The sequence below is a fragment of the Camellia sinensis genome, chromosome 2, assembly GCF_055761805.1.
Source record: "Camellia sinensis isolate YWXY chromosome 2, ASM5576180v1, whole genome shotgun sequence".
NCBI classification, from domain to species: domain Eukaryota; kingdom Viridiplantae; phylum Streptophyta; class Magnoliopsida; order Ericales; family Theaceae; genus Camellia; species Camellia sinensis.
This window is the reverse complement of record NC_138962.1, coordinates 104256215-104400393: the sequence shown is the minus strand read 5'-3', so window position 1 is coordinate 104400393 and position 144179 is coordinate 104256215. Positions and strand designations below refer to the sequence as shown.

At 38.8% G+C, this 144179-nt stretch overlaps 3 protein-coding genes and 2 pseudogenes across 5 annotated transcripts; 2 read left to right on the top strand and 3 right to left on the bottom strand.

Moving 5' to 3' along the window:
- Positions 1-19176: 19176 nt before the first annotated feature.
- LOC145816895 (uncharacterized) lies at positions 19177-20873 on the bottom strand. The gene is made up of 2 exons (XM_082912721.1): positions 19898-20873; positions 19177-19806 (listed from the first exon to the last, which is right to left on the bottom strand). Exons 1-2 carry the CDS (start codon positions 20333-20335, stop codon positions 19177-19179), a joined length of 1068 nt encoding a protein of 355 aa, XP_082768847.1. The 5' UTR covers positions 20336-20873.
- Positions 20874-70362: 49489 nt separating this feature from the next.
- On the top strand, positions 70363-78244 carry LOC145820251 (putative disease resistance RPP13-like protein 1). 2 transcript variants are annotated; one of them, XM_082915352.1, is made up of 3 exons: positions 70363-72629; positions 76188-76267; positions 78108-78244. In XM_082915352.1, exons 1-2 carry the CDS (start codon positions 70936-70938, stop codon positions 76210-76212), a joined length of 1719 nt encoding a protein of 572 aa, XP_082771478.1. In that variant the 5' UTR covers positions 70363-70935; the 3' UTR covers positions 76213-76267; positions 78108-78244. The 2 variants fall into 2 exon arrangements, with proteins under 2 accessions (XP_082771478.1, XP_082771477.1); XM_082915351.1 differs by having other exon boundaries at positions 70790-75271; positions 78108-78179.
- Positions 78245-79245: 1001 nt separating this feature from the next.
- LOC145816848 (cation/calcium exchanger 4 pseudogene) lies at positions 79246-81605 on the top strand (annotated as a pseudogene).
- Positions 81606-83325: 1720 nt separating this feature from the next.
- Positions 83326-137050, bottom strand: LOC145789048 (nuclear pore complex protein NUP107-like; annotated as a pseudogene). The gene is made up of 23 exons (XR_014361466.1): positions 136717-137050; positions 135270-135637; positions 134185-134254; positions 133223-133360; positions 128028-128163; positions 125165-125331; positions 124805-124898; positions 124574-124738; positions 124130-124228; positions 112319-112598; positions 112233-112277; positions 109877-109966; positions 109233-109368; positions 108216-108338; positions 106781-106879; positions 106490-106676; positions 91249-91387; positions 90958-91148; positions 90584-90786; positions 87452-87593; positions 86572-86732; positions 86249-86365; positions 83326-84247 (listed from the first exon to the last, which is right to left on the bottom strand). The product of XR_014361466.1 is annotated as a nuclear pore complex protein NUP107-like (transcript).
- A 5929-nt stretch (positions 137051-142979) lies between these two features.
- LOC114301438 (uncharacterized) lies at positions 142980-143816 on the bottom strand. Its single transcript, XM_028246396.2, has 3 exons — positions 143729-143816; positions 143111-143646; positions 142980-143030 (listed from the first exon to the last, which is right to left on the bottom strand). Exons 1-3 carry the CDS (start codon positions 143814-143816, stop codon positions 142980-142982), a joined length of 675 nt encoding a protein of 224 aa, XP_028102197.2.
- Positions 143817-144179: the final 363 nt, after the last annotated feature.

The window sequence follows — 144179 nt, the reverse complement described above, 5'->3', positions numbered from 1 at the left end:
GCTCTTTTCCTCCATCCCCAATGTGTTTGTTTACTACCAAATCGTTACCATGATGAAGCAAAAATACAAATTGAACGTCTTAATAGCAAAGACTCAGATGAGATTTCATTCAACTAATCAACATGCAAATAAAAATACTAGGGCTTGTTTGGAAAACGGAAAGATGGGTTTGATGATAGAGGTTAATGAAGATAATGGAGATGGAATTCTTTTGAGTTCAAAGTTGCTCTTTGTTAGAGCTTCAATTTCCTCTTGATCAAAATTTACTCTCGACCATAGATTGACCCCATCGATTTGGCCTTGGATGAATTGCTCATTGACTCCATGAGAGGGTCTAGATTGATGTGAGAGTGTGTGGAAAGAGGGTTGAGGCGGTGTGTGTATAAGATATGAGTTAAGGATATGATTGGAATATTTAGTGTGTGAAATGAGAATAATAATTAATAATCAAATTACCGAGTGTGTGCACTGAGAAATGATGTGCACTAAGGCAAGTAGGTATGTGAAAATAGAATTTTCCCCATTCTACATGTAATAACCCTCACGCTATCCTAACCATACTCATATGCATTCATGTGATTCTGTCTTGTAAACTTGCATTTTGAGTCTTGTCCTTGTTTGTTTAAGTGTTACAGCATGTTTTGTACCCTTCTTGGTGTGAGTTTAGCCGAGGGCGTCTTTAGTCTAGAACTTCCTTGGAACCACTTTGTTTGACCTCTACCTTCGCCTTGACATACTGGCCGAGATGTCATTATCTAGGCTGAGGTGTTCATCACCAAGGCCGAGGTGTGAATTATCTAGGCCGAGATGTTACCTTTGCACCTAAGTGATCTTGTCTCGGAGAGGTATGACCTAGACCGAGGTGTGGCACATCTAGGCCAAGGTGTGGCACAGCTTAGTCAAGCGTTGTCCTTCCTAGCCGAGGTCATTATTCCCTACTTGCCGATGTCTTGTTCTTAGCCGAGATCATTACTCGCCAGAGTGCCCATGCCGCCTTGCTTGTTGAACACACTTTGTCATAGTTTTGTCTTGTCACTCAGCCACCTTTCTGTGTAGCACCAACCAGTCGCTGCCACGTGCCTCTGTAGAGGGTTAAGTCAACCAGCAGACTTAGAAATGTATCATTTTGCTATATGTCTTTGTTGTGTGGAGAGAGAAGCTCTAGAAGAAGAAGAAGAAGTTTAGAGTGAGAGAGTGGGTTTTCGAGCTTGATTCCTAGAGATCAAACCATTAGATTCGCGTATTGAGGTTAGATTCTTGATTTACTCTTGTCATTCTTATTGATCATCTAGCTGCATTGCATGATCGAACCCGTTTTGCATGTCATGCATCGATTTAAAGTTGGTTTTAGAAAGAGAAAATGGTGTTCATGTGTTCTTGAAAGAAAGGTCTTGTTTGATCTGAAAGTTGCATTAAGTTTCATGTTTTTGTGTTTGTTCTCACTAGATCCTTGAATATGGGTACCCAGGTCCATGTTTTTGAACTCATAGCATGAAATCTCAGATTTTGTAATAGCAAATCACGATCTTTGCATTCATCTCCCTCATGTTCATGTTCTTCATGTTCATCATGTTCTTCAAGAAAGGGAAACCCAGATTTTTCCCGACATCATTCCGTTGAATGTGGCCATCGAGGCAACACCTCGGCAAGGAGGTGTGGGACCTCGGCCTAGACCTGGCAGTTGCCCAGCATGACTTCCCCGAGATGAAGAACTGTGTTTGTTTTGATTTGACTTAGTCTTGAGGAATGCCGAGATCATTTGCATGCATATGAAACTTGTTTGAAAGTGCATTCAACAGACTTTGCCATGTGTTTGTAGGGTTTGGACTTGCCTTGACCCCGACGTTTGAAGAGCTAAGTGAGTGGTATTTTTAATAAAGCTATGTTATAATGCTTTGATAAAGTCTTGTTTTGCTTCGTTTTGGAAAGTATTTGTAAGCATGAATGGTTATTCCTAATTGGAAAATATATATATATATATCTTGTTTTGATGACATTCTTGGAAAGTCCGTACGTGCTAAGGGACTATAAGCATTTGTAGCACAAAGTTTGAAAGTCCGTACATGCTAAGGGACTATAAGCATTTGTAGCACAAAGTTTGGAAGTCCGTACGTGCTAAGGGACTATAAGCATTGGTAGCACAAAGTTTGGAAGTCCGTACGTGCTAGGGGACTCTAAGCATTAGTAGCACAAGTCCTTAGTGTCCGGGGACTATAATGCAACGACACCATTGAATTAAGATATCTCCTTTGTCTTGCCTTGTCTTGTCTTGTTTGCCACTAACGGTTTACCGAGTGGGTTTTGTTTGCCGAGATGTCATCACTTGTATTATAATGATGCTAGTTAGCCTCCTTTGAAACTTGACAGATTTGGAAGATGGACTTGATTCATCCCTTGACTTGTACCAACTATGTTATGTATTGTTTGATAAAGATCTTGAATACCAGTCATGCAAACCCCTTTATTTCTTATACCATTCACTGAGTATCCAAGCTCACCCTATCTATATATATATGTAGGTGATGAGCAGGAAGGCGGTGACGCCTAGGTGTGACTTGCAAGCTTATTTTGGATTTTTGGTTATGTCGACCTAACTTGTATTCATGTCGGCAGTCTTGAAAATTATGCTTCTCAGCTTATAATGCTTGTAATTTACACATGTCGGCTGGAGAAGCCTTTTGATCAAGTTGTAAAATGTATTTTTGTACTTTATTGTATTTATATCCAAGTTGTAATATTATGTAAAGTTGTATGCCATTCCATGTAACTTACGCACTGCTCTTATGGACCACTTGTATTTTAAGATTATTGCTTCCGCACTTGTGAGCCCCATATATAATTATACTTTGTTTGTGTGTGAATTTTGAAAGTTGGCCTTCGGTAATCTCGGATTACTGGCCATCACGGCACTAAACTACTAGGGGCGGTTTGGGGTCGTGACAGATTGGTATCAGAGCACGCATTCCTTATAGTACGTTATTCACACACGTTGAGTCCTAAAGAGCATAGGATGTCCCTTAGAATAATTTTAGGATTGCATCATATTGCTTGTTACTTGACAAGGTGTGCATTATCTTGACATAACCATTTGTTATTTGCATACCTGGTTCTTGGTTCAGTTTGTTTTAAGGTTGCATTTTGCCTACTCATAGCATCATGAGGAGAGGTAGACCAATAGTTGGCCGAGATCAATCCGTGGATAGATTGGATAGACTAGAAAGACTAGTTGAAGGGTTAACTCGTGAGTTGAGGCAGATGAGGCAATAGAATGCAAGTGCTACATCTACCCCAGTCGAACAGACGGATGGCCGACATGCAGCTCCACCTCTCCCAGTGCCCCAAGTGCCTCCACAGCCAGCCTTGTATGGGGAAGGGACGATGGCTTTGATTAAAGAGTTCAAGAAGATGAACCCACCAAGATTCGCAGGGGGCATAGAGCCGATGAAGGCCGAAGCGTGGGTTTTGGAAATGGAAAAGCTGTTCGAAATCTTTCCAAGCACCGACACCCAGAAGGTGACATTAGCAGCATTCACATTAGACGACGACGCTCGAAGGTGGTGGATGATGATTCGGGAGGCTAATCCTGGTTTAACTTGGGCCAAATTTTTAGAATTGTTTTACAACAAGCATTTTCCGCTTATCGTTCGAGATCGCAACACCACAAAGTTCCAGACTCTGACATAAGGCAGCAGAACAATGGCAGAGTACGACCGTGCCTTCACCGAATTGGTGAGATACGCGCCTCATATGGTCAGTGATGAGTATAGGAAAGCCAGGAAGTTTGAAAGTGGACTACGTGGACCAATCCAGGATCGGGTCAACATGCTCAATATGCCGACTTACGCCGAGGTGTTAGACAAGGCCATCTTGGCGGAAGCTAATTTAAACCGATATCAAAGTTTAGGAGAGAGTCAGAGGAAGAGACAGAACTATGAAGGTCGTCGGATGCCATTTAATGCCAAGAAGAAGGCGAATGGGGGCAGTTCCAGCAACTCAGATCGGGATGGTAATGCTAAGCCGACGTGTGCGAGTTGTGGGAAGCCGTATATCGGGTTTTGTCGCTGGGCGACAGGAGCCTGCTTTGAATGTGGCGAGATAGGCCACCGCGTGAAAGACTGTCCAAAGGCAAGAGCCGATGATGGTAAGAAAAATGGGAGCACCTCGGGTTCTGCACAAGGAAGCAACGTCGGAAGGACACAGATAAGACAGGGCAGAGTTTTTGCTCTAGTGCCAGGAGACACCCAGAATGCTGAAACGGTAGTATCAGGTACACTCTCAATTTGCTCTCAAGTTGCATACGTCTTGATTGATTCGAGCTCTACACATTCATTTGTATCTGTTAAATTTGCCGAGAAGTTGAACAGACCGTTAGAACCCCTTGATTATATGCTATCTGCATCTACTCCATCTGGGGGAACTATAATTATTGCATCCATATATAGGGCGTGTGTTGTGGTGATTGAGGATGTAGAATTATTAGCTGATTTGATGCCATTAAGCATGACTCACTTCGATGTCATATTGGGAATGGATTGGTTAGTAGCGCATCATGCATCCATTAATTGTGTTACTAAGAGCGTTACATTGAAGACCCCGAACAAAGCCGAGGTCTTTTTCCAGGGTAAGGGAGTAGTACCCCCACCCTACTTAATCTCATCCATGAAAGCATATAAGTTAATCCAAAAGGGGTGTCAAGGTTATTTATGCAGTATACTAAGTGATTTGAATGGAAGTGTTGAGTTAGCCAGCATACCAGTTGTTAAGGAATTTCCCGACGTCTTTCCAAATGAGCTGCCTGGCCACCTGGTCGATAGAGAAATAGAGTTTACTGTGGACCTCGTGTCGAGAACGCAACCTATCTCCAAAACACCCTATAGGATGGCCCCTGCTGAACTTAGAGAACTGAAACTACAGTTACAAGAATTGTTGGATAAGGGATTCATTAGGCCGAGCACTTCACCATGGGGAGCACCTGTTTTATTTGTTAAGAAAAAGGATGGTACACTTCGCCTCTGCATTGATTACAGAGAACTTAATAAGGTAACCATCAAGAACAAGTACCCATTGCCTAGGATTGACGATTTGCTTGATCAGTTACAAGGGGCACGAGTCTTTTCCAAGATTGACCTTAGGTCGGGCTACCACCAGCTGAAGGTTAAAGCCGAGGACATTGAGAAGACAGCTTTTCGAACAAGGTATGGCCACTACGAATTTTTGGTAATGCCTTTCGGAGTAACCAATGCTCCTGCAGCGTTCATGGACTTGATGAACAAAGTCTTTAAGCCGTATCTAGATGAGTTCGTAGTCGTTTTTATTGACGACATATTAATCTATTCCAAGAGTACAATTGAGCACGAGAACCATCTGAGGCTTGCCCTGCAAATTTTGAGAGACAAGAAGTTGTACGCCAAGTTGAGTAAGTTCGAGTTTTGGCTTTCCAGCATCTCATTTTTAGGGCATGTGATTAATGAAGAGGGTGTATCAGTTGATCCGAGCAAGATTGAGGCCATTGTGAATTGGCCGACGCCGACCAACGTGTCCGAGGTTCGTAGTTTTCTGGGCTTGGCAGGTTATTACAGAAAGTTTGTGAAGGACTTCTCAAGGATAGCAGTACCATTGACACAACTAACTAAGAAGGGAACAGCATATGAATGGACCGATGATAGAGAATCGGCTTTCCAAGAGTTGAAGACGAGGTTAGTTACGGCACCAGTTCTTGTACTTCTGTCAGGTAACGAGGAATTTCAGATTTTCAGTGATGCTTCACATAAGGGTTTGGGTTGTGTATTGATGCAAGGGGGCAGAGTCATAGCATATGCATCTCGTCAGTTGAAACTTCATGAAAAGAACTATCCAACCCATGATCTTGAGCTAGCAGCCGCGTTGTTTGCTTTGAAGATTTGGCGCCACTACTTGCATGGAGCCTCTTGCCAAGTTTTTACGAATCACAAGAGTTTGAAGTACTTATTCACCCAAAAGGAACTGAATTTGAGGCAAAGGAGATGGCTTGAATTATTGAAAGATTACGGCATGCAGATTCAGTATCACCCAGGTAAAGCAAACTCGGTAGCCGACGCGTTGAGTAGAAAGTCAGTGGGAAGTTTGGCATGTCTAGCAATGATTTCAATGGAGCCGACTACTATTGGGGAAGTCAAGATAAGGCAAATGGAGGATGGATTCCTAAAGAAAGTAGCCGATGAGATTACCACCAAGCCGAAGTCGAGTTACACCCTTGAGAATGGAGTGCTTAAGTTTGAAGGAAGATTGTGCGTGGCCGACGTCCCAGAATTGAAAAGAAGGATTTTGCAAGACTCTCATGGATCCAGATTTGTAGTTCACCTAGGGAACACCAAGATGTATCAAGATGTAAAACAGACCTTTTGGTGGCCAAATATGAAAAGAGAGATAGCCGAATTCGTGTCTCAGTGTTTGTATTGTCAACAAGTGAAAGCGGAACATCAGAGGCCGGCAGGACTTCTCCAACCTTTGCCGATTCCTGAGTGGAAATGGGAAGACATCTCCATGGACTTTGTGATTGGTTTGCCAAAGACACAGAAAGGAATGGATTCGATTTGGGTTATAATCGACAAGTTAACTAAGTCAGCACATTTCTTGCCAGTTAGGACCTTGTTCAGTGCTGATCGACTTGCCGTGTTGTATATGAATGAGATCGTTAGACTTCATGGTGTGCCGATGTCCATCGTGTCAGACCGAGATCCAAAATTTGCTTCTAGATTTTGGCAGAGTTTACAAAGGGCTTTGGGAACCAAATTGAGGTTTAGTACATCTTTTCATCTGCAGACCGATGGCCAAACAGAGAGAACAATTCAAACACTTGAAGATATGCTTAGACTGTGTGTATTGGACTTCAAGGGAAGCTGGGAAGTGCATTTGCCATTAGTAGAGTTCGCTTACAACAACAGCTACCAAGCTAGCATTGGCATGGCGCCGTATGAAGCCTTGTATGGGAGAAAGTGCAGATCGCCTATATGTTGGACCGAAGTAGGAGATAAAGCTTTGATCGGCCCGAATTTAGTTCAAAGGACAACCGAAAAGATTAAGCTTATCCAACAGAGAATCAGAACCGCTCAGAGCCGACAAAGGAGTTACGCCGACCAGAGAAGAAAGGAGTTAGAATTCGAAGTAGGGGATCATGTGTTCCTAAAAACCTCGCCGATGAAAGGAGTTTCAAGATTTGGGAAGACGGGTAAATTGGCACCCCGTTACATTGGACCGTTTGAAATCCTTGAGAAAGTTAGCCCGGTTGCCTACAGACTTGTTTTACCACCGAGATTAAGTCAAGTTCATAATGTGTTTCATATCTCGATGTTGAGAAAGTATATACGGGATCCACTACACGAGATCGATCATTTTGGGATTGTGGTTGATGAAGGCATAAGCTATGAAGAAGAGCCGATACGCATCATCGATAGACAAGTGAGACGATTAAGAAATAAGGCAATACCGATGGTGAAGATTGAGTGGAAAGAGCATTACGGCAAGGATGCTACGTGGGAAATGGAAGAGGAAATGAAAGTCCGATACCCGGAGTTATTCTCGAACCAAGGTAACTCAAGTTTGGGGACCAAACTTCTTTAGGGGGGGTAGGATGTAATAACCCTCACGCTATCCTAACCATACTCATATGCATTCATGTGATTCTATCTTGTAAACTTGCATTTCGAGTCTTGTCCTTGTTTGTTTAAGTGTTACAGCATGTTTTGTACCCTGCTTGGTGTGAGTTTAGCCGAGGGCGTCTTTAGTCTAGAACTTCCTTGGAACCACTTTGTTTGACCTCTACCTTCGCCTTGACATACTGGCCGAGATGTCATTATCTAGGCCGAGGTGTTCATCACCAAGGCCGAGGTGTGAATTATCTAGGCCGAGATGTTACCTTTGCACCTAAGTGATCTTGTCTCGGAGAGGTATGACCTAGACCGAGGTCTGGCCCATCTAGGCCAAGGTGTGGCACAGCTTAGTCAAACGTTGTCCTTCCTAGCCGAGGTCATTATTCCCTACTTGCCGATGTCTTGTTCTTAGCCGAGATCATTACTCGCCAGAGTGCCCATGCCGTCTTGCTTGTTGAACACACTTTGTCATAGTTTTGTCTTGTCACTCAGCCACCTTTCTATGTAGCACCAACCAGCCGCTGCCACGTGCCTCTGTAGAGGGTTAAGTCAGCCAGCAGACTTAGAAATGTATCATTTTGCTATATGTCTTTGTTGTGTGGAGAGAGAAGCTCTAGAAGAAGAAGAAGAAGTTTAGAGTGAGAGAGTGGGTTTTCGAGCTTGATTCCTAGAGATCAAACCATTAGATTCGCGTATTGAGGTTAGATTCTTGATTTACTCTTGTCATTCTTATTGATCATCTAGCTGCATTGCATGATCGAACCCGTTTTGCATGTCATGCATCGATTTAAAGTTGGTTTTAGAAAGAGAAAATGGTGTTCATGTGTTCTTGAAAGAAAGGTCTTGTTTGATCTGAAAGTTGCATTAAGTTTCATGTTTTTGTGTTTGTTCTCACTAGATCCTTGAATATGGGTACCCAGGTCCATGTTTTTGAACTCATAGCATGAAATCTCAGATTTTGTAATAGCAAATCACGATCTTTGCATTCATCCCCCTCATGTTCATGTTCTTCATGTTCATCATGTTCTTCAAGAAAGGGAAACCCAGATTTTTCCCGACATCATTTCGTTGAATGTGGCCATCGAGGCAACACCTCGGCAAGGAGGTGTGGGACCTCGGCCTAGACCTGGCAGTTGCCCAGCATGATTTCCCCGAGATGAAGAACTGTGTTTGTTTTGATTTGACTTAGTCTTGAGGAATGCCGAGATCATTTGCATGCATATGAAACTTGTTTGAAAGTGCATTCAACAGACTTTGCCATGTGTTTGTAGGGTTTGGACTTGCCTTGACCCCGACGTTTGAAGAGCTAAGTGAGTGGTATTTTTAATAAAGCTATGTTATAATGCTTTGATAAAGTCTTGTTTTGCTTCGTTTTGGAAAGTATTTGTAAGCATGAATGGTTATTCCTAATTGGAAAATATATATATATATCTTGTTTTGATGACATTCTTGGAAAGTCCGTATGTGCTAAGGGACTATAAGCATTTGTAGCACAAAGTTTGGAAGTCCGTACGTGCTAAGGGACTATAAGCATTGGTAGCACAAAGTTTGGAAGTCCGTACGTGCTAAGGGACTATAAGTATTGGTAGCACAAAGTTTGGAAGTCCGTACGTGCTAGGGGACTCTAAGCATTAGTAGCACAAGTCCTTAGTGTCCGGGGACTATAATGCAACGACACCATTGAATTGAGATATCTCCCTTGTCTTGCCTTGTCTTGTCTTGTTTGCCACTGACGGTTTACCGAGTGGGTTTTGTTTGCCGAGATGTCATCACTTGTATTATAATGATGCTAGTAAGCATCCTTTGAAACTTGACAGATTTGGAAGATGGACTTGATTCATCCCTTGACTTGTACCAACTATGTTATGTATTGTTTGATAAAGATCTTGAATACCAGTCATGCAAACCCCTTTATTTCTTATACCATTCACTGAGTATCCAAGCTCACCCTCTCTATATATATATATATGTAGGTGATGAGCAGGAAGGCGGTGACGCCTAGGTGTGACTCGCAAGCTTGTTTTGGGTTTTTGGTTATGTCGGCCTAACTTGTATTCATGTCGGCAGTCTTGAAAATTATGCTTCTCGACTTATAATGCTTGTAATTTACACATGTCGGCTGGAGAAGCCTTTTGATCAAGATGTAAAATGTATTTTTGTACTTTATTGTATTTGTATCCAAGTTGTAATATTATGTAAAGTTGTATGCCATTCCATGTAACTTACGCACTGCTCTTATGGACCACTTATATTTTAAGATTATTGCTTCCGCACTTGTGAGCCCCATATATAATTATACTTTGTTTGTATGTAAATTTTGAAAGTTGGCCTTCGGCAATCTCGGATTACTGGCCATCACGGCACTAAACTACTAGGGGGCGGTTTGGGGTCGTGACACTACACGTGTAGTGTGAGATTTTTTTCCTTTTTTGCCCTTTCAAGTAATGAAAGTTAAAATTATTGTACTTGTTAAAATGTGTTTTTTTTTCTTTTACAATTCTGGTTGTTAAAATTGTGTTACATATAGCTTCCTTTTGTGTTCACAGAAAAATAAGATGTTAGCTTAATATAATAATAATATAAAAATATAAGTTGGTTTAAACTTTTTTTTTCTCACAAAACAGTTTGGTTATGGTTGACTTCCCATTTTCCCCAATTTTAATAAGGGTGGTAAGGATTTTATTTTAATATCAATATTATTTATTTTATTCTATTTATTTTAATTCTCACAAAAATATTCAGAATTTGTAGAAATGGAGCTCATCATTGAATCCGGGACCGCCAAAGACGTTGAGAAACATGTTTCTATCGAATTTAATCACTCACAGAATGAGATTTTAGCTATGAAACATTTCAACTAATCAAAAAGTGCCACATGACCAAAGTATATGGAACATCTAACCAAAAGACGCCACACAACAGGTGTACCTTGGTGCAGGTGCACATGATTGGAACACCTATTAGCATATGCAATGGACAGGAGGTGGTCATGGTGGCTGATTGGGGAAGGGAAAGAAGGAGCTCTCGTTGGTTTTTTATTTTTTATTTTTTCCACCAAAACAACGTGGTTGTGGTACACTACACCAGCACTACAGACATAAATACTACACAGGATCTGAACTCCTCAAAGATTCTCTAACAGCTCTTTTTATTTTTAATCAATTTTCTGTAGTCCTGCAAGTTGTCATTGAAGTACACATGAGTAAAAAAAGAGTAGCAAACCTGATTGGAAAATGAGCCACTGAAGATGAGATGAGATGTCAATATTGACTTTTCTAACAGCTCTTTTGGAAAATTCTACCAAAAGTTGTTTTTATGTATGATACATAAAAAAAAAAATATAAATCTTTAGATTTAAATAAGATAAATGCTAGTCATTGGATGAATCAAAAGTAGAACTAGATAGAAAAAATAAGGTGATTTTTTAAAAAGTAAAGTAGTTTTGGTTAATTTAAAACATAGTAATAATAATAATAATAATAATGTTAACTTTCCATTTGCTACAAAAAATATTTACTATTTAGTATTCACTCACTTACTGAGAGGGTGATTTATGCTCCGGCGTTGGGCCGAGGTATAAACCGAACAGGTTGGGGGCCCAGCAGAGCAGTGGGCCGAGATGATCGACTGTTCACCCGGAGATGGGCTACCAGAACTTGGGCCGGGCAGAGTTTGGACTATGTGCTGCCCCGAACCGTGCAGAAGGTGCTCGGCCAGGAAGTGACCGGTCAGACCAGGATGCTCGGTCCGAGGATTGTCGAGATCAGACAGACCGAGAGGCCGGCGCTCGGAAAGGCGCGGTCAGCCGAGGTAGTTGACTGACCGGCGAGAAGACCGACCAAAGGAGGATCCCGGGCTAAGCTTTGCCGAGATGCCGCCTAGCCCGGTCCTTCATTCGGTTATCCGGTCGGGCGCATAAGGTATGAAGCATGGTATGACCGAGGTAGGGCAGCTCGGCTGCCGAGCTCCAGCTATGCTGGCAGGCAGTTGAGAGCAGGTGATGAACGGCATGGTTTAAGCTGACAGATGGGATAGCAGAGCCACGTGTCAGGAGATGACAGGGAGTGGATATGGGGCACAGAAGGTATATAAGCCTGTCTGCGCCCCCCATACGCGACAGACGAACACTCTGTAAGAAAATCCTTACACTCAAACACTCTCTCCCTTCTCTCTATTCCCTCTAAGGTGTGTGCTAACTTGACCGTCGGAGGGTTTGTCCGGCCACACACCGCCGGGTAGCTCATCCTTATTGACTCGCAGGTGATCGGACATCGACGGAGCTCGGAAGAAAGGAATACGGGCACGCCGGAATATTTGCTCCCCGTACAATTGGCGCCGTCTGTGGGAAATCTTGACAGACAAAACCTTGTCTTCCAGGTTCATCTGATCGCCGTCCATGGCGAACAACGACGAGTTCCCGTTGTCCGCCATCGATGGAGCCACCCCGGAGTATACCCGAAGGAGAGAGGGACCACCTGCCGTCCATCCAATGGCTGAGTTGGGGACGCCCACTGGAGGATAGTCAGGAGACGCGCGGGATAAGCGCGGAAGGAGTCATGGGCATTCACGGAGTCCAGACGGTCACCGGCGGAGAGACTCACACGCCAGGCGACTGGAAAGCAAGTTAAGGGACCAAGACGCTGTCATCAGGCGGATGGCGGCGGAGATGGAGGATCTTAAACGGCATGTCAAAGGGAAAGGTGTAGCTGGAGTGGGAGACCACAGTTAGCGCACCCTATCCCGCCGTTCAGGCGGACAGAGCCAACGACATACTCAGTCCATATCTATCACCAGAAGTTACCAGGTTGGTGATTCCGACGTGCGTGCAGAAAAGTCCAGCGCGCAAGACAGCACCTACAAACCCTCACGTCCGGCGACGACGTCGAGGTATTCTTATTCAGCTCAGTCAGAGGACTTACGGGCAGTATTAAGGGAGCGGGCTCGCCGGCGCGAAGCTCAGAGAATACCTGCTTTCCAGCGGCTCTCCTACGGGGTTCATGCCAGCGAGGAGGTCGGAATGCCTCCACCCCGCCAGGCAGTGCCGATATTCGAAGATACAGACTTGGCAAGGTTGAATGCCACTCCTTTCTCCCTGGAAATAGAAACAACGCCGCTTCCAGCGGGCTTCCATCAGCCTAAGTTCACACTTTACGACGGGAAGACCGATCCGTACATGCATGTGAGCCACTTCCGACAGGTTATGGCCGGACATCGGCGCAATGACGGACTTATGTGCCTAATCTTCCCGTCAAGTTTAGGCGAGCTGGGCTTAAAGTGGTTCGAGAGGTTGCCGGAAGGGAGTATACAAAGGTGGCATCAGTTGGCCGAGGCGTTTGTCACGCGCTTCAAAACCAACACAAAAACACCAAAGGAAGTTGATCACTTGCTGAGTGTCAAGATGGAACCGTGCGACACACTGAAGGCGTACAATTCAAGGTATTGGGAAACCTTCAACGAGATCTTAGACTGCCCGGTCAACCTTGCTATCACGCAGTACAAGCGCGGTCTCCCGGTCGGACATAGACTGCGGGACTCGCTTACCATGCACCAACCGACTTCCATGGGCCAGCTCATGCAGCGCATCAACGAGCACATCCGAGTAGAGGATGATGCGTCGGCTTCCACCGTGAAGGCCACTCCGGTCGGAACAGACAAGAAGACAGCAGGCAAGGTGCACGCAGTTGGGCAAGAGTCCAGCCGCTCAAATGACCGGGCAGAGGAATCAGACCGAGGTTCAAATCGAAAAAACCGGGGTAGAGGACGTCGGAATGACCGGGATGACTACCCCCGTGATGACGTTGAGGACGCAAACAGGAGAATGAAGGCAAGGACTGGCATAACCACGGTCTTTAAGATTCCAATCTATCGCATACTTAGCGAAATCCGAGACGAGGAGTATGTCCGGTTTCCTGCTAAGTTGGGCGATGGACAAAAGGGGTACAACCCGCGGTATCGTTGTACGTTTCACCGGGAGAGGGGCCACCGGACTGAGGATTGTTTGCCTTTGCGACAACATTTGGAAGAATTGGTTGCGGCCGGGCATCTGGACCTTTACATTGATGGCGGAGTGAAACCAAATCAGGCTCCGGTTGATCCCAGGGGACAGGACGACCGAGATGCACCACCACAAGGAGTCATTAATGTCATCCACGGCATCGTGGAACCGGAGCGTGTCTGCGAACTCCGGGGCATGATCAAGAAGGCAGAGCACATGAGGGAAGTTTTGTCAGTACAGCCTGCCATCAAAAGGGGGAAGACAGAGGAGAAAGACGTGATCAGTTTCACCTCAAGGGATTTAGAGCGTATCCAGACGCCGCACAACGATGCTCTTGTCGTAACACTACGCGTCAAAGAATTTGATGTTAGACGGATCTTGATCGATCAGGGAAGCTCGGTCGAGATCATGTATTATGATGCGTTCAAACAGCTCAAACTTCGTGAGACAGACTTGGCACCGGCCACTTCGCCACTGGTTGGATTTAACTCGCAGCCGGAGTGGCCATTGGGAAAGATTATCCTGCCGGTCAAAGCGGGATCCGTGGTCCAGCAAGTGGAGTTTTGGGTGCTACAAGTGCCTTCAACATACAACCTTATCCTTGGAAGAGGATGGCTTCACGCCATGCAAGCCGTAGCATCGACCTACCACCAGGCGATGAGATTCCCCTCGGCTATGGGGGCAATCGAGGAGATTTGGGGTGATCAGGTCATGTCCCAGCAGTGCTTCGTGGCAGTCAACGGGAGCCGGGCTGCCAAAGGATTCGTTCAAATGATCGAGGGACCGGAGGACCAGAGTGTCTTGGATGATGTTGGCACCAAAGTAGAAGACAAGGCAGTTGAAGAATTAGTTGAGGTGCGGATTGATGCCGAGCAGCCGGACAGGTTCTTCTTGCTCGGTTCAAGTCTCTCGGCCATGGAGAGAACCGAGATGATCGAATTTTTAATGGCGAACATCGAAGTCTTTGCATGGTCGCCCTATGACATGCCTGGTCTTGACCCAAGCTTTATCTGCCATCACCTCAATGTCTTCCCTGGAGCAAAGCCAGTCATCCAGCGAACAAGGCGATCGGCGCTGCATCACGCCGAGGTAGTAGCAGAGGAGGTAAAGAACTTGCTTGAGGCACGAGCAATACAGGAAGTGCACTACCCTCGGTGGATTTCCAACACGGTAGTGGTGCCCAAGAAAAATGGAAAGTGGCGAGTTTGTGTCGACTATAAGACAGTCAACCGAGCTTGTCCAAAAGACAGCTTCCCTTTGCCGCGCATTGACCAGCTAGTGGATTTGACGGCTGGACACGGTCGGCTCAGTTTCTTGGATGCATACCGCGGCTATCACCAGATTGCCATGCATGGGCCTGACCAAGAAATCACCTCTTTTACGACTCCAAGGGGACTCTTCTGCTATCGAGTTATGCCCTTTGGTTTGAAAAACGCCGGGGCAACCTTTCAGAGGATGGTGACCAAAATGTTCGCTCCTTTGCTCGGCCTGACAATGGAGGCTTACATCGATGATATGGTGGTAAAGAGCCGACATGAGGCACACCATCTGTCCGACTTAGCCGAGATGTTCGCCATTCTTAAGAAGCACAAGCTGCGCTTGAACGCCTCGAAGTGTACCTTTGGCGTGGGATCCGGGAAATTTTTGGGATTCTTAGTCACGAACCGAGGCATCGAAGCAGACCCTACTCAGATCAAAGCCGTGCAAGAATTGAAACAACCTAGCTCGGCTAAGGACGTACAGCATCTGGCCGGTATGGCCGCCGCGCTTAATCGATTTATAAGCCGGTCATCAGATCGCTGCCGCCCTTTCTTTCAAGCATTGAAGTCAAAATTCTCATGGGATGACGAGTGTCACCGAGCTTTGGCTGAGCTCAAGGATTATTTGTCTTCCCCGCCGCTGTTGGTTACACCAGAGCCCGGTGAGGAACTCTACCTTTACCTTGCCGTCTCCCAGCACGCAGTAAGTGCGGTGTTAGTCCGGGCTGAAGGAATTAAGCACCTCCCAATTTTTTACGTAAGTAAGACCCTTCTGCCGGCTGAGACGCGGTACTTGCCGCTGGAAAAACTAGCGTTGGCACTGATGATGGCTTCGAGGAAATTGGCACATTATTTTCACGCCCATACCATCGTCGTACTGACCGAGTTCCCTCTCAAGGCCTTGTTTGAGCGCGCAGACTTTTCCAGCCCAATATTAAAATGGGCGGTCGAGTTGGGACAGTTTGATGTGAAGTTCCAGCCGCGCACCGCAATCAAAGCCCAAACCTTGGCCGATTTTGTTGCCGAGTTCTCACCTGGCACTCATCCGGTATGCCCGGTCGTCATTGCCGGGGCAGATGATGAGATGCCCACAATGCCAACCGAGGAACTACTATCTGCAGAAGGTCGCGCCGCGGAGTTAGCGCGCACCATCGAACTTCCCTCAGTTTGCACGGTAATATCTCCCGGTGTCGCGATGACGGAGTTGTGTATCACCAACCCATCCACTCTGTCCGGTACCGCATCACCAAGGGGGGAAGGAATGGTTCCACACAGCTTAGAACTTGATGATACGCCTACGGACTTGGGCATTCTGAACCAACTTGCTGAGTCCGGTGCCGAATCCTCAAGGGGGGAAGGAATGGTTCCAGGCAGCTCAGAACCTGCGGCCGGCTTCACACCGCAACCTGGTGTTTCGCCTACGGACTTGGGCATTACGGACCAACTTGCTGAGTCCGGTGTCGAATCACCAAGGGGCACTGACTTTGAACCGGTCAACACCAAACTTGACACCGCACAGCCGAGCAGTTGTGATCCCATTGCCCTTCGCAACTCTCAGGACCCATCTGACTGCTGGAAGCTTTTCGTGGGGGACATGTGGAAGCTTTTTGTTGATGGAGCGTCCAACCGCCATGGTGCCGGCCTAGGTATTGTTCTTATATCCCCGGACGGCCTAACCATAGAGCATTCTATCACACTCGGCTTCCCGGCATCTAACAACGAGGCTGAGTACGAGGCGCTTCTTGCTGGGCTCAAGAGCGCAATCCAAATGAAGGCTGCCGAGCTTCTGGTATATAGTGATTCCCAGCTTGTGGTTAATCAAGTTTCCGGGATTTATGAAGCGAAGGACGACAGGATGGCGAAGTACCAAGCTCTGGTCAGGGACCATATCAAGCAGTTTGAGGCAATCAGAGTCCAGCAGATTGGCCGGGAAGAAAACAGCCGGGCTGATGAACTCGCCGGCCTCGCTTCCATGGTAGATAGCACATCTCCAAACCCCCTGTTGATTGACTTTCTTCCGCGGCCAAGCATTGAAAACGCCGGGCAGACGGATGTACTCTGCGCCGAGCTAGGTCCTTCATGGATGGACCCATTGATCTCGTTCCTCAGAGACTGGACTCTTCCAGCGGACAAGAAAGAAGCACACAAAATCCGGGTGAAGTCCGAGCGGTTTTGGCTCTCTCCATCAGGCGCGTTGTATAAGAAGTCCTTCACCGGTCCTTATCTCAAGTGCGTGCACCCGAACAGTGTGGAGGCCTTCTTGTTTGAAATTCATGAAGGCAGTTGTGGCAGCCACGTCGGGGGACGGTCCTTGGCTTACCGAGCTATTTCGCAGGGATACTGGTGGCCGTGCATGCAGGCCGACGCCCAAAAATATGTCCGCAAGTGCGAGAAATGCCAAAAATTCGCTCATCAGATCCACCAGCCTGCCAGGGAACTTCTTCCCCTCACCAGTCCTTGGCCTTTCGCCATGTGGGGGCTAGATATAGTGGGACCGTTGCCAACAGCACCGGGCAACCGGAAATTCTTCATCGCGGCCACAGATTACTTCACAAAGTGGGTTGAAGCTGAGCCCTTGGCAACCATCAAAGAAAAAGACGTGAAGCGATTTGTCTGGCAGAACATTGTCACGCGGTTTGGCGTCCCCAAGATTTTGATCTCTGACAACGGTACCCAGTTTGACGGTCGCCTATTCAGAGGATTCTGTGAAGATCTAAAGATAGAATTCTACAACTCCACCCCGGCCTACCCGCAGTCCAATGGTCAAGCCGCAGCATCAAACAAGACTATACTGGATGGGTTGAAGAAACGGTTGGAAAAGGCTAAGGGCAAGTGGGCTGAAGAATTACCGAGCGTCCTTTGGGCATATCGAACAACCCCGCGACGTTCGACCGGGGAAACTCCATTTGCTTTGGCTTATGGCATGGAGGCGGTCATACCCTTGGAAGTTGAAATGCCCACCCTCAGAACTGAGAGTTTTGAGCCCGAGCTAAATGCCGAGGCTATTGCCTTGGAGTTGGACTTAGCGGAAGAGCGCCGGGAGAAAGCCCTCATCCATGTTGCCGCTTACCAACAAGAGCTCTCCAAGAAGTATAACAAGACAGTGCACCCCAGACTGTTCAAAGTTGGGGATTGGGTTTTGAGGAAAATTATGGGCAACACCCTGGTGCCAGGAGAAGGCAAACTAGGGGCAAATTGGGAAGGACCTTACAAGATCACTGGTCTGGCGGGCAAGGGGGCTTACCACTTGGAGGATCTAGAGGGAAGAGCCATACCCCGGCCATGGAATGCGGCCAACTTGAAATTGTATTATTTTTAAGCTTTTTACTTTCCTCTTTTTTGTAAAGCAATTTTTTGGCTTGCAAAGCAGAATGTAATTCTTTTTGTCAAATTATAGAAGTCATTTTGCATTAGCACTCGGATTGTTCTTTTAATGTTTAAAACCGAGATGATTTGCTCCGGTTGGAAGAGTTGGTGTTTTGTCCAACTTAGTATTCCCAACCGAGATGATTTGCTCCGGTTGGAAGAGTTGGTGTTTTGTCCAACTTAGGATCCCCAACCGAGATGATTTGCTCCGGTTGGAAGAGTTGGTGTTTTGTCCAACTTAGGATCCCCAACCGAGATGATTTGCTCCGGTTGGAAGAGTTGGTGTTTTGTCCAACTTAGGATTCCCAACCGAGATGATTTGTTCCGGTTGGAAGAGTTGGTGTTTTGTCCAACTTAGGATCCCCAACCGAGATGATTTGCTCCGGTTGGAAGAGTTGGTGTTTTGTCCAACTTAGGATCCCCAACCGAGATGATTTGCTCCGGTTGGAAGAGTTGGTGTTTTGTCCAACTTAGAATCCCAACCGAGATGATGTATTCCGGTTGGAAGAGTTAGTGTTTTATCCAACTTTGGATTCCCAACCGAGATGAAGTACTCCGGTTGGAAGAGTTGGTGTTCTGTCCAACTTGGGATTCCCAACCGTGATGAAGTACTCCGGTTGGAAGAGTTGGCGTCTTGTCCAACATGGTATCTTGTCCAAACTTAGCAACAACCGAGATGGATATTTCGGTGCGTGAATTTGTTTTGTTATGCTCAAGTGCGTCGACCATGTTATGGACTCCGGTCGACCAAGTGTTCAAATGATAAGTCATACCGAGATAGTTTGCTGAAGACGGAATTAATTACTACCGGGCAAACACTTAGCGAAAATTCAAAATTTTTCATTGATAAAGAAATTCATTACAAAAGGTGGGGACAAAGCCCGGTTACATCAAGTGTATTGAAAGCAAAAATACAAAGAAAAGAAACCTAAACTAAGGGGGAAAGATTGGTGAACTCATCCTCGGCAGCATCAGCATCAAGGTCAACAGCTTGGCTTGCTTCTTGGGCGCCGGGCTCATCGTTGCCGGGCTGTTCAGGCACCTCGGCCTCTTCTTCCTCAGAATCTGTGTCATCCTCTCCATCTTCAAGTCCTTCCTCGGCCTCCGCTTGAAGCGCAGTAAATACATCATTTGCATATGGCACGAGGTAGACCGGTAGTGAAGCTTTGGGAGGATTGGCAAAAACGTCGGTGTCAGAGCCCTGGCCGAGGTGTTCACAGGCAGACTTCCAACCGGCCTTGAAGTAGATGTCTTGTGTTGCAAACACCTGCTTCTTATAGCTCTCCTCGGCCTCGTTGAACCCGGCCTTGTTGGCAGCCCGGCAAGCCTTCTTCTTCGCCTTCTTCAAAGCGTCAACCTCGGCCTGAAGCTCACTTTGTTTTTTCTCGGCTGCACCCAGCTGACCGAGCAGTCTATTATTGTCATGGTTGGCCATTTCGAGAGAAGCTTTAGCCCGGCCGAGCTCGGCTTGGAGGCTTTCAACATGGCTCGCAGTGTCGTTGGCTTTCTGCCTAAGCCGGTGGATGCGCTCTAGGACCAAATGTTGTTTTTGAATGGCCTGCACAAAGAAGCATAATACATCAGAAAGGGGACCGAGCAAGAAGAACCGAGCAAACACTTGTGAAATGTTAAAAAGAACGCCGACTTACCCTGGCCATCGACTTCACAGAAGATTTTACCAGCCGGGTGTCAGGGACGTGGTCACTGCCTACCACGTCGCCCGGTAGGAGAAATGCTTTGGAGAGATCGAAGGCAAGCAAATGTTCTTTGTCTGCCTTGACCGATGCAGTCGCCGGGATGTCCTGTCCCCGGTGCTTCAGCTGAGGACGCCAAGCGGGCACGGGAGCAGGAGTTTCAGCAGGATGCTCGGTTGTCAGCTCGGTGACGAGCTCGGCGGAGGGATCTGTCCTTGGTCTTTTTCCAGCCCGGCGCGCTTCTCTGGCAGATTGCACGGCAGCTGGAGCTGGAGAAGCAAGGGCTACAACGGCAGCACTCGATTGACCGGCAGCCGGGGAACGGGTGGTGACGCTCGGAATCTCGGCTGAGGTCGCGGTTAGGAGGTTTTTGATCCGAGATCTTTTGGCCATTTCTTGCTCGTCGGTTAACCGGATTAATGGGACGTCTGGTAGGGTTGGATCTGGAGGTGGCGAAGGAGCTCTGAGGAAGTCAGTTACTCTACTCCGACGCGGTGCAGAATATCTGTAGGTGGGTGTGTAGCCGAGCAATTCGTTGCAGTCTCGGTGACGGTACCTAAGCACGGCCCGAATTGCCTCGACGTTGGGGAATTGGTAGTTGGCTTGCAAGGCTTGGATAGCTGCAAAAGAAACAGGGAAACCGGTTAATAAAACTAAAAGAATAAAGTTAACCGTGCAAATTTGAGTGGCTTACATGAAGAACCGAAGTCCTTGCTTATGAACCAGCCCGGCACCTCGGCTGTTTCGTAGGTGCCGGACACCCAGAAGAAATCATCATCGTGCATATCTTTGTCCGGGGTGCCGGTTACGATTTTTTCCTTGCCCGGTCTTATTTTTAAATAGTAAGCTAGGCCGTCACCGGTGTGGCCCATTGTGTATTGCCTCAATATCTCGGCTAGGCCTAAGTTGGTGCCTAGCCGTTGGTTCAATTCATGTACGCCGTTGATTATTCTATAAGTGTTGGTGGACACTTGGGTTGGCGCTAGCCCGGTACGGCGTAAGAACTCGGTAATCAGTGGGTTGAGAGGGAAACGAAGGCCCCCTTCGACAATGGACAGCACGGTGAAGGGGCATTCCTCCCTACCCCAAGGCGTGGTCTCTTCTTCGGCCAGCTCGAGATGGACATCGGCCGGGACGCCGTAGTCCTCTCTGAAAGCGGCTAGCGCGGCCGGAGTATCCACAAGGAAGCGGAACTTCCCCATTTGTGGCCGACTTACTATAGCCCGGTTGATGGGTTGGGCATGGTGATAAATTGCTGCAGCTCGGTCCTGAGAGGTTCAGGAATGACAGGGGTCCCCTTGGACTCTGCAGGAAAAGGATGGCAAGTGTAAGTGTGTGGTTTCGTAAAGGGAGCTAGACTTCAGCTCGGTCGGTAAGGGGGCCAAACTACCTCGGTTGTTTGATTAAGGAGCTCGGTCGCCCAAGCAGACCTGATGTTAGCCCGGTTGAGCGACCAAGTCCTTTGATTATCTCGGTTTTTGCCCCGGTTAGAACAAACACGTTGTTTGCCCGGTTTGGCTGGCTTCTTGGATCAAAAAAAAGGTCCAGAGCCCGGTTCACCCCAGTTCTTCGACGTTCTTCAGGAAGACGAAGAACACCAAGAACATTGGGAGGTTTAGAATGTTTTCTATTGTCTAAGCCCTAAAAGCTATGTTTTCGGGTCCTAATGTGTGCAAAATAAGAGTAAATAGCAACATAAGAGAGATTGGACATCTTACCTGTGAAGGGCCGAAGGTGTTCTTCCCAAACACGAAGAATGGCAGGATGGCAGTCGAGCTTGGGTCTGAGAATCGACAGAGATGGATGCAGCAGTAGAGGAAAAATGGAACTGGGGGGGGCAAGTTTGTATAGGCGTTAGAGACCGCCCAAATTCAAATTCTGGCAAAAACGGCGGGTTGGCTGCCCGATGACCAATGGCAGACCGCCACGTGTCACCATTTATGGCTTTGGCAGGACTGAAGCGACGGGTTGAAAAGACGAAGAGCCAACCGAGCTACTTTCAACGAGAAAAGGTCAGCCGAGGAATATAACCGGTCAAATCTGCGGACAATTGCGTCAACTAGCTCGGTCGAAGCTTGGCATCTTGACGACCAGATAAACGTTATCTCGGACGAGGTGAATAATCCCAGTCACGCTTCCGCGGACGGAATTAAGGGGCAATTGAGAGGGTGATTTATGCTCCGGCGTTGGGCCGAGGTATAAACCGAACAAGTTGGGGGCCCAGCAGAGCAGTGGGCCGAGATGATCGACTGTTCACCCGGAGATGGGCTACCAGAACTTGGGCCGGGCAGAGTTTGGACTATGTGCTGCCCCGAACCGTGCAGAAGGTGCTCGGCCAGGAAGTGACCGGTCAGACCAGGATGCTCGGTCCGAGGATTGTCGAGATCAGACAGACCGAGAGGCCGGCGCTCGGAAAGGCGCGGTCAGCCGAGGTAGTTGACTGACCGGCGAGAAGACCGACCAAAGGAGGATCCCGGGCTAAGCTTTGCCGAGATGCCGCCTAGCCCGGTCCTTCATTCGGTTATCCGGTCGGGCGCATAAGGTATGAAGGATGGTATGACCGAGGTAGGGCAGCTCGGCTGCCGAGCTCCAGCTATGCTGGCAGGTAGTTGAGAGCAGGTGATGAACGGCATGGTTTAAGCTGACAGATGGGATAGCAGAGCCACGTGTCAGGAGATGACAGGGAGTGGATATGGGGCACAGAAGGTATATAAGCCTGTCTGCGCCCCCCATACGCGACAGACGAACACTCTGTAAGAAAATCCTTACACTCAAACACTCTCTCCCTTCTCTCTATTCCCTCTAAGGTGTGTGCTAACTTGACCGTCGGAGGGTTTGTCCGGCCACACACCGCCGGGTAGCTCATCCTTATTGACTCGCAGGTGATCGGACATCGACGGAGCTCGGAAGAAAGGAATACGGGCACGCCGGAATATTTGCTCCCCGTACACTTACTATTTGTTATGAATAAACTTACTATTCAAAATATTACATGCTAAACAGGTCACCTTCAATTTTTAAAAATTGTGCCCTCTTTTATATTTTAAATTTATAAAACTAATAACACACTATATTTATCTATTTTCCCTCTATATTTTGTTTTGTTATGATTTGTAAAAAGTAAAATATGATATGTAAGTATTAATTTATTAAAATTTGTTAAAATTTACTAATTTTTTAAAATAGTTATTATTGTGAAAAATTAATTTTTGATATAACATTGAAAATAAATATAAAAAAATCGTAAATAAAATATTTTTAAATTATAAGTTATTTAAACTTAATTTTAAAAACATTAATTTAAAATAGTTATTATTATTATTATTATTTTTACCTACAACACTTCAAAATAGTAAGTACTATTTAAGGGTTTGTTTGGTAATATTTATATTTATTGTTTTCTATTTAAATATAATTTCATTAACTATTAACTTAAGTTTGCTTAAGTAGTGTCTTATTGATTGATAAGTCATGTTTAATTAAGTAGTAAATATAGATTGATTGAGGAGTAAGTGAAAACTTAATAAATAATAACTAAAGTCTAGTAGAGTAGTAAGTAAAAATTGGAATATCTCATTGAGTAATAACATCTTGTATGGTAGACCCACCAGGTGGCTAAGAGAATGTTGGGTTGATACAAAAGGACATGTACAATCATTTTGGGACTCAGCGTAGAGCGCGAGTCGTCGATGGTGACGCAGATGGTGCTTTGGCTTACTATCAATTGTGATAGTACTTTTTTTTATTAACAAAAAAAACTTTATTTGTCATGTCCCACTTTTTATTACTCGGAATCTATTACCGAACCCTTATTATACATTCAATTTCAAAGTTAGCATACAGAAGCTCATAATATTCTCAAGGAATAAATCAATGGGATTCTCTCAATCGAATAAAAGAATGCAATATGAAATACAATTAAAGAAATTGCCCATAGGCTTACATCATTGGAAAAAAAAATCAAGGAGAAGGGTGTCACCCTTTTACATCAATGGCATTTCGCCTACACATGAAGAGGCCCCGTGGCCAACACATAAAGAAGATCCAAAATCTTGTAGTACGTCTTGATAATCACCTGAAAAAGTTTCAACAACGTGGGATGAACATATAGTCCAGTAGGGATCTCAACATAATCCTCAACAATAACAACTTACAGATAGCTATGATCATGAATGTTAATCTCATACCATATAAATAATGTGACATTTTATAATCAAAGTATACATATATACACGTTATTCTCAAAATCATTCTGTTATTTAACAACACCAATTTCCACTTTTACTACCCTTTCCCAATGAACAACTCTTACCCATTTCCATGTTTCCATTCGTGACAAAATACTCATAATATCCACTTTATTTTTGAAAACATGTTCACCAGATCCAATGCCCTCATGTATTTAACAATTCAAAATAAACACCCAAGTCTGACTCCACACATTCATTGCATCTCAACCTTACGGTCAAGTTTAAGAGATATTAACAATAATTCATTGCTGGTAGGCAACTCCCTCAACCACTCTCAACACGTTCAAATATACATAAACATATCTACACTACACATAAGACAATTCAACCTTGCTGAATCATGATCTTCACAACATATAAAACACATAACCAAGTGATGCAAGAATAACAACAAATCTCCGCTCTACTTGCCTCAAGCACAATAAGCCAATGATTTCATCTCTCAACAACAACATGCCAATTTACCAGATACCAGTTGGAAGGGAATGGTACCTCTGCTCCATTTTACCAGGCGCTAGTTAGAAGGGAATGGTACCTCTGATTCTCAGCGCAGCCAATTCTCCAGGCACTAGCTGGAAGGTAATGGTACCTCTGATTCTCAGTGCATTACACCCTTTCGACCATCACTACATGATAAAGTACAACTAACAAATGCAATGCATACACGCAACCGCAACAGAGTGCAACCAACTCAAGCATAAAACATACACGTGACCATTCAACACGACAATGTCATCCTCCACCGATGACCAAGGACAAAACCTCTATGAGTTTATTTTTCAACGCATGTGTTTTAGCAATTCAATTCTCATGAGGTTTGAAGTCCAACAATCAACCACAAAGAAGTAAAGCATTAGTGATCCAAACTCAAGTAAATTTCTGAAATTTACACAATGTTAGTCTTCCATTCTACCATTTCAAAATTTATTACCTTATTCTTCCACATTAATGTTCTCCACCCTTTGCCTGAATCCATTTATTTCATTACACCAAAGTATAACTCACTCAATTTTCTTCATTTAAAATAAGGGATTTCAATCATGGCTAACGAGGTTATAATTTACACAATCTCTATTTAACGGCGGTGCACCCGAAAATATTCTAATCTCATGATTAAAATATCCTTTTTAACAAACAACAAAAACTTCAATTTATCGTGTTTAAATATGATCAATCCAACACGAGTCAACATTTCAACCCAAAAACTCAATTTATTTTTAATTCAACTTCTAAATCATTAGTCACGTTTCTTAAACTCATGACATCATTATTTTACATTGTTAACCCCTTTTTTATATAGTAGGCATTACTACCAAATTTAGGGCTTTGCCTCTCTAATCATGAACATAATGAATCACACCCCAAAATTAACCCATCACCAACCCATCTCATGAAATTTCTATCTCTACACCCATACCTTATACCTTCTACCATGATTTTCGAAAATAATACATAACAACATGGTTTTATGCAATACAAACTTACCACATGTCTATCTATAGGAGAAGCATTGAAGAAAATCATGGATATCCGTACTTCATGCTTGTTGATGAAAGATAAGATGAAACCCTAACTTCAAGAGGAAAGAAGCTTTGGATTTCCACCACCCAAGTGAAACCCTAGCTTTAGATCTTCAAGATTTGGAGGAAGGTGATGCTGATCTTGACCCAAAAACTTGCAAAATCAAAGAGTCTTAGTGTGTGAGGAAGTTTTCTAGAGAAAAGGGGGAGAAAAATAGGGTTTAGAGTGAGAGAGAGATGTGCAAAATGTGAGATACATTCGGACCAAAATGAAATAAAAAGTAGAGTTTCGGACTGTTCGAGCTCCACACGTGCGGCGCCCTTGCCCGCTCGTGTGGCCCTGCTCTGCCGCTCGTGCGGCCCATCTCTGCAGCTCGTGCGGCCCATTTCAGAATACACGCCCAGGAGATTCAACCCTCACCGCACGTGCGGCCTAGCCCACCACTCGTGCAGCCCCTCTCCGCACGTGCGGCCCTGGCCCAACCACCCAAAATTCTCGCTACGCTCTCGAGCACCCCGGAGCCGACCCCACACCTTCCGAAACAAGTGAAAACTTAGAACCGAGACAACCACAACAGAGGAAATTTCAAGAAGAAATTTTCAACGAAAACTTACCCTGCATTTTTTTAACGACGATAACTCAAATAGACTTTCAAGAGTGTAAGGCAAAACACGCGCTGTCATCACATTATTGATGAAAGAATCAAGATACAAAACAAGATAATCATCAACAAAGCAGGGAAGTGTAGAGAGCATCAAAGCTAACCTAAACAATCCCAACTAGGTTGGCACCGCAAAGGAAGCACAATCATATGCCAGCACTTGTCCTAAGATTGGTGAGGAACCAATCAACAAAGAAACGAGGAAATAGAAAAGAACAAACAACACCTAAGAGTAGAAACAACCACACAAACCAGCCAATAACAACAATACAAAACCAGTGACAGCATAACCACAGACCACTGCAACTAGAGCAAACGCCCCTATGACATAGCCGAAGACAGTAGTTCAGAACAATTGCAAGATTACAACACCACCATGTTCTCCAAAACCACCCTAATTAACCCAAAGTCCAACACCCACTAACCCAATTATCTTCCAAACTGCTGCACAATAAACACCAACTCATGCATTGAGTAAAGCAATCTACAAACTCTATTTTACCCCAGACTGCAACTCTTCACAATATCAATACACTTAACTCCACCAACCTAGAGTACTTTCCATAAAACACATACACAAACATGAACCACCATATAGGCCATAAAGTAGCCAATGCATCAACAACCCTAATACAGCTGCTTCAGACCAACACACAATAGCAAAACACCACTACCCTACAGTTAGACCAGGACAACTGCCATGCTAACATTTAAACCAAACCAAAATCAGCAACATCAATAACACCAATACAGCTGTAATAGGGAAGCACACACCAATAACACACCACTACCAGAGCACAACATTTCTTCAAACACATACCACCCAAAAATCAACACACCACACACTGCTACATATACACTGATAAAAACCAACCAAAACCAACAGTAAAGGGAACCACTACCAGCAACAGGCTATAGCAACACAAATCATCAACTGTAAACAGCACCACAACCTCAGAGGCAACTACGGATCAGACCCAAATTAGAGATGAAATCATGAAATGAATACATGCTGCCAATATGATGATTCTTAACCTAATAAGCCACTCTGACTTTGATTAATTCAGATATAGCCTCCAAATTTGGTTGAGCTTCCCTAAATAAACACTCATTCCTAAGCCTCCATAAAGACCACACCACAGCAATAGGAATGGCATTCCAAATCCTAAGTTCTTTCTTCCTGAACTTGAACCCAAACTACCAATAAAGCAACTCAATAACAGAACCAGGGGAAACCCATTGAGTTCCCCACCAAGCAATAACATCAAACCAAACCTTCTAAGCAAAAAAGCAGAGCAACAAGATATGATTAATATTTTCAGGAGCAGAATTACAAAATAGACACAAGGAAATAGAATTACCTCTCAGCACACCAATTCTATGGAGGAAATCAGCAGTCTTAAGTCTAAATTTCCACACTAGCCAAAATAGAAATTTGGCTTTTGGAGGAGCAAAATTATTCCAAATAAATTTTGATAACTCCACAACATGACCCTCATCAGCTTGAAGCCACCCATACAGAGATCTAACTTGAAAATCCCCATAAGGAGAAGCTAACCATCTAATATGATCCTCACTGTTTGCCCTCAATTCAGGACCTTTACCTAGAATTCCTCCTCTTCCCAAGCACGAAGGGGTCTTCTAAAATTCGAAATCCACCTACCATTGGAAACCTTTTCATCAACATACCACTTTAAAGATCTAAGAGGCTCAACGGATAAACCAAAAATCCTAGGAAATTGATTCTCCAAGCTTGATTGACCAATCCACTTATCATACCAAAATAAGATCTTACTGCTATCTCCAATAACAAGATTGATATTACCCAAGAAATATGTAACTACATTTGGCATTAGAGTAGCCACAGACATTACATCTCTCCAAATCCTAAACTCATATGTCAAATGTAATAACCCGACCCTCATATCTATTTCTGGTATATTTTCGGTCCTTTATTCTGTGCACTTAATTTCTTACTGTGAAATTTCATGTGAAATGAGGTTTAATTAAGCAAACGTATGAATATTGATTCATATCTGTTTAATAAGGAAGTATCTGTCACAATTAAAATGTTGGGATCAGAAATTGAGAGCCTTAGAGGCTTGATAATCCAAAATTGACTTTACATTTGAGATCAGCATAATTTTTAGGTAATAATAAGCATTTCTGTGAAATTTCAATTTGGGATGATTAAACGATTGATTTTTGTCCTATTCACATTTTATATATATATCTATGTACCAATGCTCTTTAAACATTTTGACTAAGAAGCTTCATTGAAAAATATCTCCTAAGAGAAAAGCTTAGAGAAGGGTTTGAGAAGTAGGGGGAGAAGATCATCAAGAAGGTTGGGAATTTGAAAGACTCAAGCCTAAGGTAAATTTATTCATCACCTATGATTCTTCTTTTGAATTTGAGAGGGATTCCTCACAATCATGTGACTTAGGGTATGAGAGGGAAGTTAGTATTTGATTCTTGTTTAATTTGGATCATGGTTTATCACTTTGGGTTTTGGAACTACTTTGGTGTTATATGTATAGGAAGCTACACTCTATTCCTTCTATTGACATGCTTGAACTCAATTATGTGGATATGGCCATGTGTGTGTATATGTTTATGTGTGTATGAAGTTAGAATCTCATGAATTGAGTTATGTTTTTGGTTATGGAATAAAGATCTAGTTGATATTTAGATCATCATATGTTGTACCTCCTAATTACATGATTTTTGAACCTTGTTTTAGCAATTAAAGGATCTATTTTGGACCTTGTTGATGCCCACAAAAAATTGGATTTTGTACGAATTTCGGACTGTCAAACAGGGGCCAGGCCGCACTTGCGGAGGTCATGGCCGCCCGTGCGGAAAAGAGGAAGAAAACTGGATTTGCATACTGTTTTTGGCTGCTCGAGCGGAGAAGGGGCACCGCACGGTCCATGTCCGCACGTGCGGAGAGGACGGCCGCACGTGTGGCCCAAGTTAGGAAACTTTGTCTGCTCCGTTTTACGTGCTCGTCCCTCGGATATTTTTAAAATATGTATTTAAATCCTTTTTGATATCTGTAAATTCATGTGAAACAAAGTGAACCCGAAAAGGATTAACAAAGGAAAAGGAAATAATTCATGAGTTGTGTATGTATGCAAGACATACTCCAGGAAGGACTAACGCTTCGCCACAATACAGTGAGTAACAGTACTATAAATGTACAATTGTTTATCGTTAATAACTATTGTTATTAACATTTTGTTCCCCATAAATAATTACGTTAACATGTATATTGGTTGGAAATCGGTGTGAATTCATGTAACGCTAAAGGAATTGTGTGCATCGGTATCACTCTGGAGTTACTTCATTCTATAAATTCTGCTTGGCCAATGGCCGTTCTGTAAATTCTTCTTGGCCAATGGCCGTTTTGTAAATTCTGTTAGTCCGATGGTCGTTCTGTATATTACTGGGCTTAAGCCACTCTGTTTAAAAACTGGGCCTATGGCTGTTCTGGAAATAATTACAAGATAAAGTTAATGATATGCCTCTGCAGTTACACGCTTTATCATTCAAGATAATCATTGATTGTTTAGTACTATTATTCACTAAGCTTCGCTCACTCTGTATCTTGTCTGTTTTTGTAGGTAATCAACCTGGGAGCCAGTCTTAATTCCTAGGGCTCGTCTATCTTTTGTCAACCTCAATGTGTCCAGGCACTTAGGTGGAGCCGTCTCATTTTTGTGGAATTTTGTCAAGCTTTGGCTTGTATTCTAATTGCCTAACTAAGGTTGAATTGTATATAAACCCTTGACCCTCCTATGCTTTTGTCATACGCCCAATCTTGGAGGAGGGTTTGTATATGTAAATGTACTTAACTGGTTCCGCTGATGCATGTCACTGTATGTTTACTCGTTTATGCAATGTTATGATCCTGGCATGGTAGTGGTAGCTCAATGGATGTTATTTTATGTTATTGTAGGATATTTATGCTTCTATTCAGGCCCCATATGATATGTATATCAGGTTAAGTGTCTGTTTCTGAGTAAGTCATGCCCGAACTTTTAGGGGCGAGTTTGGGGTGTGACAAGTGGTATCAGAGCACGAGTTGCTATCTCACACACGGATCCATTGAGCCTTAGGATGTCGAGAAAAGATTTAGACATCATGCATAACATTCTGAAAGTATATGGAAGATCGATGGCAACGTTAGATGTATTCTGCTAATGCTAACAATTTTGAACTATGTTTGTTATATGTATATAATTGATTGTTATGCAGATTATGGTGAGAATAAGAACAGAAGACCCGGAAGATGCCACTTCTGCACGGTTGGACAGGATGGAGAGAATGATTATTGAAATGGCAGAAACCTTACGGCAACAACAGCAACAGCCACAACCGCCCCCACCATCGGTACCTCCACCCATGGTACAAGATTTGCAAGCTGAGGACAGAACCATTACACTCACAAAAGAGTTTCAAAAGATGAAACCACCATCCTTCAAAGGAGGAATAGAACCAATGAAAGCCGAGGCATGGATGTTGGGAATAGAAAAATTGTTTAAAGTATTTCCCTGTACCGAGGCTCAAAAAGTGAAATTGGCTGCCTTCACTCTCGAAGACAAAGCACGAAGGTGGTGGATGCTTACGAGAATTGTGCATCAGGGGTTAACGTGGGACAGATTCTTGGAATTGTTTTACGATAAGTATTTTCCTCAGAGTGTGCGAGACAAGAAGGTGACTGAATTTGAAACTCTTCGACAAGGGAACAAGATTGTAGCGGAGTATGAAGCTCAATTTGTAGAACTCGCTCGGTTTGCACCTCATATGGTGGATACGGAATATAAGAAGGCACAAAAATTTGAAAGGGGATTACGGAGTGCTATCCTGGATAAAGTCAACATGTTAAAGCTACCTACCTATGTGGATGTGTTGGAGAGGGCTGTTATAGCAGAGAGAAACCTTGCTGCTCAGAGTCGGATTTCTAAATGGAGAGGAAAGAGGCAGAATAATCAATTATCAAGGAGGTCGAGTGCTCCACCAAACAAGAAGAAAAATTCAGGGATCTCCAACACTACCACTTCTACTCAAGATTCAGCCCCAATGTGTTCAGAATGTGGAAGGAGGCACCGTGGAATTTGTCACCGATTATCTGGAGCATGTTTTCGATATGGCAAAACGGGTCATTTGGTAAGAGATTGTCCTCAAATGAATCAACAGAATAGCAATAAAACTGTTACAAGTTCAATAGGATCTGCACCAGCTTCCAGCACCAAGTCGGCTGCCAAACCTGTTAACAATAAGGACACCGCGAGACAAGGCAGGGTGTTTGCATTGGTCTCGGGAGATGTGCAAAATGCGGCGACAGTAGTGTCAGGTACTTTTATTGTTCACGGTCATTCTGCTCATGTATTGTTTGATTCTGGCTCTACCCATTCCTTTGTGTCAAAATTAGTTGCTCAACATTTAGATAGATCTGAAGAAGTATTATCCTATATGCTATGTGTGTCCTCACCCTTGGGGGATTCTATGATCTGTACCTCTATATATTTTGCTTGTGAACTCCTCATTGGGGATGTCCGGGCCTATGCCAATCTATTACCTCTTGATATGGTTTATTTTGATATTATTCTGGGAATGGACTGGTTGAATGAATATGGTGCCACTATAGACTGTTTAACTAAGCAAATCAGTTTTCATCCTCCAGGACAATCAGAGTCTACTTTTCAGGGACAGGGAGTGACTTCTCCACCTTATTTGATTTCTGCATCAAAGGCATGTAAGTTAATTCAGAAAGGGTGTCAGGGGTATTTATGCAGTGTTTTGGAAGGGCCAATGATGAATGAGAGTACTGACATGATTCCAATGGTTTGTGAATTTTCGGATGTTTTTCCGAAAGAATTACCGAGGGAGTTGGTGAACCGTGAAATTGAGTTTACAATTGAAGTAGCGCCGGGAACTCAACCCATTTCCAAGACTCCGTACAGAATGTCACCAGCTGAAATGAAGGAATTAAAGGTTCAGTTGCAAGATTTACTTAATAAGGGGTTTATTTTCCCGAGTGTTTCTCCATGGGGTGCACCAGTTCTGTTTGTGAAAAAGAAAGATGGAACACTCCGATTATGTATAGACTATAGGGAGCTTAATAAAGTAACAATCAAGAATAAGTACCCATTGCCGCAGATCGACGATTTGTTTGACCAGTTACAAGGGGCACAGACCTTTTCTAAAATTGATTTACGATCTGGATATCACCAATTGAAAGTTAAAGCTGATGATGTTGAGAAGACAGCTTTTCGAACCCGATACGGTCATTACGAATTTCTAGTTATGCCCTTTGGAGTTACTAACGCACCAGCAGCATTCATGGATTTGATGAACCGAGTCTTTAAGCCTTATTTGGATGAGTTCGTGGTGGTCGTTGTTGATGATATCCTCATCTACTCGAAGAATGCAGAAGCTCATGGGAATCATCTTCGCTTAATCCTTCAAACACTCCGAGAAAAGAAACTGTATGCAAAGCTAAAGAAATGTGAATTCTAGCTACATGAGGTGGCCTTTCTAGGGCATGTTATAACAAAGGATGGAGTCTCTGTTGATCCACATAAAATTGAGGCGATCGTGAACTAGCCAACTCCTACCAATGTGACTGAGGTGCATAGTTTTATGGGCTTAGCCAGATATTACAGGAGGATTGTTCAAGATTTCTCCAAAATCGCTGTACCCGCTTACACAATTGACTCAAAAGGGAGTTGCGTTTGAATGGTCAGAACAGTGGGAATCTGCTTTCCAGAAATTGAAGACAAAGTTGACTACAGCTCCAGTCCTTACTTTACCATCTGGTACGGAGGGATTTGTGATCTACAGTGATGCTTCACATAAAGGACTTGGTTGTGTGCTTATGCAAAACGGAAGGGTTATCACTTATGCCTCTCGACAGCTTAAACCCCATGAGAAGAATTATCCCACACATGACCTGGAACTAGCCGCAGTAGTTTTTGCTTTGAAAATATGGCGGCATTATCTCTATGGCACTACTTGCGAGGTGTACACCGACCATAAGAGCCTCAAGTATCTTTTTACGCAAAAGGAGCTGAATATGCGACAATGACGATGGTTGGAACTTATTAAAGACTATGATTTGCAGATCCATTACCATCCTGGTAAAGCCAACACGGTGGCAAATGCGCTTAGTTGAAAGAATGTGGGACAGTTGGCAAATCTATTTACGGAGCAAAAGGAATTGATGGGTGAATTGGACAAAATGGAGGTAGATCTTGTGATGCATGAACAGGGGGCCATAGTGGCAGCAGTGATAGCCCAACTGACATTACTCGAAGATATCAAACTACGTCAAATGGAAGATGGAACTCTAAGGAAGATATGTGATGAGATGGAGACAAAACCGAAATGGGGATTTACTTTGATGGATTCTGTACTCAAATTTCAAAACTGAATATGTGTCCCTAATGTGTTAGAACTTAAATGGAAACTGATGGAAGAATCACACACCTCGAGATTTTTACTACATCCAGGAAGTACTAAAATGTACCGGGATTTGAAACAAAATTTTTGGTGGCCGAGTATGAAAAAGGAGATCGCGGAATTCGTATCTAAATGTTTACAATGTCAGCAAGTAAAGGCAGAGCATCAGAGACTAGCAGGATTGCTGTAACCCCTTCCAATTCCGGAACGGAAGTGGCAACATCTTACCATGGATTTTGTTGTAGGCTTGCCACGGACTCCTCGAGGTATGAATTCTATATGGGTCATTGTAGACCGATTGACTAAGTCCGCTCATTTCCTACCTGTGAAAACCCAGTATAATGCAGACAAACTTGTTGTGATCTATGTGAATGAAATTGTAAGACTCCATGGTGTTCCGGTCTCAATTGTGTCAGACAGAGATCCAAAATTTATTTCAAGGTTCTGGCAAAGTCTACAGGATGTAATAGGTACAGAACTAAATTTTAGCACAGCCTTCCACCCTCAAATAGACGGACAATCCGAGAGGACGATACAAACGTTAGAGGATATGCTTCGAATGTGTGTTCTGGATTTTCAGGAAAGTTGGGAAACTCATCTCCCGTTGGTAGAGTTTGCATATAATAATAGTTACCATTTGAGTATTAAGATGGCACCCTATGAGGCTCTGTATGGAAGACCATGTCGTTCCCCTGTATGTTGGGCTGAATTGGAGATAGACCATTACTGGTGCCCGAAATTGTTCAGTTGACAACTGAAAAGGTTAAAATTATTCGGGAAAGATTGAAAACTGCTCAAAGTAGGCAGAAGAGTTATGCGGATAACCGACGAAGGAATTTGGAATTTGAAGCGGATAGTTATGTTCTTGTGAAAATCACTCCAATGAAAGACATCCAAGATTCGGAAAAAAGGGTAAATTAACACCCCAATATGTTGGCCCATTTCCAATTTTGGAAAGAGTAGGTCCGGTAGCTTACCGAGTTGCCCTTCTGCCAAATATGAGTCAAGTCCATAATGTGTTGCATGTTTCTATGCTTCGAAGATACCTTCCGGATCCGTCACATGTCATAGATTATCACCAAATTGTGCTAGATGACAAGTTAACTTATGAGGAAAAACCAATTCGAATTTTGGACCGACAAGTGAAACAATTACGAAATTAAGAGATCCCAATGGTAAAAGTTGAATGGCAAGATAACATTACGGAACCGAAGCAACTTGGGAAAAAGAAGAGGAGATGCAACACCAATATCCACATCTGTTCTGATCTTGAGGTAAAACAAGTTTGAGGGACCAAACTTATTTAAGGGGGGGAGAGTGTAACAACCCGACCCACATATCTTTTTCTGGTATATTTTCGGTCCTTTATTCTGTTCACTTAATTGCTTACTGTGAAATTTCATGTGAAATGAGGTTTAATTAAGCAAAATGTATGAATATTGATTCATATCTGTTTAATAAGGAAGTATCTGACACAATTAAAATGTTGGGATCAGAAATTGAGAGCCTTAGAGGCTTGATAATCCAAAATTGATTTTACATTTGAGATCAGCATTATTTTTAGGTAATAATAAGCATTTCTGTGAAATTTCAATTTGGGATGATCAAACGATTGATTTTTGTCCTATTCACATTTTATATATATCTATGTACCAATGCTCTTTAAACACTTTGACTAAGAAGCTTCATTGAAAAATATCTCCTGAGAGAAAAGCTTAGAGAAGGGTTTGAGAAGTAGGGGGAGAAGATCATCAAGAAGGTTAGGAATTTGAAAGACTCGAGCCTAAGGTAAATTTATTCATCACCTATGATTCTTCTTTTGAATTTGAGAGGGATTCCTCACAATCATGTGACTTAGGGTATGAGAGGGAAGTTAGTAATTGATTCTTGCTTAATTTGAAACATGGTTTATCACTTTGGGTTTTGGAACTACTTTGGTGTTATATGTATAGGAAGCTACACTCTATTCCTTCTATTGACATGTTTGAACTCAATTATGTGGATATGGCCATGTGTGTGTATATGTTTATGTGTGTATGAAGTTAGAATCTCATGAATTGAGTTATGTTTTTGGTTATGGAATAAAGATCTAGTTGATATTTAGATCATCATATGTTGTACCTCCTAATTACATGATTTTTGAACCCTGTTTTAGCAATTAAAGGATCTATTTTGGACCTTGTTGATGCCCACAAAAAATTGGATTTTGTATGAATTTCGGACTGTCAAATAGGGGCCAGGCCACACGTGCGGAGGTCATGGCCGCACGTGCGGAAAAGAGGAAGAAAACTGGATTTGCATACTGTTTTTGGCCGCTCAAGTGAAGAAGGGGCACCGCACATGCAGTCCATGTCCACACGTGAGGAGGGGACGGTCGCACGTGCGGCCCAAGTCTAGAAAATTTGCCTGCTCCATTTTACATGCTCGTCCCTCGGATATTTTAAAATATGTATTTGAAGCCTTTTTGATACCTGTAAATTCATGTGAAACAAAGCAAACCCGAAAATGATTAACAAAGGAAAAGGAAATAATTCATGAGTTGTGTATGTATGCAGGACATACTCCAGGAAGGACTAACGCTCCACCACAATACAGTAAGTAACAGTACTATAAATGTACATTTGTTTATCGTTAATAACTATTGTTATTAACGTTTTGTTCCCCGTAAATAATTACGTTAACATGTACATTGGTTGGAAATCGGTGTGAATTCATGTAACGCTAAAGGAATTGTGTGTATCGGCATCACTCTGGAGTTACTCCGTTCCGTAAATTCTGCTTGGCCAATGGCCGTTCTGTAAATTCATCTTGGCCAATGGCCATTCTGTAAATTCTGCTTGGCCAATGGCCGTTCTATAAATTCTGCTTGGCCAATGGTCGTTCTGTAAATTCTGTTTGGCCAATGGCCATTCTGTAAATTCTATTAGGCTGATGGCCGTTCTGTATATTACTAGGCATAAGCCACTCTGTTTAAAAACTGGGCCTATAGTCGTTCTGGAAATAATTACAAGATAAAGTTAATGATATGCCTCTGCAGTTACACGCTTTATCATTCGAGATAATCATTGATTGTTTAGTACTATTATTCACTGAGCTTCGCTCACTCTGTATCTTGTCTGTTTTTGTAGGTAACCAACCTGGGAGCCAGTCTTAATTCCTGAGGCTCGTCTATCTTTTGTCAACCTCAATGTGTCCAGGCACTTAGGTGGAGCCGTCTCATTTTTGTGGAATTTTGTCAAGCTTTGGCTTGTATTCTAATTGCCTAACTAAGGTTGAATTGTATATAAACCCTTGACCCTCCTATGCTTTTGTCATACGCCCAATCTTGGAGTAGGGTCTGTATATGTAAATGTACTTAACTGGTTCCGCTGATGCATGTCACTGTATGTTTACTCGTTTATGCAATGTTATGATCCTAGCATGGTAATGGTAGCTCAATGGATGTTATTTTATGTTATTGTAGGATATCTATGCTACCGTTCAGGCCCCATATGATATGTATATCAGGTTAAGTGTCTGTTTCTGAGTAAGTCATGCCCAAACTTTTAGGGACGAGTTTGGGGTGTGACATCAAAGCATCAGAAAAAGGCAAAAAGGATCCATTCAAATGACTATAATTACTACTAATCAACTGTCTCCACAGAGCTATCTTTTCAAACCCAAACCTCCACCACCACCACTTAAATAACAAGTAGATATTCACCTTTCTAATTTTTCTGATCCCTAAACCTCAATGTTGTAAAGCCTTTGTCACCTCCCCCCAACGCACCAAATGAACCTTCCTGTGATTATCTGACCCACCCCATAGAAATGAGGCTTGCAATCTGTCCACCATCTTAGCCACACACTCAGGCATCTTAAACAAAGATAGGTAGTAGACTGGAAGACTTGAGAAGACTGACTTGATCATGGTAACTCTACCAACAAAAGACATCAATCTCCCCTTCCAACCTGTAGGCCTTGCTTTGATCGTATCTAAGATAGGCTTCCAAGTTGATTTCCTTCGAGGATTTGCTCCGAAAGGTAAACCAAGGTAAATCAAAGGAGGGGTTTGATGAGAACAATTCAGTCTATCAGCAAAATCCTTGACAAGCTGAGGAGGAGTTCCAACTCCCCAAACAACACTTTTTCGAAAATTAATCTTCAACCCTAAAATGATTTCAAAGCATCTGAGGATCCTCTTGAGAATAATAAGTTCACTTCAATCAGCTTCACAAAACAAGATAGTATCATCTGCAAATTGCAGATGGGAAACAACCGAACCACTGGGACCAATGGTAGCACCTCTAATTAGGCCCAGCTCCTTAGCTCTAGATAGAAAAACATTCAAACCCTCTGCTATGACATTAAATAAAAAAGGTGAAAGTGGATCACCTTGCCTTAACCCTCTCTGAGGATGAAACTCAACTGTGGGAGAGCCATTTACCAACACCAAGATACTATGAGAAGTTACACAGGCTTTAATCCACCCTATCCATTGAGCACCAAATTCAAATTTTTGAAGCATATCTAACAAATATTCCCAATTCAAAGTATCATAGGCCTTCTCAAAATCCAACTTGAGAAGAACACCCTTGGTTTTTGTCTTCTTCTACCAATCCACAATCTCATTTGCAATGAGGACCCCATCCATTATATTTCTACCCCCTAAAAATGAAAATTGATTCTCACTAATCACCTCAGGTAACACCTTCTTCATTCTAAATAATAATTCCATAGCCAAAATTTTGTAAACTACACCAATAAGACAAATAGGACGATAATCCGAAAGACTTAATGTGTTGAGCTTCTTTGGGACAAGAGTAAAGAAAGAGCATTTTAAACCTCGAACCAACCTACCATTCTCATGAAACTCCTTCATGAAATTCATAAAATCATGCTTCATTACACTCCAACATTTCTATACGCAAGATAAATTAAACCCATCAAGACCTGGGGCCTTGTTCCCATCATAACTTTTAATAGCAGCCCACACTTCAGATTCAGTGAATTCCACCTCCAAATCAACAGCTGAATCAATGTTAATAGATTTTAACAAACCAACCAATTTGGGCCTATGCACCCAACTCTCAGTAAACAAACATTTAAAATGCCTAACTACCTCTAGTTTCACCTCATTGGGCTGCATAATATTTCTTCCATTGACCTGAAGACAATCCAACATATTCTTACACTGTCTCGATTTTGCCATTACATGAAAAAATTTGGTGTTCTTATCACCCTTAAGTGCCCAATTCAATCTAGATTTTTGAAGCTATACCTACTCCCCCTTTTTTGTCAGCCTCCATACGTCTCCAAGTAGATTTCTTCTTTTACTAACTTCCTGATCATTCAGACCTCTACCCTCAGCCTCCAAATCTAGAGAATGAAGCTCTGCTTCAGCAACTTTTAATTTGGAATCAACATTACCAAAAACCTCAATATTCCATTCCTACAGCTTTGATTTGAGGATAAGAAATTTGCCCTTAACAACAAAACCTGCCCACCCAAATACATGTGACTCCTCCCAAGTTTTTTTTAACCAAAGGTAAGAAGCCAGGATGCAAAAACCAAGAGTTGAAAAATTTAAAGGGCTTTGAACCCCAATCTCTTTGGTCCTCCATAAGTAACAATGGACAATGATCAGATAAGATTCTGGGCAGACCCTAGACTTTAAGATCAAATAGCTCAAGCCACTCAGGATTAAGAAGAAACCTATCAATTCTACTCCACCTATCACCATCAATGGAATTACTCCACGTATACTTTCTTCCCAACATCAAAATATCAGTAACTTCCATTTTTTCAATAAACTCCCCAAAATCTCGCATCGCCCTATCTCTCCGTAAACAACCTTTTCTCTTACCAATGGATCTAATCTCATTGAAATCCCCTCCCCCAAGCACCATGGGTAATGGAAAGAGTCCCTAAGGTTTCTTAGCACATCCCACAGAAATCTTCTCTTGGCTACGTCATTCGGCTCATATACATTAACAACCATGCAATTAAAAAAGCTACAAAAAAATACCTGATAGCAAAATGAAACTTCTGTTGCAGTAACAATCAACCATAGCAAACATCTTAGGCTTCCAAATGCAAATAAGACCCCCAGCACTCCCTTTTGCATCCACAAATAAGAATTTAAACTGATCCCATGGCCACATAGATTTAACAAAATGATTAGACATCTGTTCTCTTTGTTTCTTGTAACATTACCATATCCACACCTCTTTCTCTGACTAACTCTTTTATCTTCTGTCTTTTACAAGACCTACCCAAACCCCTAACATTCCAAGTTAAAATCTTCATTACAATCCAAAACAATACACCAAAAACCCCTAATCACGCTTCTTAGGGCTGCTTAGCCGCCGCCTTCATAGCCTCTGCTCTCTCCAAATCCTTCTCTTCAAGTTCTATTAATTTATCAATGACCTCATTTTCCTTTTCTTTGAAGTCAATTCCCAATAATTTCCCAATTTGCATGGTTGCCAGGGCTTTATTCAGAAGATACCCAGCCCTACTCGAGCTACTCCCTTGTGATTTAGAGTAGGAAACAGCAGCCATTGCTGCTTGAATGATCGCACCTTTATCAATCTTACTTCCAGAAACTACACCTTTCCTACCAATGTTCTTTGTAAACATAGCTTTACACTGTGTTGTATGCTGAGCCACCACTACTTTCCTTTTCCCTTTGTTCTGAACATCATTCCTTCGTGAAGAATTCACCTCCATCTCTGACCCGTCCATCCGTGATTGCCCAGATTGAATGAACAATTGACTTGCTCTATTAGCCTTTGAAATCATGTTATCCACCTCTAGACCCAACCCAATGAATTTTGGATCACTATCTTGACCACCACACACATTATTTAAAACCCCATTATCATGAGCTGATCCAATGACAACTTCAAGATTAATATTGGGCCGCTCCAACTCAAACCCACTCAAACTTTTCAAGTAGCCCACGTTATCATCATGCCCAACTACTTGTCGACTTCGTACATTGTCAGACTGAATTCGAATATCAGACAAACACCTCTTCGTCTCCATGCATGCGCCACCCACACCACCGATCCCCAGGCCACAAACTGATTCAATTACTCTGGAGACAGTTGTGGCATTAAAATCCTTTGCCTTCCCCTCCACCTCATTACTGTTACACCCCTTTCCATATGGTGCTAGCACAGCTTCATTGTCCACCAGACCTGCCAGGTCAACCTCTACCTTATCATCCTCCTCAGTGCCATCCTCAGAGTTATTGCAGCACCCACCATTTTCTTCGCAAGAGGTTTTCACACCATTGCAATACGATGACCCTTCTCCCATTTGTGGATCCTGTCGACTAACAGAACTAACTGTGATAACTTGTTCCTCACAAATTCGAATAGGATAAGACATATCCTTACATGCCAACAAAATCACCGTATTAATAGACTCTATCACCTTAGTGGCTATTCTTACTTTACCACACTATAACGATGTCATTTGCAAAGTATCATTGTCAATATCGATTACCTGGCCCCATAACTTTCCAATGTTTCTGAATGTGATTGAACTCCACAAATTAAACGGTACACCATAGCAACTTAACCGCACTGCTCTTTCCTGTTCAATAACCATATCCTTCTTCCACTCCGATACAAAGTCATACCATACATAAATCCATTCCTTCATCTTACTAAATTCATACTGCAACTCCTCTTTTGAGTTGAACGTAATTACCACCAATTTTCTTCCACCTTCACGAAAAATAGGATCTTTCACTCCTCATTTCTCACATTCCTGTTTGAACTCTAGCAATATGCAATACAGTTTCAACTTAACAATTAGACTCTCGTACAGCCAACCGTTGCTAGCCTCCTCTGTTCTTACAATAAGATTCTTGCCTCCCTTATCTTCATTCCCTTTAACAATGTCAACATGAGATCGTGACTCCATCTTTGTCTTACTATTGATTCTAGTATTATTCACTGCCCTCTTTTCCCGCCCTTGAAAAACTGGTTGACCCCCACTTGGTTGATCCATCCTACCAAACTCTTCCATTTTCACTTTCAGGTTCCTATTATCAACCCATACACCATTTGCTTTTTGGATTGCCATATCAGCCGCCACCGAGCAATCGTATCTCACAAAACCGAACCTAGAACGCGTTACCTGTCTTCTCTTATTTGGAATAAATGCATCTTTGACCGCCCCAAATTTGGAGAACAAAACAAACAAACCTTTTGGGTCCATAGATTCCGGTATATTGTCCACAAACACTATGAAAATTCCTTGAGCTTTCCCATTTTGTTGTGGCCTCCGCTGAAGAGCTGGTATCCAACCTCCCCGCGCACCTCTCGCTCCTCCTCTCTCCATCATACAATCCTTAGATCTTTTATGAAATTTCAAGCCTTGTTGAGCTTTTCTCTTTCCTTGCTTTGGTGGTTGAGAGAATTCTTTTTATTCTCTGTTACAGAGCTTCAATTGTGATAGTGCTTATCACTATTAAATATAGTACTTATTATTTGTTATAATTCTAATTATCAACCAATGGTTGTCAGTAGTCAGTGTCACACCCCAAATCTGGACATGACCGGCCGTGGCCCACAGGGACTTAGCCCAAGGCACACGTAAGCCTAAACATGAACCCAAAACCATAAAGAATAAATGTGATGATAGCCCAGAAATAAATAAATCAAAACTCAATCCAGTGACATGCCACAAGTGCAAAACAAGTCATAACCAACTTCCTAAAAAAATATATATACTAAATGGGACACAAACCGCCCACAAAATAAAATAATTCTAAATAAAACCCAACCACAATGTATGCACAAAACCCGACAAAGCAACCTAAAACAAATTAAATAAATTCCCTAGAGGTCCATGCAATTGAGTCCCCGTTACGCCAGGAGTCCACTCTAAGTCCTTCTAACACCTGGAAATGGTAAACAACTAAGTCAGCTGATAGCTCGGTGAGTAGCAACATGGATAGTAAATACAGTTTTGAAAACAGGGTTCAATTCCAAAATAAGATATATATCATAGAAACTAGATTGGCATACAGTTTGGTAAAGAGAATTTGTTTCAAAAAGAATGTTCCACAGTTAAACAGTTAAAATACTCATGTCTCTCAAGAACATGATAAATGACATTTTTCACTTAAAACAGATTACAATATGAACACCAATAATTTTCTAGGTACCAAGAAAAAAACAAATAATATGCCACACAGTTCTCAAGGCTATAAGCCCCGTTGGATCCAATACCGAAATAGGAGCCATCCTCAGGGTGGCAACTTGGGCCTTTTCTTGAAGACGATCCGATTGAAGGTCACCTAGTTTAATGTAGGTCTTTTCCATACAATCGTTGAGCAAGAGTCATCACGGCTCAACCCGGATCTGTTCCCTACTGGCCAGAGTCACCACACAGAGTGGAATAATTTCCCTGGACTAAATACACATATGGTTCCAATAATCAATACACATCAGTTTCTCAAAACATGGTAGTTCATCATTATAAACATGAGACCAAAACAAATAGTTTGCAGTATGCCAAGTTCACAAATGTTTTAAAAATAATTGATTCCATTGATAATATAATAATTTATCAAAACAGTTTAGTCCTGAAACAACAATTTATTTTTCCAACAGTTCAAGGTAGGGGAACATTTATTAAAATACGTAGCATGAAACTACTCACCTGGAACGAAATAATGTAATTCTCGAATTGAGTATAAAAGTCCAACTAGTGCCCTAAACCAAGTATGAAGACTACACGTCACTACTAATTTGAAAATACTAAAGAGAATAATAAACTAAGTACCCCACACTAAAGCGCACTAACACAGCTCAATCCCACTCACCATTACTCTTAAATAATACCTAAGTAAATGTTCTTCAAGGTCTAAAATCACCCAAGACATGGGTTCCGATCAAAACTTAACTAAAAGTGACTTTAAGATAAAACAGAGTTTTTCCAATCTATTCGCTAACTTTGAAAATTAAAAACCCACTCCACGTTGTTCGAAAAATTCTAAAACCCTCCAAATATCAACTAATATATCCTAAGTTTCAAACCCAATTGGTTTCACTTGATTTACCTGTCAAAATAACTATTTACAATTAATTATGCCCAAACAGATTGTTTTCTGCAGCACTTTAAAGAAATTGACGGTTCTCTTAGTATACATGAGCAATCAACACAAGGCCAAAAACATACGAAACTAGACTCGTAACCGGTTCTAATGACGCTGATTTGATAATTTTTGGATTTATACCCAAAGAGACCAACACTTCCGAAATTACTGTTTAAAACCAGTTTTCTGGATAGATTTGAACGCATCAGATTATATGGATTTTGACTCCCAAAAATTATGAAAATATTCAGATACGCAATTAAATATGTAATTAATCTACCGTAAAAATTTCAGTTCAAAATTCCTCCGTTTGATAGGATTCCTCAAAATTTAAAGTTTATGTTTTTAGGATCAAGAATTTCCATCCACCATTGCAAGCCAAAACTTCCCAGCAACCCATTTACACAAGAAAATCCATTATTAAATACTAATACCTCTCTCTTTAACTCCTTCACAGCATAACCAAACCGCCAATTAAATATAAAGAAATAATAAAACACACACCTGCATGCCCAACAATTTCTTTGCCACAGATGCACCACTCTTACGCGCAAGCCAACTAAGATACACATGTAATATATTTGACTACCCAATTAACTCTATTGTTACATTAGTATAAGTATGTATGTAGGTATATCTATATAAAATAATCCCAAAATCGACCAGCCACACAACCCTCACAACGCCACAAGGAATTAAATAAAGAAAATAAGAACAAAAAGGAAGATAGTGAGGAAGATTAACTTGCTAATAGACACCACAAAACTGAAACAAGCCATCTCTTTCCCTCTCCCATTTCTCTATATCTCATAGCTGCTACTAGGGTAGTTAAGAAAAGGATTGATATCTCACCATTAAGGTTTTATTCACCTATAATAAATTTTCAAAATGACCCCTTACTAACTAGTTTATTATTATTATTATTATTGTTGTTGTTGTTACTATCATTAAGATTATTATCAATAGTCTTAAAAATTGTGGACTTCCATAAAAATTTATTTATAGTTTAAAAATTAATTAAAGATCCCCCAAATATTTAATTTGCACTTTAGGATTTACCATCAAAATATTTGAAATTGTAAAATTATTATTATTACTATTTAATTATTTACTTAAATTTTTTTTTTTTATATTCGGGTTCTCACAGTCAGATGTTTGATTAAGTAATAAGTCAAGTCATATTATTCATTCTAATTTTATTTACCACTTAATAGTTGTCAGTAGTCAAATATTTTATAAGTAATAAGTCAAGGCTAATAGAATTGTAGGTGAAGTCCTATTGAGTAATAAGTAAAATTTAATTAAGTAGTATGTTAAGTCTAATAAAGTCATAATTGAAATCTCCGTAAGTAGCAAATGCAATTTAACTGAGTAGTTAGTCAAATTTAATGAAATAGTAAGTGGAATCTCATTAAGTAATAAATGAGATCATACTATGACACTCTTTAAAGTTGGTTAGATTTCTAAATTTATTTATCACTCGTTATGAATTATTTTACCATTTGTTTTGAAACGGCTTATCACTTAGTATGACACTCTCTAAATGAGATTTTATTTATAGTACGTCAAGTTTGATGAAATAGAATGTTGAGTATCAAATGTTTGATTGAGTAGCACTCTAATGGAGTAGCAAGTAGAGTAAGTGGAGTATCATTGACTAATAAACAATATTTGATTGAATAGTTTGTCAAGTTTGATGGAGTAGTAATTAAGTGTCGTCTCATTGAATGCTAAATGAAGTTTCATTAAGTAATATATCGAGTCTAATAGAGTAGTAAGTGGAGTCTCATTGAGTAGTAAATAAAATTTCTTTGAGTAATAAGTCGAGTCTAATGGAGCAGCAAGTGGAGTCTCATTAAGTAGTAAGTGAAATTTTATTGAATAATAAAGAGTCTGATGGAGTAGTAAGTGTGGTTTAATATGAGGAGTAATTCAAGTTTAATGGGATAGTAAATCGAATATCATTGAGTAGGATAGATCAAATGAAGTAGTGTCTTATTGAGTAAGTCATGTTTGATTAAGTAATGAAGGAATTTAATTAAGTAGTTAGTAGAGTAAGTTAAGTGTTAGTGAGTGGTAAGGTTTAATTGAACAGTAGTTCAAGTCTTATTGAGTAATAAATAGAGTTTAATTGAGTAGTAAGCAAAGTCTAATAAAATAGTAAGTAGAGTTTCATTGAGTAGTAAGTGAGACTTATTAAGTAGTAAGTCAAGTCCAATTAAGTAGTGTCTTATTGAGTAGTAAGCCATATTTAATTGAGTAGTAAGTGAAGTTTGATTGACTAGTAAGTGGAGTCTCTCATTGAATAGTAAGTGGGGTTTAATATGATAAAACTAAGTGGGATTTAAATGAGTAGTAAGTTGGATTAAGTGTCATTTAAATTAGTAGTAAATCAAATCCAATTGAGTGGTGTCTTTTTAAGTGATAGTGAAGCGGAGTTGGATTGTGTAGTAAGTTGAGTCTTATTGAGTAATAAGTAGTGTTTAATTGGAAAGTAAGTCAAGTTTGATGGAGTAGCAAGTAAACAATTAATGAGTAGTAAGTGGAGTCTCATTAAGTAGTGAATGGGGTTTAATTTAATAGTAAGTAGAGTCTCATTGAGTAGTAAGTGAAACCAAAATTGAGTAGTAAGTGAAGTGTAATGAAATAGTAAGTGGAAACTCATTGAATAGTAAGTAAAATCTAGTGAAATAGTAAGTGGAAGCTCGTTAAGTAGTGTAATAACCCTCACCATTGTTTACCGCATAACCACTGATTACCGTTAAACTGAACTGATTATGACTGATAAGTGAACTGATTGAAATACTGAACTGACTGACTGAAATCTAGAACTGAATTGACTGAGTATATCTGTTTAATTGTGCATTTATCTGTTTGATTGTTTGATTATCTGTTCACGTTTTTATGCTTTTAACTGTTAATTGAAGGCCCTATCGGCGGCCGAATCCGGAATTGATTGATGTTCTATGACCCTTAGAATTAATGTGATTTTATGGTATATTTATCTGAAAATCAATTTGGTATGATTAAACTAGATTATATATTGCTAGATTGCATGAGTTGGTTTATTCACCTTTTTGCCACCATTAGTGGGCCACTAGCTTAACACCTTTGAGAGCTTTACACTTGATCATACCACAATTCCCTCAACCCTTTTTCTTGAGCCTTAGCCAACCAAGAGAGAAGAGAGGGAGAGAAATTGGTTTCCATCTTGAGTTCATTGGGAGAATTGCTTGAAGAATTGAAGTATAGGTTGCTAATTTGAGCTTCTAGTCTTGCATTGGAGACCTAAGGTAGAATAACTACCCTTTTGTTCTTGAGTTTAAGATGATTTATAGCAAATTGTAGCCTTGAGCCAAGTTATGGCTCTTCCTTGTTGAATTGAAGTTCATTTCTTGCATGCATGTTTGTATTGTAGATGTTGAGTTGTTTTCATGGCAAAATGTTGCATGCATGTTCACAAATATGTTTAAGTCCATGATTTCATCATGTTTTGGAAACAATTGGCTCCTTAAAGCATCAAATTGAAGCTTTGAATTAGTTTGAATTCATGCATGTTTGCATGTTCTCCATGTTCACGAAATTGGTTTGAAATTGGGTTTGAATTAAACACCCTTGGGCTTTGATTTCTCAAATTGAGTTTTGAATCATGTTTAACTATGAGTTTATAAGAGTTTTCCAGAAAATGGGCCCAAGAGGATCAGTTTTGATGCATTTAAGCTTGAGTTTGAGCTTGGAGGTGCAATCTGGAATTTCCAGATTTTGCACTCCCGCTCGAGCGGGGGAAGGTGACGCTCGAGCGTGGAATCCGAGCATCCAGTATCTCTGCGCTGTTTTACAATCCGCTCGAGCGGAGGACTGGGCGCTCGAGCAAAGTCATGTGTCTCAAGCTCGAGCGGGCGTTGAGCGTCCGTCGAGCGGAGATTTCACCCATCCAGTACTTTTACAGTACGCTCGAGTGGGAGATTTGACGCTCGAGCGGGTACCTTTGTCTGCATGTCCGCTCGAGCGGAGTGACCTACGCTCGAGCGTGACCCCAGTTTTCTGAAAAATCTGAAAATGCTTTTAAAAGTACATCTTTGCATCCTCGTCCCATTCTAGGCATTCTTAGGCCTAGTTTAAGACATCTTATTGAGGACATAGATGTAGAACACACCGAGGCAAATTAGGGATTCAGTTATTATCTTCCCAGCTGTGTAGCTTAGTGTGTTCAATCTGTTAACTGTGTAGGGTTGGCGACTAGGGAGGCACGCTCTAGCATACTGTAGCCCAAACTCTATGAGTAACAACTGTGTAAAGATATGTTCGAAATGATTATCTTCTGAACAACTGAACTGTACTGCTTTCTGAACTGATACTATTAATTAAATGAATGTATGTCCTATGTTCAGAACTGTATTGTGGCATCCTTAGCACCTACTGTTACTGTTACTGTTACAGAGATCTCTGTCGGTTCTCTTGTTGGAACCACTACTGTTTACTGACTGATGGCCATCATTTACTGCTCGGTCTTTTAAGACCTACTATTTACTGTACTGTTATGCTAATGGATGTACCACATATGACTGTACTGACTGAACGACTGAAATACTGATTTAATGAACTGTTTTCATACTGTAAGGACATTCATTCTTAACCTCTTTACGCATTATGTTATTCACTAGGCTTTAGCTCACTGCTCATATATATATGTAGGTGTACAGGCACCAGACCGCGGCCAGGAGCGTCAGGGTTACTCCAGTTTTGTTAAGCCAACTACCGTGCCTCACTGCGAGGTTCCAAGCCTATCATGCTAAGGCTTAGGGGTGTTTTAGGACTCCCCCTTCTGTACTGTCTTGCTGTTTTGTAATAACCGAATGGATTGTATAGACTGAATGTTTACTGTACTGTTACATAGGGATTGGGTCCCTATTCTGAATGATTGTATATATTGTGTATACCTTTCCACTGAATGTAAATACGTTTGGAAAGTCTTTTTGCATACAGACTGTCACAACTCATTGGGCATTGTTTAATTACTGTATTGGCTTCCGCCAGGCCCTGTACTTTGTTTTACTGTACTACTGTTAGGCAGGCCTTCGGTAATCTCGAATTACTGGCCGGTTACGGTGCTAAACCCATAGGGCCGAGTTTGGGTCGTGACAAGTAGTAAGTGGAGTGTAGTGAAATAGCAAATGGAAGCTCATTGAATAGTAAGGGAAACCAAAACTGAGTAATAAGTAGAGTATAGTGAAATAGTAAGTGGAAACTTATTAAGTACTAAGTGGAAGCTCAATGAGTATTTTTCAACCTTTTTGGAACAATGATAAATCTGATGAAATAGTAAATAGAATCTGATTGAGTTGTAGGTGAGATTTAATTAAGTAGTAAGTCAAGTCCAATTAAGTGGTGTCTTATTGAGTAGTAATTCATGTTTGATTGAATAGTAATGGTAATATGATGGTGATGTTGGTGGTAGTAATGGTGGTGATGATGGTGGTGGTAGTGATAGTGGTAGTGGTAGTGATGGTCGTGGTGGTGGTGGTGGTAGTGGTGGTAGTGGTGGTGGTAGTGATAGCGGTAGTGGTAGTGATGGTAGTGGCATGGTGGTGGTGACAGTGGTAGTGGTGGCAGTGACATGGTCGTGGCAGTAGTGGCAAGGTAGCGTTGATGGTAGTGGTGTTGTGGTGATGGTGGTAGAGGTAGTGATGATAGTGGTAGTAAAATTTTAATGATGTTTGTGGAAATAATGACAATGTTGATGAAGGTGGTGGTAGTAGTGGTAGTGGTGGTTATAGCGATCCCGGATTTCCCCTTGTTGTACAGCGATCCGGACATGTGTCCGTGAATGTTGGTAGTTGATTATTTTCTTGTTTACATCCTTTTTACTTTGTATTTGAGTTATAGGATGTGTTGGGCAGGTTTGTTACAGGTTGGTTGAGTTTAGAAACCAAAACTAGTTGCCCAGATTTTTACCTGTCCGCTCGAGCGGGGGTTCTGGCGCTCGAGCGGGAATTGCACCCATCCAGTATTTCCTGTGCAGTATTGGACGCTCGAACGTGGAGTTGGCCGCTCGAGCGGGGTTGTGTGAGTGACGCTCGAGCGGAGAGTTGGAAGCTCGAGCGTAGACCTGGTTCTGTAAAAGTTCTGGGAGTGTATATCCGCCGCTCGAGCGGGATTGTTGACGCTCGAGCGGGAGTCTGTGAGTGACGCTCGAGCGGGGTGTTTGACGCTCGAGCGGGTCGACTGGGTTTAAGTTCCGTGTTTTGGCTTTTCAAATCACTTTTTCACTTTCTCTTCTCTCTCCTACTTTTCCAAAAACACCATTGTTGAGCCTCTCAATCTAGAACTCTACCTTCTCTCTAGGTTTTGATCTAGTAGGAGTGATTTGCTCATCTTTGGCCTTTACAAAAAAGTTGTTGATCGTCGAGGGCTACATTTTAATTTGAAAATTTCGGAATTTGGAGCACGTTGGGTTTTGTCATCTTCTCCCTTGGGGCTCCGAATTTGAGGTAGGGATATCCTACTCCTCTCTATGGATTTTGTCTTTAAATTTTGGTATTTTGAGATGTTGGGGTTGGTTTGATAATTTTGTGAAAGTTTGGGGCTTTTGTGTTATTTTACAAAAGTTGGGGTTTTATTTATAATAAACCTAGATGCATGCTTGGTATAGGGAAATGGAATAAATGTTGAATCATTGATGAAAATGGGACCTAAGGGTTGAAATGGTAATTACGGAAAATGACCTAATTACATTATCTGATTAATTGGGATAATTAATTGTGAGAAATGAGGAAATGAAATAGAATTGTTGAGATTGGGAGTGCATGGGGTTAAAGGGTGTAGTTGAATTGTTTATCACTCACCGAATTGAAATGTTGATTGAATATCCATTGTGCATTTATTTTCTGTTTAGAAATAATTGCTTTGGGCTATCGGTGGAGGATAGTCGTGATTGTTGTAGACAATGCATGATGATTAGGCAAACGAAAACTAATCAATGGAATGTGTCATGGAATTTGACGGTTGATAGAATACATTAATTGTATGTATTGAGTGATGGTATATAGAACCAATGTGTTTGTATACGTTATGTGTAGAGGAGGAGATGGGGGATGTACTCCGCGGTTTAGGGGAAGATAGGGGATGTACCTCTAAACCGGATAGTGTTGGGAGAAGATAGGGGATGAACTCCGTAGATACAGCTCGTATGCTTGTCTAGAGCAGTGAAGATAGAGCTCATATGCTTATCTTTGTGAAGTGTGGATACAGCTTATATGCTTATCTGTGAATGTGGGATATTGTTGTTATACATATCTGTTGAGAATGTAGATACAGCTTATATGCTTATCTGTGAATGTGGGATATAGTTTTTGTACATATCTGTTGAAATGATGATAAGGGCTAACATGCTTATCTGTTGAAAAAGGGAAAATGAAAGGTAACTTGGACTCATAAGTCGTATGACATGAATATGTGATTTATGTGAATGTATCAGTGTTGGCCATCTATCAATTGCTAATCTTTTAGTCATTGTTCATGGTTGGTTTAGTATATTTCTACTGGGCTGTGGCTCACCCTTTATGGGAATATCATTTTCAGGTACAGGTAGCATGCCACCTCCAAGGTCATAGCTTGGGAGGCTAGAGGCGAACATACTTTTGTCGTTTCACTTTTGATGTATTACATGTAAAATCAAGCCTAGGGCTTAATATGTAAATGAGTTAGTACTCTTTGTTGTAACCAGGTGTTAACTTGGAAAGCTGTAAGCCCGTAGGGCATTTTGCTTTTGTTGTTAACATGTAATACTTTTGTAATGAAACTCTGATAAATAAAAGAATGTGGTTATTTCATATGTCAATGAAAATCTTATTTGATGGGTTTAATGTTATTATTTTGAGGACGTTACAACTTGGTATCAGAGCGTACCGGGTTCGAATACTTTGGGTACGTGGGAAGTGATTAGGATCACAATGGGTTTGTCTCGCTTGATAGAGACTTAGATGTAGTATCATATGCTATGTGCTTGATTGATAACATGCTTATGTGACTATGTGGGTATGGGATTTGATTTCTAGGATGTTGATTGGATCCTTGGGTTTCTAGGAGTCTTGTTGGAAAAGCACTTGATCAATGTTGTTTATAACCGGAACTCTAGTAACGCCTCGGGACTATCACTATCCGGAGATGAAGTTCGTAAGTGCTTATGTGTTTATGTGCTTACGTGGAGTGAATTACCGTTGTCCATGCATTAGGACGTGAGTGTTTAGTTTTGGCACATTTGTGAATGTGCTAACGTTCTGTATTACCTTTATTAGGATGTCAGGACGAGGAAGAGGTGCTAGGAGTGGTAGACCTGCGAGGCAGGAAGTACCGTTACCGGGTGAGATTCCGGCAGTGCAGGAGGGAGTTGGCCAGGCCAATGTGGCCGAGCCAGCGGGTCAGCAGACCATGGGTGCCTTGGCCAGAGAGATAGCGGGAGCTTTGGGTATTCTTAGAGCTGGGAATCAGGCAGTTGAGGCAGGGCCTTCTTTCTTGAAGAGGGAGTTTTTCCGGTCTAATCCGGATGAGTTTATCGGGGATCCGAAAGAGCCACTGAAGGCTGATGAGTGGCTAGAGCAAATGAGTAAGACGTTTGAGATGCTTGGCATCGAGGACGGAGCACTGAAAGTGACCTTGGCATCCTTCCAGCTGAAGGGAGATGCGGGTCAATGGTGGAAGTACGAGAAGGCTCGTGTTGGTGGTACTTGGGAGGCGTTTGTGAATGCTTTTCAGGAGAGGTTTTTGTCTGCAGCAGCTAGGGAGAAGCTGAGGGATCAGTTTAGCCGGCTTAAACAACAGGGCTTGTCAGTGGCTGAGTTTGAGGCTACTTTTACCAGTCTGTCCAGGTTTGCACCTGAACTGGTGGCGTCTGAGGAACACCGTTGCTATGAGTTTGAGCGGAAGTTGAGACGGGGCCTCAAGTTGAGAGTTGGTGGGTCTTACATCCGAGAGTATAGACACCTGGTAGATGCCGCTGCTCATATGGAAATTATGATGCAGGAAAAGGAGGAAGAGCAGAGGGGCTCTAAGAGGAGCCAAGATGGCCAGGATGATGGCAGGAGGCAGAGGGGTTATAACCCTCAGCAGTCTCAGGGAGCAGTTTCTAGGTCGACCTTTCCAGTGCCAAGTGCAGGCTCAGGGAGAGGCAATCAGGGGGAGTTTGACAAGTGTGGCCAGCTGGGTCATAAGGTTTCTGTTTGCCCGCAGAAGGGTGGAGGTCAGAGAGCTGCTTCTTCTTCAGCTAGATCGCAGAGTCAGAGTTTGGGCAGGGGGCAGCCCTTGTCTTGTTATCAGTGTGGACAGCCTGGGCACCTGAAGAGGTTTTGCCCGCAGTTGAGTGCCACTTCGAGAGCGTCTGGTTCCAGGCAGACGCAGAGTTTTCAGCCAGCTCAGTCTGTGCAGGCCTCGAGGGCCAATCCGGGGGCTTCGTCGTCCCAGTCTGTGCAACAGTCGTATGCTCCTCGAGGTGATCAGGTAGACCAGGGGCCTACGAGGCGCGTGTATGCTGTTACCGCGCAGGATTTAGTACCAGCTCCATCGGTAGTGAGAGGTACTTTTCTGTTTTGCAACTCGGTTGCTAGTGTGTTGATAGACACGGGTGCATCTCATTCTTTTGTATCTGCTGCATTTGCATCTGTTTTGGAATTGGAGTTAGCACAGTTAGCATCTCCTATTTGTGTGGTATCGCCTTTGGGTGGTGAGTTGATCTTGAAACAGGGTGTTAGAGGTTGTGATATTGAGGTCGCCGATTATAGGCTTCCTTTTCCGTTTGTTGTCATGCCCATGAAGGGTTTTGATGTTATTTTGGGTATGGACTGGTTATCGTCATACCGGGCTGTTATCGATTGCTACCGCCAGAGGGTCACGTTATGTACCTTGAGCGGGGAGTGGTTCCATTTCTTGGGAGACCGGGTTGGTTGTGTTTTACCACCGCGGTATGATTCGCGAGGGCGAAGTAAACTTAGTAGTCTACTTGCTAGCTTTGAGAGGGGTGAGGGTGGTGAGACCCAGCTTGTATTGCCGAGGGTGGTTTGTGAGTATTCGGATGTCTTTCCCGAAGATCTTGTTAGTTTGCCACCTCACCGAGAGATAGAGTTCTCTATTGATTTAGTGCCCGGCACGGCGCCGATTTCTATGGCACCTTACCGTTTTGCTCCAGCAGAGTTGGTTGAGTTGAAAGTTCAGCTCCAAGAATTGCTAGATAAGGGTTTTGTTCGCCCTAGTGTTTCACCGTGGGGAGCACCGGCCCTCTTTGCTAAAAAGAAAGATGGTGCCTTGAGATTGTGTATTGACTATCGGAAGTTGAATCGGGCTACGGTCAAGAATAAGTACCCTATGCCCCGTATAGATGATTTGTTTGACCAGTTGAAGGGTTCCCGTTGTTTCTCTAAGATAGACTTGAGATCGGGTTACCACCAGTTGAGGGTCAGGGAGGAGGATATTCCGAAGACGGCATTTTGTACGCAGTATGGCCATTATGAGTTTCTGGTGATGCCATTTGGACTTACCAACGCACCGGCAGTCTTTATGGACTTGATGAACCGGATCTTCCGGGAATTCTTGGATCGATTTGTAGTTGTTTTTGTGGACGACATTCTTATCTATTCGCCTTCTGAGGAGGAGCACGAGGAACACTTGAGAGTGGTGCTTGAATTGCTTAGAGCCCATAGGCTGTATGCCAAGTTTGGGAAGTGTGAGTTCTGGCTGAGGGAAGTCAAATTCTTAGGCCATGTGGTTTCCGGGGAAGGGGTGTCTGTTGATACATCCAAGGTAGAGGCAGTGCAAGATTGGGCACAGCCTAAGAGTGTGTTTGAGATCCGTAGTTTTCTGGGATTGGCTGGGTATTACCGCCGGTTTGTGAAAGATTTCTCCAGGTTAGCATCACCGTTGACCAGACTGACTCGGAAGGGAGTCAAGTTTGTGTGGAGTGAGACTTGTGAAAAGTCGTTCCAAGAGCTGAAGGTTAGATTGACCACCGCTCCGGTGTTGATTATCCCGGAGAGAGGGTTGGGTTATGCGGTTTATTGTGATGCCTCACGAGAGGGTTTGGGTTGTGTGTTGATGCAAGAGGGGAAAGTGGTAGCTTATGGCTCACGTCAGTTGAAAATTCACGAGAAGAATTACCCTACACACGACCTAGAGTTAGCGGCTGTGATCTTTGCCTTGAAAATCTGGAGGCACTACCTTTATGGTGAGAAGTTCGAAGTGTTCTCGGACCACAAGAGTTTGAAGTATCTGTTTACACAGAGAGACTTGAATCTGAGGCAGAGGAGATGGATGGAGTTCATCGAGGATTATGATTTTGAGTTGCACTATCATCCGGGAAAGGCCAATGTTGTGGCCGATGCCCTTAGTAGGAAATCCATTAGTGATGTAGCTAGTATAGCCATCTGAGAATGGGAGATGTTGGGAGCACTTGGCGAGTTTGATTTGCTACTGGGCAAATCCGTTGAGGCTGCGGCCTTGTTTTCTGTTGTTGCGCAGCCTACACTTGTGACATGAGTGTTAGAGGCACAGAGAGGTGATCTTGAGGTAGAATCCCTCCGAGAGAAGATCTCAGGTGGGAAGGTTGAGAAGGGTTTGACGGTGTATCCCGACCAGAGTGTGAGATACCGAGACCGTTTGTTTGTGCTGGAGCCTTGCCGAGAGGAAGTACTCCGAGAGTTTCACCATTCGCGCCTTGCGGTGCATCCGGGAGGTACTAAGATGTATCAGGATTTAGGTCGCCAGTTTTGGTGGCGGGGTATGAAGAGAGATGTGGCTGTTTTCGTATCGAAGTGCCTTACTTGCCAGCAAGTGAAGGCCGAGCATCAAAGGCCAGCGGGTTTGTTGCAACCCTTGCCTATTGCCGAATGGAAGTGGGAGCATGTCACTATGGACTTCGTTGTAGGTCTTCCGAGGACTCAGCGGGGTAGTGATGCTATTTGGGTGGATGTAGACCGGTTGACTAAGTCGGCGCACTTCATTCCTATGCGCGTGAGAGATTCGGTAGATCATCTTGCCGACTTGTATATTCGGGACATAGTGAGGTTGCACGGGGTCCCAGTGACGATCGTCTCAGATAGAGATCCTCGTTTTACTGCTAGGTTGTGGCAGAGTTTGCAGAGTGCCTTGGGCACTAAGTTGACCTTTAGTACGGCTTACCATCCTCAGACTGACGGGCAGTCCGAGCGTACTATTCAGATCCTCGAGGATATGCTTCGGGGTTGTGTCCTAGACTTCAGTGGGACGTGGGAGAGGCACTTACCCTTGGTAGAGTTTGCCTACAACAACAGTTTTCAGTCTAGTATCGGTATGGCACCGTTTGAGGCCTTGTATGGCCGACCGTGTAGGTCTCCAGTGTGTTGGGCCGAGGTGGGTGATGCATCTTTGTTGGGTCCGGAGTTGGTTAGGGAGACGACGGAGAAAGTTGAGCTTATCCGTAGGAGGCTTGTTATAGCCCAGAGTCGTCAGAAATCGTATGCCGACCATAGGATGAGGCCTTTGGCGTTTGAGGTTGGTGATCACGTCTTTCTGAAGATATCACCTAGGCGAGGCTTGATGAGGTTTGGGAAGAGTGGGAAGTTATCCCCTCGGTTTATTGGTCCTTTTGAGATCCTTGAGAGGATTGGCGAGGTTGCTTATCGGTTAGCCTTACCGCCGCAATTTTCCGGAGTGCATGACGTGTTTCATGTGAGTATGCTTCGGAAGTATGAGCCAGATCCATCACATGTATTGGATTGGACCGATTTAGAGGTAGATGAGGATGCCTCGTATGAGGAGAGACCGGTTCGGGTCTTGGATAGGCGGGAACAGGTCCTGCGTGGCAAGACCATTCCTTTGGTGAAAGTCTTGTGGAAACATCACAGAGTGGAGAAAGCCACTTGGGAACGTGAGTTGGAAGTCCGTGAGAAATATCCGGACTTGTTTGTTGATATATAATCTTGTATTTAGATTTTGAACTATTGTTGAACTTAAGAGCTTTTATATATGTCTTAAGTTGTGAAACATTGAAATTGTTTGGTTTATTGGAAGTATGTTTTGGAAGTTGCCTTATATGGAAGTTGAATGTAACATTATATATGTTGAATATGTTGTTGAAATTGGAAAGGAAATGCGTAATGTGATGCATGTTGAAAGTACATATGTTGTTTACATATTGTGAAATGCCCCTTGTTAAAGGGATGGGATGACCGGTAATGGGTCGAATTGTTGAATGTTAAAATGTAACATTGTTTAAAATGGAGGAAAACTTGTTTTTGAAAACTTGTGCTTAATTTCGGGGACGAAATTCTTTAAGGGGGGGGAGGTTATAGCGATCCCGGATTTACCCTTGTTGTACAGCGATCCGGACATGTGTCCGTGGATGTTGGTAGTTGATTATTTTCTTGTTTACATCCTTTTTACTTTGTATTTGAGTTATAGGATGTGTTGGGCAGGTTTGTTACAGGTTGGTTGAGTTTAGAAACCAAAACTAGTTGCCCAGATTTTTACCTGTCCGCTCGAGCGGGGGTTCTGGCGCTCGAGCGGGAATTGCACCCATCCAGTATTTCCTGTGCAGTATTGGACGCTCGAGCGTGGAGTTGGTGTAGACACCCCATTTTTGACCGACCTTAAGACTCAGACGTCGCCGATTGAGCGCTTGGTGATGTTGCATAATGTGCTCGTTCAGAAGTTTCAGAGTCGCGGCTGTAAGCCCTGCCTCCGGACTTCCGAACCCTTTTCTGTGCCTTGTCTCGGTTTGCGAACCAGACTCGGTTTTCTCTGTTTCTTTTCCTGAAAGGAGGGAGAGGTCCCGTAGACCATCTCTCAATGTCCGTAGGCTACATTTGGTGGCCGTAGGCCATTTTGCCCATTTCGGAGTCCGGTTCCCGGTTTTCGGAGCCGTCAGGCCGTGTGCCTCGGTTCGGGACCGCTTAACCATCTCCTATTGCTCTGATTTTTGGCATACATCTTATTTCATCCATTTTGAGGGACACTGGGGGCTGAGAAACCCACTTCGAGGTCGAATACAATTTTCGGTGCTTAACAGCCCATTTCCGGGACCCCGAACTGCGTGTTTTGGCCCCGGAACGTTCGTTTTGCAACGGTTTTTGTTCATTTTTGGCAGGTACCTCTGTTTTATCACAAGGAAGGTCACTGAAGGGTGGGAGGCCAGCAATTGTTGCAGCAACCAGTTATCTCTCCTCCGGGGCCTCCCGGCGCCCGTTTTTGCAACTTCCGGGCTAATGTTGAATACCTTAGAGCTAGCGTTGCCAACTTTCAACCACATATCTGTGATCTACACATCTGGGAGGCCCCTAAAAGTTCATGGCCGGCCATTAAGGTCACCTGACCCTTTTGACCCCTTTCTTCCGGGCTAATGTTGAACCTCTTGGACCTTTTTTCTTGAACTTTCAACCACATATCTGTGATGTACATACCTGAGAGGCCCCTAAAAGTTCATGGCCGGCCAGTAAGTCAACTTGACCCTTTTGACCCCCTCTTTCCGAGCCATTGTTGAACCCCTTGGGCCCACTTTCTTGAAATTTCAATTACATGGTTGTGTTGTACACACATAGGGCTACCTCCCCAATACCTGGCCGGCCAGAAAAGCTGGTTGACCCTTTTGACCCCTAGCCGGCCGCCGGCCGGCCACCTCCGGCCAAAGTGAGCGGCCGGCCGTGCTCTCCTCACTGTGCCCTTTCCAGCTGTGGGGCAATATCCCCCAGATATTTTCTGTATCCGGCGGATATTTTGGGAGAGAGTTTTCCTCTCCATTTGACCCCCCTTTTACACCCCTTTCTTGACCATATAAACCAGCTGAGGGTCTTCTTCATGGAGGTTAGAAAAATTCTTCTCCAAGCATAAACCCTAAACTCCATTGTCTTCTTCTTCAATTCTTCAAAAAACCCTAACTTTTTAACCTTCATTCCTTCTACACCACCAAGCTCCACCACCACCATCTCATTTCCAGCAGCTAGGAGGGATTCTTGAAGGCTAGAGAAGCTGCAAATCAACCCAAGAAGCAACAAAAGTTTGGATCTTCAAGGGTAAGTTACACTTTGATCCTTTTGACCCTTTCCTTTGATCTATTTCTAATCCTCATCTCTTTTTGGTTTCAAGCTTCGGCCCTAACTGAAAAGGGCCATATTTTGGGCTCATCTTCACTTCTCATTAAGGGCTCAACCCTGTTTGAGCCCTCCATAATACACTTGCTTCTTTGACCATCTTGTATGTCATAATTTTGCATGCTATTTTTGATCCATGAGCAATTTATTTTCGAGCATGTGGAAAACTGATTTAGGGCTTATTTTGAGCCCCTCTTCAACATTGGAGAAGGGCTCAACATTGTTTGGTGTTTCCATATGTCACTTGTAGTTATACCCCCTATTTGGCCCCATTTTTGCATAAATTAGTAGCCCTCTTTGTTTCTGTTTTTGGACCTTGGTCCGAACTGAAAGTGGTCTTATTTTGGCCTATACTTCATGTTTCATTCACATTTTTTTTCTGTTTGGTGATTATTTTATACACTTCATGTTTTAGCACCTTTTGAGCCTTATTTTGCATCATATTTTTAGCATGTTTGTATACTGATTTTGAGGCTGCCATATACTGTAAATGTTCATATTTTTGGTCCATATTTAGTGTTGTAGAAGGAAATTTTTCAGTTTGGGTTTAGCTTATACCACTTGCTTCATTACCCCTATCTTGGTCCCTATTCTTGTATGCTATTTTTGCCATGCTTATACTTGCTGTTTAGCCATGTTTATAACTGTAAAAGTGCTTATTTTGGGACTGTCTAGCTTCTGTCTTTGCATTGCATGTCCATGTTGTGCATGTTTAGTATGGCTATAGGCCATTTCGGATGCCTAATGTTGCATTTCGGGTCATTTCCTTGCATTTCATGTCATTTCGCTTCATTTCGGGACTGTTTTCCCTCATATTTTGTTGCTGAAATTCCATTAGTATGCTTGCATATCATTTCCATGTCATTTCATATCATTTTATCATTGCCTCGGTTTGCGTGCCCGTGTGCACGCATTTCGAGGCACTTCATTTTCTGCCATCGGCATCCGATGTGAGTGTGGCTGAGGCTCACTCATGTTAGTATAAGCCCATTTGTCATTTCCATGTTATTTCATCACATCTTGTCATTGCCTCGGTTTGCGTGCCCGTGTGCACGCATTTCGAGGCACTTCATTTTCGTCCGCCGGCATCTTATGTGAGTGTGGTTGAGGCTCACTCATGTTAGTATAAGTTCATATTGCATTCTGTATGTCATATGCATTGCGTATGCATTGCCTCGATTTGCGTGCCCGTGTGCACGCATTTCGAGGCACTTTATTTTCTGCCATCGGCATCCGATGTGAGTGTGGCTGAGGCTCACTCATGTTGGTATAAGCCCATTTGTCATTTCCTTGTCACTTTAGCACCGCCTCGGTTTGCGTGCCCGTGTGCACGTACTTCGAGGCATCTCATTTTCATTGTATCTGCCATCGCCTCGGTTTGCGTGCCCGTGTGCACGTACTTCGAGGCATCTCATTTTCATTATATCTGCCATCGCCTCGGTTTGCGTGCCCGTGTGCACGTACTTCGAGGCATCTCATTTTCATTGTATCTGTCATCGCCTCGGTTTGCGTGCCCGTGTGCACGCAGTTCGAGGCATCTCATTTTCAGCATTCCGTCATTGTCTCGGTTCGCGTGCCCGTGTGCACGCATTTCGAGGCATGTCATTCCATAGCATTGTGTATGTTAGGATTGTATATTAGTTGCATTTCATGCATATCATGCATATTGCATCATGTCCGGAATAGGAGTTAGCCCGGGCACGGGAAACGAGGTACATTTCGTACTCCGAGTGACGGAATGTGTCTCAATTCCCCAGTCACCGACACTCCGGATTACCCATGATGGAGTTAGGTTTTAGCTGCAGTTTCATGTGCATTCATCCTATATTTGAGTTGTGCATTTCGATTCCTCGGCCATCATGCCTCGGTATGCGTGATTGGTGGCACGAGGATCGAGACATGCATATATCTGTGCAGATACATTGCTATGCCCCTTTCCTGCTCTCTGTTGCAGCAAAACGAAGAATCAGCAATTTTTCTGAGCTCAGCGCGCATTTCAAGAACAGGTGTAAACAGAGGCTAATTGGGGCATTCCGGTGGATTTCCGCGCAAGACAACCCGGACATGCATCATCCATCAGAAGCAAGACAGTCCCTGGCTTGCACGCCAGTTTTATTTGCTTTCTTAGTTAACTCATTAATTAATTAGAAATCTGTAATATTCTTTTATTCGGGACTGTAATATTTGGACTGTATTATTTATTCGGACCCTCCGAGTGAGGGCGTAACTGTAATAAGTGTGCGTGTGTGTGATGTATGTCTTCCAACCCCACGTCTTTCTCCCTTTTATTTATCCGCTTTTGATGGTTAGATTAGGGCATATTTCAATTAGCATACAGTATGATAGCATGTTTGCATTCATTCATCTGTTTTGCATGCACCGGGCTCGGCGCATCATACTAACTGCATTGTACTTTCAAATTCCAAATTGAATACATGTTAGCTGTAGCATTCCATATGCCATGTTTAAAATAGTCGAGCCTGCTATAGTTGCATTTTGCATGTGTTGCATTAGGCATTTCTGTATACTTAGGGTCATGCATGATTTCTAATACAGTTTTTGTTTTGGCTTGGAGTACTCGGTGAGTTCTATGCTTTAGCATCCTTGCATACGTGTGAGTGAATGCCATGAATAGCATGCTTACCATGAGGCTATGTGCTTATCTGATATATCTGCCTGAATGCCTGCGGGTGAAGGTTGGGTTATCTGAATTGGAATGAATCATCAAAATGTTTCAAGCCTACCTGCGGGTAGCAAACCATTTTCAAAAACAAGCATGAAATGTTTTGTTCCAATTCAGGCGATCCAGTCTATACTTATATGCTGTGATCATCACATAGTAACCTAGGCTAATAACTGGTATAAGAACTCACAATGTTTTCAAAAATTGATATCATGGTTAGTAGAGGCCGGTCTATGATCGGGCGAGCGGGGGTGCTCACGAAGTGACCTTCCCCAATCGTACCCAAGTTCCCGAGCCGAGGCAACTTTGGTGATGACGGACACGTGGCCTTTTGGCACCGAGTCAGGGTTTCCTAAATTTCCCAAAATAAAATATTTAGGTGGCGACTCTGTTTCTGGCAAAGCAGTCCATGTTTGGCACTTCTTTCAAAAATCTGTTTTCTTAAAACGATTTGCCGGATTTGGACTCTTTGGTTCAGATTTAGAACCGTGACTGCAAAAGTCGAGTCCGAGCTGTAGCGAGGTCCCCCCGCGGGCTTGTTACAGTTGGCCGCTCGAGCGGGGTTGTGTGAGTGACGCTCAAGCGGGGAGTTGGAAGCTCGAGCGTAGACCTGGTTCTGTAAAAGTTCTGGGAGTGTGTATCCGCCGCTCGAGCGGGATTGTTGACGCTCGAGCGGGAGTCTGTGAGTGACGCTCGAGCGGGGTGTTTGACGCTCGAGCGGGTCGACTGGGTTTAAGTTCCGTGTTTTGGCTTTTCAAATCACTTTTTCACTTTCTCTTCTCTCTCCTACTTTTCCAAAAACACCATTGTTGAGCCTCTCACTCTAGAACTCTACCTTCTCTCTAGGTTTTGATCTAGTATGAGTGATTTGCTCATCTTTGGCCTTTATAAAAAAGTTGTTGATCGTCGAGGGCTACATTTTAATCTGAAAATTTCAGAATTTGGAGCACGTTGGGTTTTGTCATCTTCTCCCTTGGGGCTCCGAATTTGAGGTTGGGATATCCTACTCCTCTCTATGGATTTTGTCTTTAAATTTTGGTATTTTGAGATGTTGAGGTTGGTTTGATAATTTTGTGAAAGTTTGGGGCTTTTGTGTTATTTTACAAAAGTTGGGGTTTTATTTATAATAAACCTAGATGCATGCTTGGTATAGGGAAATGGAATAAATGTTGAATCATTGATGAAAATGGGACCTAAGGGTTGAAATGGTAATTACGGAAAATGACCTAATTACATTATCTGATTAATTGGGATAATTAATTGTGAGAAATGAGGAAATGAAATAGAATTGTTGAGATTGGGAGTGCATGGGGTTAAAGGGTGTAGTTGAATTGTTTATCACTCACCGAATTGAAATGTTGATTGAATATCCATTGTGCATTTATTTTCTGTTTAGAAATAATTGCTTTGGGCTATCGGTGGAGGATAGTCGTGATTGTTGTAGACAATGCATGATGATTAGGCAAACGAAAACTAATCAATGGAATGTGTCATGGAATTTGACGGTTGATAGAATACATTAATTGTATGTATTGAGTGATGGTATATAGAACCAATGTGTTTGTATACGTTATGTGTAGAGGAGGAGATGGGGGATGTACTCCGCGGTTTAAGGGAAGATAGGGGATGTACCTCTAAACCGGATAGTGTTGGGAGAAGATAGGGGATGAACTCCGTAGATACAGCTCGTATGCTTGTCTAGAGCAGTGAAGATAGAGCTCATATGCTTATCTTTGTGAAGTGTGGATACAGCTTATATGCTTATCTGTGAATGTGGGATATTGTTGTTATACATATCTGTTGAGAATGTGGATACAGCTTATATGCTTATCTGTGAATGTGGGATATAGTTTTTGTACATATCTGTTGAAATGATGATAAGGGCTAACATGCTTATCTGTTGAAAAAGGGAAAATGAAAGGTAACTTGGACTCATAAGTCGTATGACATGAATATGTGATTTATGTGAATGTATCAGTGTTGGCCATCTATCAATTGCTAATCTTTTAGTCATTGTTCATGGTTGGTTTAGTATATTTCTACTGGGCTGTGGCTCACCCTTTATGGGAATATCATTTTCAGGTACAGGTAGCATGCCACCTCCAAGGTCATAGCTTGGGAGGCTAGAGGCGGACATACTTTTGTCGTTTCACTTTTGATGTATTACATGTAAAATCAAGCCTAGGGCTTAATATGTAAATGAGTTAGTACTCTTTGTTGTAACCAGGTGTTAACTTGGAAAGCTGTAAGCCCGTAGGGCATTTTGCTTTTGTTGTTAACATGTAATACTTTTGTAATGAAACTCTGATAAATAGAAGAATGTGGTTATTTCATATGTCAATGAATGTCTTATTTGATGGGTTTAATGTTATTATTTTGAGGACGTTACAGTGGTGGTGGTGATAATAGTAGCATGGTAGTGATGGTGGTGGTAGTAGCAGCGATGGTGGTGGTGGTGGTGGTGGTGGTGGTGGTGGTGGTGGTAGTAGCATGGTGGTGATGGTGATGGTAGCGGTAGCGATGGTAGTGGTGGTGGTGGTAGTAGTAGTAGCGGTTGTTGAGATTAAGTCAAGTTTGTAGTTGTGGAGTCTTATCGACTATTAAGTGAGATTTAATTGAATAGTAAGTCAAATATAATAAAATAGTAAGTGGAGTCTCAATGAGTAATAAGTGAGATTTAATAAAATAGTAAGTGAAGCCTCATTAACTAATAGGAGAGGTTTAGTAAATCAAGTCCAATAAAGTAGTGTCTTATTGCGTAATAACATGTTTTGATTAGGTAGTAAGTCAATTCCAATAGAGTAGCAAGTAGAGTCAGATTTTATTGCAAGTAGAGTATTATTGAGTAGTAAGTCAAGTCTAATAAAATAGTATGTGGGGTTTATGTGAGTGGTAAATTAAGTCTAATAACATAGTAAGTATAGTCTTGTTTAGTAGTAAGTCATGTTTGATTCAGACAATATTTACCATTCGTTCAAATTTCACTTACCATTTATTGTATCAATACTTACTACTACTTTAGACATTACTTACCATTCGTTTAAATTTTACTCCATTTGTTCAAATTTTACTTATCACTTGTCGTGACTCTACTTACCATTTATAATATCAACACTTACTAGTATTTGAGACAATATGTACTACTTATTATGATTCTACTCACCATATTGGTGACAACATAATAGTTTGCCACGAACACAAAAGCTATTTGGCAAATAGATTGAGTAAAAATATTAAATTGTAAATTTAATTTGAAATTGTGAACTTATCCAAATTTACTAGTTTAAAATTTGGTTAAACCCCTCCATTTCATCACTACTCTCCTCTGTTTAATTGGTTAAAATTACAATAATTAATTTTAAACCAAGTTAAATATTATCATAATTAATAATATTATATATGAATCAGATGATGATAATACTAATGATGGTGAATATAATATTGGTGATGAAGATGATATCATCAATTCTAAAACTCGATGATGTAACATTTATAGATTTTTCTTTATAGATAATTCTACTAGTTAGGCTTGGAGTGAATAGATGCACATATGTTAAATATTTTAAGCGCAGTCTCATTGAATAATAAGTGAAGTTGGAGTAGTAAGTCAAATCTAAGTAGGGTTTGATTTAGTAGTAAATGAAGTATGATTGGGTAGTAAATCAAATTTCATGGAGTAGTAAGTCAAGTACCATTGAGTAATAAGTAAATTTGATTGAATTGTAAGTCAAGTTTGATAGGGTAGTAAATAGAATAGTCTGATAAAATAGTAAGTAGAGTCGTCAAGTTTAATGGAGTAATAAATACAATATCATTAAGTAGTAAATGAAGTCTCATTAAATAGAAAGTCAAGTCTAATGGAGTAGTAAGTAGATTCTTATTGAGTGATAAGTGGGTTTGACTTAATAGTAAGCTAAGTTTGATTGAGTAGTGAGTGGAGTCTCATAAAGTAGTAGGCAATGTTTGATTGAGTTGTAAGCAGTGCTTGATTGAGTAGTAAATCAAGTTTGATAGAGTAGTAAGTAGAGGAACATTAACCACCCATTGTGACTCTACTTGCCATTCGTTCTTTTCACGACCCAACTCCAGTTAGACGTCACAACTGATTGATAACTAAGGTTACCAAAGGGATTTCTTAAATTAACAGATTAATAATGCAACGGAGTAAAATAAAATGATATCTAAATAAGTAGTAAGTCAAGTTTGATAGAATGATAAGTGGAGTCTCATTGAGTAATAAATGTCGTTTAATTGAGTAGTAAATCAAATCTAATTGAGTAATAAGTGGGGTTTGATTGAATAACAAGTTGACTTAATGAAGTAGTAAATCAAGTATCATTGAGTAGGATAAATAAAAACCTTTTAGTAACTTTTATAAATTCAAATATTTTTTAAAATACCTAACATATCCACACAAAAAAATATTTAATAATTTGATAGAGTAATAAGTGGGATGTTATTAAGTAATAAGTGGGCTCATATTTAATCATTATTGCTACCAAGATGGATTGTAGAACTCAATGTCAAAATTATACTTATCATTTGTAAATATAATATTGACTATTTGTCGTGATTCTACTTACCAATCAATAGTAAGGGGAGTTTTATTGAGTAGTAAGTGAGTTTGATTAAATAATAAATCAAGTCTGATGAAGTAGTAAATGGAGTATGATTGAATAGTAAGTAAAGTATCATTAATTAGTAAGTGATGTATGATTAAGTAACAGAAAATATCATTAAATAGTTAACATTTATAAACACAATATTTACAACTGGTTTTGATTCTAATTACCACTAATTGTGACTCTACTTGCCACTTAGTATTTTACCATTTTTACAAATTTTGAATACTTACAATTGGTTAGCAATCTACTTACTATTTATTGTTGAAATATATACCATATACAAGCGATGTACATAATCACTTTTAGTTATAACTAAAAACAAAATATAATGGGTCATAATTAAACACCACTTAAGGTATAACCAAAGACCTTTTCGGTTATAATCAAAATAATAATCACAATATATCATATCCAACATCACAATGAGTCATAACCAAACGTAATAACTAAACACCACTTTAGACATAACTAAAAACCTTTTCAGGTATAATCAAAACAAAAATTAAAAGAGATCATAGTAAAAAAAACCACAAGAGATTATAATTAAGTCATAACTAACACCCTAATGTGTCATAATCAACACCCCAATGAATTATAACTAAATATTACAAAGGTCATAACTGGGCATACGGTACAAACCAAAAAAAAGTATGTATTATAAAATAATGTTGCTATTAATACCCCATCAATTATTTTGGACTCCCCATTTTTTAGTTTTTTTTTTTTTTAATTATAATAATAACCTCAAATGAAATTACTAAAAATGGCATCACTTCATCTCAAAATTAAGCCTACACACCCACTACATCATGAGTTAGGGTTTATGAGAGTACCCACATCTATTGCCACCCATCCATCTTCCCCAAATCCCACCTTTAAAACCTACCCACCCTTAAAATCTTAAAAACCTTTTGGCGGCAATATTCTGGTGGCAACCATTTGATTACCTACACTTCTCCAGCAATGACAATGAGTCAAAGTTTTTTCGGCAACCACAACTCCATGAGACAAGAGGAGTACAATAATAAAAGCTCAGAGGAGGTTCATAACTTTGATGGTATTCTTAGCTTAGAGGATATTGGCATTATAAGGATAAATTTCTTGAAAAAAAAAAATAGCAAAAATAACAAAAACAGTTCATTATTTTGTCAGGATTGAACTCTTGAACATATGATCAAAATTCGGGAACACAAGTCCGAACATTGTTTATTTGTTCAGGAATAGGTAATCGAATATTTCTTATTTGTTCAGGAACAGATAACCGAACATTATTAATTAACCTTTTTCAAACTTTAAAATCACAAAACCTAGGTAAGATAAGGAACAAGAATTGAAACTGTCGGAGAATTCAAAGAAACTCACCTCTGAGATCACAAATCCAAACTTGTAGATATTGTAGAACCCACAAAAGGGGAATTTTGAATCAACAATAAAAAAACCCTACATTTATTTTCTCAAGTCACGAACAAGTATGTGAAGATGGAGTAATAATCACCTTTATAAGTTTTGTTAGGGTTTTTGGAAGAGAGGGTTTTTGGGGTATGAGTTGTGTATTCAATTGAATCGGTGAAATGTTTTCACAAGAATAATTTTGGTATTATTTCGGGGGAGAAAAGAAATTTTAAGGGTTTTAAAATTTATAAGTAGGGGTCCAAAATAATTGATGGGATGCTAATAGCAGCACTCATTATAAAATTTTCCGATAAACACAAGTATAAATAACAATAAAATATATATTTAATATTAAAGAAATAACATCATTTTTATCCAACATAATTATGTCAATTTTATGATATTCATATTTTTTAAATCCTAAAAGAGATTAGTGTAACTTTTTTTAATAGGGGAAATAAACAATCAACATGTAGTTGAAAAAAATTTCAAATTCATCATAAAATTTACAAAATTGAATTATGAAAGGCATAAGTTTTTTTATAAGTATATAAATACTTTTGAAAACTTTTTTTTTTTATAAAGAATTTGATGAGAAATATTGCATAATAAGGTCACATCACCTTTAGTTCAAAAAAAACAAAAAAAAAAACAAAAACACCAATAACATCACCTGCACAACCAGTTACTATCGGTGATCCAAGTTGTTAGAGTAGTATTTCACTCTGAGTATGGTACATAACCACTTTTATGTATTGTAGTCTGACCCCAGCTCTTTTAATTTTATTTTTTTCCACTCCTGCTAGCTGCCATTGAAGTACAAATACAGAGATGAGTAAAAAAGAAGCAAAACCTGGTTGGAAAATGGACCACCGAGTGAAATGAGATGCCACTATTGACTTCTTTCGTTATAATTATGCTTACACCTTTATTTCACGGTTTTGATTTTGATTTTTTGATTTTTTAAAAAATAGCTAGGCCCCATATGTGGCTGATTTATTGGAATTTACTTTTCAAGAGGATTCTTTAGAAAGAGTATATTTTGTTACTTGATCATATAAATGATGTAGAAGCACAATTACTTGAACAAAGTTCTCATCCTTTTTTCAGGTAAGTTGATGTTCCGAGGCATAGTGCTAGCTAGACCCTTGGAGTCAAGTCTAAAATATTCTTTAAGACGAGAATTTTTAAAAGGAAAAAGACGGAAATACATATATGTGGACATACATAACATATCCATACCATATATATATATATATATATCCAAAGCCTTAATCTCATTTATCTCTTCTAATTTCTTCCCACTATTGTGTGAAGTGATCCGAACTTGTGGCCTTTGTTTGCACATCTAATGGTGGCTCTAAAGCCATTCCAGTGTCTGAAGATACCTTTACAGTTTGACTAGAAATGAGATCTCAGTGAATCCACTTTGATTGGCTCCATTTTTTCAAAAACACTTTTCAGAAAATTTTACTTTTTTGTTTTCTGTATTTTTTTGTTTTTACTGAATTTTTTTAATATTTTAAGCAATTTTTTTTTACTTTTTAGACCTACCTAACATAAATATACCTAAAAAGTAAAAAATTTGTGAAAAAAACCTTTTAAAAATTCACTAAATACCCAAAATACAAAAAAAAAATACGAGAATTCAGTATATTTTTTGTATTTTTATGTATTTATTAATTTTTTAAAATATTTTTTCACAAATTTTTTATTTTTTAGATACATCTAAGTAAGGTGCATATAAAAAAGTTTAAAAAAAAAATTAAAAATTTTAAAAATATTCACTAAAAACAAAAAAATATGAAAACCAAAAAACTCAATTTTTAAAAAACTTAATTCAAAAAACTCAAATCAAACACACTACTCCTTGAATTGAAATTAATGCATCAGTGTGAATAAGGAGACATTTTGTTTGGCTAGAGTGGATGTGTTGTATTCTGTTGTATATGACCTCTGCACATTGGGGGGTTGAAAGAGGATACATATTAGAGGGTATTGAAAAACACTGCAGCTGCTTATTTTTGTAAAGTTGGTTTGCATAGTTTTGGTACTGAAAAAGATTGACAATTTGAGATGTATATACGTGTAAATATGTACCTTTCTTGAAACAAAATGGTAAAACTGTCAATTAAGTTTTTAATAAGCTACTAGGTGAGGTGACTAATAAATTGGAACAGAACACCAGGACCACACAACTCAAATCTAGGGAAGTTGCTAACTTTTAAATGTCTAATTTTTCACAAATTTGATTATTATAGAGGCACTTGTGATGGAATATAAATGGTTAGGGAGCCTATGCTTTATCATACTCTTACATTTGTACCTAATCCATAAAAAAACTAGAAAATGATTTTTAAAATAAAAATAAAAAAAGACTAGAAACCAAGAAGTCCAAGGAGAATGAAAATTCAGCAATATTAAACATTATTCATAAAAGGCCAGCCTCTCTCTCTATTCATATCTTTTCCTGATCACATCCACCAATTATACAGAGAAATTAATAAATAGAGTAGGTAGCAAACAAACTGGAAAAATGGCCAATGAGATGAGACTCCATTATTGTTGACTTCTAATTTCTTCATACCCCTTCTTTCACGACTTCCTCATTTGCTTTTGGTCAAAACTTACAATCTTCAGCTACTACACATTTGCAGAGCTTCTTCAAACTGTTTGTTCCTTCACAATTCCAAAATAGTTTGAACTTCGCAAAGTTTCAGCCTGTTTTTGATCTCTGTATTGCTTCGTTTCTTACCTTTCATATTTTTTTATCTACCAAAGTTGTTCCAAGTTTGCAGAGGTTCAGCCTGTTCTTGATCCCTGTATTGCTTCGTTTTGACTCAATTTCTTACCTTTACCACCAAAGTCGTTCCAAGTTTGCAAAGGTTCTTCAACCTGTCTTTGATATCTGTATTGCTTGGTTTCATCTTCCCTTCTCCTCTTGTATTGAGTATTGACCATGTTTTTTATTTATGCATTACTTGGTTTGTATTGAGTTTACAACCTTTACCTACCAAAGTTATTCCTTCAGACTGTTTTTCCATCTCTGTGTTGCTTCCTTTCTTACCTTTCTTATCCTTTACCTACATACCAAAGTTGTTTGAAATTCGCAGGGGTTGTTTGACCTGTTTTTTTATCTTTGTTTTGCTTGGTTTCATTACCTTTCCTTCTTTCAGAACAAACACATGGACGTATATGGGATCTTTATCTCTCCATTTGTGCAAGCTACGGTTGATAAATTGTCCTCTTATTTAATCAACTTAGTGAACACAGCGGACATTGGCACTGGCATCCAGAATCTGAAGAAGGCATTAGAGGATTTAGAGACTCTGTTGGCTGATGCAGAGAACAAACAAGTGTACGACAAGGATATCAAGAAGTGGCTAGAAGAGGTTCAACCTTTGGCTTACGATGCAGATGACTTATTGGATGATTTTGCCACTGAAGCTCTGGAAAGGAAGCTAATGGCGGAGGAGATGACGATGGGAAGAAGACCAGCTAAGTTTCCACGTGTCTCTTCTTTTGTTCCATTCAATTTAAAAAGTGGGTCAAAGCTAAATGAGATTACTAGTCAATTACAAGAAGTTGCTACAAAAGGAAAAGATCTTGGTTTAGATAAAAGACTTGTTGGGAGGATTTCTACAGATCTATGGCAGAGATCACAAACTACATGTTTGAAGGAACCTCACATTCATGGCAGAGATGAAGACATGAAGCAAATTATCGAATTGCTACTTGGGTATGCACCTACTGCAAAAAAGTTTGATGTAATTCCTATTGTAGGCATGGGTGGGATCGGCAAGACTACACTAGCTCAGCACATTTATGATCACGACAAAGTGGAAAAGCATTTCAATATGAAAGCATGGGTTTGTGTTTCTGTTGACTTTGACATTCTAGGAACAACAAAGGCAATTCTCGAGTCATTCACTCACCGTCCATGTGATTTGGGCAAGTTAAATGAGGTTCAAGTCCAACTAAGAGACACACTGGCAGAAAAAAAGTTTTTGCTTGTCCTAGATGATGTGTGGCACTATGGACGTGATGGGTGGAATTTGTTACGATCCCCATTTGGAGCTGGAGCACCTGGAAGTAAAATCATTGTGACAACACGAGACAGAGGTGTTGCAAAGCAGATGGGAATGGATAAATATCACAATTTGCACAACTTATCATATGAAGATTGTTGGTTAATCTTTGCCCAACATGCATTTGAGAATAGAAATATCATGGAATGCCCAGAATTGGTATCAATTGGTAAGAAAATTGTTGAGAACAGGTGCAGAGGCTTACCCTTGGCAGCGAGGGCCCTTGGCAGCTTATTATGTTGTAAACAAGAAGAACATGAATGGAAAGAGATACTAAACAGCAATATATGGAATGAGGAAAGTGGCATTCTCACGGCATTGAAATTGAGCTACCTTCATCTACCTGTCCATTTGAAAAGGTGTTTTTCCTACTGTGCAATTATCCCAAAGGACTACGAATTCATGGAGGTGGAATTAGTCTTGCTATGGATGGCTGAAGGTTTAATTGAGCAACCAAAAGGTGGAGACCAAATGGAAGATTTAGGCCGCAAGTATTTTCACGAATTGGTGTCAAGATCATTTTTTCAACCATCAAGTGGTAACAAATCGCAATTCATAATGCATGACCTCATCAATGATTTGGCTCAAGATGTTGCAGGGGACAAATGTTTTAGGTTGGAAAATAATTTAGAGGGTGGCAGGCAGAACAAGATTTCGGACAAAGCACGCCATGCATCTTATGTTGCCAGCCGTTGTGATGGAATCAAAAAATTTAAAGCTTTCGATGATGCCAAATGCTTACGAACATTCTTAGAATTTTTGCCACAACGACAATTTCATTGCATAACGAGGTACTTGTTTCATGATTTGTTGCCAAAGTTAAAATGCTTACGTGAGTTGCGTTTGTCTTGTCAAAAAATAGTTGAACTACCAGATTCCATTGGAGATCTAAAGCACTTGCGGTACCTTGATGTATCCCGTTCTAGGATTACAAGGTTACCTGACACAGTGGTAACTCTCTACAATTTACAAGTCTTGTTTTTGAAATTTTGTTCTCGACTTCAAAAGTTGCCTCTAAACATAGGGAGGCTAGTGAACTTGCGCCATTTTGACATGACTGGCGTGCATATTCGATCATTAGAAGAGATGCCACTACATATAGGTAAATTAACTAATCTCCAAACATTGTCAAATTTTATGGTGGGTAAAGATTGTGGGCGTAAAATAGGAGAGTTGAAAAACCTATCGCACATTCGAGGGGCAACGCACATATCAAGACTGGAGAATGTCAGTGGTGTTAAGGATGCAAGGGATGCCAATATAATGTCTAAGGAGGAGTTAAAAAATTTATCTCTAGAATGGACTGAATCTCATAGTTCACAGAATGACAAAGTTGAGAGGGATGTGCTTGACGTGATGAGACCTTTCAAATTGTTGGAACAACTCACCATCAGTGGGTATGGCAGTACAAAATTTCCAAACTGGGTTGGAGATGTTTGATTCTCCAAAATGGTGCTCATGCGATTAAAAGGTAGCAAATGCTGCACATCTTTGCCACCACTTGGACAACTACCCTTGCTTAAAGACCTTTACATTGAAGGAATGAGTGCAATAAAGCGCTTGGGTTGTGAGTTCTATGGGCAACAGTGTGGTGCCAAACCTTTCCCCTCTCTAGAGAGACTGAGCTTTGAGTTTATGCCAGAATGGGAGGATTGGTCTGCTTTTGAAACAGAGGGAGTTCAGCCGTTCGGTCATCTCAGTAAGCTTTCCATCATAAATTGTCCCAAACTTGTTGGAAGATTACCAAATGATCTTCCTTGTCTCAATTCTCTCAAAATTGATGGTTGTCCGCAGTTGTTGATTGATGTTTCGAGCCTCGTTTTGCCATCACTTGCGTCCTTGTCAATGAATAATGTCATGCTCCCAAGCCTTCCAGCACTCTTAGGGATGAAGAACACAATTGAACTTGGTTCCCTCACCTTGGATATTAGCCATGTTACAGTTCTTGACTCCCTCTGCCATCCAAGCACAACTGATGAAGAGTTACTGGCTAATGAAATGTCTAAGCATTTGACTTCAATAACTGCTTTGAGCATTTCTCATCTTGAAAAACTGGCGTTCCTACCAACAAGGTTTACTCGAGATTTGATGGGACTCGAGAAATTAAACATTAGTAACTGCCAAGAACTCATAACATTGTGGCGTAATAAGGTGAGAATACAAGTATGTCTTCCTTCCCTCTGCCATTTGGTGATTTCTCGTTGCCCCAAACTCGTTTGCTTGTTTGAAGAAGAGCATGAAAAAGGAGGAGAAGGTTCAAAAAAGCAGCAACATGAGGGGCTGCCTTGCATGACAAGACTCGAGTACTTAACAATTGAAGAGTGTGGAATGCTGAAGAAACTGCCACAAGATCTGCACACATACACATCTCTTGGGGTGCTTAGAATCCGTTGTGTAAGTCTCATCTCTTTTCCAATGAAAGGTTTGCCATCTATGCTGAGAGAACTTAGTGTCTCATGGTGTGATGCTTTACAGTCCCTACCCGGCTTGATGACACTCAATAATCTGCAAGAGTTGCGGGTTTCTAAATGTGCATCACTCACATATTTATTGTCAAGAGGTGGGCTACCATCCACACTAAAACAACTTCAGATTGACTTGTGTGAAACTCTGGAATCACTTTTTGCAGAGGAAGGGATAAAAATTGATTGTCCATCTCTTGAAACTATTTGTATCGAATTGTGTGGGAGTCTCGAATCTTTACCTGAAGCCAATAATCTCAGGGATCTCAGTGAATTGCACATAAACGATTGTTCTAATCTGGAGCCCCTGTCACTTGGTGGTCGTGATGAGAACAACAACAACATCAACCAACTCACTTCGCTTCAAAAGCTGTGTTTACAGAATTGCAGAGCAGGAATGGTCTCCTACTTTGTCAAGGAAGGGAGTTTCCCCACCAACATCACTTCACTTCGAATCGGGAATTTGAGAGTGGACGACGTGGGTCAACTTCCAGTTCCGCCTCCATCTCCATTAGAGTGGGGTTTGCACAAACTATCTTCTCTTACAACACTCGAACTTGATGGCCGAGATTGGCCGTGGGGAGATACGGTGTCCTTTCCAGAAGAAGGGATGTTCCTGCCCACCTCTCTCATCACTTTGAGAATCAACAACTTCCCAAATCTGGAAAGACTCTCTTATGAGGAGTTTCAAAACCTCACCTCTCTTGAAAGACTTGATATCTGGTATTGCCCTAGGCTCGCGTCCTTTCCACAGGATGGGTTGCCTCCCTCTCTTTTGCATCTATGGATCTATGACTGCCCTGAGCTTGCGACCTTTCCAGAACTAGGATTCCCTCCCTCGCTTTTGTCACTGCGGATCGCACAGTGTAATCCAATACTGGAACAGAAGTGTACAAAGGGGAAAGAATATTGGCCCATCATCCAATACATTCCTCAAGTAGATGTATATTCCTGAAGCAGCCAACTGCAAGGTACAAACAGACAAACACAAAATCTGTCGTAGCATTTTTATTTATTTATTTTCTCATCACCAATATCATCTCAGATTTTTATCACAAGTGAGAGTTTACTATCTACTTCTTTTGGCTCCTAAGAGAGTTCTAGTTTGTTGTGATTGTGAATGTTGAAATATTTTCTCATTACTATCGACTTCTTTGTCTTTTCCTTTCAATTATTTCCTTTTCTCTTAATTTTCATTCTCATTTGTTATTTTACTGATGGAAAAATTGCCCTCTTCGTTTTGAAAAGAATTTGGTTATGACTTTTGAAAAGAGATTTGAATTGTGTGTTATGAGTTTTAAAAATAATTTTTGAATTGAATTTTGAGTTATATGTTTAGTTATGAGTTTTGAAATTTTTTGATTAGAATCACAATTCCAAAACTAATCCAAACACAACTTATTTTTCTATAACATGTTTTCTCTAGAAAATGATCTCCTATGTTTTATTGCAACTTGAAACTAATGTACTAGTGGTTGTATTAGCGGTGGTGTTGGTTGTAGTGGGGGTGGTGGCGGCGATGGTGGTGGTAGTGTGGTGGTATTGGTAAGACTTCAGATCAAAAAATGTTTTACACATCGGGAAAAAAAATTTCATCTTCAAAAGTGTAAAGCATTTTTCACTCAAAAAGGTTTGTTTTGTATTTACCATAGAAAACATTTTCCATTTAACTTTCATTTTCTATCATACTAACAGCCCGAAAATGTGACAAACATTTTTCCAAAAAACATTTTCAGCCAAAACAAACAAAGCATAAGAGATGAATTTTTTTTAGGTTTAGCAAATACTCTACTCTGTAGGTTCTGATGGTTCACTTTTACTTTAGGAATACATTAGTTCTCAAATTCATCCTCATCACCAACTCACGCAAAAATAATTTTTTTCCAGGTTCTTCATTCACAATCCGAGCTAGACGGTGCCTTTTCTCTTGATCTTTCATTTTTCCTGTACTGCTGTTTCGATTCCAGGTAATTGGCAGACAAAATTTCCTTTGTCTTTAATTTCATTATGTTATCTATTTGTAGTCCATACCATGGCTTCCAGTTTCATTTCAATAGAATTAGAATTATGTATTCCACTTTTGCAATTTTTTGGACTTAGGTGGGACATGAAAATTTGGTGTGTCCCATTTATGCAGAACATATAGCAATGCCAGAGACAGCATAATGTATCATATCCATGGCAGCATGGAATATATTTTGGGAAAATTAATCTATTACATCAACAATTGAAATGTTGACATACGATGTATTAGCTAGCTGCATAATGTTTCCAATGGCTACAAAATAAATGATTTGGTAATTTGTATTAGTTCGAGTTATTTGTTCTTTTTTGAAATTGCCAAGACAAGAGCTAATGAGTGGTTCCATTTCACTTGGAATGTTGATGTTGTTTTTCATCTGCTTCATGAGTACATTCGCCTACTTCACCAAATACAAACACACCTCCATGAGCATCGACAATATTTTTAACCCTAAAGAGGACAACTTCCTCAGTCTGTTACAAACCTGCAGTTGCAGCTTGTAAAGCTGTGCTTTTCTGTATTTTTTCCATGTTTTGTTGAAAATTTAAATAGAAAAATGTACTGACTATTGTCCAGGGGCGGAGCTATGCTTTGAACCTCTAAACTTCAAATTTTTGATAGAGTATATGTAAAAAATTATGCGTATTTACAAATTGAACCTAGTGGGCCTAAATAAAATAAATTAATTTTTAAACTTTTACAAATTGACCCTAGTAGGTAAAAACAAAATCAAACTTTATTAAGAAATTTAGGCTTCTAGAAACAAACCAAAATGAAAAGTCGGCGTGGACAATTGTAGTAGTGTAGACATTTACTTATTTTTATTGAAGTAATGGTGTTAATATCCCAATATTTTGTTTTTACTTGTAATTTCACTAGTTTGGGTTACTTTTGTCAATGTGATTTGGGAATATATGAAATTTACAGAGTATTATGTGAATGTTAATGTTGATAAATTGTGTCGAACTAAAAATATGATATATGACATTGATGATGCTTTGTTAAATGACCCCGATAAAGGAAATTCCTGGCTATGCCACTGCTATTGTCATTACCTTTTTGTTCTGATGGCTTTGTTGTTGTGGAAACAAACTTTAGAATGTATGCATGCTCATCATCTAAACTGCATTGCGAGTTTTTGCGCCTCTTTTCAAGGTATGCCAAAAATTTGCTTGATTAGTACTTTGGATGCTCTATTCTAAAATAAGGCTTTATCCAGTAATGTAGAAAACTCTCATAGGTGATAAAGGATTAAGAGACAGGAAAGAAAAAAAAATGATAAAGGATTAAGAGACGAGAAAAAAAAATGATGGAGTAAGAGATATTTCAAGAGAATTGAGAAGAAGTCCTCTCTATAATTGAAAAAACCTCCCTCCAATACAATCTTAGGCAAGACTTTTGATCATTTAAATTTCCAAACCTTGCAAAAAATCACTTTGTGTTTTTAAGCCTTTCTCCTTGCATGCTATTCTACATTTGACAGTTAGTAAGCCATCTAGTCTAGTAATCCATAGTTACTTTACCACTCCAAAAATGGCAATATGGAAGAATCAGTCATTTCATCTTTTACTTGATAGAGTAGCTAAGACTTTACAATAATAGTTAATAAAATGATTAAGTTTGGTCCGTTTTCCTTTATGTGAGTTTGAGTCTGGTTGCTAATTTCAATTTATTTGTTATTAAGCAAATTCGATTGCCTTCTCATCTCCACTACAATTGTGTTCATGTATATTACTTTGAACCTCTTATCAACTTATGGTTTTGTTTCCATATCTTGCTGGTAGCTTTTGAGGATGCTTGACTCTCCACAACAATATTGAGGTTTGTTATGGGAAAACTATATAAAAAAAATAAAATGGTAGTGCAGGCTGAAATACCCTTGCACATCTGAGAGTTCCCTCGTCGTCGAAGGTAATAGATTATGTGTGCAATCTGCAAGAAAGGATTTGAAGTGATTTGAATGTCTGGTGTGTGATGATTTGGAAAGTTAGACGGATTCCATGTTGATGCTAAAGTTTGCTCCTTTATTGATGAAAGCCCTGATGTCTGGAATGCAATGAAGCTCTCATCACATAGTGCTTTTTGGATTTTGAAGCTGAGTTGATATGCAAAATCCCTTTTTCCCCAAGGCTTGCTGATGACAAATTGGTTTGGCAATTTACTAAAAATGGCCTTCTTTTTTCTGTTAATCTGTATATCATTTGGAGATGGATTTGCAAAGAAGACAAACACCTGTCAGTTCTTCAGATGGGGTGAGTTTTGAAAGGGCATTTTGGAAGAAGATTTGGCTGCTGAAAGTTCTGAATAAAGTGAAAATCTTTGGATGGAAAATCTGCTCGAATATCCTTCCTGTTTAATGAAACTTGAGTAGGTGCAAAGTAATTCAATTTGATGACTGTTATTGTACATTAGTGTTGTTTTTGGTGGTTTGAGTTCGCTTACAATGTGATTGACAATGTTAGAATTGTAGTCATTCACTTCCGCACCCAACAAAATTTGTGGATCAATGCAGTTCTGGGCCCTTTTTAAGTCTCTTGACGCAACACATCTTCATTTGTAGAATTTAACTTTCACATGGTATTCACTTTTCAAGAGCATTCTTGAGAGAATGTTTTATTACTTGCTCATATAAATTATGTAAAGCACAATTACTTGAACAAAGTCCTGATCCTGTATTCAATTTAGTTGATGTTCTAAAGAAAAATGCTAGTTTGGCACTTGGCACGTAATACCTGCCCAAAAAAAATAATAAAATAAAAAATCCTATTGAGTCGAGTATAAAATTGTCTAAAGGAAAAAGACAAAATATGTTTATGTGGATATACATAATATATCTATACCACATATGTGTGTGTATGTGTATGTGTATATTCAAAGCCTTAATCTCATTTATCTATTATAATTCTTCTCATTATTGTCATAATGGCTGATAGTATTATTCCTCATTCTATGGCTATCAACTTTAATCTTATTCTGGCATTGTAGTTGTGGAATGATTCTTTTGCAACATACGGATTAATATAATGCTGAAGGGCCTCTTGTTTTTTTTATGGTTATATGGAGAGTTAACACACATGGATCTAATTTAGTTTCTCTTTTGCTTCTAATGACACTCTCAAACTGAAGTTAGAGTAGTGTTTTTTGTTCACTTTTCTAAGTACAAACTCAAGTCTTTTAATTTGAAACTCATTCCCAACACCCAGAGAACCTGATACTTGTTGAATTTTGAAAAATCTCCTTGATATATCCATGCTTCATCCAAAAATTCAAGAATTTGAAAAGTTTTCTCAATTTAGTTTTGGGCATTTAAATTAGGACAATGATATTTAAAAACTTGAATCCAGTGGGTATTATTAACTAATACTCTATCTAACTTGCTGGTTTTTTCCTTTTCTTGTTTTTTAGTCCAAGTGAACCAAAACCCTTTGGATTAAGGTCTTCCATAAGTAGTTCAACAAGGCAACCATTGAACTCATGTATTGCAGCTCATCAAGATTGCTATTTCCAGTGTCTCACTTTGAAACTTTTAAGGCTGTGTTTAGATCAAGAATCCTAGGATTACGGAGGGAGAGAAAAATAGATAGGGAAGTGAAAAATTTTAGCTTCTATTTCATACATTTTTTCCCTTATTTTTTTATTTCCTTCCACAAATCCCCCACAAATTCTTGATCCAAAAGCACTCTAAGAATATCCTCATCCAAGTGAGGCAGGAATCATGTCATGTCGTGTTGTGTCGTCGCGGGTTCGTGTCCAAAACACCCAACACTAACACGATCCATTTAATTAAACGTGTCAAATATCAAAACACCGACCTAACCTACTTGTGATCATATCAATCCGAACATGACACAGCTAACATGGTTACCATTAGAATTTATTTTAGATTATAAGCAATTTGTGCAAACTAAATCAAGCAAACCTGTTTCAAATCACATATAAGGGTAACTTATTTAAATATTAACACCAACAACATAATATATAAAATAAAATACATTGAAGTGTAAATAACTGAAAGTAATTGCAATTATATGGAGATGCAAGTCAGAGCAATGTGAGAGGTGTATCCCATGCCACATATTCCACGTGCAGCTCGTTACTCGTGTCACTTTCATTGATTTTGTATGTTGGTAAGGTGAGTGTGGGGTGAGCCATTGCATTTGTCTTGATTTATGCGGTTTATGCATTTGTTGTTGCTGCGAGTGAGATTTTGAGGAAACATACTTGGAGATTGAAATTGGATGTTGTTACACTGTTGCTTCCTGTCAAAGGAAGTGTGTTCTCTCAAGGGAACCAAGAGGATGACTCTATCTGTAGTACTTTGCTTGACATGGACACAGAAGGTGATACAATCATATCCCATAGTGCATTGCCTCAGTAGATGTGGGCGTCAAATGTCACAATATATTCAAATTAGTCAACTAAGGTGTCTAACAATGAGAGTCCTATGTGGGGCTAGATTGATGATGGCATAGAAACTGAGCACTCGTCATTCTCCTGTTCTAAACTATGTTCAACAATGGAGTTGTCTTAACAGTGCCATGCTGGTTGACAATTCCTCTAGTTGAGGAATCTCGGTCAAAAGTCTCTACATTGTAGGCAGTGCTTCACATGCTCTCATTCTTCTGGCATTTCTCTGGAGTACTCAAGATTGTGGATTCTAAAAGAAGAAAGGTTTCTTATATGCATGGTGTTTCCATTGGTTGTGCATTTGGTGTTCTTGCATTTCAGTACACTAGATCACATCGTCCACCTCAGAAGTTTTTACTTCCATTGGTTTTGGGTGGATTTTTGATGAGTATCGTTTGGTTCTACAGGATTGCAAACAAGCTTGTTGCTCTGTTGGTATGATTGGGTTTCTAGGGGTTAATCCATCAATCCATGGATTAAATTTATTGGCATAGGGCAACTCGATGGGTGATTTAGTGTCAAATGTTGCATTGGCAATGAATAGTGGGGATGGTGTGCAGATCACCTTGTCTGGATGCTATGCAAGTCTGATGTTCAACACACTTATTGGTTTGGGGATCTCAATGTTGCTTAGAGCCTGGTCAGAGAAACCTGGCTTGTACATTGTTCCACAAGATAGAAGCCTCTTCTATACTATGGGATTTCTTATCTCAGGACCTATCTGGGCACTTGTTGTTTTACCAAGGAATGATATGCGTCCTACTAGGAGGCTCGGAGTGGGCCTCATTACCCTCTACTTGATATTTCTCTCTGTTAGGGTAATCAGTGCCACAGGAATCAAATCATTGGCTAGTCTAAGTTGGCATTTGATTTAGCGAATATTAAGGAAGAGCAATGTGGGTGCACTATCCCACATCGCTCTGTGAGAGATCACAGCTTCACTACATAAGTGGACTAACTCCCTTAGACTAGTATGAGGCCTTTTTAAAGTCGCGAGGGGTTTTGCCTAACTCCAAAATGGACAATATCATGCTAGTCGGGGAGGGTTAGCTGTTTCATTTGGCGCCTTCGGTGGGAACTCCCTGCTCAGGCAGCCAGTCTACTAGGGAGTTATGTGGGTGCACTATCCCACATCACTTTATGAGAGATCACAACTCCACTACATAAGTGGACTAACTCCCTTAGACTAGTATGAGGCCTTTTAAAGCCGTAAGGGTTAGTTGTTGGATTTCGCCCAACTCCAAAGTGGATAATATCGTGAATTACTTAAAATATTTAAAAAGTTCACTAAAAATGAAAAATAAAAAACTCAAAAACTATTTTAATAATTGTAAGTGTGATTTAAACTTCTCAAAACAATAGATTGTGAATTTATATTTGATGGGGGTCTCTTAACTTTTTAATGAGATTAATTTATATCAAACAAAATATTGATAACATGATTTTTTTTTTTTTTTTTTCAAATTTTTGATAGTTTGATGGGTTACTCGGACCCATTGGTTACTATGTGGAGTCACCCCTAAACAAGATACATCCCCACTATTTAGCGACGATGGTCAACATTGACCACATTGACGACTACGATTGGGGAGGCGCTGCTCTAGCCACCCTCTATAGATATGCTAGTATTGTCATGCGCTGCTGAGAGATGACCATCGAAGGGCATTACAAATGATGGAAGGTACAATTTACTGTTTTATGTCATTTATACATTGTACATGTCATTTATGCATTTATTCTAAAATTTTTGCCTCATCTAATACTAATCAACTCTCTGAATTGTAGATCTAGAGCTTTGAGTATTTCAGGGCGAATGCCCCTGACGCTCAAGAGATGGACTAGCACGTCGTCCCGACAATACTTCTGTTAGCATCGCCGCCAGGCCCCAAGGTTGTCGAGCTCTTACAAGTTTAGATAGTATTTCGACATAGTGACCCCCGATTAGGTAATTGGCTTAATCCCTCTTCAATCATGTACTCTGTTGCTCTCATTCATTATGCTTTGAGATTTCTAAACTTCATACTTGTCTTGTTTGTGACTTGGGCGTTGTAGGCAAGTTGGCATCGGATATCATGATGTGCTTCATAGCAGTTCTTGCCATCACTCTGGTGAGTTGGAGAGGATTTTGCTAGAGGGCCTCTTCTGTCGAGTTTGGTATTTCAACAAGTGGGGATGCTACTAGTCTATGGAGATGGTCGCCCCCAGAGTACCTGTCGTGGTACCAGATTGCATGCAGACTACTGACACCTTCAATTTAGAGGACACCATAACAGCCATAGAGGGCACCAATGTAGAGATCTTTTATGATGTGGCATCTAATTCCTTCATGACTACGACTTCCTTACTAAGTGAAGGTAGAGAAGCATATATGGCACAGTACAATCCATCTATCCCCAATATTGTGATCAATTCATCGCGCATGCACTTTGTGTGAGACAAGAGTGTGTGTTTGTGTGTGACTACTTCCCCCTTTTTTATGAAAAATGCTAGGAACCCACCCTTATGGACCCCGAATTTACCTCCAATGTGTTTGTGTAGTGGAAATTGAATTGATGAAGCATGGGGTCTACATATGAATTGAATCTAAGCCATTAATTTCTTTTTTTGGTAAATTCTATGTAGATATGAATTTGTAGTATTGTTGCTTTTTTATAGGAGGCAGAGTTACTATTTCATCCGACAAGTTGTTTAAATTTTTTTTTTTTTTTTGCCATAATTCCATTTTTACAAGTTTTTATTTTCAAAACCATAACGTTATAAATTTTAACCAATTGAGATTTTACAATCTTAACATTAGCTTAGACAATAAAATCCAACCACCACCATCACTAACCATCACAATAAGCATAACACATTTTAATTATTATATCAAATTTCTTATAATTTGAAATATAAAATCCAATAAACAAAACCCAAAATTGGTTAAAAAAATCATTTGTTCCAAAAAATCATAAAATTAATCAAGATTTTTGAAGCAAATCGATTTTTTAGGAACCGCCAGAATTAATTTATGTATATTGCACATACATATCACTCCCTACATTAAAGACTCCAACATGAAACCCATACCATGCCTTTTTGGTGATTATGCGTTTTTTTTTTTTTTTTTTTTTTGAGAAGCAAAGAAATAGATATATATTAGCTTGAGTAGCCATTAACTTGTCTAGATAGTACATGAGTCTAGATTAACTTTAGAAATACAAAGAAAATCAAAATCCTTATTAATTAGCTTAATATCATTAATATTAGCCGCAATGCTCCAATCAGGGATGCCTTGCAGTTGCAAAGTAGATACCAAAACTTGACTATCTGTGAAAATGGAGATGCTTAATAGATGCTGGCCTTTAGCCCAATGAATAGCTTACCAGCACACTTTAACTTCGGCCAGCAATGGAGAAGGAAGTTCCATCCTAAAAGCATAATCTTGAACACGTGATTGATCTATATTGAAAACACATGCCATGCCCACAGTTTGATCAGCTGCCCGCCACGAACCATCTATGACAAAAGTCCACACCTAGTAATCTATCACATTAGAGAGAGAATTTGCAAGCATCCGTATATCATCATTATTACAAACATCAGCAGTAGATGTTGAGGTATTAAAGCCTACTCTAAACATGGGGATGATCTTCAAGTAACATTAGAGGTAAGCTCCTGAGCAAGAAGATTTGCTTGTACTTGTGTCATATTCACGCCTTTAAACACATAACCAAACGGTCCAAAGAAGAGCAATGGATTGCACAATAATTTCATGATTCCAAACCTTCTTAATCTATTGTTTGAACCAGTCCCAAAAAAACATGGGATTTTCTTAGAAAAATAAGGCCTAATGAAGAAGCTCACCAAACCCGTTAAGAATACTGGCATTCAAAGAAAGTGTTCCATAGTCTCGATTCCTTTATCACATTGTGGACAACTAGGCTCAGTGAAAACTCATCTCCCATACAACACCCATCGGACCAAAAAGATACAGTGAAGACACTTCTATAAGAAAAGTGTCCACTTAGGTAGTCTAAGATTCTACAATCGCTTTCAAATGGGATCTCCAGAATGGTGACGTGTACCCCTACGGCCTGAGATTGCTGCACATAAATAACCCACCTTAATGGTGTATTGGTTGCATTTAGTAAAGGCCCCAATAATTGGATCTCGTGAAGGCACCACCGGTAAATGAATTACCCTAATATAATCTACGCACTCCAGTGGAAGGAATACTCATAGAAGATCGACCCTCCAAGCATGATTTTGAGTATCAATAAAATGAGATAGATTCGAGCATGTTAAAGAACTGCGAATAGTTGGAATCCATTGATCCTCTAAAGAGGATTAATTAACTTACTATCCCCTACCAAACATGGACTTGAGAACATTTAATGGAATAAAAGTGAGAATTCTACTAAATAATTATGCTTAAAATAATTAGTTTTCGATGAATTAAATTTTTTTTAAATTAAAAAATAATAGTCAGTAGTTCAAAGGGGAAATATCATTTTGACAACAGTACACAATATTTTCAATTTAGTTGTTAAAGTTAATTAAATTTTCTTTTGATATTGCAAAGTTTCCACTAAATTAATATTATTCTTTCCAACTTTTCATTAAAATGGTATTTCCCTTGCGTAGAAAAGAACAAATACAGGACCAAGATCTACTTGCTGCATAGAAAAGAACTATCCAAAACACGCCACTTAAAAAAAATTAAAAAATAAACAAATAAAAACTTCAACCCTTCATCCATTCCACAAAAATATCACTGTATCAGCAGAGCATTATACAACTACTACTAAATCAGCCCCTCATAATTAAACCCTAAATCAACACCTCATAATTTACACACAAATCAACAAGTTCGTTCCTATCCAAGCTCCAAATTTGCATATCCAATATTCTCTAATAATAAAAATTCCTGGGCAAAACAAAACCAGATTATCAACAGAGTCAATGGTATTTAATTGTTGTATCAACCAAAATAACAGCAAGTTACAATACAAAAATGGATTGTTTGTGAGACCTATAAAATTCTCAAACTGATGAAAAATAAAATACCTTTTTATCTTTCAGGTGAATTTCTAACGTAGTAAGATTATGGGTTAATTACATTTTTATTCCCAAAATATGAGTAAATTGGAACAATTTTTATACATTGGGGAAACGATTGACACAATTAAACATTGAGGACCAAATTGAAACACTTTCATACATTAGGGGCCAAATTGGCACGATTGAAATATTGAGGACCAAAAATGTAATTAAGTCTAAAGATTATAGTAGGGCCCTAATCTTGGCAACTTTACCAGAAACCAAAAGCAAAATAATAATAATAAAAAAGGGTGGATGGACAAAATTTAGGAGGGCGACACTATTGCCAAGGCAAAATTATGTTGAATTGACAAAACTGCCATCCAAGTCAATTCTCCTGTTAGGGAAGGTCAATTGAGAAGAAGAATGAAAAGAGAAAATGCGATAATAGCCACCCCAAGCAAGTAAAGACTCCTTATCCAAATAATTATATTACCTGCAATTGCTGCTGACTAAATAAATGGAGAAACCCAGTTTCAGGCGATGCAACTAGTTCAATCAACTCATCATGGCTTTCAGGTGGATTGCCTAACTCCACGAGCGAAACAGAAACCTGTGAATTTAGTAAGAAACAAAAACTAAAAACTACTATTCTTTACTATAGATCCTTTGTTTCTCTTACAAATTTCCTTGAGATTGCAAAGGAAAAAATATATTATTTTTAAAAGGAAGAAATTGGCAAAATGGTAGAATGTTACATGATAAACCAACTAATTTGAAGAAACAAAAGGACTTCCGGCTTCCAGAAAACGACTTTACCTGCATACATCTAAGAATAACTCTTGGAATGCAACAGCTTCAGCAAAGGCCCCACACGATGTATGTAGCTAGGCCTTCCAGGGAACCATCTTTGCTTGAATAGCAAGCATCTAATCGTGAGATCTCCATTGTTACACCAGCTTGAAATCGAACAAACTCTCCTGCATTCATACATTATATAACCCAGAAGAAAGTCAATGTTGTTTTAAACAATGCACAACCTATAACTCGCTGCTCACATCTAGGTTTTGCATTGTGTTTACATCTCCATTTACTCAATACCATGTAAGGTAGGACATATGATGTCAAACAGCTCCTAGTAATTCCTGTTGGATGCCTTGTATTAGACTTGACCCAATCCGACATATAGAACCAAATTGTATTTCAGCAAATTTAGACAAGGACCTGAAGGTATTGGCCAATTTTTGACAGAAGAGCCAACAATCCAACTGCCAATATCCTTTTTTCAAGCAACGTGCAGAAAGGACCAAGAAACTTTTGTAGACTTTCAAATTAGCATGTTCGAATATATCTCCCGTCATCCTTTGTATTTTAGTTACTTGTAAATTCTACTCAACACATAACATGGCATGATTTTTTTGGAAACAAAAAAGTATTGAATTAAAGCCACAAGCTTGCAACTATGTATACATGTTCATATAAGCATATAACAAGCTTCTATTTTTCCAAGGTGTATTTGGATGTCCACTAGAATTTGATTAGTTCTATTGCACATCATGTGGAATCTGAAGTAAAAGTTGATCGCCTAAAAAATTGAGCCAGCAAGTAAAATAGGAGTCTTCAACCAATTCCAGTTATCAGATTTAAGGTCCAAAATAATGAATTTTTAAAGGATAATGCAGTTACAACCATTCCTTACCTTTAAAGCCAGCAGCAGTCACTGTAGCAAGAATACCACCATCATTAAGTTCATGTGGACCAAGTCCATCACCGTCTGTTGCCAAGCAGCGAAGAACAACCTCAATGCAGTAATTGTTTGTTGATGAGACAGAGACGCTCACCTTCCCGTCAAGGAAAAATGTCAAGAGACAAAAGGTGTATATATATATATATATATATATAGAGAGAGAGAGAGAGACCTAACTTAAAAAGCTTATGTGATTAAAAATAGTTTGGCAGAAGCAAATTTTACATATTACATAATTATATTCTACATCACCTCATCAAACTACGTAGCTTATACAGGACTAGTATCAAGTGATTCATAAACAAATCAACTGATATGTAATGGTATTGTTTCAGGAACTAAAAGGTTTAATTTGAGTTGTTGTCAAAGCTTTTAAAGGTGAATGCGTAACTCGAGGGAATTTTTTTTTTTTTTTAATTGGCACCGGGTGTCCGGATTAAAGCCCGACTAATTCCCAGGGGGTGCACAGGCCAACAAGGAGTTTTCCGCAAGTGGACCACAGTTAATTCAAGGGTTTTCCTCCAATTCGATGGCTCCAAGGAATTGTTAGCACCTAAGATGTTTCGATCCCTGAACCTTGGAAAGAGCACACCCCCAAGACCCAAGGCCTTGCCACCAGGCCAATCCCTTGGGGTTTAACTCGAGGGGAGGCGTAACCCTTAAGGTGTTGATGCATAAGCATTCAAAATTTAAATTTTAATATTTAGTTATTAAACAATATTTTAAATTACTAAATAAACAAATAAAACTATTAAAATATAAAAGTGTAAATACTTTTCTCCTTAGGGCATTAAACATTTCACTGTAGAGAAGGAAACTTGCCTTCTTTAAAAGTGAAATTAACATTCTCAGCTTTAGTGATTGAACTTCTCACTTGAACATTAACTATGTTTTTTCTTGATTGATCATTTCCTCTTATAGAATATCGTTGCAACAATGGTTCTTTTTTTTATTTTTTTTATTTATTTATTTTTTTATGTTTGTTTCATCTACTAGACTATGTTTAACAAGAGTCTAGGGGAACTTCTTCATATGCCCTCATATGCTTATGATGTACAAGGCTCACCTAAGGTGTATGCCATAGATTGTGATGCGCAACCCTTTGGGAAGAATAGTCTAAAAATTGAAGCCTTAATACGTTTTACCTTAGCCTCAAGGCAAGGTGAACATTAGGGTGAGCCTCAGTAAAGCCTTTTAATAGTTTGGTTGTGGTATGAAACCCAAGAAGTAAGGATACACACAACACAGCAAGTTCCAAATAATTAGGATACAACCACAGTTGAGTCATGGCTCTAATTATATATTTAATATGAAATTAAAAAAAAAAAAAAAATTATTCATTTTTTTACATAGCAAAATTTGAATTTACTAGATGAAAATAATAAAAAATAGTTCATGTTCTACTTATAAATGTTGAAAAGAATTAGGAAGAGAACTTAATGTTTTCCTTTTAGAAGTCACAATTCACAAACAATTTTGAAGTTGTAAACGTTCAGGGTTCTAAATATTAAAAACCCAAATGATTGACAAATATATAAATCCATACTGCTAATTATTCTTTGAACTTTTCAAAAAACCACAGGTTCACACTTTATACATCATATTCTATGAAGCAAGAACACTTCATCTGACCTAACAGATCAGTGTCCAACATGCCTGGGACACAAACATGTTCGGAGACATGGCAACACATGTTGGACACACCCTCTCCTGTGTGTGTCCCATTTTTTTCACTTTTTTTGGTTCTTGGACACACCTCTGACATTCTCCGGATGTGTGTCCCTTTCTGGAACAATCCTTGGACACGATGATGACCCCAAAAAAAAAAAATTACTGCTTTTGTTCATGCAGCCTGCAGGAACACTAGATCTATGATTCAAAGAAAAAGTGGAACTAATCGTGCTAGCATAACTAGCAAAAGAAAAAGAAACGTACTTACCTAGGTTCAGCTTCGTCTTCTTCAACAAATCTTTAATTTTTTATTAGGGTTTGTAATCTTTACATCTCACCAAATGGGCTAGGCTGTAATACTCTATTTTTTGTTGGTATGTTGTACACCTATTATGGGATTTGTTGGGTGTTTTATTCTACACTTCCATCGATCCAATTCAGTATGCAAGGCTTTGTATTTGGATCTTAGTTGCACGAAGCGGGGGCGAGGGAGAGAGAGCATATAGAAGTTTCTGAGGTTGGGAATGCCTATGGAAGCGTGTATATATTTCATATATTAAATGTATAAATACATTCTAACAATTAATTTTCTACATAGACATAAATTATGTATTAAAATATGAATAAGAATTTGTGATTGATGTCAATTATAAATTGTTTTTGTCGAGTATGAATACACATTATATAAATAGAAAGTACTATCATTAGTTTTAGTTACTTTTCTTTTGTTTCTTTGATATTTGTATGTTTTTGGTTACTATCTCAGTTGAGAGCGAGTTTCTTTCTTGACGGAAGGGAGTTTCTTACTTGGGAGCACAGAAACACGTTTCTCAATAAGAAGCGTCACCTAAGTAGAAGTTTTCTGCTACTAAGATTTGGATATCAAGCCCAACATTTCAAAGGATGATACGTGGAAAAAAAGATATTGCAAACAAAAAAATAAATAAATAGTTTATTGTTAAATAAAAACATATCCAATAAAAACGAAAAAAACATAAAACTCAATATGAATTTAGTATTTTAGAAATTCATAAATATTGTAATATATATGGCATATAAAATATATAAAAATGTCTTTTTCATGCGTCCATCAACATGTCGTGTCTCGCTTTTTTGAAAATCGTTGTGTTGGCAAATCCGAATCATGTTGTATATTTGTCATATGTCAAGTGTCTATATAATAGATGGACCTAATCAGGGATATAGTAGTGACCTTCGGAAAATAGTGCACCTTAACACATTACCAGACCATCCCACTTAAAATAATGCAATCAAATTTGGCATATAGATCCTTAAGGCACAATGAAGCACAAAAGTGTAAAGCTATCCTCAAAGTACAAAAAAACTAATATACCATTTCATTTGGCTCCCATCCCTCTGAATCATATGACAGGATGAAAGGAAGCAAAATACCATGAGCTGGCGATTTAATACAACTTCCTCGCTTACTGAAGAATAAAGGGCACTCACTAGTGCTGCACACAAGGTGGCATCTGAGCACATACATTCACCAGAAGGCAGACAAAGCATTGCAATGGTATGCAATTCTAGGAACAAAGGTTCTACTGATTCATAAACATGATCTTCAGCGGGAACCAACCATGGATTTTCTTTTCCTAGAAAATAAAATATATCAATTAATTCAAACCTGAAAGCTTACAAGTGGAAGAACATAAAATGATGTGACCAAGTCAACTATCCATAATAAAAACTATACAAATAAACATGGTGGCTAATCCAAAGATCTCTACGTGCAATGTTTGTAGCATATAGGTAAATCAACTCACTTAAGAGCAGCGAAAATGATGAATTTAGTGTTTCCTTAGCTGCTGCAATCACTCTTTGCTTTTCCTCGGCTGACAATTCAAGGGGACAAACTTCCCACATTCTCTAACTCAACTTTCAGCCAGTTGTGATGAGTCACATCACAGGAGTAGTACTCACTCTAATTTAATGAAACATTGTACAAACTTGCAGTCTTACAAGTGATAATATATCAAGGCCAAAAGAAAAGCATAAACAACATTGAGTGCAATGAACAAATACAGATCTAAATACACCATACCCGGTCCTGGAACTCTCTTCCTCAGTAGAAAGAAGAGTTCAGTTGGCTGTTTCAAAGGTTCAACAAGAAAACTTAGCAATGTGTGGGCACCTATGGGCACTGCGGGCACCCTCCACATGGAAATAAGAGCAAACTCCCTGAACAGTATGTTGCTACAATAACAATGAAATATCAGTATTTAGCAAGCCAACAAGATGAAAACAAGAAAATAGGTAGGTAAGAAAAATAGTAAAGTAATTAGTCAAAGCGCATATAAGAATAATGCAAGAACAGACCACAGTAGCAGACAATGGGAGAAACTAGATGATAGAGCTTAATCAAAGGAACAAGAAATCATGTTCAGAACCCAGAAGCACCAGCATTAAAGACAATATCACAAATGTAATTGCTTCCAATTTTAAATCATGTAAAGAATAAAAAATAAAAATAAAAAATCACTTTGTCCTCATCATTCACTGAAAAAGGGCATTTTTTACATGATTTGTGGACATGTATACAAGTATTGAATGTCAATACTGGAACCAAATGTACGATATGGAAAACCCCACAATTCAAGACACGGGGAAAAGGACTCATATTTGCATTCATCTAAGTTCCATTATGTAACGATTCAGAATTTTTCCCTCCGCTCAAGCGGGGGAATTGACGCTCGAGCGGACTTGAGAGGTTCCCAACACTTTTGCAGACGGCCCGAAATTCTGAGAGTTGTGAATTCCCGCTCGAGCGTGGGAGTGGTCGCTCGAGCGGACGGCTTTGTTGGTCTATGCGCACTCGAGCGTGGGAAGCGACGCTCGAGCGTGAAAAGTGAGATTGCCTTTGACATTTTTATTAGTGTATTTGGGACCTCCTTATTTTATTTTGGGGTATTAATTGAAGTGGTAACATAATGGTAAAGTAATAGTGAACCAAAAATTTAATTCGGATAATTTTTCCTATGAACAGCCGTCACTCTTTTGCTCTTTTCTTTTTCCACACTTTGAATTTGGATGTGAGACTAGAACCATTGGAAAGCTTATTTCCAGAGCTTCAATTTGGACACAAGAACGACCTAAAACGGAGTCCAGATGAGAGAGTTATACCCGTTTGAAGTTTTCATATCTGTGCGGGAAGCAAGTACGCTCGAGCGTGGAAAGCGACACTCGAGCGGACTGCATGAATTCAGCAAGTTTAAAGGGGCTTTTCTAGATCATTCCTTGCATTTTCATCCCCCCTCTTCATTCCTCTCACCCTAGGTCCGAAAACCCTAGGGTTTTGATCCCAAATACTCACCATTCTTCTAAGTTTTGGCCAATATCACTCACCAAGAAGTGAAGAAGCTTGAAAATCATCATGTTCTACCGATTGGAATTTCGAAATTGTGGAGGAATCTCATCAAAGCTTGCTCTTTTGCTCGATTCTTGAGGTTGGGGTTCTAGTTCTCTTCAATACTTACACTAATAGATAGATTTGTGGTATTTTCATTATATAAATGCAAAATCTCCATTTTTGAGCATATAATGTATATCATGAGAATTGGGGATTTAGGGTTTGAGATGTTGGGGTTCAATTGATGGGTTAGTATGGTAGATTATGAACTTTAGGTGTATAATCAAGAGGGAAATTGGAATTAAAAGTAGTGGTTTAAGAAGTTTGAATTTTTGTTGAAAATCTTAATTTTTTTTGAAAACCCTAAGTTGATTCATTATAATAATTAATGATTTTGCCCAAATTGAAAGTAGAATCATGAAATTGGTAGGTTGAATTATATATGTACAAGTTTAATTGGATTTTGGAGATGTTTCAAAATTATGTTAAAAATTAGCGATTGAACTCTTATTATGGACATTGTAAATCATGCTATAACGTGAAAGGAAGATTGGGGAAATGATTTATTAATGATATGGATGACATAAACTTGGTTGTGGAATGTTGAAATGAAACTCAAGAATTTATCTTGAATTATGTTGAATTGCAAATACTTAGTTGCAGGAATCGTGCAACTAGGTGGCGAATCGCGATTCCGCGTTTCCTAGAAAAAAAACGTGTAAGAATCGCGTTTCTATGGAGAGAGAAACGCGATCCAGTCCAAGATGGGATCGTAAAGGGGGAAGGGAGAGAGAGAGAGAAACCTGGTCTCATTGTCGCCTTCTCCTTCGACATCGATGTCGACCTTCGACATCGCCTAGACCTTCGACATCGACCTTCGACGTCGACTTTGCCTTCGATCTACTCTCGCCTCGCGATCTGCTCGCGTTCGATCTTCTCGACATCGCCTTCCCTCTTCTTCTTCTTCTTCTTCTTCTTCTTCTTCTTCTTCTCTCTCTCTCTCTCTCTCTCTCTCTCTCTCGTCGATTTGTGTTCTGTTCTGTCTCCCCCCTCCCATTTTTAACATATAATAAATATAATAAATAATATAATTTGTTATATAATAATAAATCACTTAGAAAATATGAGGAAGAAGAACTCCGAAAATATGAGGAAGAAGGAATATATTTCTGTTATATTCAAAACTTCTTATTTTACAAGACCAAATGACACTCCTTATATAGGAGATATTACAAACATCATTATAACCCATTATATGCCACTTACATATTATATATTACCACTATCATATTATATACATGTCACTATCTACCACCAACACCACTATCATATTCTATACATGCCACTATCTACCACCAACACCACTATCATATTCTATACATGCCACTATCTACCACCAACACCACTATCATATTGTATGCATTAACACAAATTTCCAGCACTCCCCCTCAAGCTGGTTTGAAGATATCTTCCATAGCCAGCTTGCTAGTCAGCTTATCAAATTGCTTCTTGTGTAGTCCCTTCGTTAGCACATCAGCTAATTGTTCACCTGTTGGAAGGTAGGTCATACAGATTATGCCAGCATTGATTTTCTCCTTGATGAAATGTTTATCCACTTCTATATCTTTTGTGCGATCATGTAGAACTGGATTAGAGCTATAGATATAGCTGCTTTGTTGTCACAATAGACCTTCATAGGTGTCGGGTGAGAAAGCTTTAATTCTTCAAGAATTCTTTTAATCCACATTACTTCACAGATTCCATGGGCAACAGCTCTGAACTCTGCTTCTGCACTACTTCTAGCTACCACATTCTGTTTTTTACTCCGCCATGTAACTAGGTTCCCACCTACAAAGGAGCAGTATCCGGATGTTGATCTCCTGTCCGTAACACTTCCTGCCCAATCTGCATCTGTGTATACTTCAACTTGAAGATGTCCATGTTTCTTGAACAGTAAGCCTCTCCCTGGAGCTCCTTTCAAATATCTTAAGATCTTATAAACGGCCTCAAAGTGCTCTGCCCCTGGTGAGTGCATGAACTGACTTACCATGCTGACTGCAAAGGCAATATCAGGCCGCGTATGAGACAAGTAAATCAATTTCCCGACAAGTCGCTGATATTGTTCCCTCTCTTTGACTTCTTCAGCCTTAGCAGCTTGTAACTTCAAGTTAGGCTCGATCGGAGTCTCCACCATCTTACAACCAAGCATACCTGTTTCTCCAAGGAGATCAAGAACATATTTTCTCTGATTAACGAATATACCTTCCTTGGATCTTGCAAATTCCATTCCGAGGAAATACTTGAGGGCTCCCAGATCCTTAATGTGAAATTCTTTTGCGAGTTTCTCTTTGAGGGCTGCTAACTCTGCTTCATCATTACCAGTTAAAATGATGTCATCAACATAAACAATCAAAATTGCAATTTTACTGTTTTTTGAATGTTTATAAAATATTGTGTGATCTGCTTGACTCTGCGAGAAGCCACAACTGATAACTGCCTTCCCAAAGCGTTCAAACCACGCTCTTGGTGATTGTTTGAGTCCGTATAATGACTTGTTCAATCTGCATACTCTGTCGCTTCCAAGTCTCTGCTCAAATCCCGGCGGTAGGCTCATGAACACCTCCTCTTCAAGATCACCATTGAGAAATGCATTCTTAATGTCAAGTTGATGTAGAGGCCAATCTGAATTTACTGCAAGAGATAACAGTACTCTGATGGAATTTATTTTAGCAACAGGAGCAAACGTCTCCTGATAGTCGATCCCATAAGTTTGAGTGAAGCCTTTAGCCACCAATCTCGCCTTGTATCTCTCAACGCTTCCATCTGCGTTACATTTTATCGTAAACACCCATTTACACCCAACTGTTTTCTTGTCTTTGGGTAGATCAACTATCTCCCAAGTACCACTTCTCCTTAAAGCATTCATCTCCTCCATGACTGCTAATTTCCAATTCGGATCATCCAATGCTTCTTGTATATTTCTTGGAACAAACAAGTGTGAAATCCTAGATGTGAAAGCTCTATGGTTTTTAGACAGTCTTTGATAGGAGAGGTAATTTGCAATAGGATGTTTAATGCAATTTCGGACACCTTTCCTAATTGCTATAGGAACATCAAGGTCGGAAATAGAAGGAATAGGATTACCTAAAATTTCGATGCCAGAACTCGGGTGGACATTCGGGTCATTAGAATGGACATTCAGGTCATTATTCCTCAGATGAAATCGCTTCCTAGTATAAACCTGAAGCTCAGGATTTAGATCATTTTGTAGTACTTCTCCCCCTAAACAAGAATCTTCTTGACTAGGCACCATAGAACTTGGTTCTCCTAAGTGATCATTATCAGACAGATGTGGTTTTTGTGTAGGATAAATGACATTGGGGAGCGGGATAGAAATATCCCAAAAACGGTCTTCTACTCCACTTGTCTCCCCCTGAAGAGAAGTGTTGGGGAAATAGGATTTTGTTTCCACAAATGACACATCCATACTCACATGAAATTTCTTGGTTTAAGGATCGAAACACTTATACCCCTTTTTGTTTGAGGAATAACCCAAAAAAACACATTTTATAGCACGGGGGTCAAGTTTTGAACGAAATTGACTAGGAACATGAACATAGGCAGTACATCCAAAAACTTTGGCGGGTAAATCAGAAAACAACCTCGTGTCAGGAAAAAAGCTGAGACAATCGAAAGGTGTTTTGTATGTTAACACCTTTGTAGGCATCCTGTTTATCAAATAAGAGGCTGTTAAAATTGCTTCACCCCATAAATATTTAGGAACATGCATGTAAAACATTATAGCACGTGCAACTTCAAGTAGATGTTTATTTTTTCGTTCTGCAATGCCATTTTGTTGAGGGGTATCCCGACATGTAGATTGATGAAAAATCCCTTTTTTTTCCAAAAACTCACCCAACTGCTCATTGAAATATTCTGTTCCATTATCAGAATGTAAAATACCAATTTTGGTTTGAAATTGGTTTTCAATCATATTGTAAAAATTTGTGAATAAATTTTTCACGTCAGATTTTTTATTCATCAAATAAATCCAACATAAGCGGGTATGGTCATCAATAAATGTAACAAACCATCTTTTACCAGAAAGAGTAGTGATTTTAGAAGGGCCCCAAACATCACTATGAATCAAATAAAAAGGTTTGGAAGCCTGGTAAGGTTTTGGCAAATAAGTAGAGCGATGAAATTTTGCAAAAATGCAACTTTCACAATGAAAAGAAGAACAATCAATCCCTTTAAATAATTCTGGAAATAAATGTTTCAGATAAAGAAAACTAGGATGTCCTAGCCTATAGTGCCATAGCATTATTTTTTCTCGAACAGAGATTGAACTAGTACTATTAAAGCTCTGAGTTTTTTTATTACTAACAGGTACTTCATCAAAGTAGTAAAGACCTTCAAGCATCCTAGCACGCCCAATCATCATCCCGAGTTCTGGTCCTGAAATTCACAATGGGATTCAAAAAATGTAACACGACAATTAGAATCCTTAGATAGTTTACTGACAGACAAAAGGTTACAGGCTAAGTTGGGGACGTGAAGAACAGCATTGAGATTAATTTTCTCAGTTAGTTTAATAAATCTTTTTCCTGCAATAGGTGAAAAACTACCATCGGCTATTCTGATTTTGTCATGACCAGAACAAGGGGAATAGGTACTAAATAAATGGGAAAAACTAGTCATGTGATCGAAGGCACCGGAATCTATGATCCACGGAGAGAAGTTTAGGCAAGAGAAGGCTTTAGGATTTCTACCTGTTTGTGCCAACAAAACACTAGGAGTACCGGATGAGGAGTTGGATTTTATCAGCTTTAAGAGTTGATCAATCTGCTCTTTGTTGAAGGGACCTGAATCGGCTTCATTAGCGGTAGGAAAGCCACGATTCTTCTCTCCTTGTTTGCTGCTTTTCCAGTTGACAGGTTTGCCATGGATCTTCCAACACGTTTCGCGTGTATGGCGAGGCTTGTTGCAAAAATCACACCAGACCCATGGCTTATCATCAAACCTGCGCTGGTAATTTGCAGCCTTGTTGGCCGCAGCATCGCTAATTAAAGCAGAAATTTCAATTGATTCACCAGTACCTTTTTTCTTAAGCATGACGCTCCTTCGGCTCTCTTCCCTTCTGACTTCGGCAAATACTTCGCCAATGGATGGGAGAGGAGGTCTGCCAATAATTCTTCCTCGCACTTCATCGAACTCAATGTTGAGGCCGGCAAGAAACTTGTAAATACGGCTGTCTTCCACAGTTTTCTTGTGGTGGTTGCAGTCGTCAACCGATTTCCATTCGTATGTGTTGAAGATGTCAAGATCCTGCCACAACCTTTTCAACGAATTGAAATATTTGGTGACGGAATCATCTCCTTGACGAATCTCTCCCAACTTCAAAGTTAATTCGAAAACTTGAGATTGATTTCCTAGGTCAGAATACATCTGACTAACATTATCCCACAATTCTTGTGCAGTAGGATAGCACATGTAATTAGAGCTTATATCCTCCTCCATGGAATTGACCAACCATGTCATAACCATGGAGTTTTCAGCGTCCCAACTGTCGAACAGCGGATCATTAACAGCAGGAGCCTTCTTGTCACCAGTGATGTAACCGATCTTTCCTTGCCCACGGATATACATCCGGACAGATTGTGACCAGCGGAGAAAATTATCACCATTTAGGCGGATGGTGGTGATTTGGACAGAGTGAGAGTTGGACGTTTTCACCGGAATGGCAGCGGCAGGGGTTGAAGTGGTTTCGGACGTGACTTCCGACATGGCTATGACGGTTTTAGGGCTGCTGCGTTTTTTGTTGCTCTGATACCAACTTAGAAAATATGAGGAAGAAGAACTCCGAAAATATGAGGAAGAAGGAATATATTTCTGTTATATTCAAAACTTCTTATTTTACAAGACCAAATGACACTCCTTATATAGGAGATATTACAAACATCATTATAACCCATTATATGCCACTTACATATTATATATTACCACTATCATATTATATACATGCCACTATCTACCACCAACACCACTATCATATTCTATACATGCCACTATCTACCACCAACACCACTATCATATTCTATACATGCCACTATCTACCACCAACACTACTATCATATTGTATGCATTAACACAAATTTCCAGCAAAATCTAATTAAATCAAATATAATAAAAAATATCAAATCAAATCTATAAAACAAATCATCCAATTTTTATCTTTTATTTATTTTAACATGTTTTATTATTCTTTATTTGTTATATTTTTTATTTATAATATTAATCAATTAAAAATAAAAATAATTATATAAATAAATTAAAAATATTATCAATAAAAATAATACCAAGATAAAAATAATAAATATATTTAAAAATAACTTTTTAACTCACCTTTATATAATAAACATATTTTAAAAATAACTACTAAAATATATATATATATATATTACGGCTCCCCGAGGCGCTCCCAACCTAAGGAGCTTCTTTTGGCTCACGCTTCTCCGCTCCCGCTCCCGCTCCCGCCCCCGCTCCCGCTCCCGCTTCGTGCAACTAAGTGCAAATAGTGTTGATGAACTAAGTAATGTTGACTTTTGTTGAATTATGTTGTGTTGAATAATGTTGAATTGAATGGTGTTAGACTATGATGAATTGTGTTTGCATTATGTGAATTGTGTTGAGTTGAGTTGTGTTGGGTGTATTGAGTTTGGATTGAGTTGTGTTGGGTTGTGTGGAGTTTGAGTTGTGTTGTGTTGGGTGCGTGGAGTTTGGGTTGAGTTGTGTCGGGTGGTGTTGTGTTGGAACCCGCGCAGGGAGTTGAAAATGGTTTTTAAAAATTGAGAGAAAGGTTTTTGGGGACCCATGTCCCGCTGTATAGTAGCTGGCAAATGTGGGCGTGATTTTGGATTAAAGGTGCCCAATTGCCCTGTCTAGGCTTATCGCTGAACGAATGTGGGAAAATGTTTTTGAGTGTCCACACAGTCCCGCCGTATAGTAGCCGGCGAAAGTGGAAAAATAATTGTTTTGGGTGTCCACACAGTCCTGCCGTATGGTAGCCGGCAAAAGTAGAAAAACGGATGGTTTTTGAAAATGTTTTGGGTGCCCACATCCCGCCGTATAGTAGTCGGCAAATGTGGCGATGGTTTTCAAAAGTTGAAAAATGGTTATGGAAAAATATGATTTTTGGGAAAAAATATGATTTTTGGAAGAAAATGGCTTTTGAGAAAAAGGTTTTTGGGAGTTCACTTCCCGCCGTATAGTAGCCGGCGAAAGGTGAAAAGTGTTATGGATTGGGTGCCCGCTATCCTGCCGTAGTAAGTCGGCAAAAGGTGGATTGTGTTGATATATGTGTTAAGTTGTTGATGCTATTGTGACTTGTGATGAATTTGTGAAATTGTAAGTTGATGTGTATATTGATATAAAGAGGAAATGTATATAGAAATGGTTGCAATGTATGGAACCAAAAAAAAAATGGGTAAGGGAATTATGGATTGGTAATGGTGAACTTAATGAATTAGTGGTGACAATAAAAGTAACTTACGAGCGTTGTTCTATAACTAAATGAAAGACTGAATTGAAAGGGGGTCTATTAATCATGTATTATCTTGAATTGAAATTTCGAGAGTGTAAATAACGGAGTGATTTGGGTATAGGAGAATTGTTAATAAATTAAAATGGGAACTTGAACTTGAATTTATGGAGTTCTAAATAAATATAATGAGTAGAATGGAAGAATGAAAGAAAAAGAGAAACATTAAAAATGGGAATTAAATAAGAAATATTTTGGGAATTGGTTAATAACTTTTAAATGATATAGTTTCTTAAATATGTTTGTTTCACATGGAACCATGGTTTTCCAAAGTTAACGGATGATTTTAATGGCTGAAGGTTTTCTTAAAAGTGTTTAAATAGTTTTTAAGAAAATGGTACTCTACCTATGATAATTTGAAATTATAAAATGTCACCCTACTATATGGTATCATCCTGCATGCATGATCATTTATATCTGTGTGTTTGCAATTGACTTAAAACTATGAGACTCCTATTGGGCATTAGTGCTCACCCCTGTTGTTTTTATTTTTTTACAGGAAGAAAGTGTGGAATCTGTGATTGAAGAGTTAAAAAGTCCAAGTGTCGTTTATATGTAATTTCATTGCAGATGTAATGGATCTTGTAACTGTATTATATTTATTTGTAACATCTCAGTAGGAGATTGGCATGTATCATTGTTAGCAATGTATTCATTGAGAGAGAGAGAATATGTATCACTGTATTTCTATTACTCAAGGGTAATGGATGTTTGTTTTTAAAAATAAAAATAAAAAAAAATAGACCTAAATTAAAGGCTTTGGTAATGATTTCGAGTAATTAAAATTTGGGGCGTGACACATTACCCTTGTACTAAATACACTTCTGTAACTTAGTAGACATCAGATGGATAAAGAAAATTTATAACTGGGTGAGGCCAAAGGCAGTTAGCTGGTGTTGGTTCGACCTATTGAAAGTATTAGGAGAAAGTCAAATTTAAGTATAACTGTATGGGTGCGAAGGAAATTACCTAGTGTTGATTTCTCCAATATGGGGAACAGATTGAATTAGGAACAAATCTCACATTTGGCGTATGTACAAACACAACCTGTTGTAATTTTTCAACAAAGTGACTATCCTCATGCCTAAACCTTCATACTCAACACTTGATAACCCACATTTATCCATAAATTGGAAGAGCCATTCACATTGATTATGTTTGTGCAATCTATGAAGCATCAACACTTCAAAACAAGTGCCATAGCCATGTTGGACATGCAAGCCTGGCGGGGACACATATAGGACATGCCACATGCTGCGACCCCTTATTTAATTAATTTATTTTCAGGGGATACATGTGAACACTTCGGGGACACATAGGACACGCGGCGTGTCCCCTTATTTATTTTCAAAACAAGTGCTTTTTATGAATGTTGGACGTTTATCTTTTTTTCTTAGATTTAAATACTTAATAGATCATTTATAAAAAAAAAAAAAAAAAAAATTAAAAAAAGACATAACTGGTAAGTGTTAATTTTTAAAAAAAAAATTCTTCAGAGAATTAGTGTTAGATTTTGTTAATTTTGATTGTTTGTAGATTTAATATTAATCTACATAGGAAACAAAAATATATCAAAAAATATTTTATTGTTGAGTCACCACCATGTCTGTGTTCCATTTTTTCAGATCACCATATCCCGTATCCCATGTCCATGTTCATGCTTCTTAGAGTGCAATTAAGCATATAAACAAAAATAAAAGATAGGGATCATTCCGAAGTATTTACAATTCATTTAAAGCTTCAATAATTACTTAAGTACATGGGCTTACGGACCACTTGTTTCCAAGTTAACTCTGGGGGTATGCAGAAAAGCCTCTTTTTGAGCATTGTGTTTTATTTTTTAACTCAACTTCCAGTTGCAGCCAATAAAGCACCAATAGGAGGGGGGGGAAAAAAAAGAATTTCACTCTAATGGACGCATCCTTTGAAGACTCGAGAACTCCTAGGCTGCTTCAAGTGACAGGAAAGGAAATGAAGGGAAAACCATTTTCTTTTACTGTCATGTACACGTGTTCAATTGTTACAAGAAAATGTACGTTCCACCATAACTATTTTCTTTAAGGAACTAGTTTTCCTTGAATCCTTTCCTATAAAAAGTACAGGATTCAGCATCGTGGTGAAGTTAAAATTATTAACTTCTGCACCTAGGTATTTCTCTTTCGTAAACCCTAACTTTTCTAGAAAACTAAAGACTCCCTCAGTCTCTCTTCACTCTATAGGTCACTCACACTCTATTTTTTCTTCTCTCCATTGGAGTCTAAGAAATATTCTCCCTCTCACTCTCCCTCTCTCTCTCTCTCTCTCTCTCTCTCTCTCTCATCTCTGCTTCTCTCTCTTTTCCCTCCCATCTTCAATCTTCCTCCCCTCTTTAATGGTGGTGGTGACAATGGCGGACAAGGGTGATCGTGACGGTGAGCATTGGCGTGGTGGTTGCAGATGCGGCTGAGATGAGCAATGGCGGTATTCTCTCTCTCTCTCTCTCCCAATTTCTTCCTCCACTCTCTCTTGCAAAGATCTGTAAATATATATATACAAGTTTAAAAAGGCCCGTGCTATTATCACAGTATGTTTAAGTTTTGTATTTTGATAATTTTTTAAAAATTAAAATATTGTTCTATGAAATTAAATAGAATAAATCATTGAATATATGATAGAATTATGTAGATTTGTATATATTATTTTTTGATTTGTTATACACCTAGTGATGTAGACTCCAATTCTATTACCATATCATTTTAGGTGAATTTATGAGTCTTTAATATTTCTTCTGAATTTATAAAAAAAAATTAGTGTATAGTTTTTCTCGACAAATATATATAAAACAAATACTAAGATAATCCTCCCATCAAAAAAAAAAAACTACTAAGATAATTCAATAAACTAATAAAGAAGCAGAAGAAAATACATATATATACAAATGACAAATTTTATTAATACATAAATCATACTCGCATAACAAATGACCAATTTTATTAATAAGTAAATTAATAATTTTTAATGATATGAAAAATATTTTTCAGTTGAACATTTTGTTAATAAATAAATCATTAAGTCAATTAACAATTTTAATGATATGAGAAATATTTTCAATAAACAATTTTGATAATTTATTATTGCATAAGAGAATTTTTTTTTTTTTCCCCGAGTATTGTGTTAAATTAAAATTTATAACAAACGATAGTAGCAATTTCTAGTATTATAGGACCGATTCATATTTTAAACAAACCTTATGTATGTGTGTATTTGTAATTTGTTAAAAAATAAAAGATTTATGTTTCATATTTGACCAAGAATGTTTGTATAATTACAGAAAAACCTGTTTCATAATTGACCAAGAAAGTTTACGTAATTATGGAAAAAAACTATTGCATAATTGACTAAGAATGCATAATTACAAAAAAACCTTCACTCAACATATATTACAGTATGTTTAAGTTTTGTATTTTGATAATTTTTTAAAAATTATAATATTGTTCTATGAAATTAAATAGAATAAATCATTAGATAGATGATAGAATTATGTGGTATGATATGTATCATTTTTTAATTTGCTATACACCTAATAATGTAAACTCCAATTCTATTACCATATCATTTTAGGTGAATTTATGAGTCTTTTAACATTTCTTCCAAATTTATAAAAAAAAATAAAAAATAAAAAAAATATGGTTTATAGTTTTTGTCAACAGATAACTATAAAACAAATATTAAGATAATTCTTCCACCTAAAAAAACTACTAAGATAATTCACTGAACTAATGAAGAAGCAGAAGAAAATATATATATACACAAAGGACTAATTTTATTAATACATAAATCATACTCGCATAACAAACGACCAATTTTATTAATAAGTAAATTAACAATTTTCAATGATATGAAAAATATTTTTCAGTTAAACCGTTTTGTTAATAAATAAATCATTAAGTCAATTAACAGCTTTTGATGATATGAGAAATATTTTTCAATAAACAATTTTGACAATTTATTATCGCATAGGAGAATTTTTTTTTTCCCCCTAAGTATTGTGTTAAATTAAAATTTATAACAAACGATAGTTGTAATTTCTAGTATTATAAGACCGATTCATATTTTAAACAAACCTTATGGGTGTTTGTAATTTGTTAAAAAATAAAATATTTATGTTTCATAATTGACCGAGAATGTTTGCGTAATTACGAAAAAACCTGTTTCATAATTGACCAAGAATATTTGCGTAATTACGAAAAAACCTGTTGCATAATTAACCAAGAATGTTTGCATAATTACAAAAAAACCTTCACTCAACATATAGACCACTATTAGAAAATTATTCAAAATGAAAGGGTAAAATCGGAAAAAAAAGACGAACCTCAAGCAATTATGCAGTTCTTATATATACAGATATAAATATACAAGTTTTAAGATGTATTGTTTTGAAATTTGAATTTCATTTTTTATAAAAAAAATTCTACCCTTTCTCTACCTTTGTTGGATCTTCAAAATCGACTAAACTGACAATCAAACCAAGGTCTATGATTCAGTTGATTTTGAACAATATGTCGATCGATAACGGGCGGGCAACTGATTTCCTCACCCAATGGTGTCGGTTCGGCCGACAAGCTAAGGGTACCCGACCCAACCCAACCCAACCCAACTCAACTCGTGAACACTCGTAGTTAATATAGCGTGTGTACAAGGGACAAAAGAAGACTCACAATTCCACCAGCCGTGGGTTATGGGACTTGAAATTTTGGTCAAGCAATACCACAAAACGGATTTTGACGTTGTGAGTACTTATACCACCCCAACATGTGGCGAGCCCTACAAGCACCACGACATTATCACCACACCTCTACATGACAAAGCTCGAAGACCCGACAATGTCCTCACAAGACAAATTGAGGTTGTATGCCTAGCTTAAGTAGGGACATATACACACCAAGTATGGATGCTTAGCTCACTAGAGCACATGCCGCCCCAATAGGCAAGCACTCCAAAGTGAATGAGTCAAAGTATGAAGAGCATGATGCATGGTTGGGAGCATATGTGGCAAAGCCAAGTTCACTACTTAGCCATAACCTACTTGATAACACCATGGCTCTAGCGCACCCAGCTTGCCTAGAGCCTATGTTGACCATTGTTCTTTGTACCTCATTCTTACTAGGAACACTCAAGAATGACTATCTCGACCCAGTCAACATAACCTAGTCCTCGGCTTGCCTATGTCTCCCTTATGAACTCCCTATGTCTCCCTAGGCACTCACTGCTCAAGGGTTCATCAAGGTTGCCTAGCTACCCTAAGAAAACAACTCCACCTTGACTAGGCTTAACGAGAGGGGACGTTGACCTTTCACTCTCGCCTGCTACAGGCCTTGATACACCTCCCAAGATATCATACCTACCCATGCAACTCCTATGATGGCTTAAACAGTGAGTAATTTAGGCTTTCACAGTTAAATTAAAAGCTAATAGGTATAGGAAGGGATTAAAGTTGATTTGGGAGTGATTGGATAGGGCTTTGAGGTTGAAAAGTGCATTTTTTGAGGGGTTGTAAATAGTAACCCGATATTAATAACTAGGGTATGTGCGCAAAGAAGAAGAAAGAGAAGAAGAAGATGAGTTTAGGAATCAATCCTAAAATCCCTTAGTTATTATTGGGTTACTAAGAAAGCTTTCTTAGTTATTATCAAACCCTAATGGATTTTGGAGCTTTCATAGTCCATAAGAAAGCTTCAAAGCACTGAAATATTTTTAATATATCAACTCCATTAAATTATAAGCATTAGATGCCTTTATATAGAACTAGAAGACTTCCTAAACTAACTAGAACCAAAAAAGAAAACTACTAAAACTACTTTTGACTTCCAAAACCAATTTAAGACCAAATAAGAAGCATAAATAAAAAACCAATTAAATAATTGGATCCACAAGACAACTCATGGGCTACCGCTACAGCCCTTGTCACCAAATTTGAAATTACTAAAATACCTCTGACTTCAAAATACTAGAAAACAAAAAAAATAATCATAAAATTAGACTCTAATAATACTATAAATATAATTATATAAGATTCCTATAAGTTTCTCTTTGAAATCATGCCAATGTCTAAATATCATCGCTTCTTTGAATTTAGGCTTCCTTGAGCCTCTTATATTCTGCATCACCACCTCTGATGATACCTAATACCTAACACCTACAGACTTGAGTTGGTAGATGTATGTTGATTGACCTCTCTAACATTTGAGACAATCCTCACTCTTTTCCGATTTTTGTGCGTGTAGAAAGTGTCCATGTAAATAGAAGAGACATGTTGCAATTTTTATGGGAGCGATACAAATAGAAGTACTTGCATATCAAATATATATACCTGTGTAACAGTGCTCGAAGGAGAAGTTTGGCACTAGAAGCCTGAGCATCATTAATAGTGGAGGTAGGTGTAAAGCAGAGCCATTGTACAACCATAGCCTTTTGAAGACTGCAACCGATGTTGCTCAGCAACATCAGATGATTTATCATATTTTCCAGGTCTGATTTCCCGAAATCTAGACAGAACCCTGTTAGAGTAGATTGCAAATGAACTCCCCAGTTATGAAAATAATACTATTCAATTCAACCTGTCTCAAACAATAAAATTGAGCTCAAGGAAATAGATAAAAACCTGTCAACAATTTCTTCGAAACTGCCTTTCGAATCATCTCCAGGAGAAAATGGTAAGTACTCAATAGCAGAAAGGAAGATTTTATATTTGACATGCACACTGGCCAAAGAAAAAGCAACAAGTCACCACATTAAACAAACTCACAACTTCATATTTAAGAATCTTATAATCTTTCTGTGTATCCAGGATAGTTGGTAGCACAGCATGCTCCCTCCCAGTTCTACATACAATTTGTTGTTTTTCTTGGAAAGGGAAATTAGAAGCATGTTTATCATGAACATAAGTGATCATGTGAGAACTTCTGTCACACAGCTAGTGGGACATTTTACAGCAAATGAACAAAGAGAACAGTTATGAAACTGTTCACAGTACAGTACCCATAGGCCAATGAAATAAAGAAGCCAAGGCTCCTCATTTTGAAAGAAACAACCATACACCTCTTTAGTGACAACATGGATAATCTTACTAACATGGTTTAGTTGAGAAAACCTGGGCACAGTAACAATATCATTGTATTCCCCTTTGTACTGCAATTATATCTGTTTTTACAGAATATATCTATCAATATATAACAATACAAATGCAAATAAACAAGTTGAACAGATGAACTTCAGCGATATCTTAACATATGTAGTTTTATCTTCTTTTTTTCCTTTTCTTTTGCTACACTACCTCACATAGCTTGCAATACCTACAGAAGACTAAATGTACAATATTTTGCAAACATAATAAGCATGTTTAAAAACAAAAAATACCTACAAACCTACGTAAACCATATGCATAAAAAAAAATCCCATTTTGTTAATATATATGGAGGACAGAGGACCATTACAAAGACCAATACTGTTTTCTTTCGAACTATAGTATTTTATAGAAAATCTTTTCTTTTAGTAACACATCTGAAAAAAAATACTCAGTCCTGGGTTGAAATTACCACCTCCAACTATATGGCCGTCTTCAGTTTTATTTAGGGTGAATTACAATACAGGGTGTAGGACCAAAAAAAATTTAACAAAACACAGTTCTGATTGGCTGCAACTCAAACATTGGGGAGTTGCACCCCTCCACTTTGTGTTAAAAAAAAAATTTCTGTCCCACTGTTCGGTGATTCCCCCAAAAATAAATAGTGAAGCACAATTGAGGCACCTGTAAATTGTGCACAAGCCTAAAGAAGCATCAACTCCCCCCAGGCCAAAAAAATAGTTTAAAAAAAAGACTAAATAAATCAAACATAAAGGAAAAGGAATGAACAAGTTGGAGAACAAAAGAATGATTAATGCTATACACAAAACAAATCTTACAAACTTTTTAACTCAACTTTTCGATCATTGAAGTGAGTCCAATTTCCAAAGTTTCATTATTGTACAGTTAGCAAGAAAATTTTGTAAGATTTGTTAGTTTGGATGGCATTTTTCCAAATGCCTTGAAAAAACACCTACTGTTCAGCCTTAACTCCGTCATGTGCACAAAGAGGTCAATGCAACGATGATGTGCAAGTTGAGAAGCATAAATACCAACCAACTCTTCATGATGCTTTGAAAATAGAAATATCGCATAACTGGAAAATTAGAAATTGCATTTCCCAGTTAATGGTTGCACATAATGTCTCCCAATGCATGGCAATACAAAGCTAATGTAAACAATTGTATCCGACTTTGTTTAACATATTACTAAATCATATAATGGAAAACAACATAACCTCGGTCATTCTTCACAAGGCAAGTAAGCCATCCTTTCTACGGATGGCACACATTTCAGGGGTATGAAGTCATATCTCATCCAAGAGATTCTCAAATGAATCAACTTAACCACATGGATGCCATCGTGTCCTTTCTACTGGACTAGCAGAAAATTACTGGTACAAATTATAGATTCTAAAGACCAAGGTCTTACAAACAAAAAGAGCAAATACAGACCAATAAATTTCTAACAAAAATCCATTACAACAATTGACATTTGGTTTTCTATACAATAGGTCACTGTCAGTTGTAACTTGTGTTTGATAATGCTAATTAGCTTTAATACAGTTACTCTCTCTAAAGAAACCAACTTGATTCTATGCATTAAAACTGTAACTCTTTCATTTTTAATAAATAATTAAGTATCATCAGTTGTTACTTGTTAGTTTGAGTACTTTCTCCTACCGCTGGTGCAAGTATCTTACTTATCAAAAACGAATATGAAAACGAATTGTTCTATTGTATCATCTTTATATGTGCTTTCAAACATTAATTGCAAATGAACATGACATAGCTGGACTCTCTACTTGGATAACTCTGAGGACAAACAACAAAACAAAATGCACAAATCAAAATAATAGACACATGTAAAATGCTATTGTCCAACTCTAACCATGTTAAAAGATAACTCCATTGTGACAATCAATTATTTTAGGTATTATAATCTATTGATCTGTAACAATGATTAATAAGCATGGCTCAGAAACGCTTACATATGAAGAATGAGGTCACCAACAGTCATGATCTTCTCTCTGAAAGCATCGTTCATTTGTTCCACAAGTAAGTATCTAAGCACAAGAACCAAGTGTGCACCAAAACAAATCATCTGAGGATCACCATGAGGCCTGAGAGAAAGCAAAAAGCACATCCAGCTCAATGACATGAGTATCCTATGCTCAAGCGGATGAATGTTTATAATAACAAATAGTGTTTAAGCAAACACGGATGCATGATGCATGCATGTGCACGGTATGTTCTTCACTTTTATTTATAAAAAAAAATGGAAGAACAAGTTCCAAACATGGCCCATAGTGAAACAGAATGCTACTTGGAATGCCTGTAAGAAACATCAATATAGTTATTTTTAAGATGTTTTCCTTTTAAGCATTTGGCAGTATATTTCGGCCACCTATCATGGTCTAGCTTTCAAATGGATCAACACAAAGCTATGAATGACAACTTGGATTTATATATCTATTTCATTAGTCACGAGAAGAATATAACAAATATAAAAGGTGGCCACAAATTGGAAGGACCATAACAAGTTCTAGGCACACGAACATCTAAAAGAAAACAAAGTTTGTCTCTAACAACAGGACTAACTTTAAATGCAGATAAAAAGTACAAATTCATCTAAAGACGTTTTCCTCATCTTCGGATGGTGATATCCATGTCCATATAATGTCTAGCAGATGCAGTATATCCCCCATCATAAGATTCATCTGGACATCAATGTTCAGTAAGAGAAGACTGGCCAATGACATCTTACTCAAACTAAGGAAACTAAAACAATTGCCACATTTGCTTATGTATACAGAAAAGCAAAAAATTCTTTCTATAGTAGAAAGCCAAAAAGACCAAGCACAAATACATTGTTTTTATTAAAATTAAACAAAGCAAGCAAACATACAGTGCAGGGACTTTCAAAAAAGAGAAGTGAGGAAGAGAAAAAGAATAAAACAAATAGTGGTGCTCCAAACTTGTTTCTTGGTACAATATACACAAGAACCAAACCAAACTAAGCCTTGTGTCCCAACACAATACACACAAGAAGCAAAAAAATATATGTAATTCATCAAATAGGTTACACGGATGTCATGATTCATGACATGGTGTATAGGGACCTACATTAGGTTTTTTTTTTTTTAAATAAAAAATACAAAACTGCCAAAAGTAAGATAAGGCGCAAAATTCTTCCATTCTATAGGGGAATACATACATAGGCAAGAAAGGAGATACACAAGTAATCTAATGAATGCACAATAGACCTGCTGCGCTAAACAGATAAACAGCAAAATATTGTAAAGGCAGTATGATACCAATGAGTTGCTAGCAATAGGTTCGCCACCAATAAGGGAACTTTTGTCATGACAGAAAACCTTTTGCTTTTTCTTATCCAAAGAGGGTTTGAAAATGAATTCTATTAAGCTACAGAGTACAAAACACCCCATAAATGACCGGACCAAAAAACACATGTTAGAATTGTGTCCTTTCTACACCCAATTACTCAACTCACCTCAACCAACTTTTTCCCTATTACATGTGGTTGGATATATGGTCATTTCCCCTAGCTGGCAATATTTTATGTCATATCCTCAGATAATTCTAAATCAATTATGTCTATTCATCTCAATCCATCTCCTCTTGGGCCTTTTACTTCTTTTACCACTCAATGTGGATCAAATAAGTCCTTACATGTGCGCATCTTGATCCAGGTAGCACATGCTTATATAATGCACATTAGTTTCATACGCATGCAATGTGGGACTCTGCTTCATAGTCATACCATCTCAAACGGCCTTCTTCCATTTTATCATGTGTTTGTGCCACTTTTAACTTGGGTGTTCAAAACGCAGAATCACCCGACCCGCCCAATCCGATCACATTACGGATGGTTTCGCCAATCCTCTTGTCAGCAACGGTTGAGATTCTCAAAATTTATTTGAATTTGAGTCGGACATCACGGAAAATTTAATTTTTCTCAAAATGCCTTTAAGTTATAGCAATTCAACCAACTCTAATTCTTTCAATGAGCCACATTTTCCTCAATCTTTTATGAATAATTGGCTCAAAATATCGGAAATTGACCACTCTTCGGTACCACTTACCCTTCCTCAAGTTTTACTCAATCTTTACCTTTATTTCTAAGTTTGCTAAAATTGCATTCCACATAATTTGTTTTGGTCCTATTTAACCTAAAACCTTTAGATTCAATAGTGCCCCCCACAATTTTAACCTAAGAGTTTACCCCGCTTATTTGTCAACTAAATAATATCATTTGCATACTATCTCACGCATGCTGAACATCAAATATGTCCTAACATGTTTGGTCACCTAGCCAGCAACAACCATGAAGTTTCTTTATATCCAATTAACTTTGGAGTATGCATAATTTGTGTAGAATAGAACTCATAATCTACTACTCAACACAGCTAAATATTGTTCTTACATAGAGATATTGAATGGTCTAAATATTGCTAACTTGGCTATTACTATGTAATTGTGCAATGTATTAGTTTTCAAGCATGTTTAGGAGGTGAGAGCCAGTCAAGCAAGTGGTCAGTTACTATAATTATCAGCAAGTTAAATTCCTTGAGCCTGTGTTTGGATCATAAATTTGGGTAGGAGTTTGATAAAAGAAAGGGAAAAAGTGGGTGAAATATAGCTATATTTCATTCACAATTCACTAACATGTACCCTTCCCCTTTCCGTTTCCAAATCCATGATCTAAGCACAGCCTAAAATAAACTTTGATGATTGAAACCGGTGGTTTGATCCTTACATTACTGTAACACAATCCCTTTTTAGGCAGTCCATCAAACAAGTTAACTGTCAACAAGACATCATTTCCAGCAAGTCATAACCACCCTTATTTATAATGGAACAGGTGGCCCCTAAGACATCACTTTAGAGTTCAAAACCAATTCACATAAAGAAGTGGCATTTGAATATTCAAGTATGCTAAAGTCTTCTGCTAAGAAGATGCTCTTCAATTTGCCGGTGCTGCTCCTCGCATTCTTGAGTAATAGCTTCATGTACTGAGTCATTAAATTATGCAGAAAATAGAATTATCAAATACTAATATACCCCACTAGATAACCGTAATAAATTGACGACGTATACCTTGAATGGAGTTTCTGAAGAAGCGCAGACAGATGCTGAGGTTGCTGATTTAGAACTTGTAATGGCCAATTTTCTGGTCCAACTGTAGATGGAGAAACACCGTCTCCTTGTCCATGACTTCTGTCAATTGCATCTTCATAAGTTTTAAATTGATCCATGCCACCTGGTTGCAAGCGAGCTAGTTCAAGATCCACTTGAACATTAAGCCATGACTTGGCCATTGCTCACCATGCTGACTGCAAAAGCATTGGAATTTAATTTCCAAGATAACAATAAACTACAAAAGTAACAGGGCAAGAAAATGAGAAGAAATGAAGATCAACGCAACTAAAATTGCCAAGAAATATTGCAAAGGAAGCAGCTAAACCTCAACATTTGAGCCATTTAAACTACGAATCAGCATTCACTGCCTCAAGCTCTAAACTTAACACACTGCTTATTCACAGAACTTGATTAAGTTGTCTACTAGTATAGTATGAGAAAGTAAACAATACAATGTGGTTGTTGTGAAGGCAAATATGTGGTTTGATCATTATTTTTCTCCCTTCAAAAGGTGGGGGTTTATTGGAATGGTACTCTATTGACCTCATAATGGCTAAAATAACACTAAGGCCTCGTTTGGGAACTTGGTTATTTTAGTTGGCTTTTTGGTTTTTTTTACTATTTTATGAGATGAAAAAAAGTTGTGTTTGTGATGATTTGTGAATTTTTTGTAGTTGAATAGATGGTTATAAGAGAAAAGTGATTAATTGATGTGTAGGATGTGACATTTTGTCTTATTGCCTATTTTAGTATTTTTTGTCTTTATTGGCTATTTTAACCCCAACCTTTTTTCCCTAACAGGGCCCAACTCTATTATCCAATCACGGCCAAATACAACTTGTTAAGAGAGGGCCTTGGAAGTTTCTTACCCCTTCGCAGGAGGTGCTTCTTGTAAAGTATAAGCTTCTAGTTCTGAAGTATGTCCCTACAACACAAGTAAAAGTTAAATAAAATTGTGCCTTGTTGAAAATTATTGAAAAGCTCAACGTGGTTTGAAGATTGGGATTAGATAAGATGTTGGTCAAGCGGTATCAAATAGAATTGGGAAGAACTACAGCTAAGAAGCATGGGCACAGACATGTGACACGACGCGAATACGATATAAACACGCTGACACGTTAATTTTAAAAAAAATGCAGGATACGACATGTGAGGGACACGCAAGAAATATATAATTTATATATTTATTATATGTTATATATATGAATATATAGACATTCATATGATATTTATCGATCTTTAAAAAGCATATGACAGAGTGTCTCGGGATATGATCTGGTGGGTGTTAAAGAAACAAAGGGTTACAAAAGGTTACATTGATGTGATTAGGGACATGTATGAAGGGATGGTGACCACTATTAGATCACCTACTGGAGTGACAAATGAATTTCCAATTATTGTAGGGTTACACCAAGGATCTATCCTACCTTAAGTCCTTATCTTTTTGCTTTAGTTATAGATGAGTTGACGAAAAATATTCAAGATGATGTGCCATGGTGTATGCTTTTTGCAGATGATATCGTGTTAGTGAATGAGACTAGAAAAGGAGTTAACACAAAGTTGGAGATTTGGAGAGAAACACTTGAATCTAAAGGAGTTCGGATAAGCAGAACTAAGACAGAATACATGGAGTGTAAATTTAGTAACAGTAATAATGAAAGTAGAGAAGAAGTGAAGATTGAGAACCAAGAATTACCTAAGAGTGAACATTTTCGCTATTCAGGGTCAATTATCACAATGTGGTGCATAGAATTAAAGCGGGATGGCTTAAGTGGAGAAGTGCGTCTGGGGTACTGTGCGATAAATGAGTACCCACTAGACTAAAAAGAAAGTTCTATAGAACGGCTATTAGACCAGAGATGTTGTATGGGACGGAGTGTTAGGCAATCAAGAAACAACATGTAGATAAGATGAGTGTTGTTGAGATGAGGATGCTAAGGTGGATGTGTGGCAAGACTAGAAAAGACTGAATTATGAATGAGTATATCCGGGAATGGGTAGGAGTAGTACCGATAAAAGATAAGTTGAGAGAGAATAGATTGAGTTGGTTTGGTCATATTCAACAGAAACCAACAAAGGCAGTAGTGAAGAGCTATGAAGCATGGACACGCCAAAATGGAAGCCGTGGGGGTGTCGGATACGGGGACACGCCGGGGACACGGGGACACGCCGGAGACACGTACGGGACACGGCATCTGCGTGTCCCCTTAATTTAATTTATTTTTTTACAAGGGATACGGAAGAGACACTGCGGGGACACGTGTGTCCAAATCTGGACACGCCATGGACACAACGACACAGCAACAAGAGTAAAATGAAAGGAAAAACGAGTACAAACCTGATCAGCGACGATCCAAAGCCCCATTTGACTTCGACGAGCTCTGTCTCTCGCCTTTGCCTTCTCAGATCTCTCTCTCTCTCTCTCGCCCCTTTGTCGTCTCAGAACTCTCTCTCTCTCTCGCCTTTTTTCTCTCCCTCGCGATCGCGATCCTCTCTCTCCATCACGATCGCGATCGCCTCCCTCTCTCGCGCTTCTGTCTTGCTTCCGTCTGCCTCTCCCTCGGTTCTCTCCCGTCTTTATCTTCTCATCTTCTGATTCATCATATATTATACAATAACTATTATATAATAACTATTATTATTATATAATATAACTATTATTATTATATAATAATACTCATATATATTATATAATAACTATTATTATTATATATCATAACTATTATATAATATATAATAACATAGTATAAGATAATATATACTTATACATATTAATAAATGAAAAAAATAAACACATGTATGAAAATAAAATAAAAAAATTAATTGGAACACATTATTTAAAAAATATAATAAATACATAAAATAATTAATATGTATTAAAATAAAAATATTTATAAAAAAAATTAAAAAATTTGCCGTGTCCCCTGCCGTGTCCGTGTCCCCATTTTTTAGAAATTGCCGTGTCCCGTGTCCGTGTCCGTGTCCGTGTCCGTATGCGTGTCCGTGTCCGTGCTTCATAGGTGAAGAGATGCGATCCAATGATGGTAGATGGAAGTATTAGGGGACGGAGTAGACCTAGATTGACGTTGGCTAGCGTAGTGAATAGAGATATGAATCTACTTAATTTGACTAACGAAATGGCCTTTGACAGAGTCGTGTGGAGAAGAAGGATTCATGTAGTCGACTTCATTTGATAGGACTTAAGGATTGGTTTGGTTATATATATGAATATATCATTCAAAGATAATAAAAAAATGCAATATGACATTAATTCCTATAAATTTATATGATTTTTGTTTTATCATTGTATCTTAAGTTGTTTTGTTCGAACTTATAATTAGTTTCACATTTGTCTAATCGATAAACACGTGTGTTTAAGCAATTGACACGTGTGTCCTCCAAGTGTCCAAAGAGTGTCCGGATCTTTAAAAAAAATTTAAAAATAAGACACATTATGAAGAGTGTCGGACACGTGTCCAAAGAGTGTCGGTGTCCAACACGAATACAGCACGGATACGTCACCTTCTTAGAAGTGTCCGTGCTTCTTAGAACTACGGTATAAAGAGGTGCCTTTGACGCTGTATAGCTGAGCTTTTATCTTTTCTGTATAATATTAGTATACATAGATTAAGCCTTGAGGCTGTGAACCAAGTTGTTATTGCAAAAATTGGTGAGTACAACCACTAAGAAAACTTGGAAGTTTCAAATAGCATTTTGTGTGCTTGGTAGTTGTGGGTTAGTGAGGTTAGAGGTGGTCGCTTGTGGACCTCTGGTAAAATGACGAGCACTTTAGTGGCTTGAGACCACCGAAGGTGGAGAAAGAGAAGACCAAAGCAGGCTTAGAGATGGGGGTGCGCAGTGAGAGACCTTGAACACTTAAAGCATGTTTGTTACGAAGGAATGGAATGAGTATGGGAATGGAATGCAAGGTTGAATGGAATGGAATGTTCATTCCCATTCCATTGTTTGGTTGCCAACATGGAATGACATAGAAATAAAATGATAATTCTTATTCTCATGTTTTGTTATGCCTTCAAATTAATGGAATGGAATGGAATTTTTTTATACTTTATATTTTTTAAATTTTTATTTATTTTTTTATATATTATTATTATTATTATTAACAAACTAGTAACAAGCAAGTTAAAAATTCATATAGCTTATGATAATTGTGGAAATGATGGTGTGAGTGGTGGCATTGGTGGCGGGATCGGTGATCGTGATAGTAGTGGTATTAGGATGGTGGTGGTGGTAGGTCACTATGACGGTGGTTGTGGTAAGCTAGTGTGGTGGTGGCGTTGAGGTGGTTGTGGAGGTGGTGGTGTTGGTTGTGGCAGCGACAGTGGTGGTGGCAGGTAGTGATAGTAGAGTGGTGGTTCTCACGATAATGGTTGTGTGATTTTTGTAAAAATGGTGATAGTAATGGTATGGTAATGGTTGTGGCGGTAACGATGGTGGTGTTGGTGGGTAGCAGTAGTAAAGTGGTTGTTCTTGCGATAATGGTGGTGGTGGTGTGTTTTTTGTTAAAGTGGTGGTAAGGTAATGGTTCTAGCAGCAAAGGCAGTAGTGATAGTAGAAGCGGAGGTAGTAGGGTAGTGTTTCTAACGATGGTGGTTATGATTGTGGAGGTGGTGGTTGTAGTGGTGGTAGTTGTGGTGATGGTCGTGGCGGCAGCGATGGCGATAGTAGGGTAGCGGTGGTGGTGGTTGTGGATGTAATGGTAGTGGTAGTGGTAGTGGTTGTGGCGGTGTGGTGGTGGTGGTGGTGATGCAGTGGTTGTGGTGGTGATATGGTGCTTGTAGTTGTGGTGGCGATGGTGGAGGTGATATTGTAGTAATGGTAGTAGTGGTTGTGATGGTGGCAGCAATAGGGTGGTGGTGGTGGTGGCTGTGGCGATGGTAGTAGTAGTAATGGTGGTGGTAGTGGTGAAAGGGAGTGGTAGTAGAAGGGAATGGTGGTAGTAGCTAATTGATAATGTTTTATGGTAATTCTATGATAGAATGGAATGGCTGTTAGAGAAAGGAATAGGCATTCTCACATGTTAAAATAGCAATTCCATTGGAATGACTATTCTCACTTAGCTAAGACATACCAACATGGGAAATGGAATACAAAGTTAGAATGGACATTCTATTTCAGCCCATTCCATCGTACCAAACGTGCTCTTAGGGTTTGTGGAGTTATAAAAGTGTTGTTGTATGATGATCGTGGTCATTGCATATATGATACGTTATATCGGTTCCTCTAGTATAAGAGGAGCCCAAGCAACTTGAGGGGCAGGTGGCGGGCTCCCCTCACCACAAGAAGCTGATATAAACTTGACTGTCGTTTGGGATGACAAGTCTGATATCTTCAAAGGCAAACGTATCATGCATGTAGAGGCATGGATGTAAGGTCCACATTGCCTCTCTCTAAGGAGACAGCCAAGCAAAACCTTGATGATACCATGGTCTTAGCGTCCAATCCACAGTCCTCCGATGGTCCCCAAGCGAGGTTGCCTCGGCCCCACTCCCAACCTAGAAAGCCAAGTGGTTGAGTAGAATGAGTGACATTAAGGCAAGCCTTGGGCTGCTATCCAAGCATATGTTGGCCAAAGGACTAAATGGGCAGCCAAGGGCTCAACTTTAGGCCTCCAAGAGAGTGTGGGTAAGCTAAGAACCCAAATGGGCATGCAAGTGAGTCTAGGTCCTCGATGAGCACGTCGGCAAGCTGACAGCCCAGCTCATTTGTCTTGGAGCTCTCCATACTCGATGGTGTGCATGCCTCGACTTAGGCTAGACATACAATCTCAATTGACAGTGGTGCCTTGGAGGTTTCCCACGTGGGGGTGTGATGACAATGATGTGGTGCCCAAAGGGCTCGCCACGTGTCAGGCATGGTATAGGTACCTACGGTAGTCTTGTATAAGATAATAATATATAATTGTCTCCTAAAAGAAAACGGACTTTACCCCGTAAATGTGACATCAAAAAGTAGACAAAGTCATCTCACCATTCTGCTACTTCATTGCCCTTCTACAACTACATTTAAATATAGTTATTCAACTAGATAACAATACGACAGGTCAAGAACTAATTCTCCTTTCATTACAGCAATTCAAGAAAACTAAATTACAAAGATTAACTATTTGCGATATCAACCACCTCCTGTATCAGTTTACTAGGCCTCGTTTGGGAACAGGCTAATTTAGTAACTTTTTAGCTATTTAGCTAAAATATGAGCTAAAAAAAACTAGTATGTTTGGGATAACTTTTTGGCTTTTTACAAAAAGATGTGTAAAAAGTAGAGAGAAAAGAGAATTTTTAACTTTTTGGTATAGGTTGTTGGCTTTTTGACTAATTTAGTAACTTTTTGACTTTTTGGCTAAAAAGGAGGATTCCGAAACGAGGCCAGTAGACTATTGTCCTTTTAAGGTTAATTTCAGTTTTATCCCCTAAACTATTGTCCTTTTTTTTTTCTATTTCATCCCTAAACAATCAATTTATCTAGTTAATCCCTAAAATTTGGATTTCAATTCATATGGTCCAATTAGAGACGGCCCATTCAAACCAATAACGAGGAAAAGCTAATCCAATAGGCAAAAAGATAATTTTACAGTTTGGACAACCTAATAGTGGGTTTGGCAATTGCTTTTTTAGTAGTTTTTTATTGGCTTTTTTTCATTTTTAGTGAACTTTTATAAAAAGAAAAATTCAAAAAAGTTTTCACTTTTAAGTCTTACTAGACTAGACGGACCTGAAAAACAACTAAAAAAAAAAAACATTAAAATTGACTTTTTTGAGTTTTTTTCTCTAGTGAACATTTTTCGGAATTCTTCAATTTTTTCCTACTTTTAAGATCTATTTAGACTTGACAAACCTAAAAAGTAAAACATTTTGGCACAACTTTTTAAAAAAATCACTAAAGACCCCCACACACACACACACACACACACACACACACAAAAAAAAACTTGCAAAAAAATGTAGCTTTGTTAGCTATTGCCAAACATAGCCTAAATCATAGAACAACTATATTAGACAACTTACACTCTACAACCATACACCCATCTTCTTCTAACCCTCATTTCAAATTAGCGAATAAAAAAATGATTGTTTGGTCATGTGGTTTTAATTGTTCAAATATTAAAATGACTTTTTGCCCATCAAATTAGGTTTTAACATTCAATTGGACTACTTTAGTTGAAATTAAAATCTTTAGGGACTAAATAAAAATAAAGGGTGACTTAAAAATACAAATTACCCCCATGTGGTTCTGAAAATTACATTCCGCCCCTTCAAGTTTCTAATTGCATAACCAAGGACCCCTTTTATTAATAAATCATGAAATCAATTAACTATTTTTAATGATATCATAAATATATTTCAATTAACACTTCAGCAGTAATTTTATTATTGTATAGTAGAGTAGTTAAGAATTTTATTTTTCTGTTAATTCTGTTAATAAAATTTTTTGGCAAGGGATATTTGTAATTTTCGAAACCATAGGGGGCAATTCGTATTTTAACTTAAATCTCAAGGGATGTATTCATAATTTAGCCTAAATAAAACTAATAGTTTAAGGACAAAACACAAAGAGGCAATAGTTTCTAGAAACATTTTTTTGAGCATCAACAAAGAATTTGATTAAAAATGAAGAATGAGAGAGGACAAGAAATCCTCAGACAAACAGAGAAAGAAAGGCAGAACAGTCAAAACAAATAACACTGAACTCCTAGCACTAGAGATGGCAAACAGAAGCCCAATCCCTAGAAATCAAGAAAAATGAAACTCCTTCAAAAGGAGGAGAAGCAAATCCCAAAATGAAGCCAAATATCCTGCCCTTTCCACAAAGCCTCCTCATCTGACTCCTTGCTGTCAAAGATTCGTGCATTTCCTCCAACCAGATAGTCCACAAAATAGCAACCACAATACAGGACCACATTGTTTTGGCACTCTTGTTGACGCCAAACCCATCGAACCTAACACGAAGCATATGAATGCAATCCCGCGGAGCAAACCACTGAACATCACATAGGCCAAACAAACGCTGCCATAAAGCAAAAGCCACAGGGCAGTGCAAAAATAGATGATCCGCCGATTCCGAGTTCCTCTAGTACATCACACACCATTCAGGACAAAGAAAGTGATTGGGCCTTCTCCTTTGGAGAAGGTCATTGGTTATGACACCCTTTTGAGCTAAGGACCACATGAAAAACTTCACTTTATGAGAAACAACCGCTTTCCAAATTTTCTTATGAAAAGGAAACAACGGGACAAAGGGATCATCAATGAGTTTATCAAACTGAGATTTACAAGGGAAGACCCCTGAAGAATTGATATTCCAAACCCTACTATCACAAGAGGAAGAAAGGGAAGCCCCATCAATCAATGACAACAAAGAAGCCAACTCACCAACCTCCTGATCATTTGAATCCCTATGAAAACCAAGATTCCAAGAAATGGGTGCCACATTAGAACATGCCACCGATGATATTGAAATATCCCAAGTATGAACCAATCTGTAAAGGAGGGGGAAAGCTATATCAAGCGAGGAATCCCCTAACCAAACATCCTCCCAAAATCGGATATTCACCCCATTCCCCACTTTCAATGATAGGAAATTGGACACTTGTGGATACAAATGAGAGATCGACTTCCAAGGAGAACGACAATTGCCTAAAATAACCACATTAGAATCTCTACCATTGGCATGAACTTCATACTTGCTTTTAATAAATAGAATACCATAATGACATTCTTTCAACAAGAAATCTCCATAACCACTTACTCAAGAGGGCAATATTCCTGGTAACAATGTTTCCTATAGCAAGGCCCTTTTATCCCTAGGAAGAGAAACAACCTCCCACTTGACCAGATGATCCCTTTTACCCTCATCACACCCTTCCCAAAGAAAATCTCTCATCAATTTCTCAATTTTCCTCACAATGTTGACTGGAATCTTGAACAAGGAGAAGAAGCAAACAGGAACATAACCCAACACGGACTGCACCAAAGTATACAACCACCAAAGTATACAACCCCCCCCCCCCGCCCCCCCAAGATAACAAGGCTCGCTTCCAACCCTCCAATCTTTTCCCAATTTTGATAAGCACAGGCTCCTAAAATGATGTCGATCTAGGATCTCCTCCCAATGGATGCCCCAAATATTTGAGAGGAAACTGCTAAATGGGACATCCCAACATATCTACCATCCTTTGCACATAGGTAGACTCCAAATTAATACCCACAACACTACTCTTGCTAAGATTAACCTTGAGCCCCGTCACAATTTCAAAGATTCTCAAAAGCATTAGCAAATTACCAACCTTACCCTCCTCCTTTGATGAAAAAAAGATGTCATTCGCAAACTGTAAATGGGTGACACCAATCCTATCTCCACCCACCACCACAATTTCTTCGATAACATCATTTTCTTTAGCTAGATCGATGATTCTACCGAACACATCAACTACTAAAATAAACAAAAATGGTGACATATTGCATGACGACATTCACAATGACCTAAAAGAGTTCCCAGCCTTACCATTCACAAGACCGACATATTGCATGACGACACACCCCCCCAAATCCACCTCCTCCACCTAGACCCAAAACCCTTCCTCTTCAACACAAAATCCAAAAAGCCCCAATCCACATGGTCATATGCTTTCTCGAAGTCCACCTTAAAAACAACACCCTTTTTATGCAATCCCCTATACTCCTCAACCAAGAAGCACGGACATGAATACGGATGCAAACAAGGACACGGGACATGGTGATTTTCAAAAAATGAGGACAGGGACACGAACACGGCGGGAACACGGTAATAAAATCTGTTTTCATATATTTGTATTTGCTATCTAGATTAATGTTACATCCACAAACAATCAACATTAACATAAACTAACTCTAATTCTATATTTTGTTTTATAAACACTTTTAAATTAACACATCTTTTTTTATAGATGATCTATTAAGTATTTAAATCTAAGAAAAACATAATAAGCATTTAACATTCATCAAAAGCACTAAATAAATGGGAAAAAAGACAACTTAGCATGTCCCTAGTGTGTCCCCAAAGTGTTCCCAGTGTGTCCCGTGAACATAAATTAACTAAATAAGGGGACACGCCATGCGGTGTGTCCCGTATGTGTCTCCGCCGTGTTCGCGTGTCCCCGAAAGTGTCAACAACCTCATTGGCCACTAGGACCACATCCAGTATTTGTCATTCGTGCACAAAGGCCCCTTGTGAGGGAGAAATGGTTTCCCCAAGGACAGACCTAATTCTTTTGGAAAGCACCATTCCCAAAATTTTGTAAAGTGGTGTAACCAAACTAATGGGCCTGAAATATCCAATCTTTACCGACTTCTCTTTCTTGGGAATGAGACAAATGAAGGATGCATTGGGGCATACGTTAACCTCCACACTCTCAAAAAACTCACCAAACACTTTCATAAGATCCACTTTCACGATCTCCCAACAATCATGAAAAACTGCCATTGAGAAACCCTCTAGGCCTAGAGCCTTATCTCTCTTGCATTCAAACACGGCCTACTACACCTCATATTCTTCAAAGGGTCTCCCGAGCCAACTGGATTTCAAGGTATCCACAGGAGCCCAAAAAATACCTTTGATCCCTAGACGATCCACTCCACCATCAGAATAGAGAATTGAGTAAAAATTGAAAATCTGATTAACGATTTGCTCCTCCTTATTCACCACCAATCATTGCCCAATTTCCAAATTTTTAATGAAATTCTTCTTTGTTTTCCCCGACGCAACTCTATGAAAAAATCTTGAATTGATGTCGCCCTCTTTTGTCCATTTGCCCTTTGTCCCCAAAAAACATTTGCTCCCTAAAAACAAGCTCTTCCAACTTTAAATTTGAGCGTTGATCTCTCATCCCTTGAAGTCCTAGATAAACCCTCCCCAAACTCCTTTGCATCCAAATCTTCAATACCCCGAACAAACTCTGCTTTCAACTCATTTGGAACACCAAACACTTCACGCTTCCAAACCTTTAAATTCTCCTTGACCCCTCTCAACTCTCACATAAACTTCAAACCCTCCCCACCCATGGACTCTTGCATTCTCCCACCACTCCTTGAAATAAGCTTTAAAAGAGTGACTTTCCAGCTATATGTTCTCAAATCTAAAGGGGGTTGGACCCAATTTGAAGGGACAACTCTCAAAAATCACCGGGCAATGGTCCGAAACTACTCTTGGCACTACCTCTTGCCTTAAATCAGGAAACAACTCCTCCCAACCCAAAGAATGAAGAAATCTATCCAACCAACAGCAAACACGATTCTCTTGAAGATTAGACCAAGTAAATCAAGCATTACTCAAGGGTAGATCAATCACCTCACACTCTCTTTTAAAGGAATCGAAATCCCACATACTTCTATTTGTGGAAACCCCATTGAGCTTTTTCGAAATCAGCCTAACCAAACAGCCTCCTCAATATATATTATATGTATATATATATGCAATCCATGTTGTAGAAGCTAACTAGACATGCTTAAAATCAAAACCACAACTAGGAGAGCTTCTACATATGCTCATATGCATTTTATGCCAAGTAATACGTAGGAGGAATAAGTGGTCGATTGTTCTTACAAAAAGCTCAAAAGATGTATCAAAGCGAATTATGGGTGAACAAAAACTAATAAAAAAAAATTATTCACCCAAAAAAAACTGATAAAAAATTAGAAGGTAGCATCATTAAGGAGCAAAAAATTACCTCCCAGTCTGTACAAATTGCAAGAATACGCTTCAAGTGACTACACTGAGCTGCATATACTGCTGTTTCATATTTCCCACCATCTTGCTCTGCAATTCTCTTCAATATAAGAAGGCATAGAAGATAGAAATCACTTAATTGATCGACCATTTTTTCATGGAGAAATGGCAGCATTTTATTAAGCTACGAATATTGAGAAACTCCAAACAACAAGAGCATAAAACAATTTACAATAACGTCAATTGTCTACCAATCTTACAAGAGAAAGTGAACAAGATTTGATTTATCAATCAATGGGAGTTGCTGAAGAGAAAAATTAGAACCACAAAATATTGAGAAAAAGGGAGCACAAGGAATATGTGTGTGACATTTATAGAAATCATTGTAACTGCATAAGAAAGTTCGTTCACAAAAAGTACTTTGATTAAATATTTTTTCCTGTACCTCTGATACACAATAGGTAGCCAATTTCCAAAGGCGCCATTGGTGACCAATGCCACTTTCAAGTTCAATAGCTTGCAGAGTTCTATTCTTTCCATTTTTTACCAGGGCTTCAACTGATGGGCATAGGTCCAACCTCCAAATGGGCAGACTTGCAGCTCTCCATGGCTGCCCAAAGGGAATTTAATATCACAGTGGGACAGGAAGTTTACAACCTCAAAAAAATTTGCATACCTGTCCAGCAGACCTGCAAAGATCACATGCCTCCTCTAGTCTGCCAGCCCTTAACAAAGTCCAGACATCTTCCAGAAGAGATTCATCTTGTTTCGGTTGATTAAAAAAACAGAGTTCAACATAATTCTAACAAATAAACAAATAATATATTTCAAAAAATGTTAAAAATCTTCTAGATCTACTAGTTTCAGGAAAATTGAATCCAACAAGATGAACGGCATAGGATACAGATACAATGCGTGGTTGCAAAGCAGAGCAGATGTGAAAAGGACTTTAATATATTGAAATGTATTCAAAAATGTACTACAACAGACCACAAGCAGTTCGTGGGTGAAATAAAATTACATATATTGAGACAATTGTTCATCAAAAAGTACTTTATCATGTTCAGCATGTTCACGCGTTGGAGCATCAAAATCCAAGTGATGACCAGTCTTTGGTTTTGAGACACCTTTCTTTAGAGCACGTTGGGTATGACGCCAGACCACATAGCTAGGGAGATAAGTACCAACATGAGAAACTCTCACCTACAAAGACAACCAACAGTTATGCCAACCATACCACAGAACTCCTAATACAATTTCAGCCAAATTATTGTGAAGTATAAACTATCAGGGAAGAACCAAGGAAATCAAACAATTATTTTTAAATACAATCTTCTTCAAAGAAGATAAATGACTAAATGGCTGCAGAATGGTTCCTTGGTATTCTGTCTAGATATTGATAATAGGACCCAACATAGCTTAATCATGGTTTGATCCTTCTGCTTCGGGCCAACCACATGTTCAAATATGAAAACTGGAAGTCAACCGGGCAAAAAAAACAACGTAAATGAGAACCACAAAACTGTCATCCCATAATCTATGTTTTCATTAAGACGTCTCCATTTTCATTTCGCATGACCAGAAAGCTTAGACAACATTTGCTTACCCATCCCACAACTGGTGGTATTAATGAAATCTCCAGCATCCATCCATACCAATCATCCATTTCAACCTCCTCTGTTTTCATTAAAGCTCGCCCTTGTGCGTGTGTTATTCTGTCACTTCCTGGATCTTGTCCATCAATAAAGCACACCCATTGTCCTACTTGACTTCTTTCCAATTCGATACATATGCTTGATCCCACACAACAATGTTTCTACTTTCATCATGAAATTAATTTATGGATATTTCCTTACGTCTGTGCTTTTTTTATCCAACAATTGATAGATAAAATCAGCAGTCTTAGTAATTTGTTGGACAGTGGCTATCCATTATCATTACATCCTCACCACCTGCACCCAATTTCTACAAAATCCTTTTACCAACTCTAGTCTTGCTATTGAACTCTAAAGCATCTCAACTTAAATCAAGGCAATCAAGCTCTAAATTATCAGTGTCTCTACTAGTCAAACTTGTGATCAAAAATGGCATACAACATGGGATCTCTTCCCTGAAGTGCCTGACCAATCCAACCATAATCAATCCAAAAGATGACCTTCCCGATGCCACCGTAACCTATTTGTAATTAAGAATCACTTTGGTGGACTTCTAGCCCCCCCATGTAATGACTCCATCAAAAGCCACAAAACAATATGAAGATGCTCATCTTTCCTTCAGTTGCATAACATAACAATAACTTCCATGGAGAATCACCTTAACCTATTCTTGTCTCATTTCTTGACCTGTGCTCAGTCACCCTCTTAGTTTCACAGCACACCTAATAAATTTCACTTAGTAGTTGATGCAACATTTATATCCCTCTTTATTCCTTCTCTTTTCTCTCATCATATAAAATACCTCCTCTATTCCACATGCAGATATCATCAATACTTTTAAAAAAACAACGCCCAAATAGTACACATTAATGTATGTTTAGGAGGGGAAAGATTGGGTCCATACCTAACCTTTGGCATAGTGCACAAAGTGGCACTATGCCAAAAAAAAATTTAAAATAAAATAAAATAAATACTGTACTAATCAAAAAAAATTAAATAAATACTCCCTAGTTGAATATAATTTATTCCACTATAATAGGTGCAACCTCGGTTTTGTTACGCTTCATCCTACAATGAGACTTTTCTTACCTTCAAAGCCCTCAATTAAAAACCCAATGCCTTTCCCATATCTGTAAATTGCTCCCAAAAACAAAATAAAATAAAAAACAGATATGGTTCCTAAAAACAGGGAAGTTAATAATTTCTGCTGTAATGTGTTCCCCTATGTGGTTTATTGGGTAATAATGAATGTAAAGTTGTCACTGTTCCACATCCTTTAATTTCTTCATGACACAAACATTTGATCCTCACCCATGAAGCATGTAATGTAATCCATCTCTAGTTTCTAGATGACTTATTCTAGTAAGTACATGCATGTCTTGATCACCACATACCATAGTTGTAAACCTACAACATGGATAGTCATGTGAATTTATATATATCTTAGACTTACTAGTCTCCATTCAAATATAATTATCTACTGAAGTTCTCCCTTTTCCAGGACCATAGCATGCTTTGTAACCTTCCCACCAAACACCTTCTGAACTACAATGTATTAAAACAAAATTTTGCTTTCAAAATACAATTTACAATTGCTCCTGTTCAACCCTCCAAGGGCCCATCATCATTATTCTCCTAACACAACCAGGCAACTCATTTTGCAAGTCACTGATTCTTCTACCAAATCACATTCTACTTTTACTAATACAGAATAAAAAGCTTTAAATCTTTTGCTTTCAAATTTCAGCACATAAAACCTGTTGCATATTTTATCTTCTTTGCCAAATTGCCACCCAATATCTTGATATTATATTTGATTTATTATCGTGCACTGAAATCTCTCTAGGAAACAAGTCTTTGATCGCTAAATTGTCTGCTAACTTGGAAAGAAGGCAATCCAAGCCTTACACCTCATTGATGTGCATGTTAAAGAAAAAAGATGCTAATTTTCACTACCCAAATCATTTGCTTACTAAAATAAATCTCAAATAAACTAAAAAATAGTAATGGCTGAAAATAGCCACCTTCAACTACGATAATTTCTCTAATCAAAAAAGGAAAAAATAATTCAAGTATATGGTGGATTATGGTATCAATTCACAATAGTTGGCAGCTTCAGACTATCTTTTGAAATGCAACAAGAAAGGCATTCAAAATCAAAATTAAATTTTAAAAAGTAAAGAAACAACAAACCATGGATAAGCATCAGACTGTCAAAATAGGAGAGAGTAGCAGACTCATCACCTCATTATCCAAATCAAGGACTTTGGAGGCTGATCCTTCAAGCCACTGAACAATCCGGAGGCCTAATTGTGCTGTATGATCTGCAACAACAAACTGGCAAGCCTCCAAATGCGAAGTTGTTGGGGACTGTCATAGACTCATAAGGCATAAGATGAAACTCACAATATAAGAGCAAGAAAACATAATGGAAAACTTGAGAGTTAACAATAGAAGATGCATCACCAGCATCAGATCTTCTGGAAGTTCTTTATTTCCTGCAAGATGAAAAAATAATTTTCACAAACAAGCCAACATAAACATGAAGGAGCCAACAGGAATACCTTGTCTAAACATTTAACTACATTAAGTAACTTCAATATGCATCATTATTCCTAACCAGGAAACTATGTGAGCAAATATGTAACTAAAGTTTGAACATTCTAAGATGAATGTTGGGATAGCAAATCATCTAATTTAAAAATTCAATTTGGGGGAAATTGCGAGATGAGAAATGTATATAAAAGAATGACCAATTTCACCATCAAATAGAAATTTGCTTAATAAGGCAAATGATAACACTTTGTAAAGCTTTCTAAGTATTCAATTAGACGTGGTATCAGGTATGACATGCACCAACAATCAAGAATAAAAGTCTTCCAAGATTTCTAGTACTAGCTGATGCACGATCCAATATTGTAACATATACCAATGTTGTCTCATCAAGATCGTGACACCATGAACTAGCAAGATACTCAGAAATCCACATAACTAGCTGATGCAGGATGATTAGGCACAGCAGCAAATCTAGGCTTTTGGGGCTGATTTTAATTAGATTTTATGGCTGTAATTGCAATAAGAATATAGGGGACAAGTAGTCTTTGTTTAGGATAATAACTAGGTAAGAGTTTAAGCACGAAAAGATGGGATTTTAGCAATGTTCAGGGGCAGTTATGAGGCTGTGAACAGTAACTCGTGAATAGTAAACTAAAACAAAAAAAGGAAGAAAGGAGAAGAAGAAGATAGGTCTAGGCATCACACCTAGGGTTTGATTGCATCGCACAATCCATAAAGAAGCCCTAAAAGCTCTAAAATTCTCTAAAATATCAAGTCTATTGAATTAATAGCATTACATGGCTTTATATAGAACCAACAGACTTCCTAAACTACTAGAACCAAAAAAGGAAACTACTATAATATCTTTGACTTCTAAAATTAATTTAAGACTAAATAAGAGACATAAATAAAACTCAATTAAATAACTTGACCCACAAGACAACCCATGGGAGACCCCTACAACCCATGACAACAATAATGAAAATTACCAAAAATACCATTGACTTAAAAATCTTACAAAACATAAAAATTATCATAAAATAATACTCTAATAATACTAGAAATATAATTATATAAAATTCCTATCAGTTTCTCTATGAAATCATGCCAATGTCCAAGTATCATCACTTCTCTGAATTTAGCCTTCCTTGAGCTTCTTATACTCTGCATCATTCTCCCTTGGGTGGAAAAAACTCAACCGCGAGTTTTAAAGTGTTGAAGTATAAGAATCCACAAACTTTGAAATTACATCCATGGCTTCACATTAAAATCTTCAAGTCGGCAGCATCATTTCTTCTTCATTGGAGCTAGCAATGAAAGCAACATGATAGTTTCAGCTCTAAAGCTGAATTTTTCTAGAATGACGAAATCAATTGAAGTAGAAGATGAACCCTTAAATTGATTCAAGTGTAGAGTTGCAAAATTCTGCCCATCCATTCTATTCTCTTTTGGCTTTGTAATGTACTGCTTGCAATCAATTTGAATGCTTTTTCTTCTATCAACAATCATGGATTCCATATTCTCAACCTTTTCCTCATTCAAAATGTTGCCATGCAATTCAACCTTGGCATCCTGTTGAATGAAATCAGCACCTATCATTGTTTCTGGCATGTTATACTCACTCAAATTTGCATTATGTGCTGGTGGGTTACGCAATTGTGACTCTAATATAGGATCAATATTATGCACAGGTAAAGGTTCATTAGATGACTTTGTTGGCGCCAAATTAGAAAAGTTAGGCAACACATTGGTGACCTTTAAAGGCATATTTTGCACAGCACTAGCAGCTGGTTGCTTTGATTGTTCAGTCCCTACAACTTCCATAGCATCCAATTCATCGTTTTTGACTCTAGGCTTTACTTGAGTAATAACTAGATCTTCTTGAGGTGCTTTTGGATCATTAATAAGTGCCTCGTTATCTTTCAAAGGTCATCTTTCATCTTAGGAAAATTTTGAACATATTCATTGGCTTGCAACTTCAATTGTGTATAATTTCCATCCCTAAGAACAATATTTGGTTTTGCTGCATCTTGTGGCACTTTAGCCCTTGGTTTGGGAGTGTTTGTTGGTTTCTCTTGTTGGATAGTCTTTCTATAATGCGCAAGCTTCAAAACTGTTGATTTCTCCTTAAATTTTACAAAAAATTCAAATTGCATATCCGTTTCAATAGCATCTTCGAGATCTTCCAAATATGCATGAGACATCTCTTCTTTAATTACAGATCTCAACCCACTTTTGAAACAAGCAATAGTCATCCGTTCACTTTCTACCACTCCAGATTTGATAAATAATTCCTTGTATTTTCTTGCATAATCAATCATACACATATCACCTTGCTTAAGAGCATACAATTGATCAAGAAAATCATCTTGAAGATCCCTCAGACGAATATTTTCTCTAAGAAGCGCTTTACCCTCTTCCCAAGTCAATCCACTTGTATTGGATCTCCCACAATGTGAAAACATCATGGCAAAACCTTAAGCTATGATACCAAACTGATGCAGGACGATTAGGCACAGCAGCAAATCTAAGCTTTTGGGGCTGATTTTAATTGGATTTTATGGCTGTAATTGCAATAAGAATATAGGGGACAAGTAGTGTTTGTTTAGGGTAATAAATAGGTAAGTGTTTAAGCATGAAAAGATGGAATTTTAGCACTGTTCAGGGGCTGTTATGAGGCTGTGAACAGTAACTCGTGAATAGTAAACTAAAACCAAAAAAAAAGAAGAAAGGAGAAGAAGAAGATAGGTTACACCTAGGGTTTGATTGCATCATACCTAGGGTTTGATTGCATCACACAATCCATAAAGAGGCTCAAAAAAGCTCTAAAATTCTCTAAAATATCAAGTCTATTGAATTAATAGCATTACATGGCTTTATATCGAACTAAGAGACTTCCTAAACCAACTAGAACCAAAAAAGGAAACTACAATAATATCTTTAACTTCTAAAATTAATTTAAGACTAAATAAGAGACAAATAAAACCTAATAATAACTTGACCCACAAGACGACCCATGGGCGACCCCTACAACCCATGACAACAATAATGAAAATTACCAAAATACGATTGACTTAAAAATCCTACAAAACATAAAAATTATCATCAAATAATACTCTAATAATACTAGAAACATAATTATATAAAATTCCTATCAAATTCTCTATGAAATCATGCCAATGTCCAAGTATCATCACTTCTCTGAATTTAGCCTTCCTTGAGCTTCTTATACTTTGCATCAGTAGTCGAATTGAAACAATGGATTAAAAGGTAAGGTGCAGAGTGGAGTGGTCAAATATTACATTGACCAAGAGAGACGAATTAATCGTAAATGTTTAGGAGAACAGTCAAACCACTTATATGTTCATATATTCAGCAAGGATGGAACTGACAAATATAAACTTCAAGCGTGCTTTAATCTAATAACATGGAACTACTTTAAAATCATTTTTGAACTTCAAGAGTGCTTTAATCTATTTCTTCTTAAGCACAACTAAATAATTTGATAGATAAATTACACAAATACTTTACTCCTTAGTACATAAATCATGAAGTATGAACTTCCCAAACTTCAATGAGCATGCATTCAATAAGTTTCAATATTGTTGTGGTGACACTGTAGTAGTGTTTTAAAAAGCTCTAGGCGCATCGAGGCTCCAAGGTCACCTGGAGCCTAAGCGCCGAGGCGCGAGGCGAGGCGCAAGTTATAGAAGTTAAGCAAAATATTAATATAGCACAATTTTCAACATAAGCAAATATTTAATATGTATATTATTAATTTTTTTAATAAGAAGAGAAGAGAAGAGAAGAAGAAAAAAATATATTTTTTTAATATATATATTATTTTATTTATTTATTATATTTTTTAAATAATGTGTTTCAATTAATTTTTTTTGTTTTATTTTACATACATGTGTTTATTTTTTTATTACTATGTATAAATATATATTATATTTTATATATTATCTATAGGTATATTATATATCATATAATAGGTATTCTAGGTATTATATAATATTATATATATATGAATCAATTATATTTTATATATTAGCTATAAGTATGTTATGTATTATATAATAGGTATTATATAATATTGAAAAATGTTTCAAACCCCCTTTCCCTCCCATTGGCCAGTTTTTCTTTTTTCTTTTTTCCTTCTCCTCCAATCACCACCCGCCACGTGTGTATAGGGGGTGGTGGGAGTGGTGATTGGAGGGGATCTCTATCAATGCTGATATAATATTACATATATATGAATCAAGCAGATAAAGAGAGAGAGAGAGAGAGAGACAGACGCGAGAGAGAAAGAGATCGCGATCTATATATGAATCAAGCAGACAAAGAGAGAGATAGGAGAGAGAGAGAGAGAGAGAGAGAGAGATAGCGATCACAAGAGAGAAGGCGAGAGAGAGCGATCGTGAGACAGAAGCGAGAGAGAAGACGATGAGAGTTTTTTTCCACTAGAGAGAGAATAGGAAGAGTCGTACCAGAGGAGATGAGAACAGGAGTTGAACCTTCGTCGTTGCCTTATTCTCCACTAGGGTTTTTTTTTTTTTTTTGCTCTTTTGACCCACGTTTTGATCATTTTATATTGTAAATGAGAATTTATTCCATGTGGGTATTCACACCAAAACCATATGGGCTATAGTAGTAGAAGAAACGCAAAGCGCCAAAAGCGCACGCCTCGAGCCTCAAAAAAAACGCACGCCTCATAGCCTCAGTTGCGCCTCCTCTATGTCGCCTCACCTCACTATGCATGAGGCGCAGAGCTGCGCCGCGCCGCGCCTCGCCTCGCCTTGCCTTGATTAGGCACGTTTTTCAAAACACTGCACTGTAGAGCCCACTTTATCTATATAAAACATCAATTCTATGATAGGAACATTAATGGTAGAGATTTATTTCCTTTCCCATATAGGTACCACAAAAGAGACCAAGAAGCAGCCTCATTCAGTAAGAGTCAAGCCTTCTGCCTCATCAACTTGCCCTCCACAATTCCATGTCTTTCACTGGATCCATACCTACGAAAGTAGAGCACTAGGACTAGGACTGCAAACGAACCGAGCCGAGCTTTGCTGAGCTCGAGCTCGGCTCGTTTACTTATCGAGCTCGTTTATTAAGCTCAAGCTCGGCTTGATAAGAAACTAGGCTCGAGCTCGACTCGGCTCGACTCGTTAACATGAATAGAACTCGAGCTCAGCCTGATTAAATTTTTTTTAATATTATTTATATTATTTATTATATAAATAATGTATTTATATTATTATTTAATATATAAATAATATATTTATTATATAATTTAAATAAAGATAAACAAGCCGAGCTTATGCGAGCTCGAGCTCGGCTCATTTACTAAATGAGCCTAATATTCGAGCTCGGCTCGTTTTCTAAACCAACTGAGCCGAGCCGAGCTTGTTCATGAACAGCTCGGTTCATTTGCAGCCCTAACTAGGACACAGTAAAACAACCAACCAAGATGCTGAGCATTACCAAATTTAATATGAAAAAATCAAAACAAAATATTCATGATAACTGCATCCTAAGAACCTCATTCAGCACAATTCGGAGCCAGTATTTACACAAAAAAAAGGGGGTGCACTACACAAAATACTTTAGGCAAAGACTTTTCTCATTATTTCTTTCTCTATAAACTAGAAATGAGACTTACTCCTCCTTTATCTACCCACCTATTTTCATCCGAATAAAGATATGTTTCTCATGCATGAACAGTAAAATACTACAATAATATTCACAATATTCAGCATGCTACAGTGGTACATGTGCACACATTCCAAAAGAAGACTATTCAACAGAAATACAAATATATGAGAAGTGTGAGAGCCACCTTATTGACTCTGATACATTACGGCAAGATCTCTCAAATTGCAATATCAGATCAGGGATAGGCATCAACCTTGTGATACACAGAATGTCAACTGTAAGATACACAAGGGAATCATAAATGTTATTCATAATAAGTTTTGTGACAAAAGAAACTTGAGCACAGAAAGGAAATTCTGAACACTAGTGTAGTAATTTAAAATGTGCAACAAGATAAAGCATCCATTCAGCTTTCAAAGAAGCAAATCAATAATCTTTGTAAGCTTCTCAAGTCCACCATATTAGGTCCAAATCCTCCAAAACATTCTCCAGGAGTTATGGAATGGAAATATTTATTAGGTTAGCACCAAACAATTACTAGATCAGCATCCAACATGGCTCAAAATAACATAAGCACATCAAATATTTAAAGATTCTGTAATATGTAAAATAAAAATTTAACTAGAGGATAAAAAAGTTGACTCAAAATGAGCTTCAAAGATTTGAAGTCAAAATCAAATTTCATTTCTACAGAAGATCATAAGCATCAAGCAATTTGAAAAGTTGCCATGCCAGTTTTAGCAAGTAATTAAATGTCTATCCCAGAAACAACAAAAAACCAAGTAGCATTGCACTATTTCATCATCATGCAATCCTAAATGTATATATACCATAATGTATGACAAAAACAGAAAAACTCCCCATATATATATATTTAAAAGGGGTGAACTTGGATTTACAGAGAATTAAACACAAAATCATAGTGGCATCACATATACAGAAGCATAATCAAATAGTTCCTGAAACTCCAAAAGATTAATGCACTTGATGAATTGCCCTCTTTGATGTCAATGAATCCACAATAATTAAAGTTCAATTTTTTTTTAAATGATCCACTCAGCTCCAAAATTGATAAACATTAATTAGATTCAATAAAGCATCTTGTGATCTCACACCTACAGAAACTGGCATAGGTTAGATGAATAAATGCAACTTAAACACATCCTTCGAACCTGGTCAAAATCTATAACCATTGATGCAAGCGACCAATCCATATGCAAAAACAATGAGAAAATTGTGATTTTAATTGAGAAATTTTACTTCAAGCACCTTGGAGAGTAGAATCAAGTAGAGAAGCAAATAAAGTAAAAGTTGTATGTCCACCATCTGACAATGCATCATCCTCATTCTTGCAAGATTTTAATGAATAACTTCCAGGTCGACGTATCGAATCAGCAGCAACATCTACCTCAGATACACCGCGACTGCTAGCCAATGATTTTCTCCACAAAGCAGATTGTGTCTTTGAAGGTGTTCCTTCTAATTGATCAGCATCAAAGCTCTCAACCTCTTGTTTGATATCTTCAAGAAAAAGTGCAGCGTTTGGCCGCCTTTCAATGCTCTGCCCATCATACAAAATCCTGGTTCCACTGAACTTAGAAACTGAATTGTCATGACTGGAAGTTGAGTGCCTTTTCCTACACATTGCATAATCATTTAGTGCAGGTATGCACAAGCGAAATACAGTAAATTCTGTAATTCGTTAAAGCAATGTTGGTAAAAAAGCATTTAAGGTGAAATAGTAGAAGAGCGTTTAGTAGGTAAAACGAAGCATATTTACAACATTGCACTAAAAACATTATTTAATATGCTTAAATCGAGCTTTTTTTTTATATTTTAACATATATAATTTATTAGCTCTACCTTTAGATTACAATGATGATGGTCGTATACTTAATGAAAATGATCATTATACACTTTAGGATTGTATTGCATTGCTTATGTTAGGCATGGACCATTAGTGTTTTTCGATTTTGACTTTTAGATATATTTTTATTCAACCATACACTTCATTTTGATCATGACTATCAAGTATCATGATTGTGAATATTTTGTAATTGTGAATATTTGGTAAAGCACATGAAAAATTATATAAAAAGATTTGTTTAAATGGTATATGATTAGTTGGTCACTTTGTTATATTATCCACCAATAATTGTTTTCAAATTTAAAGATATTGGCAAGTGATGCAAAGTATAAGAAGCTCAAGGAAGCGTAAATTCAAAGAAGCGACAATATTTGAAAGTTGGCATGATTTCAAAGAAAAACCAATAGGAACCATATATAATCATGTCGCAATAATATATGTGAGTGTGTGCACGCAAATCAATAACATCAAGCCTACATGTACGTATCTCATTGAAACACTAAAGTAAATAATGAATTTTTACAGTGTTGTAAAATATGAAATATAACTAAAGTGGAATGGCTAACCCAAGTTTGCATCTCAATTTGGTGTTGGTTACAAACAGTCTCCAATTATATGGGTGCAACTCCAGTAGCAGATGTATACATGGTATTTGTATATAAATATGGTTAGACCAAATTGACGGAAATAAATGTGAACAACCCAAATGATTCTGGTTGAAATTGGGCATTTTAAATAAAAATGAAAGATACAAACTACAAAGGGGTTGTTATGATAGTGAAGCAGAAATAGAGGAGAAAAAGTGACTAGTACTGAAATGGAAAGCGTATGGTATGGTAAATGGAATACCCATAACGACGGCAGCGCTCTCTGGTGCTGAGATCTTCGGGGTCGAAGTAGCTGGGAGAAGTCTCCATATCAACCTCCATCGCTGCAAATATTGGTTGAGGAAATCCTTAAAACCCTAAATCACTTCAATTGTGTGTCCAGTCTGGCTTGGATCGAAATAGAGAGATTCAAAGGGTTTAGAGATAGATAAAACCAGAGGAAGCGAGACTGGAGTAGGACCTGAGGAGAAAAAATTGGCTAATCCACGTCACAACAATCATGTGGTGCAACCCACCAATTAAAATTCAATAATAAACTAGCTGGCATCCTTATCACCGGATCCGGGGTACTGCTGCGAGGGGCTCACAGCAGTTACTGCTGTGAGCCGAAACGACGTCGTTTCATGAATATTCAACCCAAAAAAAAAAAACAAAAAAAACAAAAAACAAAAGAAGGAAAGTTTGGATTTTAAGAGGCTGGAACCCAGACACGTTGAAAAGAAAAAGGGTCCTCAACCACTGTGCTACTTAGGCCAAGTTTGGCTTATTTTTTTTGGTTACATCAATCAACATCTCCTCTTTACTTTTTTTACACATAATACAAGAAAAGTCAAAAAGTGCACTTATTTAGTCTTCCCAAACTTAGCCTTACTCTCCTCCTTAATATTGTGGATATATATTATGTTTATTACAATTTTTATTTCAGCATAAAAAAAAATTTACAATCTGCTTTTACTACAATCTCTATTCCAAGATAAAAAAAAAAAATTACAATCTGCTATTACTCCAATCTCTGTTTCAGTATTAAAAAAATATTTACAATTTGCTATTACTACAATATGTATTCTTGCATAAAAAAAAAATACAATCTGCAGCCATAATAAAATTTATAAAATAAAACACAAATAAAATAAAACATAATAACAGTGATTTCTCCTTAAATAAATCTTGAATCGATATCCAATTTGTACAATTTGATGCTCTATCATGTATCAAACACAAATAAAATAAAACATAATAACAGTGGAAAAGATTTATTCCATAATAAAGCTTATAAAATAAAACACAAATAAAATAAAACATAATAACAGTGATTTTTCCTTAAATAAACCTTGAATTGATATCCAATTTGTACAATTTGATGCTCTATTATGTATCAAACACAAATAAAATAAAACATAATAACAGTGGAAAAGATTTATTTTGTGTTTGATACACAACAGAGCATCAAATTGTGAAGATTAGAATTTTTTTTTAAAGATGGAAAGGATTTTTTTTATTTTATTTTATAAGCTTTATTATGGTTGCAGATTGTAATTTTTTTTTTTATGCAGGAATATAGATTGCAAATATTTTTTTAATGCTGAAATATAGATTGGAGTAATAGCAGATTGTAATTTTTTTTTTTTTTATGCTGGAATAGAGATTGTAGTAAAAGCAGACTGTAAACTTTTTTTTATACTGAAATAAAGATTGTAATAAATATAATATATAGCCACACTAGTTATGAGGAGGGTAAATAGCACAGTGGTTGAGGTCTCTGTAGTTCTTTCAACTTGTCTGGGTTCAAGCTTCTTAAAAACCAAACTTTCCTTCTTTTGTTTTTTTTTTTTTTTTTGGGTTGAATATGCATGAAACGACGTCGTTTCGGCTCACAGCAGTAACTGCTGTGAGCCCCTCGCAGCAGTACCCCCGGATCCCTTATCACCAAACAGCCTTGCATTCTTTAATTTTTTAAATCAATCCGCACTTTAAATCAATCCGCACTTTATTCACCCAAAAAATCAATTCGCACTTTTTTCTCTCACTTTTTTTGGCGCCTCTATTCATCCACTACATTGCATTTTAAGGCTCACCATTACTCAAAAGTACACTTTCAATAATTTAATAAATAAGAAATTTACTTCATACCCTTACTCACACATCCTAGCCACAATCTTCAATCTTCCATTTCCTTAAAAAAAATTATTACATATTTATCCTTCTGATCAGTTACATTTTTAACCTTCACACAAATTTCTCAATCCACACAACCCATCCCCACCAGCCCTAACCCTAACCCCAACCGCCGTCGTCGCCGCCTGCTCGTTACCCGTCCCCGTCGCCGTCGCAGCCATTACCAACTTCAGCAGCACCTCCTCCATCATTCCTAGCTCCGGCAAGCCACCCCTGCCATCCCCATCTCCCTCATCACAACTTTAATCCTATACCCCAACATCTCTTCACTACCACCGCTACTAAGCCAACGTTGCCCCTCCGAATCCCCTTCAATCAACGCCTCTTCTTTGCAAATCCCCACTCCACTGCTATTCCCTCCCCTATTGCAGCTCCTCTCTCCTCCTATTTCCATCCATAGCCCTTTCTTATTCTTCTTTTTCTTCTTCTCTTCAAACCCTAGATCTAGAAACCCAAATCTCTCTCTCTTTCTCTCTCTCGCAACTGCAGATCGAATGATAGAGTGGAGGAACTGAGTCACACTGTGGAGGGGATCTAGATGATGGGAAGCGGTAGAAGGTGGCCAACAGGGCTGGAGAAGGGTGACGGAGGTGAGGGAGATACGAGTTGCAATGTCAGCAGTGAAAGGAAATGGTAACGCAAGTTGCTGCCATGGTAGGGACGCAAATGGATTAGGAATGGAAACAGAAAAGGGGATGGTGTCGGTCAGAGGGTAACGGCGACAGAAAGATGTAGGATGGCTGACAGCAACGGTTGATGGTGGCGGCAGCTGCGGTTGCGCGGTATAGTTAGGGTTATGGTTATGGTTAAAGAATATGAGGATATTTTGGGAATATTTGAAAATTGATAATATGTATTGAGCGAAAAAAATCAAAATTGGGTGTGGTGTGCAGTTAGTAATTGGCGTGTGGTCATTTTACATTAGGTTAATATTGTAATAACAAATAAACTAAATTATGATGTGCCTTAAGATGAAAGGTGGTGTGTAAATAGAAGCACCCTACATTTTTTTAGTTTAGGCTCTCATGCCATGAATTTAAGTTTGAATTCTTTTTACTCAAAAGTCTAAGCGTGAAAATAGAGTTTCTATTTACACACATTCATTCCTCTTTGTGCACATTCTTTTCAATACATATACTTAAAAAATTAATCCTAATTTATTTTGCTCACTCCACACACCGTTTATTCCACATCTACCCTCATGTACACACCCTATCAGAGAACACACAAACCCATCTCTCACACTTTACCGTTCGTCCCCCAAAAGCTTCATCCATCCATTGAAGACGTCAAGCATTGGCATTAAAGAGCATTGAACAAAATGACGTGAATCATTGAAGGAAATCTTCACATTTGGAGAACTTAGGTTAGTTTACTTATATTAATCTTCATTCATATTTTATTTGTAATGTAGGGTTTGTTTTTACCATTTTCGAAATGAACACATAGCCCATCGTGATTGAGCACTCTATTCCTCATTCAGAACTGGTTCTCCGAAAATAACATATTTGTTCGGAAGTAGAAGTCCAAAAATTGACATGTTATTCGACATTAGAAGTCCAAATTTTTTTATTTAGTTTGACATTCAACTTCCGAATTTATTTTATTCATTCAACATACAACTTCCGAAAGTTAGTTATTGTTTCAATTTTCAACTTCTAAACAGTACAATTTTTTTCAATTTTCAACTTCCGAACGGTATATATATATATTTCTCTTTTGTATATTCTTTTTACAATTGTATGCTCATTAAATATATTATTTTTGCAGATAATATGGATTCTGAACGTCCACAACGTGTCCCACCTACTGCTTCAAATAGAAGACATCGTGAAGTAGATGTTGACCATGAATGGGGACGAGGACGAGGTCGAGGTCGAGGTTGAGGTTGGGGTTGGGGTCGGGGTTGGGGTCGTGGTTGAGGTTGTCACCCAGTTCCGGTAGAATATGATATCCCTAGTGTTAGTCACAGTCAAAGTCGTAGTCGAAACGAAAGACGAGTTGAAAGTGATATGCTTGACATTGCCATGGAGGATGCCCATTTACCCAATTCTCCTATTGTCTAGGAAGAGGACCTTACTCGTGCTTTTCTAGGTGGACCGACTGATCCATTAATACTGCGGAGTTTCAATAGTCATGTCACTATAGCTGTTTGGCAAAGGGAGGTATGCATTCCTAAGTAGAAGTTAAAATCATTTGGATATGATTTTTTAATGGTGTTATATGGTAGTTTCTAATGAGATTTTAATTTCTTTTATAGGAACAAGGGCCCTTAATGTGTCATAATCACTCTTTGAAGATTCTTACATGGGCAAGGTGGTTAATAAACAACAACAGCAGATTCAAAGCCATGATTGAGTGGTCTGGGCCGTCACAATTAGCTCATTGCACTTATTGGTTCGTCAACAAGCTTCTAATCTCCAGTTTTGTTGAGAGATGGCAATCGGAGAGGAACACATTTCATATGAAAATTGGTGAGATGACCTTGACCTTGGATGATGTTGGCACTATTCTTAGCCTTCCCATTGTAGACAAATCAGTCAGTGTTCCAGATGTGACGGATCTTCATGGAGTTACACTACTAGTTTTTGGCTTGGGGATTACTGAACGTGTAGCACATGACAAGGTTTCTACTGCTAGTGGGAATTCAATCAGGCTTGAGTGGTTACGAAGTTAGTTTGCTGGGGTCACAGATTCAAACCCAGAGGAAGCCATATATTACGCTGCTAGAGCTTATTTGTTGTTTCTGTTGGGATGTACGCTCTTTAGTAGCAAGAGTGGTACTAGGGTTCCTGTTATTTACCTTGGCTTATTGATGGATTTGGGATTTATTCATACTTATGCTTGGGGTGCTACTGCATTAGCATTTTTATACAGACAGTTGGAGTATGCTAGCCGGTCCGATGTGAAGCAGATCGGCGGTTATATGACTTTTTTTAAGGAGTGGATTTATGAGCACTTCTAAGCATTCCGACCTCACCAGAACATGTGCTACAATGAAGGCATGCCACGCGTGTACCATTGGACATCTATGAGAGAGGCGAGCTCCTCCATTGATCATTTGAAATCTTTTCGAGCGGAGCTTGACAGTTTGGTAGCGACTGATGTAAGTTTACTTGTCCTGAGATAATTTTAACACTTTCTATTTATCTTACCCTTTATATACTTTAATTCAAAAACACTTTACGTTTACAGATTATTTAGGTTCCATACTAGAGTTGCAAAGACCGACATCCATGTAACCCAATTACGTTCTACCATGGATGCTTGAAGTGCTTAGGCGTGGTCGAAACCTATCATCCAGATAGAGTTCTAAGGCAATTTGGCAGGGTTCAAACCATCCTAGATGCACCGCCGGCTCATACTCGTAGTACTCGAGGCAACATATCTGCACGATATACAGTCATGTATAGATACTTGGATAGGATCTGGGAGGCTTGGGATAACCACATGTTATCTAAGCAGCGGAGGAGCACACTAGTTCATCAGCCTTGGGAATACGTACCGGGTTACATGGATTGGTATAAGAAAATCACGCATCTATATGTTGAGCGCGCTGATTAACCACATGTGCATAAACATCCGGATTTCAGCCAACATGCCGATGTAATATATTATCCTCTTTTATGCATTTTTAACGTACTTCTATTTTTCTGATATATACCCTAAAATGTGATCTTCTTTTAAAATGCAGCGTATTGCACATGCACTGAGGATTGTACATCCTGTCATTCAAGCTGGTTATGACGACAGGATTCGACATCCTTATCGACTTTACTAGGCTATTGAGGCTATAACACATGTCCTTGAAGGTCAGCACATTGACGAAACTGGACCTACTTCTGTTGGACCTAGTTCTACTGGAGGTCGCTTTTCATCTCGAACATTGACATACAGCCGTAGGCCTAGTCGTAGGCATACAAATGATTCGTGACATATTAGTTGATAGTTGATGAATTTTTTGTGGTGCTTTTGTAAGCTGACATTACTGTAGACATCTTTTAACGACATTGTAAAAGATGTTTTCTTATTAGAATGGAATAGTAATAATGGTCGATGACATTGTAAATGATATTTTCTTATTAGAATGTAATGGTAATAATGGTCGATAACATTCAATCTATGCCAGAGAACACATCAACATCAAAAAACACATCCATTAATTTCTTCCATAGTTCTAACATTGTCAAATGCATACATGTGTCAATCAACATCAACAATGTCAAATGTCTCTCAAGTAGCTACAGTATCATAAATGATGTCCTTGAAATGCTAAATGCGGCGCACATATGCATCATCCCAGTCGACAGAGCAAGGGTGACGGTATTTTCACCAATTAGTGGCTATAAGAGAAGCTGGATGGCCTGGCTGCAAAAAAACCTGCATCAAAATTCACTTCAGTTAATGGTCATACCCTATAACTTCCTATACATGCACGAAATGATAAGTTTCTCTTATACCTGCATGAAATGATTTCTGTTGACAAATCCAATGACAATCTTACGTCTATCAAGTTGAGGTACTGGCACTATTCTCGGAGGTAAAAAGGTGAGACATTGTTGTAATGACAAATGGTATAACATATGATTGTAGCACGATGCAACAAGATGCCCTATGTCTGGCATATTCATCCAATGTGAATAGCCATGACTGTCTTGAAAGTATGACAATATGCTTGTCAATTCTTCAAACCTTTCGTAGGACCCATAAAGTATAATGTATTTCTCTTTGTGGGTGTGCAACTCACCCAAAAGATCACGCATAACTTGAGCCCAATCATCTTCTGTATGACCAATTGAAGCAGCTATAGTCCTAAAACCGCAATTCCTATTTGTAGCTACATCCTTGGCAAACTTAATGTATGGTTTTAACCCAGAAGGGAAAGCATCAACATATGCACCAGGTTTTACTGTTCTGGTAATATACACGTTCCTCTTCACATTCACCTTCTCATTTCCCTTAATAGGTTGCTTCTTCTTGGTTTCCTGAGTAGAAGCTAATGTAGTGATTTAAGTGTCCCTAGGTGAGAAGGAATCATGTCTAGATTGCACCAACTCAAATGCACACGGTTTACTGACATGTATTGGGCTTCACTTCTGGCTCAACAAGAAAAGTGCTCCATGGACATACAATCTCTTTCAACTTCTTCAAAAGCTCCAACCACATGGTTCTATTACTTTCATTGAACTTTTCACAAACAACTCTACTTCTGCATGACAAGTCACCTTTATTTTCTCTTCTTTGTTGCATATGGAGATATGAAGTTGCCTCCAGTGTGAGTGTATGGTAGCAAGTGGTATAGGATGATCTTGTCAGATGTAGTCAGCAATCTCATGGGCACAAGGTAAACCAAGAGTGCGACGAAGGATGCATCCACAAGCTTCAGCATCAATACCAATGGAATTGGCTCTCTTACGCTTTACAAGCAAATACTCTAATGCATAAATAGACACGTTACCTCGTAGCTCCCTGAACTAAGAAGGCTTGAATTGATGTTGCATAACAGTTAGACTTTTCTCAAATGAAGCC

Coding starts and splice junctions, on each gene's coding strand:
- LOC114301438 (XM_028246396.2), bottom strand. CDS start 143,816: ATGTGGTTGGAGCTTTTGAAGAAGTTGAAAGAGATTGTATGTCCATGG. Junction 143,647..143,728: donor AGAAGTGAAGCCCAATACAT/GTCAGTAAACCG, acceptor TCACTACATTAG/CTTCTACTCAGGAAACCAAG. Junction 143,031..143,110: donor ACAGAAATCATTTCATGCAG/GTATAAGAGAAA, acceptor ATTTTGATGCAG/GTTTTTTTGCAGCCAGGCCA.
- LOC145820251 (XM_082915351.1), top strand. CDS start 70,936: ATGGACGTATATGGGATCTTTATCTCTCCATTTGTGCAAGCTACGGTT.
- LOC145816895 (XM_082912721.1), bottom strand. CDS start 20,335: ATGGCCAAAAGATCTCGGATCAAAAACCTCCTAACCGCGACCTCAGCC. Junction 19,807..19,897: donor CTGTGAAGTCGATGGCCAGG/GTAAGTCGGCGT, acceptor TTCTTTGTGCAG/GCCATTCAAAAACAACATTT.